The sequence below is a fragment of the Ambystoma mexicanum genome, chromosome 2q, assembly GCF_040938575.1.
Source record: "Ambystoma mexicanum isolate Mex_15411 chromosome 2q, UKY_AmexF1_1, whole genome shotgun sequence".
In the NCBI taxonomy this organism is placed as follows: Eukaryota; Metazoa; Chordata; class Amphibia; order Caudata; family Ambystomatidae; genus Ambystoma; species Ambystoma mexicanum.
This window is the reverse complement of record NC_090924.1, coordinates 1,113,725,206-1,113,869,384: the sequence shown is the minus strand read 5'-3', so window position 1 is coordinate 1,113,869,384 and position 144,179 is coordinate 1,113,725,206.

Genomic DNA, 144,179 nt, shown 5'->3' with positions numbered 1-144,179 from the left:
TTGGCTTGCAGCAAATGTTCATTTGCCATTTTGAAGGTTTGGGTTCTGCTTGTGTGTAGTGTCTTTACTGCTGGCATTTCCAAGGTCGTGGGGGAGTCTAGTTCAGAGGTACGTGGATGTCTTCCGTATATTGTGTACAACAGCCTTTGTCCCGTGCTGGTGTGTATGGAGTTATTGTATGCGTATTCCACTATCCATAACAAGTCTTTCCAATTCTCTTCCATTTGATGCAGCATGCAATGTAGATACTGTTCTAATGTCTGGTTTGTTCTTTCTGTTTGACCATCCGTTTGGGGGTGATGGCTTGTGGATAATCGAACATCGATTTGTGCCATGGTACAACATTTCCTCCAGAAGTTGGATACAAATTGGCTTCCACGATCTGAGATTAGGACTGAGGGGAAACCATGCAGTTTTATAATATGTTCAAGAAATGCTTTTGCTAGACCGGTAGTGTTAGGAAGTCCTTTGAATGGAATGAAATGCGCCATTTTAGAGAACAGGTCTACAACCACCAGAATGGTATTAAAACCTTGACAGGAAGGTAGGTCCATAATAAAATCAAGAGAAAGTGTATGCCAGTGAGCCGGTGGAATATGCAGTGGTTGTAGGAGGCCAGCTGATTTCTGTTTTTGTCATTTATTCTGTGCACATATCCCACAGAATAGAACGAATCAAGCAATGTCTTTACGCCAGGTTGGCCACCAATAATTCCGTTTAACCTTGGCTAGAGTCTTAGCAATTCCGGGATGGCCTTCGTTCAGGGAATCGTGATAACCAGACATGACCAATTCTTACAGCTCTTTACTTGGTAGATATAGTTGTTCCCTGAAGTAGGGTAATCCATCCAGAACCGTGTGATGTTCATTTTGGGAATTCCATTTCTGCAAGATATCGGGGGTTCATTAAGGTTTGAATCTTGTCTTGAAGTTCACTCAGAGTCAATGTGGTGGTGAGTCCCAGTAGTTCATCACTTGGGATGATGGCAACAGGGTCCAGGGTACTGTTTGTTTTCTCTTCGACACCCATACGAGTCAAGGCATCGGCCTTCCCATTCCAAACTCTCAGTTGGTATTTTATTACGTAATCGTATTCTGCAAAGAATAGAGCCCACCGCAACTGTCATGACGATTGGGCTTTTGCTGACTTTAGGTATTGAAGGCTTCGGTGATCTGTGATTACTGTGATGGCACCTAATAGATACTGCTCCCAGGCTTTGAAGGCTGATTTTATTGTCAATAATTCTTTGTCTGTAATTGCATAGTTAAGTTCTGGTGGTGAGAATGTACATGACCAAAAGGACACGGGATGTAATTGGCCTGTCTCTGGATCTCTTTGAGAGAGAACTGCTCCCATAGCTACACTGGAAGCATCAGTTTCCACTACATAGGGGAGATCAGGGTGAGGATGTCGTAAAATTGGCGTAGAGGTAAATCTTTTCTTGAGTTCTTGAAAGGCCTGTTCCACCTCTTCAGTCCATTGGAATTGTATGTTGTTTTTTCTCAGTAACAATGTGATTGGGTGGACTATCTGTGAGAAATCTGGAATAAATCGGTGATAACAATTCGCAAAGCCGAGCATGCTTTGGGTTCCTTTAAGTGAAGAAGGTGACGCCCAATTAAGGATGGCATCTACTTTGTGTAAATTCATCTTGACTCCCTTTGGCGAGAGAACAAAACCGAGGAACTCAACTTCAGTGACATGGAAGGAGCATTTCTTGAGTTTAGCGTACAGTTTGTGCTGGCAAATTTTTGCAAGGACTGAGCGAACATGTTCCACATTATCTCTTTCAGAGGGGGAATACACCATGATGTCGTCAATATAGACCAGGGCACAGACATTGATTAATTCTTGTAATACATCATTCATGAAGTATTTGGAATGCTGCGGGAGTGTTGCGCAGCCTGAAAGGCATTACCTGATATTCGTACAGGCCATACTTGGTGCGAAATGCAGTTTTCCATTCATCCCCTTTCTTAACACGTACAAGGTGGTATGCTCCTCTGAGGTCTAGTTTGGTGTAGATTCGGGCATCCTTGACTTGGTCCAACAGTTCCGGGATAAAGGGCAAAGTAGCATTTTTTTACTGTGGTTTGATTAAGTGTGCGGTAATAGATTCAAGTCCTCAAATCTCCTTCATTCTTGGGTACGAAGAATAAGGGAGAGGCTGCCGGTACATTTGACGGGCGGATAAACCCATTAGCCAGGTATTGATCCAGATAGGACTTCAAGTGGAGATTTTTTCAGTTTCCGTAAGTGCATAAATTCGACCACAAAGAACCTGTGCGACAGGTATCAGGTCGATCTGACAGTCATAGGGCCTATGTGGCGGTAATGTGTTAGCCTGTTCCTTCTGAAAAACATCTTGATAATCCTGATATTCTTTTGGTAAGGTGTCCATTGGTTCCGCAATCCCCGATGCTATTCCTTGAACAGATTTCAGATGTGGCTGTGGTATAGATTTCAGGTAGCAAGCGTGGGCACATTCATCAGAAAAGGTCAGTCTCTCTATACGCCAGTCTATGTGGGGATTGTGAGTTACTAATCATGGCATCCCTAAGATCAACCGGAACTGAGGAGCTTTAATGAGTTCAAACGTGATTGCTTCTTGATGTCCATCATGACACAGAAGGGTTAATTCTGTTGTGCATTGCGATACTGGTCCTGAAGCAATTTCTGTACCGTCAACAGTAGTTATTTTTTCAGTTGTTGGTTTTGTGCATAAGGGAACCTTCGCCACCTTCTTGTGGCACTCTTTCACACTTGCACTCCTTTCCTAAGGTTGCTTTCAAATGGGCACTTTCCCTTTTCTGTTAATCACTATTGGCCCATACAGTTTTATCCAAATCAGGATACAATGTACTTAATTTCACATTTTTACTCAGTTCGGTATTTCACTGTGCATAGTTCAGCTTGATTTCAAGTTTTCTTATAGTTTGGTAGTCAATATGCATGATTTAAGTAGTTTTCAAAGTTTCTTATACTTCAGTATTCAATATGCTTAATTTAAGTAGTTTTCAAAGTTTCTTATAGTTCGGTATTCAATATGCATAATTTAAGTAGCTTTCACAGTTTCTCAGAGTTCGGTATTCAATATGCATATGTGCAGCCCGCAATGAGAACCCTGGCTTCTGAGTGGCTCTCCCCGTCACTCTTCTCCAGCTCCGGCTGCTTCTTCTTCACTTCCCAGATGGCAGGCCAGCCTCTGCAATCCCTGCTCGCACATCGGGCACTGCCAAGTGCAAGGTAACTCCACTCTCTCTGGGCGCATGGCATCCTCTCTCATCGCTCACAGCTCCTGCTGCTGGTTTCCCTGATCTGGAAGCTCACACACTAGGAATGACAGCCGGCGTCCTGGATCTGCTCCTCAGGTCCCACCACGGCTGCCTCTTCACGGTCCGGGTCCCCTGCTGGTCTTCCCCACACAGGCCTCCCTGTTGCTCCCCATACTGCTTTCTATCTCTCCATACATACACCTGCAACCACTTGGCAGGTTGCAGGTGTGCAGTCTCAATTGGGCTTGTCTGACCAAACTTAGAGGGACATGCTTGACCCTCATATTACTCTACAGGCATCTTCTTCATCCCAGTACTAGAGTAGTGAAATAGGTGATTGGTGTTCACAATTCTTAGTCGCCTCTTCCTCGTCCCAGTACTTTCAGGGATGAAAGGTGGGAAAATGAGGAGAGCTGACTTACAGTAGCCTACAAAGGCTGAAGGAGGGTTAGGCTGGTCTTTAATAGGAAAAGGGGGATGCCATGTCTCTCCTGTGGGTACCCCGCTCCCAATCCCCAACAACTTTCCGCCTAGGTGATCCTCCCTAGCTTCTCCACCCTCAGGGTCGGGATACAAGAGTAAAGGCATATCCCTGGCCACCTTAGAAGAGGATCCAGGGGGAGTAGAAGTGAAAATATCCTCAGATTTCTCACATATGTAACATCATTTTCTAACCATTAAAGAACATTGACTGTTTTATAGAGGGAGATTAATGAATTTCTATTAGTCACCACTATACTGTGTATGTTTGCCTATTAATGCAGTGAACGGGAGAGTGTGTATGAAGTAAATGTGTAGCCTGATAACTGCACAAGAGCAAATAATCGCTCATATTAAATGTGAATGAAAATCTGGTGGTGTAAATCTGAATCCAAATCTGATGTTGTAAATGCGAATACAAGTCTGTTGTTTGTAAAATGTAGTTTTGTCTTTATGTCAACCGGCTATGGGGTGAACATGGGCCGCATCAATCTGCCCAAAATATATAACTATGAAGGGGCTCTTGGTATTTATGGAGATGTTGAGGAATTGTATCGTAAACTGAAAACAGATGGTGAGAATGTGTGGAGGGGTGCTATCAAGACATGGCTATTGGATCAGGAGTCATACACGCTACACTAGCCTGTCTGAAAACATTTTAAACGACGAATGAGCATGGTATCTGATATTGATCAACAATGGCATTCTGACATTATAGATATAAGCTATGTTCAGGGAGACAATGATGGCTTTCAATATATATTCTAGCCATCATTGATGTCTTATCAAAATATAACTATGTTGATGCTTTAAAAGACAAGACAGGACCCAGTGTAGCAGCAGCTTTTAAAAGCATATTTAACAGAGTGCGAGTACCCGCTAAGTTACAGACAGATGCCGGAAAGGAGTTTCTAAATAAAGCACTAGAGAACCTTTTAAAACAACATGTGGTGCACCATTTCATAACAGAGACCAAAGTTAAAGCATCTATTGTAGAACATTTTATACAAACTTTTAAAACACAGATCCGGCATTTCTTCACAGCTAGAAAACACCAATATATATGTGGATGTGTTACCCACATTGATAAATGTGTATAAAAACACATATCATAGATCTATTACAACTACCCCCGTAGCTGTAACATCCTAGAATTCCGAATGGCTCTCTGTGAAGGTGTTCATATATACATACTTAGGGGAAGCTGTTCAAGGTGTTTTTTTATAAGGAGGAGATCCAAACAGTCAGAGAAGACCAACACAGAGTTTATAGAATAGAAAAAGTCATAACTTGTAAAGGGTGAAGCTCTAGGAAACAATATCTAGTGAAATCGATTGGGTGTCGTGTGCAATTCAACGGTGGGTGAATGGGAGCACTCTAGAGGCCATGGGTATATAGCGGGAAAGTCATGGAGCATATACCTTTTTACATTATGCTCCCCAGCAATGCCTCCGCAGATACATTCCCACAGAACAAAATATCCGACTTAGCTGTGAAGTTGGCCAAACCCATAAATTTGGAAGGACAGTGGATTGTGGCGCTCACAGAACTTCAATCCTTCCATTCGTTGGATACTTTAGGCACAGTGTTACATCTAGACCTGCACCAGAGGAACGTTTTCTTTCAGAGGCCGGATGCGCCCGTCAGGTTTTCAACAACTGGGAGACTGCATAACATACTGGTAACCGTGCAACATGTTGGAAGTAGAGAACCGTGGGACAATAGCTGAGCTGATATTAATGGGGGTTTTACAGTTTACTGATTTACAGCAATATAGTGGAGTATTCAAAAGTGGGTGATTGCTATACACTGTTAATTAGAACTGTGGAGATCAAAGGTAACATCAATGATATTGTGAAAATTCAATACAGAAAACTCAATCATCTCCCTGTGTATAAAAAACATTTTGGCACCATCGACATTCAGATAAGATAAGATCAAGGACAGTTTGTATCATTTAAGTACAGAAAAATCTGCTGTAGTTGCTCTTCCAACTGCTGTGCCCCAAAGACTAATACAGCAGTGTTACAATGGCAGTGGTGAGGAACTATGGGGACCCCAGGGCATATATAGACTATTAAAGGACCCAGGCAGGCTACAGCGACTGGCCATACTTTAGTGGGAGCCCCGTATCGTATGGAGTGGGGGTTTGCCAGTATTTGTAGAAGTCTCTTTAGAGATGCAATACCCTTCCTATGCCGTGGTTTCGAATTAGTTAAACCACACGTGAAAATGGCTGCCACTAGTTTTGCTAAAGACGTCCTTGTGAGTGTGACAACAGCAGTTCCTAATTGTCTTGCCAAATAGAAAAGGAAGGGGCAGGATGGATCAGGCTTCATTCATAGACCACATGGGAGTGTTAAGAGGAAGAGGCCCACATCACATCTACCTGCTCCTCCAAACCTCATTAAGAAAAGAAGCTCAAGGGTGCGGTGCAGATATCAAACTAAGAAGAAGCACGTTAACCGTAAAACATACAAGGGAAGTCATATATTCTAAAGAACAATGGCCTTCTTACACAGTTCCTCATGCGAGAGTGTGAAATTGGAGATTCATCTCTTCAGTTTACAACCGACCAGAATCAGCATTGAGAACAGTTTTTTCATGGAGGTGTCACCCATGGCAGTGCTATCACCACTAGCCCCCATAGAATTCTTTGTATCAGAGTCAACCGACATGCATATGGATTGGAACGATACATTTTTGCATCTAACTTGTAAAATAACAAATGCCGATGGTACCAACCTCACAGCTGCTGCACGTGTGGCTGCGATTGTATACCCAATAGCCGCAATGTTCAACCAGGGGGCCATAACACTGGGTGATCGATTGATAATAGAGTGATAATATGTTAGCCTGAAAGGCCTATATAGAGAGAGCACATTAAATCATGGCCCGATGCCTTGGAAAATCAGCTCTCGGCCGGCCTCTTTCACTGAGACAATGCAGGAGAGTTTGACGCCACTGCTCTGGATGGTGACAACACAGCGTTACTGAAGAGAGACCGCTACGCCACGCTGAGTAGAACATTTAATTTAATAGAATGTGTACTTTCTGACCTTTTCTTCCAGGGCAAACTGTTGATCAATGGTGCTGACCTTAAAGTTAAATTATCCTGAAAAATTGACAGTTTTCATCTCATCAGCGAGGATGCCGAGCTATACAAGCTAGTCACGATATCGGCTAGTTTGTTAATTAAACATGTGAGCATCTTCCCAACCATCAGATTAGCTCATGCAGTGGCTTTGCAAATATCTAACGTGAAGTATCTGGTTCAGAGGGTAGTCTTCGACATTCATACCAGTCGCCGAGGTACCAGTCAAGACAACCCATTCCTGGGGCAACTACCAACAATAATCCTCATGGGGATTGTTGAAACAGTTTTGTTCACAGGGATATACGCTCGAAACCCCTTTGACTTCAAACACTGTAACATGAACTATTCAGCATTGCATAAGGATCGTGTCTTGATCCCAGCCAAAGCATACACACCTAATTTTGGACTTCCAAACATAATCACGGGTTACATGGGGCTGGTGTCTATTACGGGGAAACACATGTGTGATGCAGCAGTTGCATTCCCAAGCAGTGGCTATGCCCATGGCTAAACGCAAAACAAAGAAACCAAGCAGCTAAGCACTCGCTTCTAGTATGGAGTGTTTTCAATAGCGTTATCAAGATCAACACGCAGCGAAAGATACTCTTTGATATATGATGGATAGTCTATAGATAAAAGGATTCTTGAGTAACAATAGACATGCCAAGAAAACATTTTACGGTGTGTGTGCCAACGATACATGCCCCTCGTGACTACCCCACAGACGCTGTGTTAGCCTGGTGGTGAACACTGATGCGCAGGCTTGCTATGGAATGCATTAGATAGCTCTGTGGTTGCCAGGGGATACGCTAACAGTGTTTGGCAACTTGGAACACTGTCTGCAACACCCCATATATGCTAGTGTTTTAATAGATTACATGATCTGCAACACCCCATATATGCTAGTGTTTTAATAGATTACATGAAAAGCATTGCAAAGTATTCACTTTATACCACCATGCCGGTCCAAGTCTCTAAAGCTATTAGATGCAGGAAACACTGTATATTCTTTATCAGTCAAATGGCGGAATGGCAATCCTCTCGTTGATAATTCTCTTTCATACGAATACATCAATGAGAGTTCAGATTACCTTAGATGGTAAATTATCACCTTTAATTGCGACGCAAAGAGGCCTAAAACAGGGGTGCTCCCTAGCAGCCTTTTTGTTTAATTTTTTCACATTGGATCCGGGTGAAGAACTATATAACTGTATGGGGGATCCTCCCAAGCTTGGGGAACCGAAAATTCTGTACTTGCTTTATGCGGATGACCTCGTACTACTGTCACAAACGACACAGGGCCTTCAAAGAATGTTGATAAAGTTAGGGTCCTACGTTCAAGCAAATAATTTGGAAATTAATATCGAGAAATCCCAAATTTTAAGGTGCGATAAGAAGCTTGGGCTAAAAAGCAAGAAGTACTCATGGAAGTTACAAGACTCTTTTCTATTAAATGTTACGCAGTATAAATATATGGGGATACCCATTAAGAATGTAAAAAGTAGGCCTGGTGATGTGCTAGCTGCAAGGAATAAACTACAGCACCTTATCTCACAATCACGAGTCTTAATTAATAAATTTGTGAAATTCTCCTTGAAACATATCGTATTGTTTTATAAGATGAAGGTCCTACCAATCATGCTATATGGTGTAGAGGGAAATATCCCAAAAAATTGGGACTTGTTACAATCGATATACTGGAAACAGATACTACATTTACCAAGTATTGTTCCGATAGTGATCCTGCGCCATGAATTCAGACTCTTAACCATGTACGCTCAGGTAACGTGGAAGCAGTGTGCATTTATTCGAAAATGTTTGTTGGATCTGAAAAGTAACAATATTTTGGAGGTGATAGCCTATCATTTGCTGAAGTCGGGAAGTCCATTTGTCATAGAGTGGAGAAATCATGTACTGGATAAATTGGCAGAGGCAGATATCACTATCGAGTTGTTGATGTTAAATCCGGATAGGGCAAAAGTGAAAATATACCTGGCAGACTGGTCTGAGAATGTAATAAGGTGTCTACAATACAAATATTTTAATATCTTACTATTTGGGATGAAAAGATATGGAGTCATGGTGAGTTATTTACTAAAATGCCTATCACCAAAAGTGCGAATGGGGTATCTGAGGTTCAGACTAAATTTATGGATTACAAGAGATGTACTCTGTAAAAGGAAAATGTTGACACAGGAACAAAGGATCAAGATTACTGGATGTCAGGAGATGAGTCTGCAGATGAAGCGATGAAGCACCGGTTTCCTGGAGGTGAGTATGCAGGAGAACGCCTGGTTTCAAAGGTAAGTAAACTGTTCAGAGCAGCGTGGAGCGTCACATTGCACGCAAGTGCACAGTAATGAGAAGCACCAGCCTTAAGGAATGAGCAGCTTACATAGTTGAGCTTCTGAAGCCACGCCCACCAGGTTCAGCCTGCCTGTCACACCCTGTGACACCCGATGAGTCAGCACATGAAGCCCAGGCCTAGGGAGCCACACCCGATGAGTAAGCACATGAGGATGTTTTCTGGAATAAAGGCTTTCTGCTCCTGGAAAGTTCTTGTAAAATAAAAGCACTCCTGCACTGAAATAAAGTAAAATCACTCCTGCACTGAAATAAAGGGCCTCATTATGAGTTTGGAGGTAGCCATGAAGGTGGAAGAGGACCTTGATGTGGGCATTAGGCCCAGCAAACCCAGGAACTCAGCAGGCCATTCGCCCAGTGGGAAGCAGAATCTTAAAGAACAGGACGACCCTGAGCCTATGTTCTTCCAAGAGGACTTGATCCACCCCAGGTCCTCCGACTGGGCTCTGTCCTCCAGAGCAGCTGACTATATAAAGGCCAGTCTCAGAATGCTACTGGACAAGGAAGTCTGAGCTAAGCTCCGGGTGGAATGCCCCCAACGAGACATTGATGGGAAGATGGCGCTCACCCCAGAGCTGGACGCCAAGATGTTTACCTTCCTAGGAATGAACTGCAAAGACCCTTAGAAAGGGACAGATACAGCCTAGATGTCCTGTCAGGACAAGGTCCTGGACGTCACTGGCACCCTCGCTAAGATCCTGGACCTGTCAGAGGAAGCCATGGACACAGGAAAGCCGATAGACCCTCTCACCCTATCTGGTTGGTCCCAGCAGGTTCTTTGCCTTCTAGGCAACACAAACTGTGCTCTTTCAGCATAAAGAAGGAAGGGCATCCTTATGAAAATAGACCTTAAGCTAAGGGATCTGTCCACGTCAGAGTCTGGATCGGCCTCCCAAGGGCACCTATTTGGGACCCATTCATCAAGGAAATGGCCAGATTTGCTGGGACCTTCACAGGCTTAGGCATCCATCAAAAGGGTAATCTCAGCAAATGTTTTTTCTCAGGCAGGGAGAGGCAGGAGCCTCCTATTGCCATTATTCACTGGACAGGAGGTTTCAGCAGGCATGCGACTCCCACACCTACTGGCAGCACAGGTCTGACACCTTCTTTCCCTCCAGAGGAAGAGCCAGGGGCCGCAGCTGGTGAAGACCAAAGAGACATTCGGCCCCACAGTCCAAAGGTGGGTCTCAGCTGCGTATTACCAGCACCCAAGTGCTGATAGGAGGCAGGACAGCACAATTTGCATGAGCATGGGTCTCCTTATCTGGAGATGCTTGGGTCAGTGACACCACAAGTGGCTATTGCATCAACTTCTTTGCAGAACCCAATCAGCTGCGCCGCCCTCTTCATATAGTGATGTTGCACGCGGATAGTGCCGCTCTAGACAAGGAAATGCGCAACCTGGTATCGAAGGGCACAATTTGCCAGTGTGCAGACCAGCGCAGATTCTTCAGCCTCATCTTCCTGGTGAGAAGGAAGGAGAAAGTACATCCCGTAATAAATCTCAAAGCCCTGAACGACTTCGTCCTCTATTGCCACTTCAAGATGGAGGGGATTCACATGCTCAGGGACATGCTGCGGCCCGGAGATTGGCTTGTCCGGCTCGACCTCAAGGATGCTTACCTAGTGGTACCTGCAACACATACAGAGTCCTGGTAGAGTCCTGTAGTCTGCGGCAGTCATGTCCTGTCCTGTCCTGGGAAGTCTTTCCACTGTTGTTGTTCCTGGAGGCAGAGCCATTCTACTAACTCCCCAGCTCACAGCGGAGCGTGGCGGAGTCCTGGTAGAGTCCTGCAGTCTGCGCAGTCCGCGGAAGGTTAGAGGAAAATGGGAGGAGATTCCAAAACATATGATCACTCCTGCGTGTCAGGGCTGGGGCAATTGGCAGTGTTTTGTGGGTTCTGGGGGGAGTTAAGAGGGCCCTGGGGAGTCCAACCACCTTGTCCAGGCGTGTTCTCCTTCCATTTTGCAGGACAAAGGCCCAAGGAAGGAGAACCGCCCAGAGACTACATTGCCCAGCAGGCCGTGCGCATCACGGGCCTGCTGGGAGGAAAAGGACCACATGCGCGCTACTGCGCATGCGCGAGCCGCGCCCAGAAAGCAACGCTCGCAATCCTGACCATCGGCAAGAGAGGACGTGTATATCTCGAGCTCCTGCAGGCACGCATCTTTAACAATCTTTAACCCTTTAGGGAACGTTCTTTAGGAATGGCAATTTCGCACGCACGTGCACTGACTTTGTTTTGCTATTTTCAGCTTGTTGTTTGATCAGATTGGTGAGACATATCAGGCCCATCAACACGAAAAGGCCGAAGGACCTAGAACTCCACAGAACACAGAGCTAAGTGTTTTAGCACCTTGTGTGCATGTTATTGTTTGCTACTCTTGTACAGGGCGAGGTGGGGAACTTGTAATCTGCATATTGGTGGGGAGTTACCACGATATGATGTGATGTTGGGAGGGTTTGCCTTCATGAGGAAATGAGGGAGAAGTTCATGTTTGAGAAGGCAGTTTGAAAAATGAAGCAGCACTAGAGAATACCACATCTAAGGTGTAAGTTGGTTAGAGGCTCCAATACAAAGGCCTCCAAAGGAGAAATTCTGAGAGAGTGATGGTTGTGAGAAAGAGTGTGTGAGCATAGCCACTGCCAACAGCCATCAGCAAGAAGAGCGCTGGAGTCAGGGAGCATGTTTCCCTAAAACCCCCTTGGCCATCCATTGTGATTCCCTAAACCTCTTTCCGGTTATCCTGAACTCCCTCTACCCATCCACTCAACGAACCCTAACCCTCTTTCCCCAGAGGGTTGCGGTGGCCTGCGGTTACCATTTCCCAGGTGCCAAGACCCAATGGGGAGGGAGGAGTTTGTGCTGCCTCTGCGCCTGTCAAGAGGAGTGAGGATCTGACACTGCGGGTCTGTGTTAAATCCAGGGAAGGCGCGGTATCCAATACATCTGGAGCTTGTGCTGCCTACCACCCCTGAAGATTATCCAGGAAAACTGTAAATTAATCTGTGGCAATGTTCGACCTGTTGGAAAAACATTGGTAACACTGTCCCCCCTGCAAGTCGAGTCGCATGACTTGTATTTCTCTACATGCTCTTTTTTACGCTTTTTTACTGGGCAGGCTGTGTGGATAGAGCGACGGTAACATGTCTAAAAGTAAGGCCAAAACCCCTCCTCTGGTTCCTAATAAAACCAAAAAAAGTAAGCCTAGCCCTCTAGGTGGTTTGGGGGGCCCAGACCTAGGTGGTAATGTTCCCAAAACGAAGTCTAAAAAAAGTAAGAGCACCCAGGTTTTACCAGGCCAATCAACATTAAATGATCACCTTAAACAAAGGGCAGGTAGATTTTAAGAGCGCATTCAACACACAGAAAGAGCTATTGAAGTTGCCAGCTTACAATCTAGCACAGTTGGTGATAAAAGAATGCCATCTTTACCCTCCCCTAATACTTCACTCCCAAGCCTCTCGCACTGTCTTGAAGACACTCTGAACAATATTGTTTTAGAAAAGGATCTAATAGAAGGTGGTACTGTGGAGGCCCCCATGGAGGTTACTGTATTTGATGAAGAGGAAGTAGCTGTCTCATTTGGTAGCTTGGAGGGCAGAGGACACAAGCCCCCTTCAGTTGCACCTTTGAATGACTCAATGGAGTCAGTATCAAGTGACTTCAAAATCCTGGACGAGATGCTGGATAGAAAACTAGCGCCAATCCTAGATAAAATAGGTGCCCTCAAAAATTCATTGAGTACAACACTATGTATTATGGATGATCTAATTAGAGGCCTAAAAAAGATATTGTGGAAATTAAAGAGCTTGTTGTAGAACAAATAGGATCAGCAGTAATTGGGACAATGGTGGAAAACCCAACCTCTCTACTGCCTACCCTCACCAATAAACAACATCTGGGTGGAACGGTAGCCCAGAATTCCATAGCCTCTGCCCCCCCATTCCTATTCCTGTACAGCATAGTACCTCCCTCTTGGAGGGCACTCTATGGAAGGGTAATAGGGGTTGTTTGGTGGTCTTGGCTGTGGGCTTGCATAAGATCTTAAAGGACAAATGTCCCTCTAGCAAGCAAATAGTGCTCAATTTACCCCGAGAGGCCGCTCCCCTAGTTGGAGTAATCACGGGACTCCCACCTCTAGACCCTGGTTTGGTGGAATCCACTTCATCCCTTCTAAATAAAACGGCACAATGGATCAATACACACCTTCCGGGGTTGAAGGTGAATCCCAGAGGTATCCTTATGGCTAGAAAGGTTTCATGGGCGGGGAAGGAACTCAAATGGGCAGAGGGGGATTATGTGGTGGTCTCGATGATTGCTCCTGCAAATCCCTCTCTGTCTGCACCATGGAATATTACTAAATCCTCAAATTTGTGGGGGGCATATGAGGTTTCAGGGGGAGGGAGACAGAAGGCATTGGATTGACCCACTGCCAAGGGGGAGGCACCTCTTTCTAAGGGGAATTCTGGCAAAGGAGTTGAGGTCCGGCAGAATTTGCTCAGTAATAACCAGGTGTCACCTCACACGCACATGTCTTTTATATCCTGGAACATAGCAGGAGCTGCTATTAAGCTCTCACAGAGGGAGATAGCCACAACTATGAAGGAATATGATACTATATTTCTTCAGGAGACGTGGGCTCTCTCCCCAATAGGTTTTCATGGTTATGTTTCAGAGTGTATTTCAGCTCCGAAAGGCAGATGTGGGCGATGTTATGGTGGCCTTGCAAATTTTCTGAAGGCTTCTTTAACTTTAATCCTAATAGTTAGTGAAACAAAAAATGTGAACATACAATGTATTACTGCACGCTCCGAGTATGGTCATCCACTAACTTTGGTGACCTTTTACAATAGTCCACATATGGCTAATCAAGGGTGCCCAGGGGTATTGAGGGATTGGATTGACTTGCAGGGCATTGCCAACGGGAGTCAGAATTTATAATCCTGGGCGGTGATTTCAATGCAAAATTGGGCCTGTGGGTATCGCCAGAGAACATAGACCCCAGTGAAGATTATATATACGGGATAGCCCCTGCCCAAATGTCAGAAGAAAGAATGTGTGCAAGAGGATTGCGGATTAGTGAGTGGTTTTTGGACTAGGGTAGTCATTCACTAAATGGCTGTGTAGGAGTGTATCACCCTGGGAAGCCAACTTTTTTTAGCACACAAGGGACATCCACAATTGACTATTTCTGCATGTATGTGAAGGATTGGGATATAATTAAGGAGTTTGAGTTGGTTAATAATCCATTTAGTGATCATCGCGCGTTGCGGTTGGTATTAAGAACTGAACTGACAGTGGCCACTCTTGTTAATCTGCCCCAACTAGACCATTGTGGAATTAATTCATTGTGTAAGCGTAGAGTAAAATGGGCCAAGTTGGATTCTAAGGACACTCAATTCACCATCTGTAAATCGAACATAGAGGAAATAACCATCATCCTCTCAAATGGTTCTTCTCCTGGTACAATTATTTTGGCTTCACAAAAAATGTGGAGCTCTATGTCTGACATTTTTCGAAAGGATTTTAAAACAGGGAGAATGAATCTGCAGACCTGGTTTGATGCTCCTTGTAGGACAGCACAGGAGAACCTTAAAAGCATCCTACATGCAAAAGATAGTACAAGGCGGAAGATAATTAGCGGTCGGGCGCAGTATAAACACGCCTTGGCTAAAAGGAAGAGTCATTTAGAAGAGCTGGCCTGGGTAAAACTCATTCAAGCCGTACAGCTAAGGGATTCCCAAACTTTTTGGGAATTTGTCGCTGATGGCCCCCCTTACAAAAGAACAATGTCCCACAAAGAGAAAAATATAAGTGCGATGGCATGGTCAAACCATTTTAGCTCATTATATAAAGCAGTTCCCCCATTATATATACTGGGCTTAGTGGTACACCTATGCACCTAACTGTAAAGGCGGTAGAGGAGGCTGTAAATAAGCAACTTCAATAACCGCGCCCCTGGTCCAGATGCCATTCCCGCTGATATCTTTTGCGACGAGGTGGACGTGTGGGCTCCATTATTAACTAAGTGTTTTAATGCATTTTTGGAATTGGGCATTTATCCAGCAACCTGGCGCCAGGCAATCATTTTCCCAATTTTTAAGACGGGTGATCCAGGAAGTCCCCTCTCCTGTAGACCGATATCCCTGTTGGACACTTTGTTCAAAACTTTTGGGCGGGTAGTTTCAGCCCGTCTTGAACAGTGGATCTCTGATTCAGGGGTACTTACAGAGACCCAATATGGTTTCCGACCAGGCTCTCAATCTGTACTTGGTGTGTGCGACATCTACATTTGTGAGGGGTGAACCATTGTATTTAGCATTCATGGACCTGAGCACCGCGTTCCATAAAGTGGACAGGGCTATGCTTTGGGCTGTGCTCAGGTCCGTGGGCTGCCCGGAGGACCTGGTTAAAGTTCTCCAAATGATCCACGAAAATACATCTGCCTCTGTCAGATTTGGAGATCAGGGACATTGTACAGCCTTCTTTGAGACTTTTTTGGGTGTGTGCCAGGGCTGTGTTGTGGCGCCGGTTTTATTCACCCTGTACATAAATGGTGTGTACCAGGCATTGGTTAAGTCCAATGCCGACTACATTAGGGTAGGAGGAGTTCTGCTTCCAGTACTAGGATATCCTGACGATATGGTCTGACGAGGTTTCCAGACAAGTCCGATCTATGAAAGTCTCGTCTAAACAGGTTTACCCCTGCTCCTCCAAAACTATCAAGGACCACATCGACTCCCTGGCTCCTGCCCTGGCTGATTTTTGCAACCACTCCTTTGCCTCTGGAGTCTTCCCATCCCCCCTTAAGCACTCCCTTGTGCATCCTCTTCTTAAGAAACCCTCTTCCGTCCCCGCCTGCCCAGCTAACTATCGCCCAATCTCCATCACTCCCTTCCTGGGCAAGCTCCTGGAGAAACTGGCCATCTCCCAGCTCAACCTCCATGCTGAATCTGTTGGTAGTCTTCATGACCATCAATCTGGCTTCAGAGCTGCCAGAAGCACGGAAACTGCTCTCCTGAACATCCGTGAGGACCTGCTCTCAAACCTCGACTCCAACACTCCGTGTGTTCTCATTCTGCTCGATCTCTCTTCTGCCTTTGACACTGTCAACCATGCCATCCTGCTCAACCGTCTCCGTGATAACCTGGGTATCACTGGTCAGGCTCTGGCGTGGCTGACCTCTTTCCTTTCCAACCGACCCTCCCAGGTCCAACTGGGGTCCTTCCTCTCTGACATCTTCTTCTCTACCTGTGGTGTCCCCCAGGGATCTAATCTCTCTCCCTGGCTGTTCAACCAGTATCTGGCACTCCTTGCCCACCGCATCGCCACTCTCTGCCCCAACTTTCAGTGCTATGCGGATGATACCCAGCTCATTTTCAGGCTACCCTCGGCCTCCTCCTCTCCTTCCCTCATCTCCGACTGTCTGTCTGCTATCCAGGAATGGTGTGCCGCCAATGACCTCTGCCTTAATGCCAGTAAGACTGAGATTCTACTCATCGGCACACCCACTCCCTCCTTCCCTGCAGCGCTCTGGCCAGCCTCGCTTGGCCCGCTTCCTGCTCCTACTTGCAAGGCAAAAAACCTTGGGGTCATCTTCGACTCCACACTCTCCTTCTCTCCTCATATTACTGACGTCTCTAAGAAGTCTCACTACCAGCTGCACCTCCTCAGAGGTATTCTTCCCTTCCTCTCCTTCCCCCAGAAGCTCACGGTCTCCAGAGCCCTGGTTCTCTCGAAGCTGGACTACTGTAACAGCCTCTATCTTAATCTGCCTGCCTCTACTCTCCGCCCTCTGCAACTCATCCAGAACAGGACTGCGAGACTTGTCCTTGGCCTCAAGCCCAGGGAGCGTATCTCTCCAGGACTGAAATCTCTACACTGGCTCCCTGTGGCTGCGAGGATTAAGTTCAAAACCCTCTGCATTGTCCACAAGGCCTTCTGGGGCCTGGGGCCTATATACCTTCAACTCTCTCTTCCTAAATATCTTCCTTCCCGAGCCCTTCGCTCATCTGTCTCCAACTCCCTCAGGGTCAGCCGCTTCTCGAAGCAACGAGCTGGGGGTAGATCTCTCTCTGCGGCAGGGGCCTCCCTCTGGAACAGCCTTCCTGCCTCCCTGAAACTTGAGGAGAACCATCTTCGGTTCCGGAAGCACCTCAAAACCTTCCTCTTTGCTTCTGCTTTCTCTCTCCCTCTCCCCTGCTAATTCTTCACTGAAACTGCACTGAACCTGCACCTGGGCCACTCTCACCGACCTCGGTCCTTGGCCCAGCCACTCTCCACTTGCACTGCCTCCCTGGCAACCCCAGCACTGCGGGACTGTCTCTGCATCCCTTACAGCCCCCCCCTCCCAGCACTTGTCTGCACTTACCTTGCACTTGCCACCAGCTGGCCCTATTTATTATTTATTTTTTATTCTACTTACCCTGTTCAGCACTTCCCCCTCTCCCCTTCCCCTTGCACTTTTTCCCTTCCACCTACCCCTGCACTTGCGCGATCTGAATGACACCTGGCCTAGTAGGATCGTTGTCTGTCTTCCCCCTGTTCCCTCCTCCCTGCCTCGTCGCGCCTTGAAACACTTGTGTATAGGCGCGTTACAAATGCCATATCATATCATATCATATCATAATTGCTCGCACCCCCACAGCTCTACAATGTTGAGTGGATGTTTATACACAATTTATGTCTACAGCCGTTATGGCCTGTAGGAGTACAGGTGGAAAACACTTAGAGATGTGCACAATTTGGAGCGGTGGAGAACGCATACACAGGGTTACTAAATTTGAATATTTGGGAATCTGTTTCACTGAGAATTGGCGGGGGTTTGGTCATGTAGACAAACAATGTTTGAGGATGAGACAGGCTCTTGGGAGCTTGTCCCGTTTTCAAAATAATTGTGTAGGGCAACCTATTAACCTAATTCTTGAAGTGTACCCAGCACAAACCAAAACTGCCACTAACTATGGGGCTGCACTGTGGGGCATGGAAAAGATAACAAAGATTGAAATGTGGAGAATACATTTTTAAAAAAACTACTCGGGCTAACACAGTCTTTGCTTAACTACAGTATCCATCTGGAACTGGGGTGCACGTATATTGCTGATGAGTGGTTGTTGGCTCACATTTCGCATTGGCTAGCATTATGGTCAAATCCGAAAGCTATTCTCTCACATAAGATTGTAAGAGCCTTGGTGAATAATCCAGCTGCAAAGAAAATCCTGTGGCTTTCTTAGATTCAGAAATGTATTAGTCAGCTAAATTGTGTGAGTCTCACATGTCCACTAACATTTTTGACCCCCTATGCCGTGAGGAAGTACAAGTAATTGTTTAATGCCATTCTTGTGTCAAACAGGGAGTCTCTTGCTCTGGGCATACCTGCAAATAGATGGCAGATTGTTTTAATAACTAGACAGCATTCAGCCGTACCTGCTTCATAGTGATAAACCTTCAGATCGTTGGGCTTTGATGAGAGCTCGATTTAACTATCTTTGGCTTGGGGCTCGAATAAAAAGCTGGCCACACAATGTACAGCCCATAGCTTGCCCCTGCTGTCAGTGGCCCGTGGAGGATCTCTTACACTTTGTGTTGTTTTGCCCAGCCTTTATGGACTTGAGAAGGAAAACACTATTGCTGTTACTCAGGAATGCAGGCATCACCCAGGCAAGAACTGCTCTGTGTTACTTGCTCTCAGCTGCTACCCTGTCGGTGGCCTGGGGCACGGTGGAATATTTGAGAAAAGCTTGGTATCAGCGAACTAAAATTATTCCCTGCAGCCTGACTGAACATTGATACCTTTCAGACCATTTTTAGAATTTCTCTTGTGGATCTATTTGTATTCGTACTGTAATTGAATTGTATATTTACACATGCACTTTGTATTGTTTATGTATTTGATTCTGTAATTGTTGTTTATGGATAATCTTTATGAATAAACTCATTGAACTGGAACTGGTATCTCAGATTCATCTGGAAAGGTCAGGACTGGAAATGCACCAGCCTGCCCTTAGGGCTCTCGTCGGCACCCTGGGCTTTCGCCAAGCCGGTAATTGCATCTCTCAGAGAAAAGGGCATAAGGCTCATCGTCTACCTGGGCGACATCATCCTCATGTCCCAAGGCAAGGCCCTGATCAGGCAGCAAGCTCAGGCCACTATAGACCTTCTAATTGGCAGGAGATTATGTATTTATTTATTTATTTATTTATTGCATTTGTTATACACCCAAACCCATGGGTATCACAGCATAGGGTACGAGAATACATTGTGACTTATCTGGTTACATATGAAGAAGGAAGTGTAAGGTAGAAAACATAGCAAGACATAAAATTACAGAAGAACAGTGGTGTTTGTGTACCCTAGAAATTGTTTGTGTGGTAGGGTAGCTGATATTAGAACTTGTTGAAAAGCCACGTTTTTATCAATGTCTTAAATTGAGGCTGGGAGGGTCCATTACTAATGATCTACAGGAGTGAGTTCCATATTCTTAATGCTGCGACAGGAAAGCTAGCTCCCCACACTCTGGAGTTCTTGAATCGGGCGGTGAGTAGCTGGGTGCAAGCACTGGATTTTAGTAACCTGGTAGGGATTTTGCAGGCAACACAGTGATTAAGGTAGGTGGGTGCTTCTTGTGCGATGCATTTATGCGTGATGGTGAGGGTTTTATGAAGTATTCTTGCTTGTATAGGTAGCCAGTGCACCTCTCTCCTGGTCTGCGAGATGTGGTCTCCATTTTTATCCCACAAGCTGCTCTCAGGGCTTTGTTTTGCAATAATTTTAATTTGGCTATGTTCTTCTTTGTGGTCCCTAATAGAAGAACATTGCAATAGTCCAACTTTGAGAGTATAAGGGCTCTTGCTAGAGTGATGCAGTTCTGTGGGGTGAGGAATTGTCTACTAAGGGCAATACGTTTGGCCTTGTAGGCGGTAGAGGATGCGAGCAAATTGATATGTTTGTTCATAGTGAGGTTTGAGTCCAAATACACACCTAGTGTTTTGACATGTTTGGATATTGGGATAGGAGTGCCGTCTACAATGATAGAGGTGTATTCTGGGTGCAGTCTTTTAGTCGGGCTGGGGATCCTATAATAAGGATTTCACATTTTTTCGCCATTGAGGCAATGGCTGTTTGTGGCCATCAAGTTTTGGATGAGGGAGAAGATTTTATTGATGTTAGATGAGTCTTGCTCAAGCTTGCCCGTGATTGGGATGAGGATGTGAGTATCGTCCGCAAATTTGTATAAATAACTCCCATGGTGTCTAGTGCTGCAAAGAGGAGTTTTGTGTAGGTATTATATAGAGTGGGGGAGAGGCATGAACCTTGTGGTACTCCTAGTGGTAGTGGTATAGGGTCTGCCGCCTCCTCGCAAATGGCTACTCTTGAAGTGCAATTAGATCAAAATGATTTGACCCAAGCAGTCGCATCAGTTGAGAGGTGAAAGTTATTTGATAGAGCTGTGCATAATCTCTCGTGGTCCATCAAATCAAGCACAGCGGAAAGGTCAAGTAAAAGGAGGATACCTAGTTTCCCCGTGTCTCCAATGGAATCCATCTGGTTTTTGAGATCTAGTCAGACTGTCTCTGTACTGTGTTTACTGTTATTACCTGGGAGAAGTCTGTCATGATCCCTACAAGACGCCTAGAATTCCTGGGTTTCATCGTGGACATCCAGGACTGCCAGCTTCGGCTCCCGTACAGCAAGGTGCATGCCACATGTTGGGAGATACACATGCTACTGGCAAAGGAGACCATCTCTCTCAGGGAGTTAGCAAGGGTATTCGGACTGCTCTACTCTTCCATCCAAGCCATATTTCTGGGCCCACTGCATTATCGCAGGCTGCAGAGACTGAAAGGCCAGCATCTGCAACGCAGTCTCTCCTACTCCCAACGGCTAGTCCTCTCGCCCGCAGCAAGGATAGAGCTACACTGGTGGCTAACCCACATGGAGTCCTGGAATGGCAGGGTGCTCTTTGGATCGGCTCCATATCTCGTGATAGAATCAGATGCCAGCCACACTGGCTGGGGAGCGAGGTGTGGTCCGGTAGCCACGTGGGTAAATGGTCGCCCCGAGAACTGGGGATGCATATCAACTGTCTGGAACTCCTTGTGGGCTCCTTCACAGTTTGTTTGTTTGCCAGAGGCAAAGTCAGCTGCTGTATACTACTCAATATGAACATTGTATCAGCTGTCAGGTACATCAATCATCTGGGTTGTACCAGGTTGAGGCCACTGGCAGAATTAGCCAAGGATTTATGACACTTCTGTCTGCAAAATCAGATCTCTGTGACTGCAGAGTACCTTCCGTGGTTGGAGGATTGACATTCCCGCCACCTGTCTCACTACAGTGATTGGAAACTGTGCAGAGAGGTTTTCCTTTGCTTGCAATGCAAATGGAGTCCTCTGACCAAAGATCATTTTGCCTCCTGGCTCAACACTCAACTTCCAATATTTTTCAGCTGGAGGACGGACCCAGTGACTGCAGTGACAGACGCATTCCTGCAGAGGTGGAGCACGGTGATCGCTTACACCTTCTCAATGATAACCACAACCTTGGCAAAGGCTTGTCAGGAACAGGCAGAATTAGTACTCATAGCCCCAGTTTGGACCTCTTGAATCCAGCACTTCTGGAACTTTCTTCAGATTTTCCAACCCTACTGCCACAGACTCTCGATCTGCGGTCGGGTCCGAGCATGGATTGCTATCCCCTACTCCGGTGCGGGTCTTTGACGGTAGCAGCCTGGAGGATTTCAGGGCGAGATGGAGAATCCCAGGAATTTTGTGCAAGGCTGTCAGCCTCATCGAAGAGAGCTGGGCTCCCACAATGTCCAAGAGATACACAAACTCTTGAGGTGCATGGGTGTGCTGGTGCTAGGAATGAGGTCTCCATATGGTTTCAGCCCCTGTAGCTGAGGTCTTAAAACGTTCTCGTTGAGCTGGCAGAGCAGGGTTTGGCATACATGACGGTTACCGACTACCGCTCAGCTATCTTGGCCAGACACGACTTAGTGGAAGGGTCTCCAGGCAGGGGAACATCACCTAGTGTGCAGGATGCTTAAAGGCGTCAGGTTAGCAACGCCACCAACGGCTCATTACGACAGGCTTTGGGACATGAATACCATTCTCAATCTGTTTCTCTCCTGGCAGCATAATTCAGAATTATCTAGGACGGCCCTCTCCAACAAGCTCACCACCCTTCTGTGGCTAGTTTCCTGCTGGAGGATCTCCAACGTCAGGGCTCTAGATCTAGCCGGGTGAATGTACTCCATGGATGGGGTGTTTTTTCACATTTCTAGGAGGACTAAGTGTCATACGAGAGTGATCACCTACTCGGCATTCATCGAACAGCCTAAGCTGTGCGTGGCAAGTGCCTAAAGGCTTACAAGGAGATGGCAGCCACTTTACGGGCCAGCCCAAGAGGACAGTTGCTGATCGCTTTCCGGAAACCGCATAAAGCAGTGTCTGCCCCCACGCTGGCTCGCTGGGTATGGTGGACGCTCGCACAAGCTGGTATTGACACCACCCAGTTCGGAGCCCACTCAGTTAGGGTGCCGTGGCCTCCAAAGCCTTCCAGGTGCAGGTTAAACTGGAGGACATCATGAGAATGGCTGACTGGGCAGGAGAATCAGTTTTAAAGAGTTTTACTTGAAATCTGTGGAGAAGCTGGCAATGGTGATGGTGAGTAAGCTTTAAACAAGCATAATGCTTGCCTTAGGTCTTGACATAGAATGAAGATTTTCCAGAATAACTTTAAGAAAAGTCTTGATTCTATTGAAGACACAGAGGCGAGCATTCTACCACCCCTCGGTAAATAAATTAAGCTTGACAGTCCGCTAAGGCTGGCGGGAAGGGGCTCAGGGGCCTCTTTACGAGGTTGGAGGTAACCATGGTGCTATTAGCACCATGGCTGCCTCCAAATCCTTACCGACTCCGCCCTGGTGAATGGAGCTATTACCGCCCCATTCCAAGGTTGGCGGGCGCGGTAATTCCCCATTCACCAGAGCCCTTCTCCATTCCCATTTGAGCCCCCATAGGGCTCAATAGGAATGGGGAAGGCGCTAATAACGGTACCGCAAATTGCGGTACCGTTATTAGCTCCAAAGTCTTGTGGGTCCCGTCCTTAACGCCTGGTAAAACCAGGCGTTTAGGGAGGACCCACAAAGGGAACTCGTGGTAGGACGGTAAGGGATTACCGGCACCGGTGCACTTACCGGTGCCGGTAATCCTTTACCGCCCACCTTGTAATGAGGCCCCAGGTCTTGGGATCATGCAATTGATGTGTTTTTCTCACAAAATATGCGGTTCAATGTGTTACTCTTGCATTATGTGAATTCTTCCCCTCCCCTCTTGTGCGCTCACTTTCTCTCTCTCTCTATTGAGACCTGACATGACTGATGTTTTCTTTCTGTGACCCTTTGCTCTCTCTCCAGCAGGCTCATCAGATAAACCCAGCTGAGGGATTTTAGAGCTAATAGCAGTGGCAGAGGTTTGTGTATGTTTTCAGCACTAGGAGTTATGTTCTGTTGCCAGGGTTCTCAGTGTCGAAAGAGGAAGTTCAGGAGGAGCTGCAGTTACTTAATGGACCTTCTGGTTAAGGATTGGCTAGTTTTGAGACAAATGTTGGTAGCCATTGTTCAAGTTGTTATGGACCTTGGTAAATGGAGTTCAGGAAGGCTCCAGGTTGTTTCTCACTTAGGTTGGAACTTTTGCTTCATGGATTTCAACACCTAAGCAAGTTTTTTGGTTTACAGAAACGGTTGCATTGTTAAAATCTTGCTGCTTAGCTGTCTATGTTAAAGTGGAATAAAAGAAAGCAAAGCATAATACTTGCCTCCGTGTCTTTAATAGAATCAAGACTTTTCTTGAGGTTATTCTGGAAAATCTTCCTTCTCACACGTACTTGCCATATTTTTCTCATGTCTTTCACTGTGAAAAGCAACAACGTCCACATATGCTTGGCTCTTTTAGGCAAATATTTTGTGTTTTGAGCTTGTATCTACCAAACAATGTCAAACTTTAACGTGCCCCTATCACATTTAAGATAGTGTTGATTCTGCTGCTAATTACAAAGTAATTACGATTTAGCCCAATGACACTTCAATTTGCATAATTTATTCAGGGAAATCTATGCTTTTCTTCAACATGGCAAAGGAAAGAGAAACAACTAATGCTTACATTCAGCTGTAACTTTAAGAAATGCTGTAATGAAGATAAATAGGAAATTATATTGAAGCCCTAGATCACATATAAAAACAAGGAAATAATTAAATCGGTTTGCAGTGAAACAGGAAATTGATAACTTGGAATGGTAAAAGGTTTAAAGAAATGATGGGAGAATGAAAATGGAGACGGCAACAGGATATTGATGTTTAGGAAAGAGCACAATTTATCAAAGAAATAGCAGCTATAAATGATACTTTAAGTAATAGTTCATCTGAGTGGCTTTCAAAATTATTAAGCAAAACTCAGCAAACTCGAAGTTATTTTTCACATTCTGCAGCTAGCATTATTTAAATTACGCAGTGCTCCAGCCAAGGTCGACTTCAATTAGATAAGGGCAACACAGTGTTAACATCTGAACACACCATCTGTAGACTAAAAACAATAATTGGTACTTCACTGTTTTCCATGGTTTGCGTTAAGATGGACAGATTCATTGAGATCGATTTTCTCAGAGAAAAGGGAATACGGCTCATCGTCTACCTGGGTGACATCATCATCATCATGTCCCAAAGCAAGGCACTGATCAGGCAGCAGGCTCAGGCCGCTATAAAAATCCTGCACGGTCTGGGATTATTTATCAACTGGGAGAAGTCTGCCTTGATCCCTTCAAGACACCTTGAATTCCTGGGTTTCAGCGTGGACACCCAGGACTCCCAGCTTCGTCTCCCGCAGTGCAAGGTACACGCCACGAGTTCAGAGAAATGCAAGCTACTGGCAAACTAGATCATCTCTCTGAGGGAGTGTTAGGGAGAATTCTCATAAATGGCTAATTTCCATTACCTACTGAGTCCCTCAGCAGCTTTGCTGGATTTTGAGGCTTTATTTTTTTTCACCTGGTAAGAGTGTGAGCCTTTTCCCCACTCTTACATATGTTTTGCTGTGTGTGTTTTTACCATTTGTGTGATCTTGGGCTCTGGAGCCTCACCTCACCCAGGAGGATAGCTCAGCGGCAGCGTGCTCGACTTGGAAACAAGACGACACGGAGCAACACAGGTTCGATCCCTGGGTCCGCGCTTAGAAACCTCTGGGTATTAAGCGCGTTATAAATATCATATCATATCATATCATACTCCATGAGCATCATTTTTATGGGTGTTACACAGCTCCTTCAGTGCAGTGACACAGGCTTACATGGAGTATTGGAAAGGGTTAATTCTTATCCCTTTTCGTCTGTTTCTCTTGGAGCACTGTTTTGCTCCCTTTTCATCAAGACTTGGCTGGTGGCAGTGGTAACTACCCTATTTTTTCTACCGCGGTTATCTTAAATGACAATGGTATTGTTTTAGGCTATTTCAAAAGCCTCGAACATAAACCGGATTGACCAAATATATTTTGTTTCGGCTCTGGCTGGGTTTATTTGCCATTTCTTTTTGTTAAAGTCTATCTCGTGTTTTACTCTGTGTGCCAAACCAGGTTTGGTCCCTTTGTTCGCCGTCTTTTCGCGGGCTTCTGCACAGAAGCCCTCCTTAAGGCGCCTGAAAGTCTGGGTGGGCAGGATGTGAGGGAGGGGTCTTAGGACCCCTGCAATGGGTTCCCTTGGTAACCCAAGTCGCACTCCTGTTTGATTGGCTGGGTGACTGTCCTTGCCTGGAAAGCCACCCTGCTGTGTGATTGCCAGCCAGGCTGTGTGAATGGGGGAAAACTGCATAAAAAAGCAGGTTCTGGGACTGGAATGGCAGAGTCGCCACTGGAACGAAAGAACCGAAGAGGAGCTGACGGAAGAGGACCCCTACCACGACTGAACCTCCCGGTGAAGTCCTGCTGCAGGTCTGAATCCCCGAACTCCAACGACAGAGAAGATCCTCCAGGAATCTTCTTCCCTTGAGCTGGTGGGACCAACCAGTTCGCCCAAACTTCAAGCCAGGACCCCTCCTCTGGTCGAATTCGCTGTACAGAGCTACAGTGGGCCGAATAGCCAGGAAGGTCGGACCCTGCTTGGGTTTTAAGGAGAGCACCTTTTATTTGTTGCTTTGCTCTGCTGCTGGTTTCTTCCCTGAGTGGTGCAGGACCCTCCAGTCTTCCTACTTCGTGTCAGTCCGACAGTCACTTCAGGAACCGCAAACTTGCTGGAACTACCAGGAATGTCCGTCTCAGCTACAGCTTCCTCTCCGTTTTAAGGTACTGTGCAAATCCGGTTGTTCGTTTCGTTCAGCCACGGGGAAAGTGTGTGAAATCTTTCTCCAATCCGAGGGCTTGTCCTTCTCTTCTCTTTGAACTAACTTTTCTGCCAACCAACCTCGTCCGGAACCCGTGGCACGAACTTTACCGCGAACCACCCTGAACCATGTGATCTTGAGCAAAAGACTTTTGACCTAGTGACTTTGGCCTTAAGCCTTTTTTCCCTGATTCTATCACTGTTGTTCCTCTTGCTCAATTGCCCTGAGTACTTACCTGTTGGCGTGGTTCAATTTCTGCCTAACTTTGTCTTTCCCTCCCTTTTGAATTTCTGGAGGGCCATTTTGTTCCCACTTCATTTTGTGAGCTTAACTTGTCTGGAACTTATTGGCGGTGGTGTATGAAGATTGTGATTTTTAAACTGCTTTATGATAGTGAAATGTTATATAACTAAAGAGGAAATAAATGTATATTCTTTTACTTGAAAACCTTGAATCAGTGTTTACTTGAATCATAGTAATTGCTGTCCTTTGTGTAACTATTTGATACTGCTCACTTGCTCTTGAGATAAGTCTGGCTGCTCAGCCATCGCAACCACTTTACTGTGTAGTACAGGCTTGTACCAAAGATGAATTTGTACTGTCATTTTACTCTTATTTGTGTGTGGTGTTCCCAAAGGGTACTGCATATACTTCTGCCTAACAGGGAGTTAGTGAGAGTGATCAGACAGCTCTCCTCTTTCATTCAAGCCATCTTTCTCGGCTAGCTGAATTATCGCAAGCTGCAGAGACTGAAAGGCCAGCATCTGCGATGCAGTCTCTCTTACTCCCAGTGGCTAGCCCTCTCGCCCGCAGCAAGGACAGAGCTACACTGGTGGCTAACCCACATCGAGGCCTGGAATGGCAGGGCGATCTTCCGATCTGCTCCAGATCTCATGATAGAATCAGATGCCAGCCGCATTGGGTGGGGAACGAGGCGTGGTCTGGTAGCCAAGGGGGAAAATGGCAACCCCAAGAACTGGAGATGCATATGAACTGTCTGTAGCTCCTCGCAAGCTTCTTTGCAGTTTGTTCATTTGCCAGATGCAAAGTCAGCTGCTCTATACTACCCAAGATGGACAATGTATCTGCAGTCAGATACATCAATCATCTGGGTGGCACCAGGTCGAGGCCTTTGGCAGAATTAGCCAAGGATTTTTGGTACTTCTGTCTGGAACATCAGATCTCGGTGACTGCAGAGTACTTTCCGGGGCATAGGAACAAAGTGCAGGATTGGCATTCCCGCCACCTGTCCAACTACAGCGATTGGAAACTGCTCAGAGAGGTTTTCCTTTGCTTGCAATGCAAATGGGGTCCTCTGACCAAAGGCCTTTTCGCCTCCCTGCTTAACGCTCAACTTCCAGTATTTTACAGCTAGAGGACGGACCCAGCAGTGGCAGTGATGGACGCATTCCTGCAGAGGTGGAGCACAGGGATCGATTATGCCTTCCCCCATTCCCAATTATGGTGAGGATCCTGGCGAAGGTCCGTAAGGAACTGGCAGAATTAGTACTCATAGTCCCAGTTTGGACCTCTCAATCCTGGTATTCAGCTCTTTTGGAACTTTCTTTGGATTTTCCAACCCTACTACCACAGACTATGGGCCTCATTACACGGAAGGCGGTGAGCCATGGCGCTATTAGCTATTAGCGCCATGGCTCATGCCGGTAAAATACCGGCACCGCCTTTGCGGAAAGGGGATTTACCGCCCCATTCCAAGGTTGGAGGGGCGGTAAATCCCCCTTCCGCCATTGCCCTTCCCCATTCCCATTTCTGCCCCATAGGGCACCAACCCGCTAAGGGACCTCGTAGTAAGGCGGTAATGGTTAACGGTCACCGTTACCATTAACGGTGGCCGTTAACCATTACCACCTTCCGTGTAATGAGGCCCTATGGATCTGCTGTCGGGTCTGAGTAGGAAGTGCCATACCCGACTCCAGTGAGGCTCTCTGACACTAGCAGCCTGCAGGATTTCAGGGTGAGATGGAGAATCCCAGGAATTTCGTGCAAGGCTGTCAGCGTCATCGAAGAGAGCTGGGCTCCCGCAAAGTCCAAGAGATACATAAACTCTTGAGGTGCATGGGTGCGCTGGTGCTTGGAATGGGGTCTCCATCTGGTTTCAGCCCTTGTAGCTGAGATCGGTCTGGCAGAGCGTGTTTGGCATACAGGGCAGTCAAGGCCCCGCTCAGCTATCTTGGCCGGACATGACTTAGTGGAAGGGTCTGTGGTCAGGGAACATTACCTAGTGTGCAGGATGATTAAAGGCATCAGGTTAGCAACGCCGCCTGGTTCGTTTCGACAAGCTTTGGGATGTGAATGCTGTTCACAATCTGTTTCTCTTCTGGTCGCATAATTCAGAATTATACAGGACGGCCCTCTCCGACAAGCTCACCACCCTTCTGTGCTTAGTGTCTTGCCAGAGGGTCTCTCACGTCACGGCCCTAGATTTAGCCGGGCAAATGTACTCCCCGGATGGAGTGGTTTTTCACATTTCTATGAGGATGAAGTGTCATACGAGAGTGGTCACCTACCTGGCATTCATCGAACGACCGAAGTTGTGCGTGGTCAAGTGCCTGAAGGCTTACTAGGAGTTGACCGCCACTTTACGGGCCAACCCGAGAGGTCTTGACTTAGAATGAAGATTTTCCAGAATAACTATAAGAAAAGTCTTATTCTATTAAAGACACAGAGGTGAGCATTATACCACCCCTTAGTAAAAGAAATTCAGCTTGACAGTCCGCTAGGGTTGGCGGGAAGGGGCTTGTATCATGGGCTCATTCAATTGATATGCTATTCTCGCAAAATATGCAGGTCAATGTGTTACTCTTGCATTATGTGAATTGTACCCCTCCACTCTTGTACTCTCACTCTCTGTCTATTGAGACCTGACTTGACTGATGTTTTCTTTCTGTGACCCTTTTGTTTTCTTCGCAGCAGGCTCATCGGATAAGCCCAGCTGAGGGATTTGAGAGCGTGTAGCAGTGGCAGAGGTTGGCTTATGTTTTCAACGCTGAAAGAGGAAGTACAGGAGGAGCTGCAGTTACTTAAGGGACCCTCTGGTTAAGGATTGGCTAGTTTTGAGTCAAATTTTGGTGGCCATTGTTCAAGTTGCTAAGGAACTTGGGAAATGGAGTTCAGGAAGGCTCCAGGTTGTTTCTCACTTAAACTGGAACTTTTGCTTCATGTATTTCAGCACCTAAGCAAGCTTTATGGTTTACAGAAATGGTTGCTCTGTTAAATATTTGCTGCTGAGCTATTTATGTTAATGTGGAATAAAAGAAAGAGAAGTATAATGCTCGGCTCTGTGTCTTTAATAGAATCAAGACTTTTCTTAAAGTTATTATGGAAAATCTTCATTCTCTTGCGTACTTGCCATATTTTTCTCATTTAAAGACACTGTGAACTGTGACAACGTCCACATATGCTTTGCTCTTTTAGACACATTTTTTATGTTTTGAGCTTGTATCTATCAAAAAATGTCAAATTTTAACGTGCCCCTATCACATTTAAGATAGTTTTGATTCTGCTGCTAATAAAGAAGAAATTATGATTTAGCCCAATGACACTTCAATTTACATCATTTATTCAGGGAAACCTGTGCTTTTCCTTCACAAGGCAAACACAAGAGAAACAACTAATGCTATCATTCAGCTGTAACTTTAAGAAATGCCGTAATGAAGATTAATAGGAAATGATATTGAAGCCGTAGATCACGTATAAAAACAAGGAAATAATTAAATCGGTTTGCAGTAAAACAGGAAATTAATAACTTGGAATTCTAAAAGGCTTAAAGAAATGATGGGAGAATGAAAATGGAGACGGCAACAGGATATTGATGTACAGGAAAGAGCACAATCTATCAAAGAAATAGCCGCTATAAATGACACTTTAAATTAATAGTTCATCTCAGTGGCTTTCAAAATTATTATGCAAAACTCAGCAATCTCTGAGTCGTTTCTCACATTCTGCAATTAGCATTACTTAAATTACGCAGTGCACCAGTTAAGGCCGACTTCAATTAGAAAAGGGCAACACAGTGTTTACATTTGAACACATCATCTGCAAACTTAAAACAATAAATGGTACTTCACTGTGTTCCATGATTTGCGTTAGGATTGACAGATTCATAGAGACCACCCTATTTTGAAGATCAGGGACAAACACTAATGTCTAGCCAAACTCTATCTTGTTAGTGTGACTAAACAGCAAGGCTTACACTTAAGAGAGTGTGCGTGTTGTAAAGCGTCAGTTAAGCACACACAGAACACTCTTAATAATACAAGTTAGGCAGGATGTATACAAATACAGTTAGTTATTTAGGACTTAGACAACTCTCATCAATTAAAACCCACAAGTAAGTGACATACAGAAACATTCACTACTAATATTTACCCATTTACTTTGGTGTTCTCTGCACTAACACCTACCTTTTAAATACAGTTAGAATCCGTTTTTAATATACTGTAAGTGTAGCAAAGCAAGTGAATAAATAAATGTAACCAGGTAGGTAATCAGTACTTTGAGAATTAATAGGTCAGGAATAAAGAAGTTAGCTAACAGCATACAAAACTGAAAAATTGAGGATATCACCATAAACAGTTATTCCCTAGCTAGAAAAGAAGGGGCCTAGTGGCCTTAGAGTTACAGGCCCAGATAAAAGTATTTTCAGGAGTCTGAAGTCTCTTTCAGCAGATTGAACACATGTTGGCTTGAGTCAACAAGAAGTTGCAAGTGTCCCAGAGTTAACTAAATGTTAGAGGAATTTCTTTAACAGACCCTCTCCCAATCCAGCCATTTTAGTGGAGACCTGGGAGAGGATTATAGGCCAGAACACACTATGGTATGCTGTGGAAGGGAGATATAATGGTAGGGCTCCATGCCCATATAAACCCATCAAGAAGGGTGGGCAGCAAAAAGTTATGTTTACTCACCCCCTGTACTCTGATTCACTCAGGAAATACCATGGGAGTTCCTGAAATTGTTGGCCATTCTGGATTCATGCCTTGGTTCTGTTAACTTGCGCGTTCTGAATGTTCACAAGGCCTAGTAGGACTGCCTCTCTCTTTAATTGTTATATTTGCCTTTCATTCCCATGATTCTGCTCCGTTGCCCAGGGGGCGCTTTGAAACACAATTTACTTGATGCATAAGTGCCTTACAAATGAACAATAAATACATAAAGGAAGCTCATAGGTTGCAGGTGCATAGGTCACTTCAGGCGTCATGTTTTTAGGTCCGGTTTGTTCCCAACATCCGGCTATACACAGAGACACGTGGGCTGCATTCTGCCATTTTCTTCAAGTGGCCATCACTGTTCACCTCCTGAATCGCACCCTGGGAGTTCTCTGAGGTTGTCCACAGAGTGGTCGTCCTGAGGTTGGTGAATCCTTAGTATCCAGCTGTCCAGCATCCAGTATCAGGTCCATCAGAGCATGGAACCGTGAACACACCGGACCTAAAAACATGACGCCTGAAGTGACACTGTCATGGCCCAGGTATCTCAGCCAAACATCCTCCTTCTTGATAGGCTTCTTCCATCTCTCATCAACTTCCTCCCTTTTCCTGCCACTCCTCCTTCTGCCAGCCCTCTGGCCCCTTCACCACCACTGACGGGCATACCACATTCCTGTACCCCTCCTTGGAAGACATTCAAAGGTGGCAACCAGCTAAACTTAGCTACCCTCCACCCTCGCTCTGCCATCAAACACTCCACTGACATTTGACACCTCCTTGAAGACCTGGACCTTGACGTCCTCGCTCTCAACGGGACATGGTTCTCAGCCACCTCTGTCACTATCTTTGACACACTCCTCCCTGAGGGCTACATGTTCCGCTCTAAGCCCAGGCTTAACCGGACTGGGGGTGGAGTGGCCCTGATCTTCCCTGAATGGGTCCCTGCTACTATCATACCCACTCAGTCATACTCTTCCTTCGAAAGCTTCTCTTCCTCAGAGACTTCAATATTCACCTTGACTCCCCTAATGCAGCCTCTGCACTCTTTTGAACCCTCTGTCACTCTCTTTCCCTCACCATTCTTCCCTCCAGTTGGATGCACTCAGCCAGACACACTCTGGATGCTCTCATCTCAGCAGGCATCCCCATCTCCAACCCTCTCAATACACCTGTCTCCTAGTCTGATCATGTTCTCCTGTCATCTCACCTGGATCTCTTGGGTCTCCTGGCTAAGCCTCTGCCCGCACTGCTAGCCTCCTTCTCTGTCATTCGACCAATGAAGTGTCATGTTGCTGCTTTTGCTGCAATTTTCATTCCACCCCCCCCACTCTGGCCACTGACACAGCCCTTGCTAACCTTCCCCTCTCCATCCCCAACACTTTGGACATCTTTGCCCCTGTCATGAGGATATGCATGAACCCTGCACCAAGCAAAACACCTGGCAGGATTCCAACCTAGCCTCTCTGAAATGCAAGTGCAGAGCTCCTGAGAGGAAGTGGCAGGCTTCAAGCACATTCTCTGACAGACTGGCCTGCCGTCTGCGCCAAAGGCAATACAGACTCTCCGTCCATTTGAAGAAGAAGGCCTATATCCAAGCCCACATCTCTGGGGCCACTAACAACACAGCTGAACTTGCCAATCCTACTGCAGTCTCCATTTCTCCTCTACCATTCCTGATCCTCTGCACTGCACTGGTCTCTCATTTCATAACCAAAACTCAGGACATTCTGTCCTCACTCTCCTCTACCCCCATTCCTTCCCCCTCACCCGCTCTCTTGCCTCCCTTGGCCACCCTCTGCACTCTCTTCCTATTCTCCTCTTTCTTGCCCATATCACCTGATGAGGTCTCTAGACAAGTCCACTCTATGAATGTCTCTTCCAAACAGGTGCTCAGCTGCTCCTCCGGAACTATCAAGGACAACATTGCCTCTCTTGGACCAGCCTTTGCTTATTCCTGCAACCACTGGCTCCTTCCCGCTACTCCTGAAGCACTCCCTTGTGCACCCTCTCCTCAAAAAGCCTTCTGTCGACCCCTCCTGTCTGGTTAACTACTGCTCTATCTCCATTACCCCCTTCCTGGGCAAACTCTTGGAGAAGGTCATCTCCCAGCTGATCCGACACACTGAATCTGTTGGTTGTCTCCATGAGCACCAATCTGGCTTCAGAACAGACAGAGGCACACAAACTGCTCTCCTGAACATCCGTGAAGAGTTACTCTCAAACCTTGATTCCAACTCTCCTTCCATTCTCATTCTACTTGACCTTTCCTCTCCTTTTTATATGGTCAATCATGCCACCCTTATAAATCTACTCTGTGATACTCGGACCTTGCACTGGATTGGTTAACCTCCTTTCTCTCTGAACAACCATCCCAGGTACAACTGGGCCATTTTTTCCTCCCCATCACACTCTCCGCCTGCGGCATCCCTCAAGGCTCTTGCTGTGGCTCTTCAACATCTACCTTCCCTCTCTATCCCACTTGATCTTCGCCTTCTCTCATCACTTCCAGTGGTATGCAGACGACACGCAGCTCTCCTTCAAGCTTCTTTCCATTACCTCCTCTTCTTCCTCTGTCATTCCTGACTGTCTGACTTTCATTCAGGCATGGTGTGCTTCTAACGATCTATGCTTTAATGCCAGTAAGACTGAGATGCTTCTCAATGGGACCACAGCTCCTTCCTTCCTACTTTCTGGCAGCCCTCCATGGACCTCCTTCCCTAAGCTCTTGTGAGGCAAAAAACCTTGGTATCATCTTTGACTCCTCTCTCTCATTCTCTCCTCACATCACGGACTTTGCCAAGAAGGCCCACTTTCAGCTGCACCTCCTCAGAGGCATTCCCCCTTTGCTCACCTTTCCCCAGAAACTCAATGTCTCCAGAGCTCTGGTCCTCTCTAGGCTGGACTACTGCAACATCCTCTTCTTCAATCTGCCCATATCCTCCCTTTGCCCCCTTCAACTAATCAAGAATAGGACTGTGAGACTTATCCTTTGTCTCAAGCACAGAGACCGCATCTCTCCAACCCTAGAATCTTTCTACTGGCTACTGGTTTCTGCGTGGATCAATTTCAAGACCCTCTGCATTATTCTCAAGGCTTTCTGGGGCCTGAGACCCCGCTACATCCCAATACTCTCTCCCTAAATACCTCCCTTTGGTCTTTGAGCTCCAACTCTCTTCAGATCAGATGCTTTTCCAAGCAGAGAGTGGGGGTAGATCCCTCTCATCCGCAGGAGCTTCCCTCTGGAATGGCCTCCCTGCCCTTCTCAGACTTGAGCCAGATCTCCTTAAATTCTGGAAGCTTCTCAAGACCCTCCTTTTCTCTTCATCCCTCCCTCCCCTGCTAAAGTCCACCTCTGCTGCATTGACTGGCTGCCTGGGTCCTTCAATTGCCCTACTGGGCTCCCTCCCCCTGCACTAACCTGGCTGGGCCTGCACCCCTATTGAGCTCATCCAGCCCTGTCCTCCCACTTAGCCTGTGGAACTTCATTCCCCTGCACTCTCTGAATTCCCCAGGCACTTGTCCATCTGGCCTCTCCTTAGCACTTGCATAGCTCAGGGGCCATCCTCCCCCCATCCACCCTCTCCCCGCACTAGTGCTCTCCACTTCTACCTGCACTTCCTTCCCCCCTTAGCATTAGTAGATTCCATCTGACCGACACTTCCCCCACCTCCCCACTCCCCTGCACTTCTTATTATTGCACTTGCACGATCCGAATGGCACAAGACCTAGTAGGAACGTTTTTTTTATTCTTCATCCATGCCCACACCCCCCCCCCCTGTCTTGTTGCGCTTTTTTTTCCTTTATATGTGTTTGGTTCAATACAAAAACTACCATAAAACGAAGTTCCATAAAACAAAATTCCATCAATGGAACAATAAAGCAGACAATCAAAAACTTTGATACATAGGGTAACCAATTTCAGTACAATAAATTAATAGATTGTAGGACAAAACGATAATCCTTGGGGAAATTTTCCGAAACAGGCAAACAAATGTTTCTACCCTCTTTTAGCAATTTCAAAAGGCAGCTACCAGAAGGACAATGATTATTTACATAAAACAACAATATCATTTAAAACATTTTTTTTTCAGACAAAGATACATATGTTCTATTAGAGGGAATTTTAAAATATATAAAAGTGAATATTCATTTAAAGTCACAAATAACCAGCTCTTTTTCTATAAATTTGCAAAAGGATACAAAGGCATATATTAGCGGCTTGTGGTTTCCTTGCATCATTCGGGCCCACAGAAACTCAAGACAATCCTCGTATTCAATATTTACAAATTTCATCAATAGCGCTGTTCTCTTAATCTTAAAATAAGGGCAGAATAAAATCAGATGTTTCAGGGTCTCCTTTGATTCAGTGCAAAGTGGAAAGTGACATTTTTCACATATTAAGGTTTCATTTGATTCATTCCAATGCTTAGTCCTTTCGCGAGTATAGTATAAATTGAATTTGAAACATATGAATGCTCTTCTAAAGTGATTGCAAGGGAATATGTCAATGTAATAATATCTAGGTATATGTTTTTTAGTATAAGCAGAATATTTTTTATACATTTTGTATTTCGCTATTTGATCTATAGTAGTGCACCTATCTTTTTCAAAAAGATTTTTCTTTGCATACCCTGGACGAAAGTGGATATCATCTACTGCGAGATTCACATCATTCAATATTGCTTGCATATTAGTATGGTATTTAGTGATTGAAAAAGAGTGTGGTGCATCAAGACTATTTTTCATATCACCATATAGGCAATTGGTAGGTGGAAAACATATTCTGGCATAGTTTGTTAGCAGTCTCCATTTCCTATGTGCAGACAAAGCGACAAGCCCCAGTTCGTGTCTTATCACTGAGTTAGGTACAGATATGGGAAAGCGCATGTCAGATTTCAACAGGATTCCCTGTAGGCGATCCAATATTACACTCATATCACATAGACATATATCAAGTGCATATAGTAGCACACTTTCAATCTTCAGTGTCATAAATTCAATCACAGGAGCCAATGAGAATTTACAATATGTTGCATGTATCACTTTCAATTGAGATAGCAAGGGTCTACTCTTAAACTGTAATAAATTGGACCAAGCCTTAATTGAAGTTTCTTCTGAGAGATAATATCCCAGATAGGTCGTGTTACAAAGCAGTGGAAGCGAGATCTTCATAAGCTGCCATTGGTAACCTCCATGCTTTTGTTTTGGGCCAAATTTCATAATGGCCATTTTGGCTGGATTCGGGGATAAATTATGTGTGGTGCAAATTCCTCAAACAGCTTTAATTTAATTTGAAGACCTGCCGGAGTAGGATCAAAAATAATGATATTATCGGCAAATGCCATCCACTTGAGACGTAGGGTGCCACCTTTTACTGAGAATTGATTTTTAGTATCCCAGGTATTATCCAAGTCCGACAAGTACAAGTTAAAAAGGGTGGCTGCTAGATTACAACCCTGCTTTAAGCCTAAATAAGTGTTTATGGGTTAGTGGTCCCCCCTTCTGCTGATATTTTTATCTTGTATGATGTATTTGAATGGAGTTTAATGAATCAATAAACTAAAACATGCGGAATTCCCATATTTAGCTTTTTCCGCCAAAGGAGGTTACGAACCACAGTATCAAATGCTGATGTCATATCAATTAGTGCAATGTATGCGGGATAGGATTTTTTCGGTTTCGAATCCGCTATCACATGTGCCATAGTTGTAGTATTTAATGAAGTACTCGTACCTTTACGAAACCCAGTTTTTTTTTTTTAAGTATAAGCCTTTGATTTTGATACATTTTTCAAGTTCATGCAAAAGTAGGATTGCAAACAGTTTAGCTTCTGTGTCAATTAGAGAGATGGGCCGATAGTTGACTGGTAAGTTAGGATCTCCTTTTTTAAAGATTGGGACAATATTAGAAGTTAACTAGCAGCAAGGTATATTTCCCAATTTGATGATGGACTGGAATTTTACTTTTAATATTGACGACCAGTTTTATAGAGACATGGTGGTAGTCCAGCTGGACCTGCTGATTTTAAATAGGTTAATTTAGATATGGCCCATTTCATGTCCTCATTTGACCAGTCGAGTCGGCTCATCTCACTATAACATAAAGACACATCGGGTTCGTTCATGAATTTAGTAGGAAGCTGAAATTTGCATGTGATGTAATCTCACCATGTCTCTTCCGAAATATAATTTGGCATTGATAGCGCCACCCGCTTGCCATCACTTTTGATTGTGCGCCAGATAGTTCTCGTATCATGTGACGATATTGCTCTAATTAATGAGCTATTGATTTTGTTGTACATCAGGATATGAGCATGCTTTAAGTTCTGCTTATATATGAGCAATATTTTCTTGCGTGAGGTTTGATAGGTACTTGCTTTCTCATTTTTCCTTCTCAATTGTCTCAGCACTTTGTTCTTTTCTTGTTTCAAGTGCTTACAAGAGGGATCGTAAAGAAGAGGATGTGGTTTATTTCGATATTTAGCACCAAAAAATTCCAAGCACGTTTTTGATATTCGAGAGCATAAGTGTGCTATTTCGGTTATCGAATTATTTTTCTCATAATTCATCAAATCTATATGTCTAGTGACATATTCTACAAACTGTTTGCATAGGCCCTGGCTCCACCTGGGTGAGAGTTTATGACGATCTACTTCTGGAAGACCCAAGGAATGATCAATCTGTAGTAAGGGACAATTAAATTTCAAAATAATAGATAACTGAGCATGGTCTCCAAATCGTACTGAACTAATTGATAGTGGGGGGATATGAGCTAGAATATTGTGTGTTACAAATATGAAGTCTATCATCGATGTGTACAAGCCACGCTTCCATGTAATTTCAAACTTCATGTCATTATTTTCTACCATATCCAAATCCCCGTCCCGCAGATACTCCCCTCATTGTACTCCTCTCATACAGGAGGGGTTCTTAGGTTTAATTACCTCTAACTCAACTCTATTTCTACAATCAGATTTGAAATCACCTCCTATCACAATTTCCAGAGCTTGATATTCTTGTGATAGGGTTTCGAGACTGTTATCTATTTCATCGAATATAGCATCAATTGACGTACTTAAAGGATTCCAATATACAGTGATTATAAGAATGGGACAATATTTATTTCTATTTATAGTCAGCAGCTGGCCAAAAGAATCGAAGATTCCCATACCAGCTTTGATTGTACATTCAAATAATTATTAACAGCAATAGCAAGACCCCCTGAAGGACGTCCTTTGGATGATCTTGTAGCAAAAGAGAAGTACGTTGCATATCCTAACAAAATAAGAGCTTCAAGTGTCATAGTTTCTTGCAAAAGTATTATAGAAGGGAAATCAGCAGGTTGGAGTGTCAAGTACCAATCCATTATATTACGAAACCCACAAGAATTCCAGGAAAGAATCTTGATTTCCGTTATTTGCAATGGCTATGTCTCGGATGTTAATGGGTTCGAAATGAATAGTGATTTAAGCATGGGTTCAAGCCAAGGTAAGCCTTTAGTCTTGGCTACTATATTCATTAACTCATGAACCGCACGATCACCATCCGATATCCCTTGATGGCTTGGTGCCATGCTAGTCCTGTTGGTCGTCACCGTAGGGCGAGAATGATAGATAATCTTTCACAGAGGGCTCTTCTGCAAAAGTAATTAAATCAAAGCCTTGTTCTTTAATTTCTACTCGACTAAACCATAGAAATTTCATGATTGATTCAGAGGTAAAATAGCAAATAGCCCTATAGTTGTAAGTAGTTTGAAGAGATAGGGCCTCATTACACGGATGGCGGTAAGGATTTACCGGTACCGGTAAAATACCGGTACCGGTAAATCCTTACCGCCTTACTACGAGGTCCCTTTGCGAGTTGGGGGATTTAACGCCTGCTTTTTGCAGGCGTTAAAAACCAACCCGCAAAGGGACTCAGGGAGCTAATTACGGTACCGCAATTTGCGGTACCGTAATTAGCGCCTTCCCCATTCCCATTGAGCCCTATGAGGCAAAAATGGGAATGGGGAAGGGCAATGGTCGAAGGGGGAATTACCGCCCCGCCAACCTTGGAATGGGGCGGTAATTCCCCTTTCCGACAAGGCAGTGCCGGTAATTTACCGCCATGAACCATGGCGCTAATAGCGCCATGGTTCTCCGCCATCCGTGTAATGAGGCCCATACTCTCGGAATGTCCTCAGATTTCAAGATCCTTACTTGAGGTATTTGTGAGAATAGGGCAAGAAGAAATGCGTAGTTAATGCGCGAGTCACCTAGAGAAGCAGGGTTTCCTTCAAGGCCAACTATGTAAAGTTTGTTATTTGTAAGTTGGTTTTCACCAGATAGTAAGGGGTGATTCAATACCCCTGTATCAGGTTGCTTTGTAATCAAGGCCATGTTTTCTCCACAATGGGAGGAGTCTGCAACCATAACTTTGGATATCATTTCCGCAGAGATAGTGCCTTCATGTATCACTTTTCTCAATATTTCCAAGGTTTCAGCATGATTATTGATGTTATCTCCACCCATGAGATGTTCGGTGAGGGCCCTGCTCATCCCCGGACCATGTATAGATGTACGTTTGTTCCCTGGGTAGGAGTCGGGTAATTTAATGCTCATTCCCAAGTGAGACGTATTGCTTACAATTGTCTCAGATGGATGATCGCTGGGTATGGTTCTAAGTTTACTCCCACCATTTAGTACAATTGCCCTTCTATTATAACTCGGGACAGGTTTTTTTTTACTAGACAAAGGTAGTTGAGAATTCCCCGAATATACTTCACTGAAAGATTTCCTGTAGGTTTAGTTATAGATGTACCGTCGGCATGGCCAACATTGTTCATATCCAATGTTGCGGGAGTAGTAATAGTTTGGCACCTGCCCACTACAGGAACGTAACTGTTTAGGTTTTGTATCTTTGATAATGGGGCAGCTTTGAAGGACTTTAATTTGTTAATTTTTGAGGCTGCATTGCAAGAAAGGGGAAGAGGATTCAATGTTTAACCTTCACAAGTATGTTTCAATAGTGGCATGTTAATACTCCCCTCTAACGAAATTTATGAGATTTTTTTATTCTTAATGATCGGAGGTTCATAAGATTTAGTCTTTGAAGTAGAGATTAAAGCTTCTTGACTTTCTTTTGACAGTTGATGTAAGTCAGTATGATCATCGTCAGCAGTTTCTGATGAGATTTCTGCATGGGATACACCTAATTCATTGCTTATTAAGGTCTGAGAGTTTTCAGGATTCATATTTATCTTTTTCTCTTTTAGTAGTGCGTCTTTACATCTTTTCGCGTGGCGTTTGACAGCTCGTAAATGCATCTTCTTGGAGCGACGTGAAAAGAAACCAGGATTGTCGTCAGATTCCCATCTTGCTTCATTTGATCTAGCACCTTTATGAGGTCTGACGGACTATACAGAGGATTATTTTGGTAGGAGAGTTTCGAGAACTGTTGCGCAATTGTTGCATTAATCTCATCCACTGATGCTTTTAGTTCTTTCAATTCAGTACTGCAATCACAGGTATTTGGTGTGGAGGGTACAGTGACAGGCTGTAAACTCAGTACTGATGGAATGGGAATACATGCATCAGATATATGAGAGAAATCTAAGCTACATTGCGTGCTTTTCACATTTGTCAAGGATGAACATTTTGGAGGCTTAGTAGACTCATTGTTGATAGCTCTGAGTGTATCGGCAGCCATTATAAATCTCTCCATCCTGTCCATTTTAGAACACATGTTGAGCATTATCAATTTGATTTCTGTGAGTGCTTGATGAGTGAGATCATGGGCCTCATTACACGTAGTGCGGTAAGGGTTTACCGGTACTGGTAAGGGCACCGGTACCAGTAAACCCTTACTGCCTTACTACGAGGTCCCTTTGCGGGTTGGCACTTTAACGCCTGCTTTTTAGCAGGCGTTAAAAACCAACCCGCAAAGGGACCAGGGTGCTAATTACGGTACCGCAATTTGCAGCACCGTAATTAGCACCTTCCCCATTCCCATAGAGCCCTATGGGGCAAAAATGGGAATGGGGAAGGGCAATGGGGGAAGGTGGAATTACCACCTTCCAAACCTTGGAATAGGGTGGTAATTCCCCTTTCCTCCAAGGCAGTACCAGTAAATTACCGGCATAGCACCATGGTTTACCGCACTACGTGTAATGAGGCCCCATGTCCTTTGTCAAGCAGATTGAGTATTTTTACAATCACCGGGAATGTTTGAGGGGATCTGCTTTCGTTATTCTCTGAGTGATCAGGACCCCTAGAAAAATCAGGTTGTGAAGACTTTAAATGTACATCGTCAGAATCGGGGGAATATGACAGATGAACAGGCGGGGATTCCTTGTTTATATCGTCATCAATAGCTTTGCTAACATCATACATTTGCAATGGGTTATTCGGGGATCCTGATGTTTTGGCATTTTTCTTTTAACAGGATTTAATCAAGAGCCGCCATGTCGTGCATTGAGTTGTTGAACTGTTCCTTTGCACGCGAACAGGGAGCCGGGGATTCCGAACAGCTGCTAAACACTTCAGCAAGCCTCCTTTCTTCCGCAGTCAACATGTTTTTTTTTTCAAAATAAAGTCTGAGTACACGGAAACAGAAGTACCAGTGGATTCAGTAGTATGTATTTGTACATCATGAGTTAAAAGACTAGTTTGATTGATGTTACTTTTGGAATGATTAAGGTTTGCCAACTCTAATGTAGCCGGCTCCATATATGAGGCTCTGCCAGAACAAACTAATGAATCAATGCATCTGGACGTGAGAGCAACGGGTGTTGCTTCATTGCAACGTCCACTTCGCAATCCGCTCGCCATACTCCCACTATGACGAGCAGTGATGTGTATATGATTAATGAGTCTCAAATTTTGAAAAAGGTTAGTATTTTGAGAAATAGTCAAAAACATTTAGTCAAAAACCCACTATAGGCTAAATCACGTGTATGCAAAATCCTCGTTCGTAACAAGCACCCAAAAAAGGGATTTAAGAGAACAGCTATTTACCATAAAGGGACTCTGGATAGTTTGAACAAAATCCAACAAGTTCGCACCAGAATGTGGTAGGATTTAGATGGAAAACAGAGAAACTGCGAGCTGGCGAACCAGCGAACAGCCAACAGCGCTACTTAGAATGCATACTTGATGCGCGCGTGCAGATGCACGCGGCACTGTGATTATGTAGGCTTCTGGGTACAAAGGGGGTGTGGCCACCTAAAACAAATAAAGAAAACACTGTATCTCAGTAATATGTGACTCTTAGATACTAGTACTTTTAGTAAATAATACTTGTTAAATATATATTGTACCCAGTGATTCCAAACAGTCAACACAGTCAAATTGAAAGGTATCCACAGCGTTTTCAAATGAGCAGCGTAGAGTCAGGTTCCAGCTAACAGCGCTACTTAGAGCGCGTATTTGATGCGCGCACGCAGATGCGCGTGGCACTGTGATTATGTGGCTTCTGGGTAAAAGAGGGCGTGGCCACCTAAAACAAGTAAAGAAAAGACTGTATCTCAGTAATACGTGACTCTTAGATACTAGTACTTTTAGTAAATAATACTTGTTAAATATATATTGTACCCAGTGATGCCAAACAGTCCACACAGTCCAATTGAAAGGTATCCACTGCGTTTTCAAGTGAGCAGCGTAGAGTCAGGTTTCCAGCTAACAGCGATACTTAGAGTGCGTACTTGTTGCGCGCAGCAATGTGATTATGTAGGCTTCTGGGTACAAAGGGGGCGTGGCCACCCAGTGATTCCAAACAGTCCACACAGTCCAATTGAAAGGTATCCACAGCGTTTTCAAGTGAGCAGCGTAGAGTCAGGTTCCAGCTAACAGCGCTACTTAGAGCGCGTACTTGTTGCGCTTTGAAGCACTTTTTTCTATATGGGCTCATTATAAATACCCAATAAATAAATCATCACCATCAAGACCATTGTGCCCACCTTTTCCATCAGGTCTCCAATGCTCCCTTCCCCATTAGGTCCCCAGTGCATACCGGCACAATCAGGCTGCAAGTCTATCCTTTGCCCATCAGGTTTCCCCTCATCAAGTCCCCTGTGCTCAACCTCTCTCAATTGGCCCCTAATTCACATTGCCCTATTATGTATCTAGTACTCCCCTGCTGTCATCAGGTCGCCAGTAGCGACTACAAATCCAGTGAGACTGGTGAGCCCCTAGCCTTGCATATCCTTGGTGCATATTTCCTTAATGTCTTAAATGTTAAAGGTATTTGTACTGCGCACCATCACCAACAGAATTGGTCCCCAGGTGCTCAGGTGGATCTGTAGACGAGAAGGCGGGGTGGGTTAGTAGGGTGAAGAGGGAGTAGGATAGTCAGAGAAGTGGTGTCCTGTTGGCAGCTTCAGTTCGGTTTTCACTGTGCGCTGAGCTTGGGTGCAAGTATCGGATCGATGTCAATCCTTGTGTGCTGTTGGTGCGGCTTATGTGTTGTTTCTTTGTTGTTGCTGTGTGGTGAAGTGCATGCAGTTTGCTGTGTGAGTTAAGTATGCAGAAATTTGAGCTTTTTTGTTAGTGGGTTGTGTGTCTTGTGACTAACATTCACAATTTGGCTCACTGCCTAGATTTGGGGGTTCTGTATAGTGGGAGATAGGCCTAGGATTCACAATACAGTAGGTTTTAAATATAATAGACATAGATGGAGGCTACACCTAGTTTTGAGTGGTATAGTGGGAGAAAGCCCTAGGTTTCACATTACAGTAGGTTTTAAATATAATAGACATAGATGGAGGCTACACCTAGATTTGAGAGTCCTGTATAGTGGGAGAAAGGCCTAGGCTTCACAGTACAGTAGCTTTCACCATATAATAGACAAAGATGGAGGCTACACCTAGATTTGAGAGTCCTTTATAGTGGGTGAAAGGCCTAGGTTTAGCAATACAGTCGGTTTCACCATATAATAGATAAAGATGGAGGCTGCACCTAGATTTGACAGTCCTGTATATTGGGAGAAAGGCTTCACAGTACAGTAGGGTTCACCATACAATAGACAAAGATGGAGGCTACACCTAGATTTGAGAGTCTGTATAGTGGGAGAAAGGCCTAGTTTTAGCAATACAGTTAGTTTCACCATATAATAGACAAAGATAGAGGCTACACCTAGATTTGAGAGTCCTTTATAGTGAGATAAAGGCCTAGGCTTCACAGTACAGTAGGTTTCACCATATACTAGACAAAGATGGAGGCTACACCTAGATTTGAGGGTCCTGCATAGTGTGAGAAAGGTCTGGGCTTCACAGAACAGTAGGTTTCCATAATTTCATACAGTAGGTTTCTGTATATAACAGACCTAGATGGTTTGTTACACCTAGATTAGAGAGTGCTATATAGTGGGAGATTGCTAATATTGACAATTGCCTAAGAGAGCGAAGCAGGTTAATAATCACAGTTCTATCCCAATGCGGTACCATCTAGATGTGGCTCAAGGCAGAATCAACAGTTCCCCAAGAATGTGACACAGGCCAATGTTTACAGTACTGTCCCAGTGTAGCTCAGTTAATTATTCAGCAAGCCTCACCCTATGTGGAGCTGGTTAGTAATAGAAGCCAGGCTAGCTATGTTCTGAGGTAAGGTAGAGTGGCAGTGCTTGCTGGACTAGAGTGATTGCTCTACTCCCCACCCATGCCACACTTACCTTGGTAGTTGCTGCTGGTTGACGGCTGGCCGCTGGCTTCCCCTGCAGACACCTGCAGAAACAGTTTGGAGCTGCCACTGTAGGAGCCACCCTTTGCCTTGGGGCCCTTAGTCACAGGGGCTGGATGGGCAGAGGGCTGCCCATGGAAGGTGGGTTAAGAGCACCTGTCTGACCTATCAGAGGAGGGGGCCGACTGGGAGGCGGGAGGAGGGAGGGGACCAATTGCTCACACTCCTGTGTCAGATTGAAGGAACCCCTTTGTCCCCCCCTAACCATGTCCACAGCACCTCACCTCCCATTGAATTAACACTGTCCACTGTCCTCCATCGGAGCCCCATTGTCACCTACCCACAAAATCCAGTCAAGGCCCTTGCACCACACCCTCCAACATCTTTCAATAACCTATCATCTTGCCACCAGTTCCCAATACCCACCTTTCCCTCAGTAGGTTATCCAGAATATTTCTTCTTATCATATCTGAGGGCCATTCTTCAACAAAAAAAAAACAAGTGTCTGCTTCATTTCTTGAGTACCCTTATCATGCCCACTTTCCACTGCCCTTTTTCGGCCCCTATTTCCAATGCTCGCATCTTAGTTTTACAATTTCCATCAAGTACTTCTGCTTACTTTGAAAATGTAAGCACTTTCCATAGGGCATTAATTCACCCAGGTGTCCACAGCAAATGACAGGTATAACTAAGGGCTCTTGCAAGTATTTTCTTCTCTCTTTCATTATTTGGCCCCTATTAACCCCCGTTTGGCAATAGTCCATTTAAAGAGCTAATCACATACACCTGCATTTTGCTTAACTGCCATGCTGCGCCTCGCACACACATGACATCAATGACCTAATTAGCGCACACTCCCCAGATGCTCCCCAGGCATGCACTTTCCTACAGAGTCATGGCTGAAACACCACCACACACCTATTATGCCTGATATGCTTCTCATGCTTTCCTTACACTATCTCATACACCACAGAGACTGCCCACACAGACAAGATGGTGGCATCCCCATCATTTATAAAGATTTACTCACACTCAGTAACCCCTCACACCTTGCATACACTTGAAGCTAATTCTCTCACTTGCTCCCCTCTATAACAACCACACATCACCTTTCTCCACCTCATTTACCTCCCCAGCACAAAATCTCAACTTTCACGCTGACTGGACTGAGTTCACAATTAACAACCACAGTTCCCTTTGCATCATAATGTACCTTGGCAACTTCAACCATGGTAGTTCCCATTTAGACAGCAACCACTGTCGGTCAAAACTAAACCTGCACACTTTCTGGATGACGCTTGCCCACTTTGAGCCCATCCAATTGAATCACCGTGCTTGCTCCACACCAAATCAACATCCTCAGCTCCTCTCTTCATTTGGCACCAGCCCCTGTGTCCTCAAAACAGGACAAATCTCATCCCTCTTCAAAAAAAATCTTTTGACCCCACACGCCCTGAAAATGACTACAAAGTTACTATCCTGCCATACATACCTCACCAGAATCATGTTATACTTTGCCACTACTCAACTGCAACAGCACATCATGGCAAACAACCTCCTCAACCCCTTCCAATCTGGCTTTCAATCCGTACAGAGCGGTGAGACTACAACACTTCACATCCTCGATGACCTCCACAACATCACTGACAAAGGACAAGCAGCACTACTCGTACTCCTCAATCTCTCTACAGCCTTCAATACCATCGCCCATGCCATTCTACTCAACATCCTATCGCAAAGGATTCTGCTCTCAGGAACCATTCTTGATTGGTTCACCTCTCCCCTCACTGAAAAGACACACTTTGTGTCCATGCCTTCTTATCAATCAGACCCCCATTTAAGTACAAGGTCCCACATGGCTCCTCCTTCTCTCCACTCCTCTTCAACCTATATGTAGAATCCCTTGAAACCTGAACACACACAATGTCCATTTCCACCAATATGAAGATGGCATGCAAATATATTTTGTGGAAGGTCAGAAGAAGGACGCAGACACTTTGAGGACATGGTTCAAAATAGTTGTACTAAACCAAGATAAGGCCTAGCTTTCCCTGTCTCTATGGGTGGTCCCTGCCTATATTTCTTACTAAGGTTCTCGTCTCTCAGTCATGAATGTCCAAATGTAAAAAGTCAGCTGACCAAAAACTACCCTATCTGACCCTACCACTATATAAACTAACGTATGGGTGGAGAATGACTCCCTTCTCCTGAGCGTACATTTAATATTAGTCTGTAAGACTCAATAGTAGTTAATCTTTAAATAGTCTCTTGAGATATCTTGCACCTGTCTCTGTAATTCTTCAACTGTGGGTTGTAGTTTTCCCTCTTCTTCTGGATTCTCTTTTGGTCTCTTTATGTTAGAATAACCTTTCTCTTGTGGCCAATTAGGAATAAGTTTGCTTTGGTCAGTCTGCCTCTTATTTAGCTTCACTTGTCTTCTTTCTTTAATCCTGGATTCACCAAAATCTCTCCTATTTATATTCTTTTTATTTTATTCTATTTTGTCATTTGTAAAGCGCACTAAACACGTAGGCATCAAGGCGCTGGTAGCAGAGGTTAAACGGACATATGAAACAGTATTGTAGTTCATTACCGAGTGGTATTTACATCAGGATAACAGTAAAACCAGCGGGAAATAGGTAAGTAAGTTTCAGTTAGCAGGTTCTTTGAAAAAGGAGTGCCACCAATGTCAAACCATGGTCGAAGAGCAAAGTCGTGAGGAGGTTGCGGAATCCCAATAAGATTGTTCAACTCTTAGCATGGGCGGTAAGGAATTCAAGTTCCTGGTGGCTTTGATTGGGAAGCTCAGCCTCCCCATCTTTTTATCCTGATTCTGGGGGTGAAAAGGCGATGAGTGTACATGGAACGGGACGGTCTCGTCGAGTTAGCTTTATTGAGATTTTGTGAGAGGTATCTCAGGGTGACATTCAAGAGCCATTTGTGTGTGAACGCAAGTGTTTTAAACATAATACGCTTGTGAACTGGTAGCCAGTGCACAGTCCTTCTCGCAGCTGAGATGTGTGTTAGGCGGAAACGTGTGCAGTTCCCTCTGGGACCACTGCAAAAGATTTAGGACTACAGGTGTTTGGCGGTGAACCCACTTGGTAGCAGTCTGTACCACACAGATTCACTTGGTAGCTGTGGCTGAGCAGTCAGACTTCCCTCAAGAAGAGTTGAGCAGTATGTGGAGTACACAAGATAGGGCAATTCTTCCCAGCAAGACAAGCAAACACGCAACGAGGCTTAGTGTAAAGATATTAAGGTATTTATTTATAACAAACCATCTATGGAAAACACTATGACACTTTCACGGTGAACAAATCAAACACAATTACTCTACGAAGAAGAAACGATCAATCCCCCTAGCAATATCTCGACAAGTCTAGGTTCTACCGGCACCACTTATTTACAGACAGAGGTGTATACCTCAACCTAGATGGCACTCGAATATTAGTTAGGACGGGAGAGAAAAAGATAGGCAGGTTACGAAATCAACACAGTTCAATACTTCAGTGGCAAAAATGTACGGCAAGAAGGCAAGAATCACAATAGATCATAAAGTTCAGAGGCCAGGCCCACTCGGAGAGAGGCAAGGCGCTATGACCCGAAAAAGCCTCTAGTGGAGATGCATTCAAGTCTTTGTAGCAAATTGTTATCGGCAGATTGAACCAGTTCAGAACAATAAATGAGAAAAGCTTGGAGGCGACCCAACGGAAAGGGGAGGATTAAGACACCTCACTCGAACCGATCGATAGGGAAGCCAGGCGGACACGGTACCTTGTTGTGGAGGGCAGCTCCGGCGGGGGCAGTTGTTCCTGGTGGTGGATGCACGTCGGGTCTTTGCCAAGAGTAGAGAGGTTCTCGTCGTCGAAGAAAAGTGAAGACTGGTGCACCACCAGGGAAGAGACCAGCCGCGGAGTGCTCCGTCACAAGGCACCACCTTTTGGTCGTGGTACAGGGGTAGTGGCTATCCGGTTGCCGAGGTGCGCTGCACGGGCAATTCGACCACTGCGTCCTGACGCGAATAAAAAGCAAAGGGGACTGGTTGTTCCCACCAGTCAGGGGAAGAGACTCTCCGGCAGGGAGATCTCCTCTGTCGTCGGGAAGTGGTGAGTCGGCTCAGCAGGGCTCCACCGGAGGTGTCGTCGTTGCAGGTTGGCTCAGCGTTACCCTCGTCGGATTCTTAGGTCCTGTGGCGACTTCTGAAGATCCAGTCCCAAAAGCCCTGCTTTTATGCAGAAAACCCCCATTCATTCAGCCTAGCTGTCAATCAACACATGCTAAGTGGTGAGCGGGAAGGCTCACCACTTGGGCCAATCACTCCAGAGTGCGACCGGAGTTGGCAAGGCAACTCGGTCCAGGGTGCCTAAACCCCCTCCCACACCCCTGTGGTAACCCAGACAGAATGGCACCACTTTGGAGGGCCTCTGTACAGAGCCCGCCAAAAGTGGAACAAAGGGCTCAACCTTTGGTTTAGGAGTCACAGAGACTAACACAGACGCCATTTTACAAACCGAGTTCTGGCAGAAAATACCATCCGATAAACCTATTTAAGATAAGTAGATCGGTGGTACGTTAGAGATTAACAAGAAAAAGTATCAATCTCCAACAATGGGACGAATCCCATAGGGTTAGGTTCGGGGTCGAACATCGAGTAACAGATCCAGGAGTAATCGAATTACCCCTACTAGTACGTCCACAATAAGATGGTTTGTACTAGTCCATTTAGTAAATTTAGGTCTAGTAAAGCCAATGGTGACTTTACATGCCCGGGGAGACAGTAGTCAGTCCCCGGGTATGGAGTCTATGGTGGGGGTCCGCAGGACGCCCCAGTGCTACGGCACATAGGGTGCGGTGTAACACACATAGAAAAACATATGAGACCCTATGGAGTAAAAGACCCCATAGCCCATACAACACATTGACATTCAAAGGAATTACACACATACATGTCCAAGAGTGGGAGGAAAAGAGTCTCACTCTTGGCAGGATGGAAAAAAACAAACTCCCGAAATCCAGCAAAGCTGCTGGGGGACTTAATAGGTTAGGAAATTCAGCCTAAACAGAGAATTCTCCCTAACACTCGCCCTCCCAGACTAAGGGACAGGAGGATTTAATCCACTCCTGGATGAATCTCATACCTCTAGTCGATGACATACATCCTAGCGAGACCATCAGCATTTTGGTGGTGACATCCTGACCTGTGCTCAATGGTGAAATCAAACCCTTGCAGGCAGATCGACCATCTCAATAGTTATGGGTTTTCCCCTTTCATTTGCATTAACCATCTCAAGGGTTGGTGGTCAGTCTGAATGACAAAAGTAGAACCGTACAAGTACGGCCTAAACTTCTTCATAGCCCACATGATAGCAAAGCACTCTCTTTCGATTGTTGCCCACCTTGTTTCAGGATCCTTCAGCTTGCGGCTGATGAAGCAAACGGGGTGCTCCCTACCTTTCCCATCCAGTTGACTGAGTACGGCACCTATTCCTACATTTGAAGCATCTGTCTGCACAATGAAGTGTTGGCGAAAATCAGGAGCTCTGAGTATTGGGGCTTGGCAAAGAGCCTTTTTCAGGTTTTCAAAAGCCTGATTGCACTCCTCGTTCCATCTAACCTTCTTAGGAAATTTGGGCGAGGAGATGACATTCAGTGGCGAAGCTATGGTCCCATAGTTCTCTATGAAATTCCTGTAATACCCAGTGAGGCCTAGGAAGGCTCTCATCTGGGTTTGAGTAGTCGGTGTTGTCCAATTTTGCACATCTTCAATTTTACTGAGCAAAGACCTTATTTCTCCACCGCCTACCTCATGCCCAAGTTAGACTACCTTACTCTGTCCAATTTGGCATTTGCTTGCCTTTATGGTCAGATTGGCTTGTCCAAGAGCCTGCAAAACATCTCTCAGGTGGGTTACATGTTCTTCCCAGGAATTGCTGAACACTGCGATGTCATCCAAGTATGCCATGCAGAAGTCCTCCATCCCATTCAGAACCTGGTTTACCATCCATTGAAACGTAGCAGGTGCATTCTTCAATCCGAAAGGCATTACCTTAAACTGGTATAAGCCAACGGGGGTAGAAAATGCAGTTTTCTCCTTGGCATGGTCTGTCAGGGCTATTTGCCAATAGCCTGACGTCAAGTCAAATGTGCTGAGGAACCTGGCGGCGCCAAGTTTATCCACCAACTCATCTGTTCTTGGCAAAGGGTGGGCATCAGTCTTGGTGACTGCATTAAGAGCTCTATAATCCACGCAGAATCTAAGTTCTTTAGATCCGGCCTTTGGTACTAACACAACTGGGCTAGACCATGGACTAGTAGAGGGCTCTATTACCCCGAGATCAAGCATCTTGCTGACCTCACCTTTGATGTGGGTTCGTACGTTTTCTGACATGCGGTATCCTCTGCTTTTGACTGGCAGACAGTCACCAGTGAGTATGTCGTGCTGGCCCCAAGGGGTCAAGCCTGGTGAAAGCGAGAACAGAGAGGCAAACTGATTCAACATAGATTTGCACTCTTCTTGTTGCTCTGGTGTCAGATTGGAGGAGAGATTTACTCCTTCAATTTTGCCATCTAAAGGTAAGCCTCTGAGGAGATCCGGAAGAGCTTCACTCTCTTCTTCTTCCTCGGATGACGCTAGAAGCAACGCTCCTACATCAGGTCGCGAGACATACGCTTTAAGTCGGTTGGTGTGAAAGACTGTCGGAGCCTCCTTGGGATTGCCCAAGTCCACCAGATAGTTAACCTCTCCGAGTTTACCCACGACTCGGAAGGGTCCCATCCACTTATCTTGCAAGGCCCTCTGCCTTGTTGGGATCATAACGAGAACGAGCTGGTCTTGAGCAAACTCAACCATGTTAGCCTTTTGATCGTGCCAGTGCTTGACCAATGCTTGTCCAGCTTTCAAGTTATCGCTTGCTTCCGTCATCATGTGTGACGTTCTCCTCCGGAGACCTATCAGGTAGTCAGTCACTCTGACTGGCTTGGGGGAAGGAGCACTCTCCAACCCCTCCTTAATCAGGGCCAATGGACCTCTGACGGGATGACCATAGAGTAGTTCGAAGGGCGAGTAACCTACGCCTTCCTGAGGGACTTCTCTATAAGCAAAGAGAAGGCATGGCAGTAGAAGGTCCCACTTACGCTTAAGGGGTTCCTCTAAAGCACCTATCATGCTCTTCATGGTTCGGTTGAACCGTTCTACCAACCCATTGGTTTGTGGGTGGTAAACTGTTGAGAACTTGTAAGTAACTCTACAGGTTTTCCACATGGCTTTCATGTAGTTGGACATAAAGTTTGACCCCCTGTCAGAGATTACTTCCTTAGGAAACCCGACCCTAGTAAAAATACCAAGGAGGGCCTTAGCCACAGCCGGAGCTGTAACAGTCCTCATAGGAATTGCCTCAGGATACCTAGTAGCATGGTCTACCACAACAAGTATAAACCTGTTGCCTGAGGAGGTTGGAGGATCAAGGGGACCAACAATGTCAATCCCTACTCTCTCAAATGGGACTCCCACAACTGGGAGAGGCACTAAAGGTGCCACATTCTCGGTGCCAACCTTACCAGAGATCTGGCAGGTGTGGCAGCTCCTGCAGTGTTTTTCTACTTCGGCCCCCATCTTCGGCCAATAGAAGTAGAGAGAGAGCCTTTCCTTAGTCTTCTTGAAACTCAAGTGACCAGCCAAAGGAATCTCGTGGGCTAACTGCAAGAACTGTGGTCTGTTCTCTTGGGGTACTACAAGTCGTTTGTAGTCTCCAGGTGCAGACTCGGTCGGTTCACTGTAGAAGAGGCCATCTTCCCAGTGCAACCTGTATTTCCCAGGCTCTTGCCCTTCAGCCTGAGCTTCTGCCTGGTAGCGAAGACCTTCCAGAGTTGGACATTCTCTCTGTCCCTTACTGAAGTCTGCCCTGCTGGGTCCACCTTCTGCCAGTAAAGACTGCAGCTCAGGATGGTCAAAAGGATCCAGATCTCCAATGAGTTCCTGGCCCTCCATTAGCTCTTCCTCAGAGTCTAATTCTACCACACAGGGTTGTACCTCCCTCTCAGCCTTGTCTGGAGGTGGAGTTATGGGTGTAACTTTGGACAACCACGGGGAAGTCCGCGTGGGCTGCACTGGAATGCGGGCTGCTGGTTTTGGGATAGAAGCCTGAGGTTTCCCTTTCGCTTCTGATTTCTTGGAGACAGCGGCCGACAATTCCAGTGGAGCAGGAGTGATTTCTTTCTTCATCATCTCCTGGAGAGTACCGCGCATGGTCGTCTCTCTTGCAGGTCTGGTTAGCTCCTGTAACCATTTACTAGGACGTCTGGGAGTATGCGATACAACTCCAAGAGTTTTCAAATCGTTACCCAACAGTACGCGTCCTGGTACCTCACTCTGTATGCTGACAGGTATCTTCACAGTCATGTCGTTACACTGGATGAGAACTGGTAATTGGGCAAGCATCTGCACAGGCCCTCCAGCTAACTTTGTGAGGCGTTTGGGTGCCTTAGCAACATCCTCAGCCTGAAAAAACGATTTATCCACCACAGTTATGCTGGCCCCAGTGTCCCTATTGGCAGGAGTCTCCTGACCATTCACCTGGACACTGTCCTTATAATACTCTTTAGTATTATCGCGCATAGAATTATAGACATCTAAATTCTGTTGTTCCCACAACCCCAGAGATACTAAAGAAACGCTGGCTGAGACTCCAATGGGTTCGTCAGCTAGCAGTCGAAGGTTTCCACTTGCCATTTGGATTTCCTCCTCTGGAGCGAAGGCTAAGGAGACAAGCTGGACCCCTGAAGGTTTACCCTTACATCTGGGATCTCCTTTCACGTGATCAGTCGAGCCACAAACAAAGCATTTACCGAATGCTTTCTGGAATGGTGGCTTGTTCTGACCTCCTTCCGGTTTGGCACCAGAAGGCACACTATTCTGCAGTGGTTTTCCTTGTGGCTTACCCTTCTGGTTTTGTTTGGGGCCCTCTTTGGAATGTGAGTTATTAGAATTCTCTTTTGAGTCTTTTTTAGGCTGTTTTCCCTCATCCTTTTTCTGAGTTGCCCCAGAATCCTTATTAGTAGCCCGGTTGGTAACCCATAAGTCAGCAGCCTTAGCTAGCTCCCGGGAATCCAATTCCTTCGAATCAGCCAAGTGCTGTCTGAGCTCAGGAGAACAGGCATCATAAATAGACTCCAACATAAAAAGATTCCTCATACCCTCATAAGTGTTCACTTTGTAACCCTTAATCCATCCCTCTAAGTTCTTCAACCCTTCACTCACCCAGGTAGCCCAAGGGGTACCATCATGCTTTTTGAGGGTTTTAAACCTCTTAAGATACTGGGAAGGGGTCTTCCCGAATCTAGCTATTAAAGCTAGTTTCACACTTTCGTAATCCGTCTTATCCGCCTCCCCCAACTCCATTACCACATCAGTCGCAACAGGAGGGAGCCTAGAGAACAACCAGGGAACTAAAGCATTCCCGGTGATGTCCTGGAGCCCATGATTGTACTCAAACAGTTTCAACCAATCCAACACATCCAATCTCGGTTCATACATACCCACTAATTCCTTCGGCATCCGGGGTCTTTTGGGACTGGAGCTCCTAGAGGAACCAGAGGAGAGAGAAGCATTTTCCATAGACAACTTTTTCATCTCTAACTCGTGATTAAGTTCTATTTACCTGAGTCTTAACTCAGCTTGCTTCTGCTCAGCCTGGGCATTCATCCGTCTGAACTTGAGCTCTTGGTTTCATTCAGATAGAGCCAAGAACCGTTTGTATTCTAATTCGAGCTTCATTTTTTCAAGTTCAAAATAAGCAGGGTTACTCGTGGGACCTGGTATGGGCCCCGTAAGCACAGCTGGTAAGGCGGGTAGAGGAGCAGGGGAGACAGTTTCGTTAGCCTCGCCGTCCTCGTCAGCCTCTTCATCACTATCATCAGAATTATGATTTAGATCAACACCATTACTGTTATCTACATTTGCTGGAGAACTTGGTTCCTCTGAACCAGTACCCAGACTTTGGTTCGCCAGCAATCTCTCGATTAGTTCTAACTTCTTGCCTCTTACAGAAAGATTCTCTTGCCTACAGAGAGCTCGCAAACTCTCAGTATTTTCACCTGACAAGGACTCTTGACTGTAAGTTTCCATCGTAGACATGTTTTTTGAAAGTTGCTTTTTGTGCAAAGTTTTGTGGTTAGCTATCCTACAGTGTCGAAAAGCACTCTAAACTGTATACTCGATACAAATCCCACCGCTGTACACCAGTGTTAGGCGGAAACCTGTGCAGTTCCCTCTGGGACCACTGCAAAAGATTTAGGACTACAGGTGTTTGGTGGTGAACCCACTTGGTAGCAGTCTGTACCATACAGATTCACTTGGTAGCTGTGGCTGAGCAGTCAGACTTCCCTCAAGAAGAGTTGAGCAGTATGTGGAGTACACAAGATAGGGCAATTCTTCCCAGAAAGACAAGCAAACACGCAACGAGGCTTAGTGTAAAGATATTAAGGTATTTATTTATAACGAAACATCTATGAAAAACACTATGGCACTTTCACGGCGAACAAATCAAACACAATTACTCTACGAAGAAGAAACGATCAATCCCCCTAGCAATATCTCGACAAGTCTAGGTTCTACCGGCACCACTTATTTACAGACAGAGGTGTATACCTCAACCTAGATGGCACTCGAATATTAGTTAGGACGGGAGAGAAAAAGATAGGCAGGTTACGAAATCAACACAGTTCAATACTTCACGGGAAAAAATGTACGGCAAGAAGGCAAGAATCACAATAGATCATAAAGTTCAGAGGCCAGGACCACTCGGAGAGAGGCAAGGCGCTATGTCCCGAAAAAGTCTCTAGTGGAGATGCATTCAAGTCTTTGTAGCAAATTGTTATCGGCAGATTAAACCAATTCAGAACAATAAATGAGAAAAGCTTGGAGGCGACCCAACGGAAAGGGGAGGATTAAGACACCTCACTCGAACCGATCGATAGGGAAGCCAGGCGGACACGGTACCTTGTTGTGGAGGGCAGCTCCGGCGGGGGCAGTTGTTCCTGGTGGTGGATGCACGTCGGGTCTTTGCCAAGAGTAGAGAGGTTCTCGTCGTCGAAGAAAAGTGAAGTCCGGTGCACCACCAGGGAAGATACCAGCCGCGGAGTGCTCGGTCACAAGGCACCACCTTTTGGTCGCGGTACAGGGGTAGTGGCTATCCGGTTGCCGAGGTGCGCTGCACGGGCAATTCGACCACTGCGTCCTGAGGCGAATAAAAAGCAAAGGGGACTGGTTGTTCCCACCAGTCAGGGGAAGAGACTCTCCGGCAGGGAGATCTCCTCTGTCATCGGGAAGTGGTGAGTCGGCTCAGCAGGGCTCCACCGGAGGTGTCGTCGTTGCAGGTCAGCTCAGCGTTACCCTCGTCGGATTCTTAGGTCCTGTGGCGACTTCTGAAGATCCAGTCCCAAAAGCCCTGCTTTTATGCAGAAAACCCCCATTCATTCAGCCTAGCTGTCAATCAACACATGCTAAGTGGTGAGCGGGAAGGCTCACCACTTGGGCCAATCACTCCAGAGTGCGACCGGAGTTGGCAAGGCAACTCGGTCCAGGGTGCCTAAACCCCCTCCCACGCCCCTGTGGTAACCCAGACAGAATGGCACCACTTTGGAGGGCCTCTGTACAGAGCCCGCCAAAAGTGGAACAAAGGGCTCAACCTTTGGTTTAGGAGTCACAGAGACGAACACAGACGCCATTTTACAAACCGAGTTCTGGCAGAAAATACCATCTGATAAACCTATTTAAGATAAGTAGATCGGTGGTATGTTAGAGATTAACGAGAAAAAGTATCAATCTCCAACAATGGGACGAATCCCATAGGGTTAGGTTCGGGGTCGAACAGAACAAGTAGTTTCCACTGCCACCAGCCAAAACTCGACGAGGGGGGACGGGACAGTGCCCCCTCGAGTAACAGATCCAGGAGTAATCGAATTACCCTACTAGTACGTCCACAATAAGATGGTTTGTACTAGTCCTGTTAGTAAATTTAGGTCTAGTAAAGCCAATGGTGACTTTACATGCCCGGGGAGACAGTAGTCAGTCCCCGGGTATGGAGTTTATGGTGGGGGTCCGCTAGGACGCCCCAGTGCTACGGCACATAGGGTGCGGTGTAAAACACATAGAAAAACATATGAGACCCTATGGAGTAAAAGACCCCATAGCCCATACAACACATTGACATTCAAAGGAATTACACACATACATGTCCAAGAGTGGGAGGAAAAGAGTCTCACTCTTGGCAGGATGGAAAAAAACAAACTCCCGAAATCCAGCAAAGCTGCTGGGGGACTCACTAGGTTAGGAAATTCAGCCTAAACAGAAAATTCTCCCTAACAATGTGTTCACATCTGGAGATATTCAGGGCCACCATAAGTGCATTGTTCTGGATTACCTGAAACTTTCTGACATTTTAAGATGAAGTCCCAGCAAATAAGGCATTGCAGTAATTCAGTCTGGAGCCGATAAGCGCACAGGCAATGATGAGGCAGCTATCTGTGGAGAGAAAGGGTCTGCAGGTGTTGAGAAGCTTAGTGGAGTATGCTGCCAAAGATGCAATGGCTTGTATCTGTCTTGTTAGAAACAGGGTGGAGTTCAAGTTGGCCCCTAGCGTCTTGACCTCCCCAGTGCCAGTAAAGTCATCAATGGTAAACGATTTGTGGGAATCATCCAGTATACTTAGCATAGATTGTGAACCAACCAGGAGAATATCTGTCTTATCATCATTCAGGCATAAAATATTAGCGGCCATCCATGCCTAGATGGTTTGGCAGACAGAATTGAATGTGCTGCAATCTGTGGTGTAGTTGCCTGTGATGGGTAGTAGAAATATTGTCGGCATAGTTTGTGTAGGATATGGCCCTGGCATCTAGGAGGTTGAAAAGTGGTTTGGTGAAGATACTGTACAGGTTGGGGGATACACATGATCCTTATGGGATGCCGCAGGTGACCGGGAGACGGGGGCAGAGGCAGTGGTGGAGAAAACACTGATGGTTCTGTTCAATGGGAAGTAGTGAATTCAGGTAGTTGCTTCGGTAAAGGAGTGCGCAGTGGATTGGAGGTGTTGCCAAAGGATTTGGTGGTCTACAAGATCAAAGGCCACAGGCAGGTCCAGGAGGGGTAGGAGGACAATTTTGCTGCCATCTTTGATGTCGTCAAGCTTTTCTTTCAGGTCTAGAAGGGAAGTTTCTGTGCTATGGCCAGTTCGAAATCCTGATTGGCGAAGGCCGAGCAAGTTATTAGCTTCAAGGTGCACCTGGATTTGAACGTGGGCAGCAAGGTCTAGAATTCTTAGGAGGAATGAAACAGTAGTGATTGGCCAGTATTTGGTCGGAAGGGCTGGGTCTAGAGTAGTTTTCTTTAGTAGTGGTAGAACGCATGTGTCTTGTAGCTTAGTTGGTACTAGGCCTGAAGTGAACAAGGAATTAATGAGGGTGACAGTGAAGGGAGTGAAAGCTGCAGCGCAGTCCTTAATGACTGTGGGCGGGCATACATCTCCTTAACATCTAGAAAGTTTGCAACCCTTAATAATCTGGAGAACCTCCATCTCTATGACAGATTTAAAGAGGAATGTTGGATGGTTTAGAGCCGAGGTTAGGGTCTCCGGGGCAGTGTTCACAGGGATTTTCAGAGCAGTTTGTTCTATTTCCGCACTCTCTTATTCTGGAGCAGAGTGATTTTATCGAGCAGGGCAGTTTGAATGTTAGAGCACCAGGTGCTACCTTTGATGCAGTTGTTTGCTGGGGAATAAATGGTTTTAGCTCCCGTAAAATGGTAAAGAGCCCCTTGGCTCTTGAGTTTGATTTGGCAATTGTAGTGTTATATGTTGAGCTTTTTACAAGAAATACAGATTGCTGGTAATTATTGATTGGGGAAGTGAGGAGAGCTTTGTTGGAAGCAGAGGGGGAATTCTTCTAGGAGGTTTCCGCTGCGTGTTTACTTGCACAAAGTACTTTCAGATCAGAGGTGAACCACGAGTTCAGATGTGCAATAGGTTTAAGCTTGCGTAGAGTTAGCGGGGCTATTGTGTTTTGTGTAAATTAGTTTTTGACTCTTCCCCCTTTCCCAGGGTATTATTATTCATTAATTCTTTCTCGTGGTGTAGAGATGAGGTAATTTCTCAGACATAATCCAATACAGCTGTCCAAGCATAGAAACACGCAGTTGTGTAAGAAACAGAGACTTTTATTTCCCCAATGGCCGGGAGAGTTTCTCATGACAACCATGATGTTAAGCTGAAAAGAAGAAAGTCTCAAACTCCTTCTATATCTAACATATATTTGTGACCAAAAATACATGACACATCAGTCTTGTTCTAACATAAATCCTACAATCTAATTGGTCAAATGTCTATGAATAAAATACATTGTCCTCTCTTATTGGGTACACATGCTTCCTGAAATGAAAACCCACAAGCCTCAGCTTCTGGCATTATTATTCCTTCTTCCAGTGACCTCATGATATGCTGATCAACAAAGAATTGTTATTCTCGTCTCAATGAACATGAAACTTGTTTTGTAGCCAGCCTGCCAAGGATACAATGTTTGCTGTTTCTCTCTACCTCATTTATCTACCTTATTTATGTCTCACTTACTGCCAATTTCATTTGTAAAAAAAGATTTTGAGAAACACTGCTAACAACTGTCCATTCTATCATTTAATTCTGCCAGGTTTGTGTGCCTAGCTTTGCCTTGGCACACCCTCCATTTTCCTACTTTGTCAATCCAGCCTGAACTAATATTTATGTGACTTCAGCAATTTTAGCGTCCCTGAGGCTTAAGGCTTGTATTAATTTGTAATGCATGCTATGTCGTCCATTTTAAATGAGATGGATACATTTGCTGTCGCATTTCATGTTAAAGAAGTATCTGTGTGTTATTAATGTTGTGCGCAATGTATGCATTTCTTTATGTATGTGTTTCTTACATGAATAGGTGCAGTGTTATATTTGTCATGCCTAAGTGCATTCTTTTAACTTATTGTCCATGTAGCTTCATGATGAATGTAATTTTCTTCATGTCTATTGAATGTCTATATTAACCCCTATCATTTATTCTTGCCACTGTCAATTCACATTGTATCTATTCCCTATTTCCCCTCGCCTGGGATAAGGTGGTATGACTGCCTCAATGAATAATGCTTCTCACTTTTAAAATGTTGGTCAGGAGTCGCTAATGGTCTAGTCCTCAACAGTGGTGTTATTCTTTTCCCTTGTATTATTCTTGTCACTTACATCTCTGTAGTTTAAGTTTCTTTCCTCAAAGGGGAACTTTATCTTATAGCTTATACTGAGATGAGTTATTTGCCCAATATTCGGGTTCCTTCTTGGCAGACTGTTATACCAGTACTCCCCAATACCTTGTGTTCGGGGGAAGAACATTTCCGGGAACCTCGTTACTTGTGAAACTCTTCTCAGGTCTCCAGCTGTCAGAGTATGCCCTTCAGCGTCATACCTCTCTTGAGGTTCCTATTCTTCTCTTCCATATCCTAGTCCACCACAGGATTTACACAGTCTTGCCACCACTTCCTTTCAGGCTCCTGCCCCAGGGAGTTCTCGGGCTGGGCTGACACTTTGTCTGTGGTGCCCTCACCTCTCTCTACTGGTTCTCCCTCCTTGGGTTTCTCGTGTTGGGTGGACACTGTGTCTCTGGAGTCACAGCGTTTCTCTCTAGGTTTCCCATCTTAGGGTGTCTCGTGTCGAGCTGACACTGTGGCTCTTGCATCCCGGCTTCTCTCTCTCTGCCTCTGCTTGGCGTTCCTTTCTCCCGCTTCAGGCGAGTTTCAATCGTGAGGGACTGTTGGCTTGGGCTGTCTCTGCCTCTCTTGTCTCTGCATTTAGAGCGTCCATTATTTAACCTCCTCATCTCAGTGTTTGAGATAATAGAATTTAAAGGTACATGTTCTTTTCTAGTAAGAGTTCAGTCTCTATTCAGAGTTTCTTTGTCCCAGTCATGATACTTAAAAGTCTCTGATGTTGTGGAACATGCCAGGTAAGCCTTAATGTGGACGTCTCTAGGTAGTTCCCCAAGAGAAGGGGAGTTCTTGTCCCCAAAGGTGAGACTCTCCCAGTGATGTCCTGCTCTACTCTACCCGTAGGTACGGTATTACAGAGGGGGCTCACCTCCCTAGCCTCACAGGAAGGGGCTCCACCTTGGGGAGTGGAGTCGAATTCCCTCGAATTCATCAAAATTTCCAAATATCAGCTCATTCACAACTCCACAACCTCAAAAGGTGCCCCTCCAACAGCAACTGGAGGTCCCCCCCTTTCTCACGCTCATCCCTTCCAAAACTGAATACCTCTTGATCTACTCCTCTGGCACAAACTAAACCTCACCACCTGGATCCAAAAACCTGACACAGGCAACTCATATATATCCCTCACTACACCTGTCAAATCCCTTGGCATATAGCTGCTGAAAACAAAACATTAAATCGCCACCTACACTTCCTACACAAGAGCAGACATGTCCTCCCCCTTGAAGACTTCTGCACTGTAGTCCAAGCAATAGTTCTGTCCAAGCTGGACTACAGCAATGCTTTTCCCAATGTACTGCCCAACTGTGTCCTTGCACCCCTGGAAGTCATACAAGATGCAGCATCCAGACTCATCTTAAAACATGCACACATCACGCCATTTCCCACCCAGCTCCACTGGCTCCCCATTCCCCAGAGAATTACCTTCAAAAGACACTGCACTGTATTGTAGTGAAAGTCATCCACCACAAAACCCCATCTTACCTTCATAACAAACACAACACCATCACCCACCCAAATACCAAACATGTCAGCCAGCCTATCCTGCAAATTCCACTCTGCAAACTAACATGCACACAAAAACAAGCATTTGCCAGCTAGGCACCACTTTCAAAATGGGCCTAAAAACATACCTGTTTCCCCACTTATAACCCTGCCTTCCTCCCCTGCTGCTACTCACCTATCCTAATCTTCCTATCATTCCTAACATTTTGTGTTTCACCTCCCACCTTTTATTTTAACCTTTGAGCCAATTAGGGTGCTATGAGGCCCTGTGGGTAGGGCCAGAGCTGAACAAAAATAAAATTGAAATAAAATAAAATAAATAGAATATGTAACCAGATTCCTCCTTCCTATATCAGGTCACCAGTTTCTCGCCCTGACACACTCATTCACAGGTACACACCCAATCTCCTGGAGCTTCTATGCAGACTGCGATTCTTCTTCCTTCAATTCAAAAAGTGTTGATTGGTCTGGCTGGATTGCTATTATTTGGAGAGTTCAGGGATCCTATCCCATGTAACTTTGAGGATCTCAACGAGAAACTGTAGATTTGAAGGCCTTTTGGAATTCACTACAGATTGTATGTGTGCTGACCTTGAGTCAAAGGGATCAGCAAGAGGTTTAGAGTGACTTGAAGTATGTGGGTATGTTGCAGCTAAGGACACGACTTCAGTCCTATTTACACACTTTTGACAGAAGTGTTCAAGTCCAAATCTGTCTGCTACAGTAGGAGAAAGGTTATAGATTAATAATACATTTGATTTTGCCCTTTAAGCAGAAAATTGTCCATTTGGAGGAACTGTTGGCGTTACAAATACATTTTTTGTAAGAACATGAGCATTAGGTTGAAGAAATCAAACTTCTTCCCAACTGTCTATGTGACGCTTTAGCCAGCTTGCGATAAAGATTGGCTGGCAGGTGGAGGTTAAAGACAGCTACTGTGGAAACAGCAACTGGTGCAACAGAAGTGTACATATTACCGTATGTACGTGCAGCCGAGACAGGAAATGGCAGCCCCAAGTGGCCAACATTGTGTGGTGCAGCTTATTGAGCAGCTGCCCTGCACGTTCCGAAGTGTAAGCACATTTAATGTGGGCCTGACATCCAAATCAGATAGCAAGGCGTTTGCCGTCATCATGGAGCTGAGTGATACACACTGCCCAGGGACAGTAGGAGGGAGCCTTCAGTATAGGATTCCTAGAAGAGCCAGTGAGGAAAACAAGGCTGGCAGATCTGTGAATATGCAGTGCAGTATGTGGGGTAACAAGTGACTTGCATTTCACCCCTGTTTACTTGCTATCTTCTATGCTATTTATCATAGTAAGCATTTCTGAAATCTGCAATTTTCTAGCAGCTTAACATGAAATTCAGTCTGCACCTGAAACACCCTGCTACATTTTGGACTTAATCCCCCAGAAAGGTTTCAGAATCTTGCAAGAATGAAGCAAACTGGGTCAAAGTCTGATGCCTCTATTTGAATTCGTCCCAGGCTATTTATGTGAATTATTTGGGGGTAAAGGATGATGGAGAGTGAAACTAGGATGAAGGAAACATGATACTGGATATCAGAGTACGTGCACTAGAACTCTAAGCAGACAGACCATCAGGGAGAATGTATCCAGGGTATTATATGAGCAAGCAAATATGAAGTATGACCTAGCTGTGCAGCAGTCTTCAGGATAAACCCTGCATTCTTAGTCCCCTCACCAGGTTGCCCATCTACTGAACAATTCAATGAGCTGCAAAACGCACAGGTTGCATTAAATAACTCTCATAGAACCGGTTTAAACCCGAGACGGAATGTCCAAATATGGGGATTTCCTCAGCCCCTAGCGCATACATTGGGGATCAAGAGAGCAGTGTTACTGCAATCTCCTAAATTGATTAGATGTCTAACTTGGTGAGGGGGATACCACTGCAGGGATGTTCTTAAAGGTTGTTCCCTTGCTGTGCCATACTTCAGGTTTTAGGTGGTGTAATGGATTGCTAATTTCAATGACACTCTAATTATGTTAATAACTAATTCCCACGTGTAGTATTTACGGTGGAAATACTGCAATGCACTTTGTGTCTCCCACAGTATTGGGATCAAATTAAGAGTCGCTGAGAGCCTAGTGACTCACTTAAAAAAATATCCATATACGACACCAGGTATAACATCTGAGAGCCCATTAACAGAAGTATGGCAATGATTACCTACCTCAGATTTCATGGTTAAAACCAACCCCAACTATAGGCGCATCAGATGAGCATAAGAATTCTCTGATGGTGAACTAATTTAACATGGGCATGAGGGTAGGGTATTCCTTATGCTTTCCAGTTAGTGTGTTTCTCAGGGATGCCTGGACTCTCGAAGTCCAGTTGCTTCCACTCTGCTCCTAAAGAACAGCTTCTGCATGATAAAATTAAAGAAAGAAAAGTTGAGATTGGGCCAAAAGCAGCACATGTGGTACCTTGCAGTTGATACCACTGTGCTGTTGTTGCATCCATGTTGCCAAACATCAGAATGCTGTCTCATGGTTAGATTTCTACAGTTGCGGTCAGCCTGGCAGTGATAAATCATTCTCCATTTATGATTGGTGGCTGCTAAAGACTATTTCTTTTTAATTCTGGTGAACTCAGGCTCCATTGAAGTGGGGCAAAGCTCACAAAATGATGGTACCAGGTTGATGCATAGGTCTCACGGTGATGAGGAACAGAGACACTCTGTGGAGTGTGGGCACCATGAGCAGGTGCCACCAGTTAAGAATAATAGCCTCTGGTTGCATGAGAAGAAGACCCCACATTCTGTTTCCTTCGCAGGTTTAACCCAGGTGAGTCCTTATGGCTGTAGGGCATCTCTGTTTTTACAGGCCCTCTTTCCCATTTGCATGGTCACATCATTAGACATGGCTGGCAAGCTGGAGAGGTCACGATTGTTGCAACTTCATCATTTCCCAGCCCTACCAAGATGTGGAAGCTAGCACTGTTCCTGGTTTCACTCAGGAAAGTAACAAGTATTCTTCTCCTGGATTATAAGTAGGTCTTCACTATAAACATTTATTTGGGAAACTCTGCTGGTTCTTTAGCGAGATTCTGCAGATCAGTTTCAACACAGTTCTTTAAAATGACAAGAAGTAATTGGAGCGCATTCTTCAAATGTCCGAGTAGTGGGAATAAGGGCAATAGTACGAAACCCTCATCACATGGTTGCAGTAATTAAAAAAGTGGTGACCCCGCAATTATTTATTTATGTATTTATCATTTGTAAAGCACCTAAGCCATGAAGCATCAAGGCGCTGTTTCAGATCCAGTGGCCCAAGACAAATAAGTATTCATTGTTATGAGGAAGGTGTAACACTTCTACAGTAAATCAACTTCAAAATCCATAAACAGGAATTACGAACGCGATGTCGTAGGTAAACATATAGCCCCCATTTTGGATGCAGAATTTCGCGGCTCACGAATGATTTCGGCACGGGAGAGACACCCAGGAATTGAATTGCAGGTAAGAAAACTTGCACAGTCCTAGACGGCTAGAACAGCATACCATTTATAAATACACAAGAATCGGACGAATGCGTGCCTCACAGACTTGACACTTAAGATCGGCTGCTAGATTGTTAGAATGGCACAACAATGGAAATCTTTTTTAGACCATTATAAGGTGTACTTAAGTCGGAAGAATATGTGCCTTTAAGGCTTGGCACATAAGATTACCCTATTTTTGTCCTATAGGATCCTGCTTGAAGCATATGTAAACAAGGTAGCAGTGGCACATCGCATGCAAGTGCATGTAGAACAATATCAACAGAGAGGGGACCACTACCTACCACAACACACAGGTATTGGATGATCTAGTCGAGATACTTTTCTTACATATGATGGGTTTATGCTACTTTTTAATAACACATTAGTCTCTAGTTACATGGAATAGCAAAGGAAAGGGGACTGAAACAACCAAATAAGGCTATGTTTTTATTATTATTTTTAGAAGGACTGACCGGTGTGAGGAATAATATCTCCACATGGATAACAATGAAATGAAACAATCTAGGTGATTATCACTAGAAGATTAATAACAGAAAATTGAGGAAAAAATATGGTAATCAAAACGTGTACTGACAGAAATAGTCTTGATCTGTATTAATAGATGTAAATGAAAAAGAAGTAAATACTTTTGAATGGACAGCTCCTGAAGAAGGGAATAATTATTCCCGAAACGCGTAGAGCAGAACAACAGAAATGAATAAGTCCGTTTGTTATATGCATTATAAATGTTGATGATCAATGCTATTTTTGACTTGTAAATAATTTCAAAAAAATACATTTTTTGTTTACAGATTGTTAACAAATTGGATATATCTTTGTTATGAAAACTGAAAAAGAAAAAGTGAGAACACGTTTCTTTCTTTATCAGAAAAAGAAAAGGAACAGAACAAATTGAAATATTGTTTGTTTTACCAATATAAATAGGTGTGCAGGGGACCGGAGTGTTCCACAAGATTGTGGACACCTGCTGTTCTTCTTCTACAAAATACAACTTTGTGCCAACGTTGTTTTTCTCCAACACGCCCTACTTCACTTCATTAAACTAGAGTGTGCCACTAGAGAAAGAGAAGTGTGGTCAGATCCAGTTACACAGGATCTGAATTTGGCAGTAGCCACATTGGCCATTCAATAAGTGGTAGTCACCACATTCAAACTTTGCAGGCAACTTTCTTGGCAGAATTCTAAGGAAGTGGTTTTGCACAGAACTCCAGTGAGTGGTCTCAGTCACAATCACCTGAACTGTTTCTGCCTCACACCAACTTTCTGAAAACCCCAAGCAGCAACATTCATGTCACAAACAAATATTAGTAGTACATGGGCCAATCAAATTTTGGCAGATGGGAACGCTGAATGCTTCCGATATTAATCCCGCCCTTTTGCTATAGGTTTGATATCAATGTAATATAAAACGGGTTTCAAAGATGATATCAATTTTATATCAAATGTATATTTGTTGATATAAATAGTTTTTGTATTTTGATATGATGTTGAGATGATTTGATATAAACGAAATCTAAACTTTATATTTAAATGATTTTAACATAAAGTGTCTATAAAATGTGGCTGGGAGAGCGTGTGCGCGCTATTGTCGGGTTGAGGTCAAAGATTCTGAAAATCTTCCATCCCACCATATTATATGATATGATATTTTATTCATATCGCACTTGTACACAAGTGTTTTAGAGTGCGATCAAGCAAAGGGAGGGGAACAAGGGGGAACAAAAAATAAAAACAATGATCTTACTAGGCCCAGTGACATTAAGAACGCTAAGTGCATGGAGAAGAGAAAAGGGGGAAAGTGCGTGGAAGGGGGAGAAGTGGAAAGTGCAGAACAGAGGAGAGAAAAGAATAAGTTAAATAAATGAATAAATACAGGCAATGAAAAAGTGGTAGTGCAGCCAGCAAGTGGCAAAGGCAAGATTAGTCAGATAGGGTATATCTGATAAGTACAGAGGAAGAGTGGGGGACTGTATGGGTACAGTTACAGAACCCAGTGCAATGGGAGGCCCGGAGGCAGTGCAGGAGGGAGGCAGGGTGAGCAGGTACGTGGGCCCAAAGGACAGAGGGTGTCCAGGTGCACATTGCCAAGAGAGAAAAACAGGTCAGCAGGGGAGAAGAGGGGCAAAGGTGGAAGCGGAGCGGAAGGTCTTGAGCTGATTCCAGAACCGGAGATGGTTCTCCTCAAGTTTCAAGGTGGCCGGTAGGCTGTTCCAACGGGAGGTCCCAGACAAAGACAGAGATGTGCCCCCAGCTCCTTGAGTTAAAAAAACGACTAACCTTGAGGGAGTTAGAGGTAGAGGAGTGAAGGGCTCGAGAGGGGAGGTATTTGTGGAGGGATAGTTGAAGGTATTTTGGACCCAGGCCCCTGAAAGGCTTGTGGACAATGCAGAGGGTTTTAAATGTAATACTTGCATCCACTGGGAGCCAATGAAGGGATTTCAGAGCTGGAGAGATACGATCCCAGGGCTTGAGGCCAAGGACAAGTCTTGCAGTCCTATTCTGGATTAGTTGTAGAGGGCGGAGAGTGGAGGCAGGTAGATTTAGAAAGATGCTGTTACAGTAGTCCAACCTGGAGAGAACCAGAGCTTCAGAGACAGTGAGCTTCTGGGGGAAGGAAAGGAAAGGCAGAGTACCTCTGAGGAGGTGGAGTAACTAGTTTGACTTTTTAGAGATGTCAGAAATGTGTGCAGAAAAGGAAAGTGTGGAGTCAAAAATGACCCGAGGTTCTTGGCCTCGCAGGTGGGGGTAGGAGGAGGGCCAAGGGAGGATGGCCAGAGAGTAAGGGGAAAGGATGGTGAAGGTGTACCGATGAGGAGGATCTCAGTCTTGTTGGCATTTAGACAAAGATCATTGGCAGTACACCAATTTTGAATGGCAATTAGGCAATCAGAAATGAGGGAGGCAGAGGAGTTGGCCAAGGGCAGCCTGAAAATGAGTAGAGTGTCATCAGCATAGCACTGGAAGTTTGAGCAGAAAATGGAAATGCAGTAGGAGAGAGCTGCCAGGTATTGGTTGAAAAGCCAGGGCGAAAGGTTAGACCCCTGGGGAACACCACAGGTAGAGAGGGAGATCGATGAAAGGAAGGACCCAAGTTGTACCTGGGAGGGTCGATCAGAGAGGAAAGAGGTCAGCCAGGCCAGAGCCTGGTCAGTGATACCCAGGTTGTCACAGAGACAGTTGAGCAGGGTGGTGTGGTTGACCGTGTCGAAGGCAGAGGAGAGGTCAAGTAGGATAAGGACTGAGGGAATGTTAGAGTCAAGGTTGGAGAGCAGATCTTCACGTATGTTCAGGAGAGCAGTTTCCGTGCTTCTGACAGCTCTGAAGCCAGATTGGTGGTCATGGAGAGAGCCAACATAATTGTAATGAAGGTTTAGCTGAGACATTGACAGCTTTTCCAGGAGTTTACCCAAAAAGGGAGTAATGGAAATTGGGCTAGGTAGCTAGACCAGAAGGAGCGGCTGTGGGTTTCTTGAGCAGAGGATGCACAATGGAGTGCTTCAGGGGGGAGGGGAAAGATCCAGAGGCAAAGGAGAGGTTGAAGAAATCGGCAAGGGCCGTAGCAAGGGTATCAATGTGGTCCTTAAAGGTTTTAGAGGAGCTGGGATGGACTTGTTTTGATGAGGTTTTCATAGATCGGGCTGGTCTACCGACCTCATCAGGGGAAAAAAAGGAAATGAGGAGAAAGGGTGGGGGGTAGCTGGAGGAGAGACAGCAAGCAGAGACAGAGAGGGGAGAGGAGGGGGAGCAGAGGAGAGGGTGGATAAGATGTCCTGGGTTTTAGAGATAAAGTGAGCGGCAAAGGCATTGCAAAGAGTCTGGGCGGTGAAAGGGGCAGTGGAGAAGGCAGCAGGGTTGGCCAGCTCCTTGCAGATTTTAAAGAGTTCAGCCGAGTTGTTAGATGCTGCAGAGACACAGGCTTGAATGTGGACTCTCTTCTTGGTGCGGACAGAGAGTCTGTATTGCCTTTGGAGCAGGCGGCAGGCCAGTTTGTCAGAGAATGAACAAGAAGCCCTCTATTTCCTCTCAGCCATCCTACACTTACATTTAAGTGTAGCTAGGTCAGAGTCATACCAGGAATTGCACTTGGCTTTGGACTTCAAACAGACCCTCATGAGAGGGGCAAGAGTATCAAGAGTATCAGAAATAGAAGTGTAGAGAAGGGACAGGGCTGTGTCCGACTGTGAGTTAGCCAGAGGACAAGGGGGGGAGAAGGTGGCAGCGAAAGCCTCAACTGACACACGCTTCATGGGCCGGATGTCCGAGAAGGTAGGTGGCAGTGTTGGGGTAGGCTTGGCTTTGGGGGAAGAGAGATGAGAGCAGGCAGTGGTCACTCCAGGAGAGAGTAGTCAGAGGGATGGAGAGCAGGAGGCCATAGGAGATCAAGACATCAAGTGTGTGACCGGCAGAGTGAGTTGGGAGGATGGAGAGGGAGAATGAATCGCAGAGGTCGCGAAAGAGCACAGATGAAGAACAGGGAGAATCCAGATGGATATTGAGGTCGCCAATGAGGAGGAGTTGAGTGCATACACCATAAAATCCACTGGGCTTCCTGGGGGATGTTCTCCCCTCATCGTAACTATAGCTGTTCATAATAGCTATTTCCTGAATAGCCCCAGTAAAGCTAAAAAAGCAAAGCATTTTCCAGTTCACCGCAAAATATATATATCCAGGGTTTAAAGTCCCAGTTTACCTCTTCACAACTCCATTGTAAGTTTACTTTCCTACCTTTCGACTGGGAATACCATACATCAATATTCACCCTATACAACCTCTCCCCCACCAGGGCCAACCCAAAGCAACCAAGAAACCTCACCAATCCTTCAGGAACTTCACTATTGCCACACTGGAAGTAAAACTCATCGCACTGGCCTCCATCCCCGACCACACAGAGAATGTTACAACCCAGTTTAGTTCACTCAACCATATCCTAAATGAGACCACCAAAATGCATGGGCCACTAAAAAAAATGTAACTCCTCCATATCTTGGTACACATAGTAGCTGAACAACAAATGTGCCATCCATAGAGAAGACACATTCTGGAGAACATCCCTACATCAGGAACACCTGATCACCCTGAAAATCCTCAGTTTAGCAAGCAGCATGTGCACCAATGCAGCCAAAGCAAGCTAGTACACAACAGCTAACTAGAAAGCATCCAACAAAACCAGACCAATCTTTTAAGTGATTAAGCAGTGGATCAAAAACCTGCCAGCCCATGCAATCCAGCAATCCGCAGACAAATGAAACACCATAAACAACTTCTTCACAAAAAAGATAGACATGGTAAGACAAAACAGTGACAACTCCAAACACACCAACGATGCCTCACTCATAAAAGCCCACGATAGCCCACTGAGTCTGGATGGACTGCATCTAGCACACACACTGTAGAATACCTGACCAACACTCTTGCTGCCATCACACTTACCACCTACACACATAGCAGCCTTCCCATCTCTATTATAAAGGTCATTAGACTTAAAAAAAAACTCTCAACACTTTTTAAAATCATCACTGACACAGGACTCTTTCCCAGATGCACTGATAACAGAGAAGATCCTCCCCCTGCTAAAGAAACCCATGCACAACTCAGATAACCTGTCCAACTATCACCTCATCATGTATCTACCATTTCTTGGCAATGTTATTGAGAAGACTGTCCCCATCCAGTTGCGGAACAACATTGACCAGCACATTCTCCTACAGAATCCTGACCATGATGTAGGCCAGAGATCAGCACCATTCAATTAATTGATAATGCGGTACGCATTCTGGACAAATGTGTTCACTGCTTAAGTGTCCTACTAAGCCTCTGTGCCACCTTCAATACCATTGGCCACAAATATCTCCTCAGCACCCTACCCACACAAATGGGATTGAATAGAAGTTCATAACCTACATCTCCAACAGAGACCAATCGTCCAGATGGGCCCATATAGAGTAAAGCACCACCCAGTAACCGGCAGAGTTCCACTAGGTTCCATCATGTTCCCTGTAAACGTCTACATGAAACATCTGGGAGGGTCCTCCTCACCAACACTGACACCAGTATACACTAATACAGAGACGCCACCATGCTTTACCAGTAGGGCAATTGCATCAACACCATTTATAGACTATAGCAGTGTTTGTCTCGCATCAAAGGCTATATGGCAAATGCCTACCTAAAGCTGCACCATTCAAAGAGCAAGTTAATTCCCCTAGGAATCCCCAACAAGCATCATTCCCAAGTCCATAATTGGCTGACTGATATGTGGTCTGATGGATTCATACCTCATATCACACCAAGCGCTAAATATTTAGTCTTTAAATAATGATATAAGGTTGTCACTACCTAAATATGCATGAACGGTAATCTCCAGGTATTCTGGTATCAATGTTTAAAGGGAGCACTACAGATAGACCTGAGGCACCTTGGGTTCATGGGACAGACGAAGAAAGACTCTTAGAGATCTTTCAGAGAACTGTGTGTTCACCAAACAGCAGATAACTGCCTAAATATACTTAATAGTGTACAAGTCTAACATATTGTAGTCCATAGTAGACAAACTGATGTGGTCCAAACAGCTTGGTTTTAATCATATATTCTAATCAGGGGAAGCTGACACTGTAGTGCCTGAGAAACGTTATTGCTTTAAAAATCCCATACACACATGTGTACACGCATTGGCATGTGCAGACCAGAGATAGCTTATTTACTTGAGCACTGTGAAGAAGTTGTCATTCAATTCTGTTATGTTCCGACCAATGTTAGTGACACATTGCATTTTGTTGCCACCACCCACATGCAAACCTTCCATCTACACTGATATTTCAATCCTGTTTTTTTTTTCATAGTTGGACTGATGTACATTACAACTTGTCGTTCGTCCCTTATGTCTTGACATCTTAACTGGGGAAGAACACCCAACCAGCTGCCAAAGGTTTTTATGTCCATTTGAGTTTAGTTATTTATTTATTCTCATCTTGTCTGCGGGAGGCACATTTACTCCTTGTGAATCTGAAGGAACCATTCCCATAATCTGAAGGGGGCCCACATCATTATGCTTTCTTTACCTCACCTTTGCTAACCATTTGGTAAATAATAAGTACATTCTTAAAAGGTTATCTTGGATTATTGTGCTTTGGATCAACAATTGGTGTCTTGACTACAGCCATACATTACCAGTTGATATAGCATCTTTTGAGCGGCAAGATTGTACAAGTGAATATGTTCAGAATATGTTCAGAGCCAACAGTGGGAACAGTCAGACCAAAAACAAACAAAACGCCCGAAGAAGGGTTTCTTATTTTTAAAATTCACAACTTCTGTTCTACAGAATGGGACTGAATGCAGTCAATGTCCAATGTATATTTCTTCCCTATTGGAACCTTAACAATGCTAGTACACGGGTAATCTGCCATCTTCAAGTAACAGTAGTGCACTGAATTAATGTTAAAGTTGCTGAAAGTGAAAGTGTGGCTCAATCACTAAAAAGGCAGTGGAATCATGTGTAGTGTTCTATGAGAAAGTGCATACATGCTCACATAATTAACGCATAAAGTGCTTAGTTCGTTGTGTGCATATAGAAATGTTTGCATAATTTCGATCTTCCACATCTAGTACTTTCATTTTGCATTCAGCAGCAGTAAATTAGTGAATGTATCAATAGTATAATATTGTACATGTTTGGTATTACACCATAACCATAATATATCCCAAATACAGGTATGTATAAATGCTCACAGCCGTAACTAAGAATTGCAAATATTTGATACAAGTTTGATACAAGTGCTGTGACATTTTTTAAAATGAATTCAAATTACAATAAAATGCATAAATGATAAAAACATTATGCAATGTATAGACAATATTATTAAAAACAATGTATGATGCCTATTATAAAACAATAAAAGTTATAGCGGAATAATCAATTTGCATGCTCCAGAGGTACTTGCTACGAGAGGTTAATACCTGAAAAGTGTGATATCCGATAAAGACTGCCTACATTATTCTACGTTAGGTATTGCACAAATCCATAATGAAGTACAAATACAGGCATGTATAAATGCTCACATAAATAAAGTTGGCAAATAATTTACACAAGGACCATGATAAAATGAATAAAGAATTCAGATTACAAAAAAATGCATGAAGAATAAACAAAGCATGATTGAGTTTTGCTTTGCAATATATATAACATTATTTTGAAAACAACGTGTTCTGCAAATTAAGAAGCAAGTTCCATGGTAACTTTGTGTGAGAGCTTAATACTGGCAAGTGAGAGGTAAGATAACGATTCCCTTTTACTATAAGAGACCCAAACACATATGAGATACGTATCACATATAACAGATTTTCAAAGAAATATCCACCAATTACTCACAGACATTACATAAACTACGTACACTAAAACAAAATATAAAAAAATCAAAACATTTTAAAAATAAATGTATTGTCTAAAGAATTTACATTCATCATAGCATATTTCCTATAAGAAGATCCTGACACTAAAACATATATTGCATGTTCTATTTATCTCAACAGTGATTATTTTCCTAATAATTATTAAATGAGGGTATTTCTAGCTTCAGGAAGCAATGGGGAGCTCTGCAATTATGGTGGGAAGAACAAGGTTAGAGAGAAGAGAAACAAGGGAGTGGGGATCTAATAACAGAGGAATCAGGGAATTGTCAGCAATTGATTTGCAATGTAAACAGGGTAGGAAATAGTGGAGATCAGAGAACCCATCTCAGGCATGATGGTGAGTGGACGGTGTATGGACCTAGGTGTTAGGAAGGAGCCATTTCTTGAAGAGGAGGGTCTTGAGCTCCTTCCTGAATTGTAGAAGCGAGGAGGTGAGTTGGATGTTGATGGAGTGGAGTTTCCTGAGTCTTGGGGCTCAGACAGAAAAGGGCTGTCCTCTGTTATTTTGCTTCCTCCGCTGGCAGAGTTTGGGTCTGCACATGTCCTTACTTCTGATAGATTGTAGGCCTCTGGAGATGCTGAGTTTCTCAGTGCGGGAGCTTGGGGACTTCAGGGTGAAAGTATTATAGATGATGCAGCTGGTTTTGAAGATGCTATGGGCCTGCCACAGAAGACAGTGCAGTCCGATGAGGTTCGGGTGATGTGTTCAAATTTGCATAATTGGATAAGTCCTGCAGAATGCAGAACAAGTTTAAGGAAAGTGAAAGTGAGAGTCCCCCAAAAGGCATTTAAAACTCCCCAGTGAGAGAGAATGATGGACACACCCCAGATGGGAATGAGACCAAGACCAAGTGTGGGTGAAGTCAAAAAGTAAAGGTTTATCTAAACCAATATAGGGCAAGCAAAGAACTCTGCAAACTCTGAGAACGCTCTGCCAAACATCAGCAAACATTCAAATTTATTACAAAGTTGCATCATAGGTGACATAAGCTATAGGGGGCACATACGTTGTGGGGATTGGGTGGTGATGACTAGACACTATGTAATCCTTAGGCCCGGATCTCCAGGATTGGCGGAGGTCCACGTGGTGCCAGCGTGATGCTTGCAGGTCAGCTGATCTAATCAGGGTGGAGCTTTGGTCAGCTGATGGTTGATTGATACATCTTTGACTATGCTAACATTTGCCCTTGTGGCCTCAGACACTCATTTGTTGTTAATTGTAATTCATGATGCCATGTAAATCCTACAAACCATTATTCTAACATCACAGGAGACATAACACATAACTCTAGGTGTGAGTCGTTCATTATTCTAAAGAATATTACACACGGCACACCTAGAGCATGCATTCAAACGAGGTAGAAATAGGTTAGTGTGTACATTGGTACATTAAAAGGTGTGCAATGTTCTGCCTACAATATGAAGTGCATGATTCAGTGCTCAACGGTTACTTGTATGCTACAAAGGGACATTCTATTATACAGTTGGCACACATCATATTAAACCATACATATTGCGGTACTTAATTGAATACATTTGAAATCGTACATCCTAAGAAAATCATTGAGTATATATTGATAACATACATTGCTTCGTGTATTCAGTGACAACCAGTAATCTTGCTTAGTGATGAAAGGCTTAAACATACACTTCATGGTTCTGCATGTAATCTGGGATGAGTGACAGTCATCTTATTTCAATATATATACAATTGATCTCTTAGCATACACCACCAGGAGTGAATTCATAGTCCCTTCAGAGGGATTAACTCTACGGGAGAAACAGGGTGGCACCCGGGCTATGTATGTGTATCTGGCACTTCAAACGGGGAGCAGGGTTGGGGGTTATCCTCAGCATATATCATAAATGAGGGGACTGCAAGGGGGCAGGACAAGTTTTATGGAGATAGCTTGTTTTTCTCAAACCCCATCTTCAGCCCGGTCATCTGCAGATCAATGATGGAGTGCGGAAGGTGAAAGATACAGTGTTTGCCATGTAACTTGTTCGCGCCTAGTCTCCCGTGACAACAGGCCTGCAGCAGGGCCGCCGAATGGAGGAGGGTCGAGGGAAGGAACTTGCTTGCTGTGCGCGATCAGGAGGGGAGAGCTGCAGCCCTGCAGGCCACTTGGGTCAGTGAGGCCCAAGTAGTTATGTTCAAAATGGAGTCTGAGTGTGTAACAAAATGGAGTCTGGTACCATCCTACCAGATGAACATTGCAGCCACATGTGTCGGCCTACAGTCATCCTGCATCCCTGGCCACATGCGTGTGGGTAGCTGCTGGACGAGTCATAGTCTGAATGCTTGGTGAAAATGAAGGGGAGTGGGGCAATAAAGACCATTCCTCCCGTATATTCCCCCCTTTCGTTACTTAAGTAACGAATATTGCAGTTCACACAACCTCCTCCGTTTTTCCTCATCAGCTACCGCTTCGTCCTATGCAGGTGTTGCCTTTGGTGGCATCCAGGCTCTACACACTCCCTGGAGGCTCTGCCCATCTCTATCATATTCATCAGGAGCGCAAATCATGTTTATGCACCCCCGTCTTGCTCCAGGTCTCCCCATACCTCCTTGTACCATACTAGTGTACGTGGTTCTTTTATTGTCAAGTGATATAAACAATCTACTATGTACTCATCATAATACAGTGGTACCATTCTATATTTGGGCCCCGGGTCCTCACCTGTTTGTACTTGTGCTTCATGTGCCATCTGTGCCACTCCTTTAGCGTTGCCCATTGTCACCATCATCATTGCACCGTTAGGGACTGTGTTTGCGCAGCATCGAAGTCCTAGCTGGCACACACAAAAAATCAGGAGCAAAAAAACGATGATGGGTACCAATAGTTTGACAGTCATCCCGAGCAAGGAAGGTACCCATGAAAAAAGGTCATCAAACCATGAGCTTGGCTGCCCCCCTCCTTCTTCCGTCATCCGCTGGCCCAGGTTGTGCACAGATGCAATAACGTGAGACAGAGTTCCATTTTCCACGTCTGCAGAAGGTACGAAAGTGCAACATGCCCTCCCGTTTTTTCAGCAAACAGCTCCATCCATGGCCATCAACAGATCTAGGACGTACCTGTTCTGCATTGTCATTAGCTGTAGGGCCCTTAGCTCCAGCTCAATTACGTTGAATCCTTCTTCTGTGTCGTTGGCCAGTTGGATCAGCTCCCGGTGCGTAATTTGGAGCCATTTTGCGATGGCTCGTGCTTTGATTCTTGGGACGAGGGAGGTGAAAGCGGAATTGAACAACCGGAACCTGTCTGGAATTTGTGCCAAAAGTTCTGTGGATGTCTTGAATATGTAATTGTAATTGGACAACCTTCTTTTTCTGGATACTGGGCTTTGCATGTTCTCCACGGATAGGGCATACACTGGGGCCTCATCGGTTGGTTGTGGAGTATCTGGTACTTGCTGGCTGGCAACCCCTTCCCCTCTTAAATATGACTCTCCGGGACCACCACCAGGGAGGAATGCAGCATTGCCATAGAACACGTGCCTCTCCATGACTGTGGGAGGTGCAAATATGGCTGTTTACTGCAAACCCAGTATGCATCCATTAATGCAGCTGTCCCTTTCTTCATGTCTGGGATGATGAGCGTTTTGTTACAGTTCTTATTTGTGGCCATGTTTCTTTTTCCTTCGCCGAGAAAGCACAGTTCGTAAGTAATTTATTTTTTGTAGTTTCATGGGCTTTTCCAGGGCTGTGATCCAAGTGAGCTTTGTGATATGTTGGGCCCATATCGGAGCGCATGTTTTCTCGATCCACTGCAACTTCTCGACTGCCAACCCTTGTAGTGCCTCCGCCTTGCATGTGATTTGCTCGTCTTGCAATTTATTGTTCGAATACAGTGTTCCTTTAATTACTGAAAATTGATCCTTTTGACACACCACCCCCTTGGGTCTTGAGTAGCATGATTTTTCGTTCTGTAGCATTTCAAAAGAGACGTATGTGCCTGGAAGGTGTTATTTATTCTGCATAATGCGAGATGAAGGAGACACTGGGCATCTGCTATAGGTGATTCCTGTGGCAGGAGCACCTTGGGGGTACCCGTGGTGTGGGGGATAAGAGAGCACACATAACAGTCCTCATTAGTTGTTTGCTTTGCAGTGGAACTCATGTCTGCATAGCACCTGTTGGACTGGTGTGGGTGTTGTGGATCTTCTACTGTGTCTAATCCCAATCCAGAATATTCATCATACTTCTTCCTCCCAGCCTCCCTTCTTCTACTTTTATTACTTTTGGGATGTACTATTCCTTTCTCTACATCATGCTGCATTAAAGATGTTACCATTGCTCCCCCCAGTTTTTCTTTAGCGTGAAACACAATTTCGACAATCTCCCCTTCAGGAGGCCATTTATTTTCTCAACCATACCGTTTGATTGCAGATGATAAATAGTACACAATTTATGTGTTATTCCCAACATTGCTGTTACTTCTTTGAACAGGTCATTGACAAAATGTGCCCCATTATCTGAGCGTATTACGTCCCAGATTCCCCAGCAGGGAAACACTTCCCACACTAGGAACTTTGCTGTGCACTTTGCATCTGGGTGGACGCAGGGGCGTGCCTCCACCCATCTTGAGAAAGGGCAAACCACCACTATCATGTAGCGTGATTGCATCTTTCGCCCATGTCGGCGGAATCTATATGCAACTCTCTGAATGGGCCAGTTGGTTTGGGCAGTGTTCTGAGTGTCATCCCTGAATTATATATTTGACATGTTGTACATTCCATGGCCAGTTTTGATATTTGTTCCTGCAACCCTGGGGCAAACCAATTTTCCTGTATCTCTGCTACAATGTGTTGTTTAGCATTGTGAGCTTGGAAGTGAAGCTGTTGGAATGCTATTTCTAGTAGCTTATGGGGCATTACCACTTTACCTGTATTGTTTTGACGCCAAAGAAGATCAGTGGATGACTGGCTACACCCTCTTTTCTCCCACAACTCCTTTTCCTCAACAGTCGCCCCTTGTTGTAAATCTAACATCTGAGAAATGGGCATTAAATTATACCCATCAGGGTGATCCTCTTCCACATGTATCTGTAATATGTACTCACCTGGTTTTCTCTTGGCTAAATATGATGCCTCTTTCGCAGCAGCATCCGCTGCCGTGTTTCCTAAAAAGATGACGTCATTGTTGTTTGTATGGCCTGGCATTTCACTATGGCCACAAATGTAGGTTCCTTTAACGCCTCTATCAACTCTCTTAGTAGCTTCACGTGTTGCACTGGGGAATCGTCTGCTCTGTGGAATCCTCTCCTCCCCCATCTAACCAATCCCCCATGTACTGTTGTTGTCATGTATGCAGAGTCTGTGTATATTGTTACCGTGCATCCCTTTGCTGCATGTAGTACTTCAATGAGTGCTACTAACTCTGCTGATTCTGCTGAGTAATAAGCAGGTAACCTTTGTTGAACGAGTATGTCATATTCACATTCCTCTAGTCTCACAACAGCCACCCCCACATGTTTATCTCCTGTTTCTGAATTGACTGATGCTGACCCATCTTTAAAAGATATCTCTCCTTCAGATAATGCATTTTCACTTGCTTTGGGTGTGTCTCCATCCTCTCCTTGTATGTAGCGCAATCGTGTGTCTGCATGCCTTCCACTGTGCATGCTTCTGTGATAAATGTTGCAGGGTTAACTGTTTTACATCTCACTATGTGTATGTTAGTGCTGGATAGGATAATCTCGTAAGCTGTTGCTCTTTGTATTGCGAGTGTCCTCTTTGATCTTTCTAATATTGCAAATAGTGAATGTTCCACAGTTTCACAGAACATCCCATTACAATCGTTGCATTTTTCTCTATTGTGAACGCTGCATCTGCGAGAGACTGCTTTAAAGCAAAGTGTCCTTGCATGACTGCATCTAGTGTACCACTGTAGTACGCCAGAGGCTTATGACCCAAGGATGTTTTTTCTGTTAGCACCGCTGTCATAGGTGTCCCATTACAATGTGAAAATAAGTAGAACTTGCGTTCAGAATCTGGGTTCGCGAGTACTGGTGCTGTTGAGATCAGTTCTTTTAATGTGCTGAATGCATTATGCATGTCTGCTGTCCATTGTATTTCTGTGTTTTCTCTTAGTGCTTCTTTAAGTCCCTGCAGTAATGGTTTTGTGTATCCTGCATATTCTCAGATCCAGGCACGGCAGTAATTTCAGATGCCGAGAAACTTCTGCAGTTCCTTCATTGTTTTAGGCTCATTTACAGCGCCTACTGCAGCTGCCCTGTCTGGTATGATATTTTTTTCCATCCTTTGATATTAATTGACCCAGGTACAACACTTCTCCCTGACAGTATTGTAGTTTCTCCTTGTCTACCTTGTAACCTTAATGGGCCAACAATGTCAAAAGCGTAATAGAGTCTTCCTGCACTCATCTTCATCTTTCCCGCAAATCAGGAGATCATTTACATATTGAATGATTGTGCTCTTTGTGACAATATTCCCTAGATCTTCATGTAGAATTCTGTTGAAAATACTTGGGCTCTCACAGTATCCTGAGGTAATCTACAATGCTCATATCTTTTCCCTCCCAGGGTGAATTCTGTCAAATATTGGGACTCAGGGTCCAGTGGGACTGAGAAGAATGTGTTCTTCAAGTCCACCACTGTAAAACATGATGCATCTTTTGGTATAATACACAAAATTGATGCAGGATTTGGGACCAATGGAAATTCCTTTTGTATGATGTCATTAAGGTGGCATAGGTCCTGGATCATTCTCCATGGCCCGCCCTTTGCTTTCTTGATGGGGTAAATGCAAGTATTACATGGTGAATTTGAGGGCACTATTATCCCCTGCACTAGCAGTGCATATATTGTTTCTTTTATCCCTTCTTCTGCTTCTCAGGACAGGGGGTAGTGAGCAGCAACACCCCTGGTTTGAGTTTTATGTTTACTGGTCACCTCACGCAGCAGACCCACACCAGTTGCATGTCATCATTGAAAAAGGAAGGTGGCGCCCCTGCCACTGCCATTAGCTGTACTTGTATCATGATATCGCAGGGGATCGTAATCTCCATCAATATCTCCCCATCACTGTCTGAATCAGTAAAAAGGTCCTCATTGGACAAATCTCTCAGTGCAATATTAGCATTAATGCACAATACTGTTCGCCACTCACACCCATGTATGTCCATTCCTAATGACCGCTATTCTTTGCGCGGACACCTGTACTGCATGCAAATCTAATGACATCACTGTTCCTGGCATTATTTCTGGGCGTGCTATAGGGCGGAAAACAAACTCTGTGGGCACTCTCCACTCTTGCCGTTTTAAATCCGAGACCATTCGTGCTAGTGGTTTTAGTCCCTGGATGAACATGTCTGGGTCAACTGGTATGCCGCGTACCTCGGGTGCTGTGGCTCGTGTGTTTACTACCCCCCCTATGTTTACTACCAAAAAGTATTTTTTTTCCCATAGATTGAATGGGGAAAAAACTTTGCTCACACCTACAGCCCAAACCGCTGGATGGATTTTCACCAAATGTGCGGCAGGAGCAGTGGCTTGGTCCCGAAAGTGTGCTTTTGTAAATTTGGTGAAAATACGACCCGTAGTTTTTTTTAAATTACCAAAAAGTAGGTAAAAGAAAATGTGTGATATCTATGTTCGGTCCGCGGACACACTTCTATCCAATCGACAAACATGCGGCGTGTTCATCGATTGGATGGTGGAGAGCGTGGCGTGCATCAGATTTTTGGAAATGCGCCATCTTGTATCTGCAGACGTCCGCAGACAGCGCAGTGACAAATGGTGGGGAAATACAATTTTGGCAAGTTTGTTGGTCTGTAAGACTGTTTGGGGTTGGTGGGGGGTAAGAGATGGTTCAAATATTGTATCTATTTAGATGGTAGGCACCGCTGTTGTGTTTGTTGCGTCCGTGGACAGTCGCGCTGTCCTTGATGTCCGCAATCAACCCATATGGGGATGTTCTAAGGACACTATACCTGTCCGTACTGTTTGCAGGCAAGTTGAAACTGTTCTAAGAACACACGCGGTGTCCGGGATGTCTGCAAATAAATGAAAATGGCGGTGTCCTGAGGACACTATACCTGTCTGTATTGTTCGCAGGCAAGTTGAAACTGTTCTAAGAACACACGCGGTGTCCGGAATGTCCGCAAATAAATGAAAATGGAGGTGTCCTGAGGACAATATACCTGTCCGTACTGTTCGCAGGCAAGTAGAAACTGTTCTAAGAACACACGCGGTGTCTGGGATGTCCACAAATAAATGAAAATGGAGGTGTCCTGAGGACACTATACCTGTCCGACTTGTTCGCAGGCAAGAAGAAACTGTTCTAAGAACAAACGCGGTGTCCGGGATGTCCGCAAATAAATGAAAATGGAGGTGTCCTAAGGGCACTATACTTGTCCGTATTGTTTGTAGGCAAGTAGAAACTGTTCTAAGAACACACGCGGTGTCCCGAATGTCCGCAAATAAATGAAAATGGAGGTGTCCTGAGTACACTATACCTGTCTGTATTGTTCGCAGGCAAGTAGAAACTGTTCTAAGGACACCCAAAGTGTCCGCGGACATAATAAAATGCCATGAGGCTTAGATAAGAATGTTTGATTCTATGGGTGTGATCATAGTTAAAAATGTTTGAGTCTATGGGTGTGATCTATGGGTGTGATATGCTGCGGTGGTTGCGGCCAGGGCATAGGGTCTTGGGTGCATGGCCGAAGGTGATGATGTATGGGTGTGATATGTTTCGGAGTTGCGGCCAGAGTGTACCCAAGACTGAAATTATAAGTACTGAAGTTATAAGCTACTATGGGTGTGATATGTTGTGGTGGTTGTGGCAGGGTGCATGGGTGAAGGCCATAGGCTGTAGGCTATACACCCAAGACTCTAGGCCCTGACCACAAGCACTGCACCATATTACAGCTATAGAACACACCTATAGATTTGAATATCTATCAAATGGTTTCAATTATACTTACTGTTTGATTTGTTGAGATTCGATACATTTTTTACATGAGTTTTGTACCTGGAGGAAATATTCTTTTTCAATTTCTGTGATAAAAGAAAAGAGCATGTTAGTGTATGTATTCTATAAAGACTTATTACATTGCATAATAGATATGTCAGCTTTTTTTTTAGCCTCATATTTGGTTTACAAACAAGTGTACTGTGCATTTTGCTCAGTTTCTGTGTTTGTTTTTCAAATCATTGGGTCTGTGAGAAAATAAAATCCTTGTTGGATTAAAAAAAACCCTTTTTTGTTATGCTACAGTCTATTTGTTTGTTTCCTTTCAGTGTTTACTTCTTGTTTCTGGTTAATGTGGATTGTTGCAGATTTCTGAAGCAGTTAGATACCTGTAGGCGTATTCTAACTGTCTATTTTATATTACAGTGTAGTGGTATTCTCTTATCTCTTTGGTTGTTATAGAACTTGAGCTAGTTAGATACCTGTTGGCGTATTCTAAATCTTTATAGTTTTTTCATTGAATTTTTGTTAATGCTGAAGTACAGATTCATTATTAAATTTTGGTTTTAAGAAGATTAAAGAAGCGTTTGTAAGATCTGCTGGTAATCTTGTTGCCGATTTTTGAAGCAGTTAGATACCTGTTGGCATATTCTAACTGTCTATTTTTTGTAACAATTTAGTGGTATTCATTTATTTGTTTGGTTGTTATTGAATCTTGGACAGTTAGATACCTGTTAGCGTATTCTAACTGTTTATAGTTTTTTATTTGAATTTTTGTTAATGTTGAAGTACAGATTAGTTATACAATTTTGGTTTTAAGAATATTAAATGAGTGCTTGTAAGATTTACTGCTAATCTCTGCTTTAGAGTAATGGTACTATCATTACATTCGAACCATCCACATTTTTTTGCAGATTTCTGAAGCAGTTTGATACCTGTTGGCGTATTCTAACTGTAATTATTATTTTTTAAATTAGTGATATTCATTTATCTGTTTGGTTGTTGCAGGTAGTACATAATCTGCCATGGTTTGCATGTTGTACAAGTTGCTGAAATGGAATGGATTCACAATTTGGTATGGACACATACAAAAAAGCACTTGTTGGGGATTTCTTCTTGTGTAACATTGTTGCAGAGAGTGCAGGTATGTTTCGACATGTATGAAATCTGGAAGATTTCATTTATAGGTATGTTTTTGTTTTCCAATACTTGTAGTAAGTACATTAGATATTCCTGTGGATTTTCTTGTGAGTTTATAGTGAATTTCACCATTCCAGCACAGTAGTCCAATTCTTGTCATATTCTGTGAAAACTATACGTGTTGTCAGGATTGTTTGTTGCGTTTCTATGAAGGACTGACATTTGCAAACACAATTGGTCTGTACTGTGTAAGTAAACTTTGTCAACAATTGGTGGTAATTGAAATAAAATATTCATTGCTACATTTGTGTAACAACTTACACCAGTTACATTTGAAAATTTGAATGGACCAGATAGTTCTGTGTCCAATCATTTTTTCGGAGTGTGTGTTGCTTCTTTGAAGAAGTACCTGAGTGAATAATAGGTTCTTCTTTACTTATGGTAAATGATGAAGTATTAGCTTCTTTTACTCTCTTTGGAGGATTTGCAGTCAGATCTGTTGCATTTCAGTTTGAATGAGTTTTCTTTTACAACGTTTTCCTTTTTGTGGAACAGGATATGCTTTTAGATGGGGGGTGTATAGTGTACGTAGTCTATTGTATTGTAGAATGCAAGGAATATCAGCGTTGACTTTACTTGCATCAAAGTTGATTAGAAACAGACTGTCAACTCTACGTAAGCATGATAGTGCTACGTAGCTCATGCCTTCTTTAAAGACTTTGTTACCAATATCTATCAATTCTTTGTCTAGGGTAAGACCTTGGGATTTATGAATGGTGACTGCATATGCAAGAGTTAGAGAAAATTGTTCTCTGTGTACATACCTGTCTTTCAAGAGAAGGAATCGAGCTGTTGAGTGTGCTATCCTTTTTACTTCTGAAAGTTTGTCGAAGAGAATATTGACAAACTGAATGTTGTTGTCATGTGGGTATGTTTGGAAGCCAACTACTGTACCCAGTGCTCCATTAACTAGTCCTTGCTCCACGTCAAGGTTACGTTTAAGCATTACTCTACAGTTTAGGGATAATTTTAATGTTTTCTCCAAGCCTGCTGTGTTGGAGATAGAATTTTCTAAGGTATTTAGTCTTGTTGTGGCTATTTAACACATTGGTACCATGTACCTTGTACGTCCAGTTTGTCTGTGGAGCAAATTTCAATTATTGGTTGCATTTCTTTTTTTAAAATTGTTTCATTGAATTTGGAACAGCTTGCAAGCGTTGGCATTAAGGCCATACAATTGACATTTTTCTGCACTAATTGTTCCATGACATCAATAGCACATGAGTTATCGCCATAAAGTGCATGGATGTGCCGGGTTTTTAATATTGTTTGTGCTTCTTGAGATAGTACACCAACTCGAATACTTTTTAAAATGTTGGCGTAGGTGTGGTCTGCAGATTGGCGCATGTTTTCTGTTAATTCTTTGTATTGGAAATGTTGCCAAAGGTTGACATTTCCTATGCTGCCAATAGTTTTACGGCAGAGTTTGTGTCCTAAGGTTTTAAAAATAGGTTCACCTTTCACTGGTGTCAATTGAAGAAGATCTCCAAAAACAATAATGTGTTTTCCTCCAAAGAGTTCTTCGTAGTTTGTTTTAAGTACTTCTTGCAATCTGAGATGAATCAAAATCAACATTAGGTTGGAGCCATGCTCCCTTCATCTATTAGTAGCAATTTCATTTGTTTCAAAACTCTGCGTAGTTCCATTGCAGCTTCTGTACAAAGTTTGTAATAATCTCATTTATTTTGGTGTTCTACTGGAAGGAGTAGTAATCGGTGTAAAGTGACACCGCTATGTTGTAGGCAGCTACGCCTGTGGGGGCTGTTACAACAGCTGACAGTTTGTTGTTTTTCAATTGTTGAAGGAACTTGCTGATGCTTTTGATTAAGAATGTTTTGCCTGAACCAGCTTCACCACTGAGGTATAGTCTTATAGGTTTGTAATTTTGGCAGGTAAATGCTTTATTTTCATGTTGTACACCATGTGCAATTTCTTTTGTTACTTCTTCAAAAATGGTGCCCTGCTCTTTGTTTCATTTTGATTGTAGTGCAGTTAAGTCTTCTGTATCTTCTTCATAGTGACACATGGGGGCCGATTCATGGAACAAACATGCGCCGAAAATCTTTGCGCAAGCATGCACAAGCGGAAAAAAACAGGCGCACGATTCATGGAAGTCCCTGCGCGTGTTCACCGCGGGATGTGCGCCAAACCCGTGCATGGCGCACAAGTCACTGCAACATCGCAAAAGGCGTGCACGACGCACACAGTGAAAGCGCACAACCTCAGCGCACACACCAGAAAGTGGGCGGGACATGGGGCGTAACGCGTGGAGTGGGGAACAACACGCGAAAATAAGGGCGTAACTGGGGATGTACTGCAGGGAAGCAGACGGAACGCCCACACGCACTCGAACCACACGTATTCATGGAATCGAATAGGGCAAAGCCACGCACAGCCAAAGACACGCACAAGCTGAAACACGGCCGCCACACGAAGGCAGACGGTAGAGTCCCAGCGCATCAAAAAAGTGGCGCGCAGGAACTTAAATACGCGATTGAGCGGGGTACGTGGATTTCAGGGGTGCGCGAGAAATTCTACACGCGATTGGCCTGGGTACGTGTATTACAGGGGTGCGCGAGAAAATCTACACGCGATTGGCCTGGGTACGTGGATTTCAGGGGTGCGTGAGAAATTCTACACGCGATATGCCTGGGTACGTGTATTACAGGGTTGCGCGAGAAAATCTACACGCGATTGGCCTGGGTATGTGGATTTCAGGGGTGCGCGAGAAATGCCACACGCGATTGGCCTGTGCTGTGACATTTTTTAAAATGAATTCAAATTACAATAAAATGCATAAATGATAAAAACATTATGCAATGTATAGACAATATTATTAAAAACAATGTATGATGCCTATTATAAAACAATAAAAGTTATAGCGGAATAATCAATTTGCATGCTCCAGAGGTACTTGCTACGAGAGGTTAATACCTGAAAAGTGTGATATCCGATAAAGACTGCCTACATTATTCTACGTTAGGTATTGCACAAATCCATAATGAAGTACAAATACAGGCATGTATAAATGCTCACATAAATAAAGTTGGCAAATAATTTACACAAGGACCATGATAAAATGAATAAAGAATTCAGATTACAAAAAAATGCATGAAGAATAAACAAAGCATGATTGAGTTTTGCTTTGCAATATATATAACATTATTTTGAAAACAACGTGTTCTGCAAATTAAGAAGCAAGTTCCATGGTAACTTTGTGTGAGAGCTTAATACTGGCAAGTGAGAGGTCAGATAACGACTCCCTTTTACTATAAGAGACCCAAACACATATGAGATACGTATCACATATAACAGATTTTCAAAGAAATATCCACCAATTACTCACAGACATTACATAAACTACGTACACTAAAACAAAATATAAAAAAATCAAAACATTTTAAAAATAAATGTATTGTCTAAAGAATTTACATTCATCATAGCATATTTCCTATAAGAAGATCCTGACACTAAAACATATATTGCATGTTCTATTTATCTCAACAGTGATTATTTTCCTAATAATTATTAAATGAGGGTATTTCTAGCTTCAGGAAGCAATGGGGAGCTCTGCAATTATGGTGGGAAGAACAAGGTTAGAGAGAAGAGAAACAAGGGAGTGGGGATCTAATAACAGAGGAATCAGGGAATTGTCAGCAATTGATTTGCAATGTAAACAGGGTAGGAAATAGTGGAGATCAGAGAACCCATCTCAGGCATGATGGTGAGTGGACGGTGTATGGACCTAGGTGTTAGGAAGGAGCCATTTCTTGAAGAGGAGGGTCTTGAGCTCCTTCCTGAATTGTAGAAGCGAGGAGGTGAGTTGGATGTTGATGGAGTGGAGTTTCCTGAGTCTTGGGGCTCAGACAGAAAAGGGCTGTCCTCTGTTATTTTGCTTCCTCCGCTGGCAGAGTTTGGGTCTGCACATGTCCTTACTTCTGATAGATTGTAGGCCTCTGGAGATGCTGAGTTTCTCAGTGCGGGAGCCTGGGGACTTCAGGGTGAAAGTATTATAGATGATGCAGCTGGTTTTGAAGATGCTATGGGCCTGCCACAGAAGACAGTGCAGTCCGATGAGGTTCGGGTGATGTGTTCAAATTTGCATAATTGGATAAGTCCTGCAGAATGCAGAACAAGTTTAAGGAAAGTGAAAGTGAGAGTCCCCCAAAAGGCATTTAAAACTCCCCAGTGAGAGAGAATGATGGACACACCCCAGATGGGAATGAGACCAAGACCAAGTGTGGGTGAAGTCAAAAAGTAAAGGTTTATCTAAACCAATATAGGGCAAGCAAAGAACTCTGCAAACTCTGAGAACGCTCTGCCAAACATCAGCAAACATTCAAATTTATTACAAAGTTGCATCATAGGTGACATAAGCTATAGGGGGCACATACGTTGTGGGGATTGGGTGGTGATGACTAGACACTATGTAATCCTTAGGCCCGGATCTCCAGGATTGGCGGAGGTCCACGTGGTGCCAGCGTGATGCTTGCAGGTCAGCTGATCTAATCAGGGTGGAGCTTTGGTCAGCTGATGGTTGATTGATACATCTTTGACTATGCTAACATTTGCCCTTGTGGCCTCAGACACTCATTTGTTGTTAATTGTAATTCATGATGCCATGTAAATCCTACAAACCATTATTCTAACATCACAGGAGACATAACACATAACTCTAGGTGTGAGTCGTTCATTATTCTAAAGAATATTACACACGGCACACCTAGAGCATGCATTCAAATGAGGTAGAAATAGGTTAGTGTGTACATTGGTACATTAAAAGGTGTGCAATGTTCTGCCTACAATATGAAGTGCATGATTCAGTGCTCAACGGTTACTTGTATGCTACAAAGGGACATTCTATTATACAGTTGGCACACATCATATTAAACCATACATATTGCGGTACTTAATTGAATACATTTGAAATCGTACATCCTAAGAAAATCATTGAGTATATATTGATAACATACATTGCTTCATGTATTCAGTGACAACCAGTAATCTTGCTTAGTGATGAAAGGCTTAAACATACACTTCATGGTTCTGCATGTAATCTGGGATGAGTGACAGTCATCTTATTTCAATATATATACAATTGATCTCTTAGCATACACCACCAGGAGTGAATTCATAGTCCCTTCAGAGGGATTAACTCTACGGGAGAAACAGGGTGGCACCCGGGCTATGTATGTGTATCTGGCACTTCAAACGGGGAGCAGGGTTGGGGGTTATCCTCAGCATATATCATAAATGAGGGGACTGCAAGGGGGCAGGACAAGTTTTATGGAGATAGCTTGTTTTTCTCAAACCCCATCTTCAGCCCGGTCATCTGCAGATCAATGATGGAGTGCGGAAGGTGAAAGATACAGTGTTTGCCATGTAACTTGTTCGCGCCTAGTCTCCCGTGACAACAGGCCTGCAGCAGGGCCGCCGAATGGAGGAGGGTCGAGGGAAGGAACTTGCTTGCTGTGCGCGATCAGGAGGGGAGAGCTGCAGCCCTGCAGGCCACTTGGGTCAGTGAGGCCCAAGTAGTTATGTTCAAAATGGAGTCTGAGTGTGTAACAAAATGGAGTCTGGTACCATCCTACCAGATGAACATTGCAGCCACATGTGTCGGCCCACAGTCATCCTGCATCCCTGGCCACATGCGTGTGGGTAGCTGCTGGATGAGTCATAGTCTGAATGCTTGGTGAAAATGAAGGGGAGTGGGGCAATAAAGACCATTCCTCCCGTATATTCCCCCCTTTCGTTACTTAAGTAACGAATATTGCAGTTCACACAACCTCCTCCGTTTTTCCTCATCAGCTACCGCTTCGTCCTATGCAGGTGTTGCCTTTGGTGGCATCCAGGCTCTACACACTCCCTGGAGGCTCTGCCCATCTCTATCATATTCATCAGGAGCGCAAATCATGTTTATGCACCCCCGTCTTGCTCCAGGTCTCCCCATACCTCCTTGTACCATACTAGTGTACGTGGTTCTTTTATTGTCAAGTGATATAAACAATCTACTATGTACTCATCATAATACAGTGGTACCATTCTATATTTGGGCCCCGGGTCCTCACCTGTTTGTACTTGTGCTTCATGTGCCATCTGTGCCACTCCTTTAGCGTTGCCCATTGTCACCATCATCATTGCACCGTTAGGGACTGTGTTTGCGCAGCATTGAAGTCCTAGCTGGCACACACAAAAAATCAGGAGCAAAAAAACGATGATGGGTACCAATAGTTTGACAGTCATCCCGAGCAAGGAAGGTACCCATGAAAAAAGGTCATCAAACCATGAGCTTGGCTGCCCCCCTCCTTCTTCCGTCATCCGCTGGCCCAGGTTGTGCACAGATGCAATAACGTGAGACAGAGTTCCATTGTCCACGTCTGCAGAAGGTACGAAAGTGCAACATGCCCTCCCGTTTTTTCAGCAAACAGCTCCATCCATGGCCATCAACAGATCTAGGACGTACCTGTTCTGCATTGTCATTAGCTGTAGGGCCCTTAGCTCCAGCTCAATTACGTTGAATCCTTCTTCTGTGTCGTTGGCCAGTTGGATCAGCTCCCGGTGCGTAATTTGGAGCCATTTTGCGATGGCTCGTGCTTTGATTCTTGGGACGAGGGAGGTGAAAGCGGAATTGAACAACCGGAACCTGTCTGGAATTTGTGCCAAAAGTTCTGTGGATGTCTTGAATATGTAATTGTAATTGGACAACCTTCTTTTTCTGGATACTGGGCTTTGCATGTTCTCCACGGATAGGGCATACACTGGGGCCTCATCGGTTGGTTGTGGAGTATCTGGTACTTGCTGGCTGGCAACCCCTTCCCCTCTTAAATATGACTCTCCGGGACCACCACCAGGGAGGAATGCAGCATTGCCATAGAACACGTGCCTCTCCATGACTGTGGGAGGTGCAAATATGGCTGTTTACTGCAAACCCAGTATGCATCCATTAATGCAGCTGTCCCTTTCTTCATGTCTGGGATGATGAGCGTTTTGTTACAGTTCTTATTTGTGGCCATGTTTCTTTTTCCTTCGCCGAGAAAGCACAGTTCGTAAGTAATTTATTTTTTGTAGTTTCATGGGCTTTTCCAGGGCTGTGATCCAAGTGAGCTTTGTGATATGTTGGGCCCATATCGGAGCGCATGTTTTCTCGATCCACTGCAACTTCTCGACTGCCAACCCTTGTAGTGCCTCCGCCTTGCATGTGATTTGCTCGTCTTGCAATTTATTGTTCGAATACAGTGTTCCTTTAATTACTGAAAATTGATCCTTTTGACACACCACCCCCTTGGGTCTTGAGTAGCATGATTTTTCGTTCTGTAGCATTTCAAAAGAGACGTATGTGCCTGGAAGGTGTTATTTATTCTGCATAATGCGAGATGAAGGAGACACTGGGCATCTGCTATAGGTGATTCCTGTGGCAGGAGCACCTTGGGGGTACCCGTGGTGTGGGGGATAAGAGAGCACACATAACAGTCCTCATTAGTTGTTTGCTTTGCAGTGGAACTCATGTCTGCATAGCACCTGTTGGACTGGTGTGGGTGTTGTGGATCTTCTACTGTGTCTAATCCCAATCCAGAATATTCATCATACTTCTTCCTCCCAGCCTCCCTTCTTCTACTTTTATTACTTTTGGGATGTACTATTCCTTTCTCTACATCATGCTGCATTAAAGATGTTACCATTGCTCCCCCCAGTTTTTCTTTAGCGTGAAACACAATTTCGACAATCTCCCCTTCAGGAGGCCATTTATTTTCTCAACCATACCGTTTGATTGCAGATGATAAATAGTACACAATTTATGTGTTATTCCCAACATTGCTGTTACTTCTTTGAACAGGTCATTGACAAAATGTGCCCCATTATCTGAGCGTATTACGTCCCAGATTCCCCAGCAGGGAAACACTTCCCACACTAGGAACTTTGCTGTGCACTTTGCATCTGGGTGGACGCAGGGGCGTGCCTCCACCCATCTTGAGAAAGGGCAAACCACCACTATCATGTAGCGTGATTGCATCTTTCGCCCATGTCGGCGGAATCTATATGCAACTCTCTGAATGGGCCAGTTGGTTTGGGCAGTGTTCTGAGTGTCATCCCTGAATTATATATTTGACATGTTGTACATTCCATGGCCAGTTTTGATATTTGTTCCTGCAACCCTGGGGCAAACCAATTTTCCTGTATCTCTGCTACAATGTGTTGTTTAGCATTGTGAGCTTGGAAGTGAAGCTGTTGGAATGCTATTTCTAGTAGCTTATGGGGCATTACCACTTTACCTGTATTGTTTTGACGCCAAAGAAGATCAGTGGATGACTGGCTACACCCTCTTTTCTCCCACAACTCCTTTTCCTCAACAGTCGCCCCTTGTTGTAAATCTAACATCTGAGAAATGGGCATTAAATTATACCCATCAGGGTGATCCTCTTCCACATGTATCTGTAATATGTACTCACCTGCTTTTCTCTTGGCTAAATATGATGCCTCTTTCGCAGCAGCATCCGCTGCCGTGTTTCCTAAAAAGATGACGTCATTGTTGTTTGTATGGCCTGGCATTTCACTATGGCCACAAATGTAGGTTCCTTTAACGCCTCTATCAACTCTCTTAGTAGCTTCACGTGTTGCACTGGGGAATCGTCTGCTCTGTGGAATCCTCTCCTCCCCCATCTAACCAATCCCCCATGTACTGTTGTTGTCATGTATGCAGAGTCTGTGTATATTGTTACCGTGCATCCCTTTGCTGCATGTAGTACTTCAATGAGTGCTACTAACTCTGCTGATTCTGCTGAGTAATAAGCAGGTAACCTTTGTTGAACGAGTATGTCATATTCACATTCCTCTAGTCTCACAACAGCCACCCCCACATGTTTATCTCCTGTTTCTGAATTGACTGATGCTGACCCATCTTTAAAAGATATCTCTCCTTCAGATAATGCATTTTCACTTGCTTTGGGTGTGTCTCCATCCTCTCCTTGTATGTAGCGCAATCGTGTGTCTGCATGCCTTCCACTGTGCATGCTTCTGTGATAAATGTTGCAGGGTTAACTGTTTTACATCTCACTATGTGTATGTTAGTGCTGGATAGGATAATCTCGTAAGCTGTTGCTCTTTGTATTGCGAGTGTCCTCTTTGATCTTTCTAATATTGCAAATAGTGAATGTTCCACAGTTTCACAGAACATCCCATTACAATCGTTGCATTTTTCTCTATTGTGAACGCTGCATCTGCGAGAGACTGCTTTAAAGCAAAGTGTCCTTGCATGACTGCATCTAGTGTACCACTGTAGTACGCCAGAGGCTTATGACCCAAGGATGTTTTTTCTGTTAGCACCGCTGTCATAGGTGTCCCATTACAATGTGAAAATAAGTAGAACTTGCGTTCAGAATCTGGGTTCGCGAGTACTGGTGCTGTTGAGATCAGTTCTTTTAATGTGCTGAATGCATTATGCATGTCTGCTGTCCATTGTATTTCTGTGTTTTCTCTTAGTGCTTCTTTAAGTCCCTGCAGTAATGGTTTTGTGTATCCTGCATATTCTCAGATCCAGGCACGGCAGTAATTTCAGATGCCGAGAAACTTCTGCAGTTCCTTCATTGTTTTAGGCTCATTTACAGCGCCTACTGCAGCTGCCCTGTCTGGTATGATATTTTTTTCCATCCTTTGATATTAATTGACCCAGGTACAACACTTCTCCCTGACAGTATTGTAGTTTCTCCTTGTCTACCTTGTAACCTTAATGGGCCAACAATGTCAAAAGCGTAATAGAGTCTTCCTGCACTCATCTTCATCTTTCCCGCAAATCAGGAGATCATTTACATATTGAATGATTGTGCTCTTTGTGACAATATTCCCTAGATCTTCATGTAGAATTCTGCTGAATATACTTGGGCTCTCACAGTATCCTGAGGTAATCTACAATGCTCATATCTTTTCCCTCCCAGGGTGAATTCTGTCAAATATTGGGACTCAGGGTCCAGTGGGACTGAGAAGAATGTGTTCTTCAAGTCCACCACTGTAAAACATGATGCATCTTTTGGTATAATACACAAAATTGATGCAGGATTTGGGACCAATGGAAATTCCTTTTGTATGATGTCATTAAGGTGGCATAGGTCCTGGATCATTCTCCATGGCCCGCCCTTTGCTTTCTTGATGGGGTAAATGCAAGTATTACATGGTGAATTTGAGGGCACTATTATCCCCTGCACTAGCAGTGCATATATTGTTTCTTTTATCCCATCTTCTGCTTCTCAGGACAGGGGGTAGTGAGCAGCAACACCCCTGGTTTGAGTTTTATGTTTACTGGTCACCTCACGCAGCAGACCCACACCAGTTGCATGTCATCATTGAAAAAGGAAGGTGGCGCCCCTGCCACTGCCATTAGCTGTACTTGTATCATGATATCGCAGGGGATCGTAATCTCCATCAATATCTCCCCATCACTGTCTGAATCAGTAAAAAGGTCCTCATTGGACAAATCTCTCAGTGCAATATTAGCATTAATGCACAATACTGTTCGCCACTCACACCCATGTATGTCCATTCCTAATGACCGCTATTCTTTGCGCGGACACCTGTACTGCATGCAAATCTAATGACATCACTGTTCCTGGCATTATTTCTGGGCGTGCTATAGGGCGGAAAACAAACTCTGTGGGCACTCTCCACTCTTGCCGTTTTAAATCCGAGACCATTCGTGCTAGTGGTTTTAGTCCCTGGATGAACATGTCTGGGTCAACTGGTATGCCGCGTACCTCGGGTGCTGTGGCTCGTGTGTTTACTACCCCCCCTATGTTTACTACCAAAAAGTATTTTTTTTCCCATAGATTGAATGGGGAAAAAACTTTGCTCACACCTACAGCCCAAACCGCTGGATGGATTTTCACCAAATGTGCGGCAGGAGCAGTGGCTTGGTCCCGAAAGTGTGCTTTTGTAAATTTGGTGAAAATACGACCCGTAGTTTTTTTTAAATTACCAAAAAGTAGGTAAAAGAAAATGTGTGATATCTATGTTCGGTCCGCGGACACACTTCTATCCAATCGACAAACATGCGGCGTGTTCATCGATTGGATGGTGGAGAGCGTGGCGTGCATCAGATTTTTGGAAATGCGCCATCTTGTATCTGCAGACGTCCGCAGACAGCGCAGTGACAAATGGTGGGGAAATACAATTTTGGCAAGTTTGTTGGTCTGTAAGACTGTTTGGGGTTGGTGGGGGGTAAGAGATGGTTCAAATATTGTATCTATTTAGATGGTAGGCACCGCTGTTGTGTTTGTTGCGTCCGTGGACAGTCGCGCTGTCCTTGATGTCCGCAATCAACCCATATGGGGATGTTCTAAGGACACTATACCTGTCCGTACTGTTTGCAGGCAAGTTGAAACTGTTCTAAGAACACACGCGGTGTCCGGGATGTCTGCAAATAAATGAAAATGGCGGTGTCCTGAGGACACTATACCTGTCTGTATTGTTCGCAGGCAAGTTGAAACTGTTCTAAGAACACACGCGGTGTCCGGAATGTCCGCAAATAAATGAAAATGGAGGTGTCCTGAGGACAATATACCTGTCCGTACTGTTCGCAGGCAAGTAGAAACTGTTCTAAGAACACACGCGGTGTCTGGGATGTCCACAAATAAATGAAAATGGAGGTGTCCTGAGGACACTATACCTGTCCGACTTGTTCGCAGGCAAGAAGAAACTGTTCTAAGAACAAACGCGGTGTCCGGGATGTCCGCAAATAAATGAAAATGGAGGTGTCCTAAGGGCACTATACTTGTCCGTATTGTTTGTAGGCAAGTAGAAACTGTTCTAAGAACACACGCGGTGTCCCGAATGTCCGCAAATAAATGAAAATGGAGGTGTCCTGAGTACACTATACCTGTCCGTATTGTTCGCAGGCAAGTAGAAACTGTTCTAAGGACACCCAAAGTGTCCGCGGACATAATAAAATGCCATGAGGCTTAGATAAGAATGTTTGATTCTATGGGTGTGATCATAGTTAAAAATGTTTGAGTCTATGGGTGTGATCTATGGGTGTGATATGCTGCGGTGGTTGCGGCCAGGGCATAGGGTCTTGGGTGCATGGCCGAAGGTGATGATGTATGGGTGTGATATGTTTCGGAGTTGCGGCCAGAGTGTACCCAAGACTGAAATTATAAGTACTGAAGTTATAAGCTACTATGGGTGTGATATGTTGTGGTGGTTTAGCAGGGTGCATGGGTGAAGGCCATAGGCTGTAGGCTATACACCCAAGACTCTAGGCCCTGACCACAAGCACTGCACCATATTACAGCTATAGAACACACCTATAGATTTGAATATCTATCAAATGGTTTCAATTATACTTACTGTTTGATTTGTTGAGATTCGATACATTTTTTACATGAGTTTTGTACCTGGAGGAAATATTCTTTTTCAATTTCTGTGATAAAAGAAAAGAGCATGTTAGTGTATGTATTCTATAAAGACTTATTACATTGCATAATAGATATGTCAGCTTTTTTTTTAGCCTCATATTTGGTTTACAAACAAGTGTACTGTGCATTTTGCTCAGTTTCTGTGTTTGTTTTTCAAATCATTGGGTCTGTGAGAAAATAAAATCCTTGTTGGATTAAAAAAAACCCTTTTTTGTTATGCTACAGTCTATTTGTTTGTTTCCTTTCAGTGTTTACTTCTTGTTTCTGGTTAATGTGGATTGTTGCAGATTTCTGAAGCAGTTAGATACCTGTAGGCGTATTCTAACTGTCTATTTTATATTACAGTGTAGTGGTATTCATTTATCTCTTTGGTTGTTATAGAACTTGAGCTAGTTAGATACCTGTTGGCGTATTCTAAATCTTTATAGTTTTTTCATTGAATTTTTGTTAATGCTGAAGTACAGATTCATTATTAAATTTTGGTTTTAAGAAGATTAAAGAAGCGTTTGTAAGATCTGCTGGTAATCTTGTTGCCGATTTTTGAAGCAGTTAGATACCTGTTGGCATATTCTAACTGTCTATTTTTTGTAACAATTTAGTGGTATTCATTTATTTGTTTGGTTGTTATTGAATCTTGGACAGTTAGATACCTGTTAGCGTATTCTAACTGTTTATAGTTTTTTATTTGAATTTTTGTTAATGTTGAAGTACAGATTAGTTATACAATTTTGGTTTTAAGAATATTAAATGAGTGCTTGTAAGATTTACTGCTAATCTCTGCTTTAGAGTAATGGTACTATCATTACATTCGAACCATCCACATTTTTTTTGCAGATTTCTGAAGCAGTTTGATACCTGTTGGCGTATTCTAACTGTAATTATTATTTTTTAAATTAGTGATATTCATTTATCTGTTTGGTTGTTGCAGGTAGTACATAATCTGCCATGGTTTGCATGTTGTACAAGTTGCTGAAATGGAATGGATTCACAATTTGGTATGGACACATACAAAAAAGCACTTGTTGGGGATTTCTTCTTGTGTAACATTGTTGCAGAGAGTGCAGGTATGTTTCGACATGTATGAAATCTGGAAGATTTCATTTATAGGTATGTTTTTGTTTTCCAATACTTGTAGTAAGTACATTAGATATTCCTGTGGCTTTTCTTGTGAGTTTATAGTGAATTTCACCATTCCAGCACAGTAGTCCAATTCTTGTCATATTCTGTGAAAACTATACGTGTTGTCAGGATTGTTTGTTGCGTTTCTATGAAGGACTGACATTTGCAAACACAATTGGTCTGTACTGTGTAAGTAAACTTTGTCAACAATTGGTGGTAATTGAAATAAAATATTCATTGCTACATTTGTGTAACAACTTACACCAGTTACATTTGAAAATTTGAATGGACCAGATAGTTCTGTGTCCAATCATTTTTTCGGAGTGTGTGTTGCTTCTTTGAAGAAGTACCTGAGTGAATAATAGGTTCTTCTTTACTTATGGTAAATTATGAAGTATTAGCTTCTTTTACTCTCTTTGGAGGATTTGCAGTCAGATCTGTTGCATTTCAGTTTGAATGAGTTTTCTTTTACAACGTTTTCCTTTTTGTGGAACAGGATATGCTTTTAGATGGGGGGTGTATAGTGTACGTAGTCTATTGTATTATAGAATGCAAGGAATATCAGCGTTGACTTTACTTGCATCAAAGTTGATTAGAAACAGACTGTCAACTCTACGTAAGCATGATAGTGCTACGTAGCTCATGCCTTCTTTAAAGACTTTGTTACCAATATCTATCAATTCTTTGTCTAGGGTAAGACCTTGGGATTTATGAATGGTGACTGCATATGCAAGAGTTAGAGAAAATTGTTCTCTGTGTACATACCTGTCTTTCAAGAGAAGGAATCGAGCTGTTGAGTGTGCTATCCTTTTTACTTCTGAAAGTTTGTCGAAGAGAATATTGACAAACTGAATGTTGTTGTCATGTGGGTATGTTTGGAAGCCAACTACTGTACCCAGTGCTCCATTAACTAGTCCTTGCTCCACGTCAAGGTTACGTTTAAGCATTACTCTACAGTTTAGGGATAATTTTAATGTTTTCTCCAAGCCTGCTGTGTTGGAGATAGAATTTTCTAAGGTATTTAGTCTTGTTGTGGCTATTTAACACATTGGTACCATGTACCTTGTACGTCCAGTTTGTCTGTGGAGCAAATTTCAATTATTGGTTGCATTTCTTTTTTTAAAATTGTTTCATTGAATTTGGAACAGCTTGCAAGCGTTGGCATTAAGGCCATACAATTGACATTTTTCTGCACTAATTGTTCCATGACATCAATAGCACATGAGTTATCGCCATAAAGTGCATGGATGTGCCGGGTTTTTAATATTGTTTGTGCTTCTTGAGATAGTACACCAACTCGAATACTTTTTAAAATGTTGGCGTAGGTGTGGTCTGCAGATTGGCGCATGTTTTCTGTTAATTCTTTGTATTGGAAATGTTGCCAAAGGTTGACATTTCCTATGCTGCCAATAGTTTTACGGCAGAGTTTGTGTCCTAAGGTTTTAAAAATAGGTTCACCTTTCACTGGTGTCAATTGAAGAAGATCTCCAAAAACAATAATGTGTTTTCCTCCAAAGAGTTCTTCGTAGTTTGTTTTAAGTACTTCTTGCAATCTGAGATGAATCAAAATCAACATTAGGTTGGAGCCATGCTCCCTTCATCTATTAGTAGCAATTTCATTTGTTTCAAAACTCTGCGTAGTTCCATTGCAGCTTCTGTACAAAGTTTGTAATAATCTCATTTATTTTGGTGTTCTACTGGAAGGAGTAGTAATCGGTGTAAAGTGACACCGCTATGTTGTAGGCAGCTACGCCTGTGGGGGCTGTTACAACAGCTGACAGTTTGTTGTTTTTCAATTGTTGAAGGAACTTGCTGATGCTTTTGATTAAGAATGTTTTGCCTGAACCAGCTTCACCACTGAGGTATAGTCTTATAGGTTTGTAATTTTGGCAGGTAAATGCTTTATTTTCATGTTGTACACCATGTGCAATTTCTTTTGTTACTTCTTCAAAAATGGTGCCCTGCTCTTTGTTTCGTTTTGATTGTAGTGCAGTTAAGTCTTCTGTATCTTCTTCATAGTGACACATGGGGGCCGATTCATGGAACAAACATGCGCCGAAAATCTTCGCGCAAGCATGCGCAAGCATGCACAAGCGGAAAAAAACAGGCGCACGATTCATGGAAGTCCCTGCGCGTGTTCACCGCGGGATGTGCGCCAAACCCGTGCATGGCGCACAAGTCACTGCAACATCGCAAAAGGCGTGCACGACGCACACAGTGAAAGCGCACAACCTCAGCGCACACACCAGAAAGTGGGCGGGACATGGGGCGTAACGCGTGGAGTGGGGAACAACACGCGAAAATAAGGGCGTAACTGGGGATGTACTGCAGGGAAGCAGACGGAACGCCCACACGCACTCGAACCACACGTATTCATGGAATCGAATAGGGCAAAGCCACGCACAGCCAAAGACACGCACAAGCTGAAACACGGCCGCCACACGAAGGCAGACGGTAGAGTCCCAGCGCATCAAAAAAGTGGCGCGCAGGAACTTAAATACGCGATTGAGCGGGGTACGTGGATTTCAGGGGTGCGCGAGAAATTCTACACGCGATTGGCCTGGGTACGTGTATTACAGGGGTGCGCGAGAAAATCTACACGCGATTGGCCTGGGTACGTGGATTTCAGGGGTGCGTGAGAAATTCTACACGCGATATGCCTGGGTACGTGTATTACAGGGTTGCGCGAGAAAATCTACACGCGATTGGCCTGGGTATGTGGATTTCAGGGGTGCGCGAGAAATGCCACACGCGATTGGCCTGGGTACGTGTATTACAGGGGTGCGCGAGAAAATCTACACGCGATTGGCCTGGGTACGTGTATTACAGGGGTGCGCGAGAAAATCTACACGCGATTGGCTGGGTGGCTGGGTACGTGGATTCCAGGGGTGCGCGAGAAATGCTACACGCGATTGGCCTGGGTACGTGTATTCCGGGGGTGCGCGAGAAATTCTACACGTGATTGGCCTGGGTACGTGTATTACAGGGGTGCGTGAAAATTCCTACACGCGATTGGGCCTGTGCGAGTGGGGCAGTGTATTACGTGGGTGTGCGGGAAGTTGAAGAGGTGAATTGCCAGTGTGGGTCCTCCCAGGTCTCCCCTCTACCCCCGTCCACGAACTCTGCAGGCAGCCCACACCACAGGGGACTACCCTGCACCCCTGGTCATGTCCCGCAGGCAGCCCATCCACCATGGGCATGCCCCCCAGCCAAGCCACATGTCCCCTTGCACCCCCACCCCCCAGCACCGTGGGGCACCTGCCAGCAGGCCCCCAACCATGTCCCACTCATGTCCCCTTGCACCCCCACCCCCCAGCAGGCCCCCACTCATGTCCCCCTAAACCCCCACCCCCCAGCACTGTGGGGCACCTACCAGCAGGCCCCCAACCATGTCCCACTCATGTCCCCTTGCACCCCCACCCCCCAGCAGGCCCCCACTCATGTCCCCTTGCACCCCCAACCCCCAGCACTGTGGGGCACCTGCCACCAGGCCCCCAACCATGTCCCACTCATGTCCCCTTGCACCCCCACCCCCCAGCAGGCCCCCACTCATGTCCCCCTGCACCTCCACCCCCCAGCACTGTGGGGCAGGCACCTGCCAGCAGGCCCCCAACCATGTCCCACTCATGTCCCCTTGCACCCCCACCCCCCAGCAGGCCCCCACTCATGTCCCCTTGCACCCCCACCCCCCAGCACTGTGGGGCACCTGCCAGCAGGCCCCCAACCATGTCCCCTTGCACCCCCACCCCCCAGCAGGCCCCCACTCATGTCCCCCTGCACCCCCACCCCCCAGCACTGTGGGGCACCTGCCAGCAGGCCACCAACCATGTCCCACTCATGTCCCCTTGCACCCCCACCCCCCAGCAGGCCCCCACTCATGTCCCCTTGCTCCCCCACCCCCCAGCACTGTGGGGCACCTGGCAGCAGGCCCCCAACCATGTCCCCTTGCACCCCCACCCCCCAGCAGGCCCCCACTCATGTCCCCCTGCACCCCCACCACCCAGCACTGTGGGGCACCTGCCAGCAGGCCCCCAACCATGTCCCCTTGCACCCCCACCCCCAGCAGGCCCCCACTCATGTCCCCTTGCACCCCCACCCCCCAGCACTGTGGGGCACCTGCCAGCAGGCCCCCAACCATGTCCCACTCATGTCCCCTTGCACCCCCACCCCCCATCAGGCCCCCACTCATGTCCCCCTGCACCTCCACCCCCCAGCACTGTGGGGCACCTGCCAGCAGGCCCCCAACCATGTCCCACTCATGTCCCCTTGCACCCCCACCCCCAGCAGGCCCCCACTCATGTCCCCTTGCACCCCCACCCCCCAGCACTGTGGGGCACCTGCCAGCAGGCCCCCAACCATGTCCCCTTGCACCCCCACCCCCCAGCAGGCCCCCACTCATGTCCCCCTGCACCCCCACCCCCCAGCACTGTGGGGCACCTGCCAGCAGGCCCACAACCATGTCCCACTCATGTCCCCTTGCACCCCCACCCCCCAGCAGGCCCCCACTCATGTCCCCTTGCACCCCCACCCCCCAGCACTGTGGGGCACCTGCCACCAGGCCGCCACCTATGTCTCCCAGCACCCCCACCCCTCCAGTCACCAGGGGCAGCCTCCACCAGGCCCCCAACCATGTCTCCCACCACCCTCACCCCCCAGCAGGCCCCCACTCATGTCCCCTTGCACCCCCACCCCCCAGCACTGTGGGGCACCTGCCAGCAGGTCCCCAACCATGTCACCTTGCACCCCCACCTCCCAGCAGGCCCCCACTCATGTCCCCCTGCACCCCCACCCCCCAGCACTGTGGGGCACCTGCCAGCAGGCCCCCAACCATGTCCCACTCATGTCCCCTTGCACCCCCACCCCCCAGCAGGCCGCCACTCATGTCCCCTTGCACCCCCACCCCCCAGCACTGTGGGGCACCTGCCACCAGGCCCCCACCCATGTCTCCCAGCACCCCCACCCCTCCAGTCACCAGGGGCAGCCTCCACCAGGCCCCCAATCATGTCTCCCACCACCCCCACCCCCCAGCAGGCCCCCACTCATGTCCCCTTGCACCCCCACCCCCCAGCACTGTGGGGCACCTGCCAGCAGGCCCCCAACCATGTCCCCTTGCACCCCCACCCCCCAGCAGGCCCCCACTCATGTCCCCCTGCACCCCCACCCCCCAGCACTGTGGGGCACCTGCCAGCAGGCCCCCAACCATGTCCCACTCATGTCCCCTTGCACCCCCACCCCCCAGCAGGCCCCCACTCATGTCCCCTTGCACCCCCACCCCCCAGCACTGTGGGGCACCTGCCAGCAGGCCCCCAACCATGTCCCACTCATGTCCCCTTGCACCCCCACCCCCCAGCAGGCCCCCACTCATGCCCCCTTGCACCCCCACCCCCCAGCACTGTGGGGCACCTACCAGCACGCCCCCAACCATGTCCCACTCATGTCTCCTTGCACCCCCACCCCCCAGCAGGCCCCCACTCATGTCCCCTTGCACCCCCACCCCCCAGCACTGTGGGGCACCTGCCAGCAGGCCCCCAACCATGTCCCACTCATGTCCCCTTGCACCCCCACCCCCCAGCAGGCCCCCACTCATGTCCCCCTGCACCCCCACCCCCCAGCACTGTGGGGCACCTGCCAGCAGGCCCCCAATCATGTCCCCTTGCACCCCCACCCCCCAGCACTGTGGGGCACCTGCCAGCAGGCCCCCAACCATGTCCCACTCATGTCCCCTTGCACCCCCACCCCTCCAGTCACCAGGGGCAGCCTCCACCAGGCCCCCACCCATGTCTCCCACCACCTCCACCCCTCCAGTCACCAGGGGCAGCCTCCACAAGGCCACCACCCATGTCTCCCACCACCCCCACCCCCCAGCACTGTGGGGCACCTGCCAGCAGGCCCCCAACCATGTCCCCTTGCACCCCCACCCCCCAGCAGGCCCCCACTCATGTCCCCTTGCACCCCCACCCCCCTGAAGACCCCGACTCATGTCCCCCTGCCCCCAGGTCCTGACGAAACGCAATCATGGCAGTAATGGGCAGCATACCCAGCACAAACACCCAGCCAAGGATTGCATCCACCCACATAGTAGATGCAATTACATGATACAACCCCAATGGCAAGTATGTAAATGAACACATGTCCGTCACACACACATACACAATGGGTGCAAGTGAATGTCAAAACCCATATCATGACATGCATGAAACCAATGAGAAAATACCACAAATGTAAGTAATAAATATATGTATTAAAGATGAAAATGAAGTAAAGAAATAAAACACACAACAATGGGGATGACAAAACAAATGGTCCATGTCCGAGAACTAATAGAAAAAATCAAAAAACAAAGGAATCCAAAAACTAATGTAGTCCAAAGCAAAATAATGGGGGGACAAAATAAGGAAAAACCATTGCCTCATGGTGAACACAAATATAAATCCAACAAATGTTTTCCAAACATCAAACTATGTACAAGAATATCCCAGGGTCCATGAGCCCAACACCATAAATGAAACCTACTACTACTAACTAATAAAAAAAAATATATAGAAAAGTGGCCATTGTCCGAGCGGCCCAAAAAAAACTTAAACAATAAAGGAAACCTAACACTAACTAACTAAAGAACTATATACAATGGCAGCGGGCAAGTCCTGCGGCTCACTCTGTGATGTTGCCGGCCAGGGCATCATCGAACTCCATGTCGATGTCCCGGAGGCGGGACTCTGTCCTGGCCCCGAGGTCTCGCAGGGACAACCCCGTGTCCACCTCAAACTCCCTGCGAGCTTCCTCGAGGCACTCAGCCCGCCTCAACGCCCGACGCATGGAGAACTCCGCCCTGACCATGGTGAGTCGCTCCTCTTCCGCCCGCTGCCGCTCCGCACCTATCCGCTGGACCAACTGCTCCCACACGGAAGACACTGCCATCCCAGGGTTCTCCTGCCCTCCGGCCGATGCCTGCCCCTCTGATCCTGATGGCCCCGAGCCATGATGCCTCCCACGTCGAGCCTGCTGCTGCCTCCGACGCCACTGCCTCTGCCAGCACGACGGCATCCAGGCTGATGGAATCCACCGATGCCGTCGTGCACGTGCCCTGCCAGATGATGCTGGCACATCCTCCATCTGCAGGGGGACAGTTACTGGTGTGTCCACCACTGCTGGACCTTCGACTCCCGACTGTGGCAGGGATGGGGTCCCCACCGAGCTGGCTGCGTTGGTCGGGGCAGGTCCACAGGGGGCCCTGGTGGCATCTGGGCCGGAAGACGGCATGGAGCACGACTGGCGCATAGCCTCCACAGATGAGGAGAGGGTCGCCAGAAGGCCACACACATGTAGGAAACCCCCGACCATGGCGGCTCCCAAATGGTTCACGTACGCACGGTGCTCTTCGTGATGATGTGCATGCTCCTCCCGGGAAGCATGCACCTCATCATGAATGCCAGCCGTGCGCAACGCGACACCAATCAGGACCCTCTCCACACGGCCAGGGGTCCCCTCGTCCGCAGGTAGAGGAGTGTCAGATCACATGGACATCTCCCCTACCTGCGGACGGGCCTGGGATGGGGCATCCCTGCTGGTGCATGGTGGTGCAGTCACAGTGTCAGGGACAGTGACATGCACAGGCACCTCCACGGCGACCTGTGCTGCCTCCTGCCCCTGGCCCTGGACTGCACCACTTGCACCAGCAGGGATTCCCCCACCAGGCCCCATGTGTGGCTCAGTAGCGGCCTCCTCCCCCTCTGTGGAAACCACCAACCTGGATGTCTCCACGCCGTCTTCCGCCGGTGCAAGCCCCTGTGGGGGCTCACCCACCCCTTCCGCTGCAGCCGTGGCGGCATCCCCGCCGCTCTGCTCCACAGCGCCTTCTCCGCCCTCTTCTTCACTTGCCACTGTGTAGAGGGAGACATAGAACACAAGCATCAGGGTACTGTACAATGGTCCCCTAGGCAGGAAGCAACAGCAGATGAGTGGCACTGTCATACATCACTTCCATCATGTCCCTCCACAACACATGGGTCAGTGCAGGCAAAACACATACAGTAACAGGCATGGCGCATGCCATGGACATTGGCATACATGACCAAGGGATTCATGATTCATACAATGTTGGTTTTAAACTCACATGCATCATGGGTCCTGCCATCACATGCACACACCTCACCGTAGTTCCATCCATCTGGCCTCGTACACCACAGACGCAGTGGATACAAGGATGACTAGGCTGCATCAGTGAATCTGAACATTGTCACAGGCATGTGTCATGCATCCATGGCAGTTACAAGTCACAGACACGCAGGTCAGACAAACACACATGGACACCATACATGTACATGGGACCAGCACCCATCCCTCACCCCCACCCATGTCCAGGAACAGAGACTGCCATGCTTCCATGTGTCCATTCCGCACAGAGCCCCCCATGTTGCAATAGAACACATGCACCAACCATGTGGTTCACACATCACTGTACTCACATGCCTGACCATGATGTCCCTGCACACACACATACGTACATGGCCTATGTCACACATACAGGCAGGTATCAGACAACCAGCACACTGCAACATGCCCTGTCTCACACAGTAATGCTTGGCCACTTACCGGCCAACTCCAGATGGGTCTGCCTCCGAAGGATCTGGGCGTGGAGCGCTGGGTCTACGCGTTCCAGGACCCTCATCTGGATGTCACTCAGGCGTGCCCGGCCCCCCTCCGCGAGGCGCCGGGCCTTATTGAGGGTCCTGGACCTCAAGTCCTCCCAGCGCTTCTTGATGTGCTTGATGTCGCGGGTTGCCACCCCCTCCGCGTTGATGGCAACCACTACATCGTCCCAGATCCTCTCCCGTCCTTCCTTGTTGGCGCGTGGTTTTCCGAAGAGGGCATCATAATGCCCCAGGACATGCTCCACCAGGACACCAACTTCCTTCTCACTGAAGCTGGTGGCCCTCTGCCTCTCTGGCTGGGGGTCGCCACTGGTCTCAGATGGTGCTTGCCCCGACATGGCGACCCCCGAGGCAGGCGTGGGTGGGCAACTGGGTCCTGGGGCTGGGCTGTGGAGCGATGGTATCCCAGTCGGGAGTCTACTGTTCCAGCAGGGGTGGACACAGCAACTGGACCCCTGCAGATGGCTGATGTGCAGGCACCAAATGGCAGGGCACGGTGGCAGCAGGCAGGCAGGCAGGCAGGCAGGCAGCAGCAGATGGCACGTGGGAGGCTGCTCGGGGCACTGGGGGGCAGTGATTCGGCCTTCTGGGCAGGAGCGTGGTCTTCCGTGTGTATTCACGTGGCCAGCTTGATATGGAGTGATTTGGCACGTGAAAAATCTGCACGTCAGCGTGTAATTCGAGGAAAGGCCCTTAGCGCGTAAGCGCGTCTGCACGCATACGCATTTTCATTGGACCAAAGGCCCTCAGCGCGTGAGTGCGTCTGTGACGTGTCGTGCAAGGGTGTATCCCTCATTGCACGTGATGACAGAACACACGTGGATTTCAACCAATCGCGTGTGAAAGTTCACGGCACCCCGGAACACACGTACCCAGGCTAATCGCGTGTGGAACTACCCGCGCACCCAGAAACATACGTACCCAGGCTAATCGCGTGTGGAAAACTGCACGTCCGCGTGTAATGCGCGTAATCGCGCGTGAAAAACTGTACGTCCGCGTGTAATGCGCGTAATCGCGCGTGAAAAACTGCACGTCCGCGTGTAATGCGCGTAATCGCGCGTGAAAAACTGCACGTCCGCATGTGACGTGACGCGCGCGTGCGTTTCCCTCAGCACGGGTTAAAGGTGAGCGGGCCCAGCAGTTCACTGTACGTGCCTTCCGTGGAGACCGACGTGTGTTGCTGCTTCCAGTTGTTTCGCGCGCCATCTACTTCACAGCTCTCAAGGACGTATCTCTTCTTTTGGCGGGGGTATTGGCTACGCGTGTTTTTCTGCATCGCGCTAGTCAGACGGTGAGTCGCAAACGCTCCTTTTCCCACTGCGGGTGCCCCTGTGTATTGCACCCATTTTCGATGTCATCGTAGCCTGCGTGTCCCACGCGTACGAGTTATTCGTGTTACTGGGTGCCACCACGTACTGCGGGAGGTTAAATCCACGCACGTAGGCTGCAGGGTTGCGTGCACGGTTTTACTGCAGTTTTGGGGTACCTGAGCGTTGCGTGACCCGTCACCACATCACCGGGGTCACATACAGCCTTGCAGGTGCAGGGGGGCTGTTAACATCCTGCTTCCCACCCCCTTCACCCCAATTGCCCAGGTCAATTGTGGTGTACACCTCCCATTGGCACCACTCCATCTGTGCCAGCACTGTTACATCTGTGCCATGGTTGGGAGGCCACCAAAGGTGAGGGGCGCCTCAGCTGGGCGTACTCCTCGTGGCGGGCGTGGTCGGGGACGTGGCCGTGGTGACCAGGGAGTAGGGGGACTCCAGGGTGTCCAGGGCAGCCACAGAGGGGGAAGAGGCAGGGGTGCGCCACTTGAGCACAATGTTGTGCCATGTGTTGGTGCAGCCATGCCACCACCCCCTGTGGTTCCGGGGGATGCAGCTCCTGCATCTGGCACAGGCACCCGTATGACCCGGCAGTCCGTTCCATCGACTGCCACGGGCCCAAGTGTAGCGGTAGCTGCAGGTGCAGCTGTGGACACCGCCACCCAGGCTCAGGGTCTGCGAGCGCAGGCTGCGTTGGCACTTGAAGAGCCCTTGGTAGATCTCCAACAGGCCAGGGGGGAAACCATAGGGGCACGCCGGGCTGCTCAGACCAAGACACGTGTCCCTGGGGCAGTCATGTCATCTGCTGCCCCGAACAGCCGGGTGTTGGCAAGTGCAGGGGCAGATGCACCCAACAGCACCCCGGTTGTGAGTCTGCCAACCAGGACCGTTGCGGTCAATGACCCTGCCACAGCTGATGTTGCTGCGCAGGGTCCATTAGTGGGCACCCAGCTGCCACTGACACAAGTCAGGCCTTTGGTCATCCCTCCACCTGCCACTCCCTCGGCTCAATCCACCGAACCCACTGGCCATACTGGTCAGGGCGGCATTAGCCAGCCAGGGTCTGCGCCACAGTCCAAGAGGAGGAAGGTTGCATCTGCAGCACAGGCTGGGACCCCACACACAGCCACGACCTCCTGCACGTCGAGGAAGAAGCCTTTCTGTAAGCAGGAACTGGACTTCCTCGTGGACTACGTGCGGGGACACAGCCGTGACATGCTAGTGGGTGCCAATAGTCAGACTATGGCTGCCCAACGTGACACCCACTGGAAGCATGTTGCGGAACATGTCAGTTCATTCGGCCATGAGGTGCGCACGGCGCAGGAGTGCAAAAAGCGCTGGAATGACATCAAGCGCAGCACTAAGGCTAAGCGTGCCTCAAATTACAACTTGACTCTGGTGACTGGCGGTGGGCCTGCACCAGAGGAGGAAGAACTCACTCCGCATGAGGCTCTCGTTGCGGAGTTCATACCACCAGAATTGGTCGAAGGTGTGGGAGAGATGCTGGACTTTGATGCCCAGTCCAGTGAGTGTTGATGCGTAGTTGTTGAGGACGTGTGTGTTTCACTTGTGGGATGTGTTGTGCATGATTGCTGCTACATGTGACGTGTACATGGTTCTGATGTGTAAGTAATGCAATGCTACCGCCATGCATGTCTCCTCTGCCTGCATGCGGGACTCCATGTGGGCATGCTCCCTTGCCCCTCCTCCGCCACTCTGCACCCCAGTTCCACCTTTGCACTGGTCTGCTACATTCTTGCCAATGTGTAGTTTCTTGTTCATGTGTCCTGTGTAGATGCTAACTTCCAGCTTAGAAACTGCCAGACATATGCTGTGTGGTACAGCCTTAGCACTCGATGCAGGGTATCCCACTTGTACTGTGCATGGGTCAGATGTCCCGCCGGGACATGAGTGCCCATTCATGCTCCATGTGCATTGCACGCATGCCCCTATGTGTCCTTGACTGGATGATCACTGTAATATGAGTCCTTGGTTACATACATTGCCTGCCATATTATCGGCCTCCCCATGTCAACTGTGGCTCAGTCCTGCGTTGCACACATGTTTAGGCTCTGACAATCTGTGTGGCTCACAGGCCTCAGCCTGTTCAATGGCCAATGACTCTGTCCAACTCTTGTCGTGTCTTCTTCACACGTGGCTGGCCTCCGGATCTTCCATCATGTGTCCTGCCCACTGCCCCAGCATCATTTGCAGTGTTGTAATTTGAATCACATTAAGCTGTTGATGCCAGTCAACACTGCTTGTCAATACACAGGTGTAAGGGCAGCCTTTTGATACCATGCTAGGCATCCCTGCTTTGGTACTGGGGTGGAGGGGTGCTTGGCTGCTAGACATGGTACACATTGAATACACAATGCACGTGATGTCTGAATTTGACATTGCACTGCCTTCACATTTCCTGGCACACACCATGGAGTGCTTGTACATGTAGGTAGTGAGTGGCGTACACATTTTCAGCACTGCATAGACCCACTTCCATGCAAACTGCCACCTTTCAACAGGTCTGATCACAGTAGCTATTCAAAGTAGACCCAGCATGCATGCCAGGTCATATGTTGTGTGTCACATGTCTGCCGGATGCCTTTGCTGTCGGTGTGTGTGTGTGTTGTGACATGTGTAGTGACCTTTTCCTCTCTATTTTTCAGGTGATGACGCAATGGATGCAGAGGATGGTGTTGTCATGCCAGACACAGGGTTGGTAAGACCACATCAACCCGGCACTAGTGGGGGTCGTGGGGTGCTAGGCCACGAAAACCCCCAAGTGCTGCAGTCCATCCTGTCTCTGGCTGCCTATGAGTCCAGCCTTGATGACGACTCTGACGTCCATGTTGAGTTGGATGAGCATCAAGTCCATGTGTCAGGGGTGAGTGATTCTGATGTGGACACTCCTCTGTCTGCGACACCTGCACTGAGGGATCAGACAGTCTTGGTTCCTCCGCCCGTGGTGGATCGGGACGCAGGGTCACCCTCCACACCAGTCACTGATGTTCCTGGGACATCACGTCGACGGGGGCATGTAGTCGTGCAGCCGCAGGCGGTGCCAACACAGCGAGGACCTCCGGTCCTTGGGTCCCGCAGGGGTCAAGCCCGGCAACGCGGTCGCCGCGCGCAACCGCTGTATACTGAGTGGGAGCAAGACATGACTGCCAATTCCGAACGGCAGGGGGCAGCAATGGAGAACATCGCTGACAGCATGGAGCGTGTGGCCCGATCTGTGCTCCCCCCTGCTAGGCAGGTGCTTCTCCAGCAGCAGGCGGCACGGTCCACGGCCCGCTCGCTTAGGCTGGGCATGGCGGCCTCAGACAGGGCACGCCAGGCTGAAATGTCGTCTCTGCGTCAAGCAATTGCTGCTCACGCAGAGGCGCACATGGATGCCCTGAGGGAGGAGTATGCCTCCCTCAGATCCACTCTGGGTGTCCTTATGATGTCCCAGAGGCAGCAGGCAGAGGAGAGGTTTGCACAGCTTGAGCGCACCATCTCGGCTGAGCTACAGGCTTGCCGGGAGGTGCAGCGGTTGTCCAGCCAGGCCTTGCAGGAGGAATTCGGTGTTACACGTGCTACCTTGCAAGAGGAAGCACGTGTATCACGTGAGGTTCTGCATGCAGACCTATGTAACATCGTCACACAGAACCAGGCTCACCTGTCTGGCAGACTTGCTGCCGACGAGGGGCAAGCTGCAGCTAGGCGTGGCCAGGCTACTGTGCCACGTCCTCCTTTACAGGATGAGCCAGACTCGGACGACCATCTATCTCCCACATAGGTCGTGCTGTGCAGGCGTTGAGCCCATGGAGGTATTTTTTTTTGGCTCAGCATTATCGCATGTGGATGTTGAGCAGCACCCTGTACCTCCCCCCTCCTGGGTGCCTCCCCTCCCCCCGGGTCGTATGTGGCCATTTTTGATTTTTCTTTTAGTTTAGTTAGTTAAGTTTCTGTTTGATAGTTAGTTTAAATAGGTAATGTAGGTTTTCCATAGTTAGTGTAATTAGTTAATAGTTGAGTTAGTTTAAAATTTGTAATCTATTGTGCTTTCATGTGACAGTGCGGTGCCTTGTGGTTTTTGAAGGCATCCACTGTCTGTTCCAGCTGGGCCCTTCATGGTTGTCTTGTGTATGTGTTTGCTGCTTGGGTTCCTTGACTCACATATGCCACTCCTGCCTCCCTTATCCATGGGCTCGCAAGGATGGTTCGGTGTTACAGAATTTTACACAAGGGCTTTGGACTGTCATATCTGTGGCATATCTGGTGCTTTGTGACTTGTGTTGACACCCCTAGTGGGGATGATTTTGGTGTAATTGTCCACTGTTCAGCTTTTGCTAGATGGGGTGTGTCATGATTAATGTGGACATTGATTGCTATGCATTGTGTATTATGTCTCATATCTTTCCTGTACATGTGCCTGTTGCAATTCATGCTGTAGATAGTGTTCCACACTTTGGAAGTCAAAGACGGACTGATGGTGTGATTTGTGATGTGACTCTCTGACATGGTCAAGTGATGAGATGCCTGATGAGACACACACAGATCACTTTGATGCATTAATCATTTTTTTCATGCACTTTCTGCAGGGGGATGAGGCACCAGAGCACCTTTGCCAGCAGACATGGCCCATTGGACGACGGAATTCCTGACCCGTTTGTTGGTGCCCACATGCACATGTGTGCACGAGCAGAGCCACAGTGATTGCAGACCCACATCCTAGAACTGCTGACATGTTCCAAGGAACTCCAGGCAAGGTGAGCATCACAGGGGGGCCACGACACAGCAAAGCTTGCACCAGGCGAGTTGCACATGCAGGCTTAGTCACAGCACTGAGGGTGAGCTTAGACGAATGTTGGTGTTGAAGCACACAATGCAGCTCAGATGTGTTTGTGGACTGATGGCTGTTGATAGTAGGGTTGTCTGGGACACATGCAGGGGCAGTGGCACATACCCTGCGGTACTCCAAGGTTCATTGAGGCACTTGTAAGGCACTTGTATCAACCATGTAGCCTTCCGAGACATGGAAAGGGGCAGCTCACAGGGACATACAGCAAGGGACATACTTGGGTGCAGTGCATGTCTATTCCACGTACTTCATGATAAATGCACTGCCAACTTTGTTTTGGTCATGGTGGTACGCAACTTGCTCTGTAGTCATGGCTTGCCATATGGGTCTGTCTGCTTACCCAGGGAACATTGCATGTTGTGTGAATTGTGACACATTGGTGTTCCATTTGCCACGCACCCACCAGCGCCTGACTTACTGCATTGACTGTGTATGACCCGTCACAGGGGTGATGTCATATATGGGTACGAAGCATCGAGCACTGATTGTCTGTTTGTAGAGTAGTTTGTTGCTATGGGGCATGTTTTGTGTTGTGTTTTCGTGTAATTGGCACATACAGGTTGTTGACTGTGTCTCTCTTTGCAGCATTGCAGTGCTCCTGTAACCGGCCCTGAGAGTGCGCAGGCAGGAGGCCAGCACTCAAAACCAGAGCTAAGTGTCTTGTTGTTTTCCTTACAAACTGCCCTGCATAGGCTTGCTGGGGAGTGTACTGATGCATGGATGTATGTGTGGTCCTATTTGGTATGTTTTTTCCCTAATCACCCGTGATCCTATGCAATTATGAAACCTGTACCCTCTACCCGGTGTTCCTGCTTCCCGTGCCTATCCAAGCAACGTTCCCTGACCCTCTTTCCCCACTGGGGTTGCGGATGCCTGTGTAAGCCCCGAACTTTCAGGCGCCAAAACCCTAGAGGGGGTGGTTGGTTCGTACCACTCCTGAGCCTGGACTACAGAAGGCCATGACAATGATGTCCAAGTTTGTTTGGATTGTGTATGTGTTCATGCAGGTTGTACATTTTCGTGCATTCCCTAGTTTCATGTGTCATTCCTCCTCCCCTCACCTGCCACTCATTCCAGTCATCCAGTGTGTCTACACCTGTCCCGACTGCATATCCCTGAACCTCATTCCCCACTATGATCTCAGGGGCCTGTGTGAGTTTGACCTTGCAGGCACCCGGGACATGGTGTGGGTGGTTGTTTCATGAGACTCCCGCGCCTGTACAGGGGACCGGTGACAGTACACATCCATTAATGGTGCATCATCCTATGTCATGTACCACACATGTCTCACATACTGTCGTGACATTGTTCTGCTGTGCTACCTTGGTTGTTGCATCATTGTGGTAGTACTTGGCGTTTGTGAGGTACTGCTACATCAAGTCATCTACTGGAGGGTGTTTGGGTTCGTTTTCATGCCTTGGATTTTGTGATTTTGGAAATGAGTGTGGATTCTGAGGGTTCAGGCATCTTTTTACACACAAGGTGGGAGATGGACACGAAGGGTAAAGGTGATCCTGTGGCCAGGTGGAAATGAGGGTTGGAGGCTCCATGACCCAGGTGCAGTTGTTCAGTGGGTCATGGTCATTTGCGCGGGAGGGGGGGTTGTTGTTGATAGTTGCATTGCCCTGCAGTGTGATGGGAACTCTGACATTGTAATGTTGTTGTCCTATGTACATGTTGTGTTCTGCTGATCAATGCCTGTTCATATGTTGTGTTTTCCTTTCAGGTGCGAGGGGCTAGTTGTGGTTTGACATGCTGGGGTGTACACATGGTGGATGTTCACATGTGATGTGTAGGGAACACTGATGGTCACTTGAGTGCACATGCATATGTGGAGTGCATGTCCCTGCAGAACCACACACTTGCACTCGGATGCACTCCATGTACTCCCACCCTTGCATATCCACGTGTACACTGTTTGCCTTCTGGTGCCCACTGTGTCCCGGCAGCACATGTTCTGTGACCGATTATGGTTCCAGTACATGCCTAATTTGATGTTTGATGTAGTCTGTCACTTAGATGTGATGCTCAGGGTGTGCATCACACGCAATGGCTGTTCACTGTGCTGTGCGCTGAGCAGTGTGATGCAGGAGTGGGACACTGCACACATGAGCTGCAGTGTTGATTTTGCAATGCATAATGTGCATATAGACAGGCATTCATTGTGATGTTACGTCTACGACTGTTGCAATGCATTTGGAAACGACTTATTTTGGGTGGGACATTTTGTTGGTCTGTCATTTCATCTGATTCCGGGTCAGGCATCATTGTCCGATGCCACTGTACATTTAGGACATGGCAATGTGTACCTTATTGTTACTGCGTCAGTGTATGGGTATTGCTTGCCATGTCATGTTGATGTTTGGGAGGGTTTGACTGACATGACAGTGATGGCCATGGCCTGTTTTGCAGGTGTGTGTGATGCACACCTTGCATGTCCAGGTCATCCGCTTCTCAGAGCAACTAGCTGGGGGTAGGTTTCTCTCCGCAGCAGGGCCCTCCCCCTGGAACAGACTTCCTGCCTGACTTGAACTTGAGGGGAACCATCTCCAGTTCTGGAAGCACCTCAAGACCTTCCTCTTTGCTTCTGCTTACTCTCTGCCTCTCCCTTGCAGAATTCTTCACTGGAACTGCACAGGAGCTGCTACTGGGACACTCTCACCAACCTCGGTCCCTGGCCCAGCCACTGTCCACTTGCACTGCCACCCTGGCAACCCCTGCACTGCAGTACTGTCTCTCTATCCCTACAGCCCTCCCTTCCCAGCACTTGTCTGCACTTACCTTTGCAATTGCCACCAGGCGACCTATGTATTATTTTTTTGGTTTTGGCCTACTTCCCCTGTACTGGACTCCCCCCCACCCTTCCCCTTGCACTTTTCCCTTCCCCCTACCCCTGCACTTGCACAATCTCAATGACACGTGGCCTAGTAGTACTGTTCTCTGTGTTCCCTTGTTCCCCCCCCTGCCTCATTGCGCCTTAGAATACTTGTGTATGGCCCATGTCATGTCACATGTCATATGTGTGCATTTTGGTTGCACAGGATAGCTTGTGTTTAAGTAGCTAGGGATGCAGACGATGTGGCACTTCCATGGCAACTATCTCAGGGTGGTAGGGTTGTGACAGTTGACTGTCACTTTGTCATCATCGATTGTCACCTGGTATGTGCCAGGTCTGTGTGCACTCCGCAGGGGTGGGAGTTTAGGTGAAAAATGTGGCCACAAGCTGGGTCCGGGCTTCCTCGCCACGTGCCCTGTCCCCTCCCATGGGCAGCGCCTGTGCCTGTGGTTGGGGATGTGGGGGCACCACAATGTCCACCGGGACGCCCTGCCGTGTTGCAACATTCTGCAGGACACATGCTGCCACAATGATCCTGCACACTACTGGTGGTGCATAGAGTAGTTGCCCACCAGAGTGGTCAAGGGAGCGGAAACGTCACTTGAGCACTCCGAATGTGCACTCCACTATGCCCCTGGTTGCAATATGGGCGGCGTTGTATCTTACCTTGGGTGGTGTGGTGGGGTTCCGGATTGGCGTCATCATGTGGTTGCTCAGAGGGTAGGCACTGTCCCCTGGGGAGGTGATAATAATTGAGATTATTAGGGTTGGGATATTTGTCTGTGTGTGACTTGCATGCATGTGCAAGGGCATTTGTACTGACCTAGGAGCCATGTGTCGCCATGCTGCCCAGCTTCCAGGGCCCGGCTCAGGGCGGACATTCTGTATATGAAACTGTCATGGGTGGAGCCAGGGTAGTTTGCATAGACAGAGGTGATGATTCCCTTTGCATCGCATACCACCTGTACATTGATGGAATGCCAGTGCTTGCGGTTTCGGTAGATGTGCTCAGTGGCCCTAGGTGGACGTAGGGCCACATGGGTGCAATCTATGGCACCGAGCACTTTGGGGAAGTGTGCCACCCTGAAAAAATCCAGGACAACGGCCTGCCTTTCTGCGGGTGTTCTGGGCATGTATATGTGCCTGCGGACTGAGGGGCGCTGTCATGATTGCCAGTACCTGGTGTAGGCAGCGTGACTGCGTGGCCTGTGAGACCCCCCCCACTATGGCAGTGGTCCGCTGAAACGACCCAGTGGCCAAAAAATGCAAGACATTGAGCAGCTTCTCCAAGGGGCTCAATGCTTGGGAGCAAAGGGTGGGGGGTGTGAGGTCATCTTCCCACTCCCTGACCAGGTCTAGGATGATATGAGGTGGAAACCTATACCTGCCGTAGACCTGGTCGTCAGGCATCCCAAAAAGGCTTTTCCGTGGTGCAAAAATGCGTGCCCTGGCTATTCTCCTCCTCCTGCGGTGTCCCACGATCAGTGCAGCAACAAATGGGGCATTCATCGTCGCTGTATATACGCGTTTGTTGTTTGAGCGCACTTTTATGCTGTCCGCGGGACGCCTCCGTGTGGGCGGACTCGTTGACGCCTGTGCACGTCTTTTGCCGTGCACGTGTTTCCCGTATTCGGGTGTCATCGCGTGTGATCGGAGGGGAGCGAGCGTACACGTGATTGGCCTGGGTACGTGTGTTTCCAGGTGCGCGGGTAGTTCCACACGCGATTAGCCTGGGTACGTGTGTTCCGGGGTGCCGTGAACTTTCACACGCGATTGGTTGAAATCCACGTGTGTTCTGTCATCACGTGCAATGAGGGATACACCCTCGCACGACACGTCACAGACGCGCTCACACGCTGAGGGCCTTTGGTCCAATGAAAATGCGTATGCGTGCAGACGCGCTTACGTGCTAAGGGCCTTTCCTCGAATTACACGCTGACGTGCAGATTTTTCACGTGCCAAATCACTCCGTATCAAGCTGGCCACGTGAATACACACGGAAGACCACGCTCCTGCCCAGAAGGCCGAATCACTGCCCCCCAGTGCCCCGAGCAGCCTCCCACGTGCCATCTGCTGCTGCCTGCCTGCCTGCCTGTCTGCCTGCTGCCACCGTGCCCTGCCATTTGGTGCCTGCACATCAACCATCTGCAGGGGTCCAGTTGCTGTGTCCACCCCTGCTGGAACAGTAGACTCCCGACTGGGATACCATCGCTCCACAGCCCAGCCCCAGGACCCAGTTGCCCACCCACGCCTGCCTCGGGGGTCGCCATGTCGGGGCAAGCACCATCTGAGACCATTGGCGACCCCCAGCCAGAGAGGCAGAGGGCCACCAGCTTCAGTGAGAAGGAAGTTGGTGTCCTGGTGGAGCATGTCCTGGGGCATTATGATGCCCTCTTCGGAAGACCACGCGCCAACAAGGAAGGACGGGAGAGGATCTGGGACGATGTAGTGGTTGCCATCAACACGGAGGGGGTGGCAACCCGCGACATCAAGCACATCAAGAAGCGCTGGGAGGACTTGAGGTCCAGGACCCTCAATAAGGCCCGGCGCCTCGCAGAGGGGGGCCGGGCACGCCTGAGTGACATCCAGATGAGGGTCCTGGAATGCGTAGACCCAGCGCTCCACGCCCAGATCCTTCGGATGCAGACCCATCTGGAGTTGGCCGGTAAGTGGCCAAGCATTACTGTGTGAGATAGGGCATGTTGCAGTGTGCTGGTTGTCTGATACCTGCCTGTATGTGTGACATAGGCCATGTACGTATGTGTGTGTGCAGGGACATCATGGTCAGGCATGTGAGTACAGTGATGTGTGAACCACATGGTTGGTGCATGTGTTCTATTGCAACATGGGGGGCTCTGTGCGGAATGGACACATGGAAGCATGGCAGTCTCTGTTCCTGGACGTGGGTGGGGGTGAGGGATGGGTGCTGGTCCCATGTACACGTATGGTGTCCATTTGTGTGTGTCTGACCTGCGTGTCTGTGACTTGTAACTGCCATGGATGCATGACACATGTCTGTGACAATGTTCAGATTCACTGATGCGGCCTAGTCATCCTTGTATCCACTGCGTCTGTGGTGTACGAGGCCAGATGGATGGAACTACGGTGAGGTGTGTGCATGTGATGGCAAGACCCATGATGCATGTGAGTTTAAAACCAACATTGTATGAATCATGAGTCCCTTGGTCATGTATGCCAATGTCCATGGCATGCGCCATGCCTGTTACTGTATGTGTTTTGCCTGCACTGACCCATGTGTTGTGGAGGGACATGATGGAAGTGATGTATGACAGTGCCACTCATCTGCTGTTGCTTCCTGTCTAGGGGATCATTGTACAGTACCCTGATGCTTGTGTTCTATGTCTCCCTCTACACAGTGGCAAGTGAAGAAGAGGGCGGAGAAGGCGCTGTGGAGCAGAGCGGCGGGGATGCCGCCACGGCTGCAGCGGAAGGGGTGGGTGAGCCCCCACAGGGGCTTGCACCGGCAGAAGACGGCGTGGAGACATCCAGGTTGGTGGTTTCCACAGAGGGGGAGGAGGCCGCTACTGAGCCACACATGGGGCCTGGTGGGGGCATCCCCGCTGGTGCAAGTGGTGCAGTCCAGGGCCAGGGGCAGGAGGCAGCACAGGTCGCCGTGGAGGTGCCTGTGCATGTCACTGTCCCTGACACTGTGACTGCACCACCATGCACCAGCAGGGATGCCCCATCCCAGGCCCGTCCGCAGGTAGGGGAGATGTCCATGTCATCTGACACTCCTCTACCTGCGGACGAGGGGACCCCTGGCCGTGTGGAGAGGGTCCTGATTGGTGTCGCGTTGCGCACGGCTGGCATTCGTGATGAGGTGCATGCTTCCCGGGAGGAGCATGCACATCATCACGAAGAGCACCGTGCGTACGTGAACCATTTGGGAGCCGCCATGGTCGGGGGTTTCCTACATGTGTGTGGCCTTCTGGCGACCCTCTCCTCCTCTGTGGAGGCTATGCGCCAGTCATGCTCCATGCCGTCTTCCGGCCCAGATGCCACCACGGCCCCCTGTGGACCTGCCCCGACCAACGCAGCCAGCTCGGTGGGGATCCCATCCCTGCCACAGTCGGGAGTCGAAGGTCCAGCAGGGGTGGACACACCAGCAACTGTCCCCCTGCAGATGGAGGATGTGCCGGCATCATCTGGCAGGGCACGTGCACGACGGCATCGGTGGATTCCATCAGCCTGGATGCCGTCGTGCTGGCAGAGGCAGTGGCATCGGAGTCAGCAGCAGGCTCGACGTGGGAGGCATCAGGGCTCGGGGCCATCAAGATCAGAGGGGCAGGCATCGGCCGGAGGGCAGGAGAACCCTGGGATGGCAGTGTCTTCCGTGGGGGAGCAGTTGGTCCAGCGGATAGGTGCGGAGCGGCAGCGGGCGGAAGAGGAGCGGCTCACCATGGTCAGGGCGGAGTTCTCCATGCGTCGGGCGTTGAGGCGGGCTGAGTGCCTCGAGGAAGCTCGCAGGGAGTTTGAGGTGGACACGGGGTTGTCCCTGCGAGACCTCGGGGCCAGGACAGAGTCCCGCCTCCGGGACATCGACATGGAGTTCGATGATGCCCTGGCCGGCAACATCACAGAGTGAGCCGCAGGACTTGCCCGCTGCCATTGTATATAGTTCTTTAGTTAGTTAGTGTTAGGTTTCCTTTATTGTTTAAGTTTTTTTTGGGCCGCTCGGACAATGGCCACTTTTCTGTATATATTTTTTTTATTAGTTAGTAGTAGTAGGTTTCATTTATGGTGTTGGGCTCATGGACCCTGGGATATTCTTGTACATAGTTTGATGTTTGGAAAACATTTGTTGGATTTATATTTGTGTTCACCATGAGGCAATGGTTTTTCCTTATTTTTTCCCCCCATTATTTTGCTTTGGACTACATTAGTTTTTGGATTCCTTTGTTTTTTGATTTTTTCTATTAGTTCTCGGACATGGACCATTTGTTTTGTCATCCCCATTGTTGTGTGTTTTATTTCTTTACTTCATTTTCATCTTTAATACATATATTTATTACTTACATTTGTGGTATTTTCTCATTGGTTTCATGCATGTCATGATATGGGTTTTGACATTCACTTGCACCCATTGTGTATGTGTGTGTGACGGACATGTGTTCATTTACATACTTGCCATTGGGGTTGTATCATGTAATTGCATCTACTATGTGGGTGGATGCAATCCTTGGCTGTGTGTTTGTGCTGGGTATGCTGCCCATTACTGCCATGATTGCGTTTTGTCAGGACCTGGGGGCAGGGGGACATGAGTGGGGGCCTGCAGGGGGGTGGGGGTGCAAGGGGACATGAGTGGGGGCCTGCTGGGGGGTGGGGGTGCAAGGGGACATGAGTGGGGGCCTGCTGGGGGGTGGGGGTGGTGGGAGACATGGTTGGGGGCCTGCTGGCAGGTGCCCCACAGTGCTGGGGGGTGGGGGTGCAAGGGGACATGAGTGGGGGCCTGCTGGGGGGTGGGGGTGCAAGGGGACATGAGTGGGACATGGTTGGGGGCCTGCTGGCAGGTGCCCCACAGTGCTGGGGGGTGGGGGTGCAGGGGGACATGAGTGGGGGCCTGCTGGGGGGTGGGGGTGCAAGGGGACATGGTTGGGGGCCTGCTGGCAGGTGCCCCACAGTGCTGGGGGTGGGGGTGGTGGGAGACATGGGTGGGGGCCTTGTGGAGGCTGCCCCTGGTGACTGGAGGGGTGGGGGTGCAAGGGGACATGAGTGGGACATGGTTGGGGGCCTGCTGGCAGGTGCCCCACAGTGCTGGGGGGTGGGGGTGCAAGGGGACATGAGTGGGGGCCTGCTGGGGGGTGGGGGTGCAAGGGGACATGAGTGGGACATGGTTGGGGGCCTGCTGGCAGGTGCCCCACAGTGCTGGGGGGTGGGGGTGCAAGGGGACATGAGTGGGGGCCTGCTGGGGGGTGGGGATGCAAGGGGACATGAGTGGGACATGGTTGGGGGCCTGCTGGCAGGTGCCCCACAGTGCTGGGGGGTGGGGGTGCAGGGGGACATGAGTGGGGGCCTACTGGGGGGTGGGGGTGCAAGGGGACATGGTTGGGGGCCTGCTGGCAGGTGCCCCACAGTGCTGGGGGGTGGGGGTCCAAGGGGACATGAGTGGGGGCCTGCTGGGGGGTGGGGGTGCAAGGGGACATGAGTGGGACATGGTTGGGGGCCTGCTGGCAGGTGCCCCACAGTGCTGGGGGGTGGGGGTGCAAGGGGACATGGTTGTGGGCCTGCTGGCAGGTGCCCCACAGTGCTGGGGGGTGGGGGTGCAAGGGGACATGAGTGGGGGCCTGCTGGGGGGTGGGGGTGCAAGGGGACATGAGTGGGACATGGTTGGGGGCCTGCTGGCAGGTGCCCCACAGTGCTGGGGGGTGGGGGTGCAAGGGGACATGAGTGGGGGCCTGCTGGGGGGTGGGGGTGCAAGGGGACATGAGTGGGACATGGTTGGGGGCCTGCTGGCAGGTGCCCCACAGTGCTGGGGGGTGGGGGTGCAGGGGGACATGAGTGGGGGCCTGCTGGGGGGTGGGGGTGCAAGGGGACATGGTTGGGGGCCTGCTGGCAGGTGCCCCACAGCGCTGGGGGGTGGGGGTGGTGGGAGACATGGGTGGGGGCCTTGTGGAGGCAGCCCCTGGTGACTGGAGGGGTGGGGGTGGTGGGAGACATGGGTGGGGGCCTGGTGGAGGCTGCCCCTGGTGACTGGAGGGGTGGGGGTGCAAGGGGACATGAGTGGGACATGGTTGGGGGCCTGCTGGCAGGTGCCCCACAGTGCTGGGGGGTGGGGGTGCAAGGGGACATGAGTGGGGGCCTGCTGGGGGGTGGGGGTGCAAGAGGACATGAGTGGGACATGGTTGGGGGCCTGCTGGCAGGTGCCCCACGGTGCTGGGGGGTGGGGGTGCAAGGGGACATGTGGCTTGGCTGGGGGGCATGCCCATGGTGGATGGGCTGCCTGTGGGACATGACCAGGGGTGCAGGGTAGTCCCCTGTGGTGTGGGCTGCCTGCAGAGGTCGTGGAGGGGGTAGAGGGGAGACCTGGGAGGACCCACACTGGCAATTCACCTCTTCAACTTCCCGCACACCCACGTAATACACTGCCCCACTCGCACAGGCCCAATCGCGTGTAGGATTTCTCGCGCACCCCGGTAATACACGTACCCAGGCCAATCGCGTGCAGATTTTCTCGCGCACCCCTGAAATCCACGTACCCAGGCCAATCGCGTGTAGAATTCCTCGGACACCCCTGAAATCCACGTACCCAGCCCAATCGCGTGTAGATTTTCTCGCTCACCCCTGAAATCCACGTACCCAGGCCAATCGCGTGTAGAATTTCTCGCGCACCCCTGAAATCCACATACCCAGCCCAATCGCGTGTAGATTTTCTCGCGCACCCCTGTAATACACGTACCCAGGCCAATCGCGTGTAGAATTTCTCGCGCACCCCTGAAATCCACGTACCCAGGCCAGTCGCGTGTAGATTTTCTCGCGCACCCCTGTAATACACGTACCCAGGCCAATCGCGTGTAGAATTTCTCGTGCACCCCTGTAATCCACGTACCCAGGCCAATCGCGTGTAGAATTTCTCGCGCACCCCTGAAATCCACGTACCCAGCCCAATCGCGTGTAGATTTTCTCGCGCACCCCTGTAATACACGTACCCAGGCCAATCGCGTGTAGAATTTCTCGCGCACCCCTGAAATCCACGTACCCAGGCCAATCGCGTGTAGATTTTCTCACGCACCCCTGTAATACACGTACCCAGGCCAATCGCGTGTAGAATTTCTCGCGCACCCCTGTAATCCAAGTACCCAGGCCAATCGCGTGTAGAATTTCTCGCGCACCCCTGAAATCCACGTACCCAGGCCAATCGCGTATAGATTTTCTCGCGCACCCCTGTAATACAAGTACCCAGGCCAATCGCGTGTAGAATTTCTCGCGCACCCCTGAAATCCACATACCCAGCCCAATCGCGTGTAGATTTTCTCGCGCACCCCTGTAATACACGTACCCAGGCCAATCGCGTGTAGAATTTCTCGCGCACCCCTGAAATCCACGTACCCAGGCCAGTCGCGTGTAGATTTTCTCGCGCACCCCTGTAATACACGTACCCAGGCCAATCGCGTGTAGAATTTCTCGTGCACCCCTGTAATCCACGTACCCAGGCCAATCGCGTGTAGAATTTCTCGCGCACCCCTGAAATCCACGTACCCAGCCCAATCGCGTGTAGATTTTCTCGCGCACCCCTGTAATACACGTACCCAGGCCAATCGCGTGTAGAATTTCTCGCGCACCCCTGAAATCCACGTACCCAGGCCAATCGCGTGTAGATTTTCTCACGCACCCCTGTAATACACGTACCCAGGCCAATCGCGTGTAGAATTTCTCGCGCACCCCTGTAATCCAAGTACCCAGGCCAATCGCGTGTAGAATTTCTCGCGCACCCCTGAAATCCACGTACCCAGGCCAATCGCGTATAGATTTTCTCGCGCACCCCTGTAATACAAGTACCCAGGCCTATCGCGTGTGGGGACACCCGCACACCCCTGAAATACACGCTCCCCGCTCTGCGTTTGCTGCTGCCCTTTGCGCTGGATTGGGGATTTTGATGGCTTTTCCCTGCGTGAGGGGCGTTCTTGGGGCCGTAACTGACGCTGCTGCAGGGTCGCTGCGCCACTCTGCGCCACGGCTGGTTGTGGATGTTGGAATCCATGAATACGCTGTGCGCCTGAATGTGTTTCGGCGCACGCGGCTGGCGCAGACTACCGCATGCGCACACTGTGCGCCAGCCGCGTGCGCCACTTGTGCGCCGAATTCTATGAATTGGCCCCATGGTGTTTTCTACTTCTGTCATAGTTAATTCTACCTCATTTGCTATTAGTGGCTGTCCCAGTGGTTCTTGGCTTCCTGTTACAGAAGGTTGACTACTGACGGGAGTGTCTTTATCTAGTTGGGCCTGGAGTTCTTCTTCATGTTGCTGTTCATTTTGCAACATTGTTTTGTACTGCATAAAGTTGACATCGGTGATATTGCTTTCATTTGCTTTGAAAGCGTCTTCGTAGCAGTCATAGCTATCTAGTAACTCTTCTTCTTTTCTCCATGGTTTAATAAGTTGTAGCAGGGACATGTAATATAGTTCTTTCTGTTGAGGAGTTTTCAATGACAATTTGATATGATTTATTAAGCTTTGTTTGGTAAGTTTCACTAAGCTGCCTTCACAATCTGTCACTCTATATCTATGTTTGTTTTCATCGGGTTTTATATTATTTTTGTATGCAAAGTTTTGGGCTATGTGGTATAGACACATGTTTTCCAAAATGGTACTCCTGTTCAGGTAGTATGTGTCTTTTAAATTGTTTTTCAAAATCTCTTGGCTGTTGGGATCATTTTTGGCTATTGTTTCTATGTCGTCATATGATTTGAGAACTCTTTTTCTAGATTTAGCAGGACCAAGACTTAGCCATACTAAATTTTCAGATTTTCCATACAAAGCAGTACCGGTTAAACGATCTGCAGCTTCGTAGGCACCACATTCTCTATGAGAGAGCATTTTTATGCCTAAACTGTACAATTTCTGAGATAGTGTTTTGTCTGATGATAGGTCATTCCAGAGGTCTTGAAGCTCTGTTTTTTCTGCTTTTGTTAAGTATGCTGTAACATATCATGCAACTGCAGTGGAATTGTCTGCAATGTACTGCACATCTATGTTTGCATTCCATAAGTGGGCAATGATTTGATTGTAATCATTGATATATTTTGATTCTTCTGTTCTTTTTATGTAATACGTGTTCTTAGGTGATTTACCTTTAACACTACATCTAACTGAAGACATGAAGTTGTTTACTTCACCTGTTTCTGTAACTGGTCTAGGGAAACCAAAGCGAAATTTGGTGTAGTATTTCCCTTTCTTTTTGTATTTGCAACATCAATATTGGCCACATTTGTGTCTTTGAAATTGTACAATTTGTGCATGTCACTATTTGTCGTTTGCCAAGGGATTTCACAAGTGACATATTTTTGGATCAACTGCAAAACAGTGGCATCACTCTCCTGACCAAATTTAGGATCATCTTTAATCCATAAAAGCATGTGGATATGTGATGCTCCTCTGGCTTGGTATTCTTTTCTCCAAAAGAAGTGTTGCACTTCTTTGAGTGGAGGAACAGTTTTATCACAAATAAAGCGTAACATAGCAATGAAACAATGGTGGAAATATCTTGAAACATTAATAGGATCGAGAGAGCAAAGTTCTCCAGGTGATAGTATATCTATGTTTGTTTTGTTTTTGTTTGATATACGTAGGAAATCATGTAAATCTTCCCATGCATATTCTGCAAAACTTAATGTCACAAACCAAGTGGGTGGTCCAAGGTTTCTGATCATACAACATACATCTCTGTGACGTCGGAACCAGTATTCTTTTGTACCACACATGTTTGCAAACAGATTTGTAATACTTTATTGTAAAACCTCATCTTTTTCTTGCACTTTTTGTATTAATTGCATAGCTGCCATATTTTGAAAGTGTGTTCCTGATTTCAATATGTGTGCAACTCCATAACATAGAATTGCTAGTTCACTTTAAAAGAGTAGGTGGAATTTTGTCTAAATCTGGGATCTTCAGAATACATTCGTAATGAGCGGTATTATAATGCTGTTATTTGAGTGGGTCTATCATCGTATCTTCCTCCTTTACCAGTAGGAAATAGTAGAGGAAAAGCACGTGCTTCTATACTTTTTTCCCAAATGCTCATTGGTGATCCTTTGGTTTGTCGCATTTGGTACGTTTCTAGTGCATCATCTATGCTGTCTTTAGAGTGCAATGGATGAATTGTAAAATGGTCTAAAATATTGGATACTGCAGCTGGATCCAGAAGTTCAAATTGACCAGTTTCTCGTGACTCTTGAATTATTTCAGTTGTTCCCCTTAAGTTTTCTTCAATATTTATTTCTTTATAGTACTCATTATTGTCTTTTAGATATTGCAAGGCTTGTCTAACTTTATGTAAGTCGACGAGTTGTTGCCAAATTTTTTTGTCTTTTGTTGGTACACCATTTACTAAGATAATTAAAGATTGTTCTATTGGATGTTGCACTCTTAGAGTGTGCACATTTTCTGTCAGATTTTATGGTAAATAAACTACTTTGCCACAAATGCCTTTCACCAATTCAGAAGGAGGTAATGTTGCTGTTTTTGGTTGAAGGCGTATTATTGCTCGAAATAGGTGTACTGTTTGAATTATGATGCTCTCATATAAATTGAGTTGGAGGGGTTTGGTAGTGGGAATAATTTTAAGTTATTTGTGATAGCGCGTGAAGGAGTTTGGTTGTTGTCAAGTTTTGAAGTGCAGTAACTGCAAAGTATTATGTGGTCAGTTATTTCGTATTTGTTTTCTGCTATAAGGTAGAGAGCTAATTCAAACCATTTAGAATCTTCATTGCCTCTATTTTGTATGTTATGTCTATAGTTTTTCTGTTAGTTTTATAAAAAGTTCTGCAGCAACACACACGCACATGGTTTGGTATTTCAGCGGATGTACTTTTAAATTTTAGTATTTCTTTTTTGTATGTGTGTAGTAGAAGGTTGCCATGTGTACAATTGTTGCTAGTCTATTGTAAAGGCATTGCATTTTGTAAGTGGCTTTCACTTCCAAAATATTTTTTCTGGATATGGTCAATTTATTCAAGTAGTTCTTTGGCTGTACCATGTAGAAGATTGTTATTTAAATTGGCTAGTGCTAATGCAGGACTTTTAGTATAGTACAGTTTATAGACTGGATTTCTTATAGTTGGATGATGTGTTGATGATGTGTTGATATCATTTTGATATGATGGAAGGTGCTTTTGCAAATAGGTCCTGAAATGCAGGCTAATGAATGTCCTTCTAACCCTGTGTATTTACGAACTGGACAGGTATCCATATTTTGATTTTTTCTTTGCCTTTCACATACTGATTGAGGAATTGGCGTAAAGATTTGAAAGATTTTTTGGGAATGTTACACATTGACGTGCATGACTATTTGTATATTGAGTTTTCTGGGGATATTTTTGTAAGCAGTATTTCTTGTTCCATTATGGTATTATCATTTTTTTAATAACCTCGTCCACTGCTATGTATAGCAATTGTATTTGTTTGTTTTTGTTTGTATGCTTCTTCATTAAAATATGGTTCTGTGTTTGTGGTGTGACTCCATTCACCTACACAGATATTTAAGAAGTTATTTTTGTTGATATTTCGTTTATTGAGAAGTCTTTTTTGTAATTTAGTAATTCATTCTGTTAGTGGTTTCATTCTGTTTAACACTAAAATAAATAAAGTTCTTTTGAGAAGGATTGCACTGTCTATCAAAGCTTCTAAGATTAATTTTCTACGGTAGGTTTTAAGGGTTGTATATGATTTCTCTCCTGTTTTTATAAGATTCTGAAGGACTTTGTGGCGGAACATTTTTGCTAAAATATTTTTTTTTGGTATGCTTACTTGCCATTACATCAAGATTTATAGGAGCACTTTTTGCAGTAGTGGTAGCTGAATTCTTGATAATTGTTTTCTGTTTTGTTTTACATTTTGATAGAGGAGGCAAAGTTTCTGTACTTGAAGCATGTTTTGTTTTGCTAAATGACTGTATTAGCTGTTTTGTTTGAACTTTTTGTACAAATTCTGCTAGAGATGGATGCTTATTTTGGATGCTTCTTTTTTCATTTGCTCTACTTCTACGTTGTTTTCTACGGACTTGCTTTTTGGTAGGCATTCTTTGGGGTCTGTTGAAAAAGATAAAATCAAATAAAGAAGGTATCGGTTGGGTTGTTCTGCGATGCATGTGTGCTGTATGCATGCGTGGCTGAGTATGATGGCAGAGATGTATGTGATGGTGTGTGATTGTGCATTGGGCAGCTACTACTAGTTGGGAAGGCTATTCTTGTATGTGTGTGTGTTACTACACTGGGGTTCAGATGACAGTAGAAAGTAAGCTAGTGGTGAGGAGAAGCAAAAATACTAAATCTAATGGTATAGAATTAAAACAGTTCTTTATTCTACAATACTGACATTCTAGAGGCTGAGTTATGTCATTTGTGCGCTGAAAAACAGGGATTTGTGCAGCATTCTGCCTGCAAATCCCTGTTTAACAAATGGGATTTGTGGGCAGAATGGTGCACTTATCTTTTTTTTTGGTGCACAAATACCATGAATCAACCGCACAAACCGTGTGTTTGAGTAACAGTAAGAATTTTATGGTAGTATTGTACTTACTTTTTTGTGTGGAATGATTAGGTTTCTTCTGAGTTGTTGTTTGTACTTCGGTATTCTGCTGCTTTTCAGGAGAGTGGCCTTCCCTTTAATTGTAAAGGAAAGAAGTTAGTAATTTTGTGTGTATATAGTATGCAGTTTCCTTTGACTATGTGCAGTCTTTATATTTTATTTTAAATATGTTAGTTCAACATGCTTTGCAATGAGTAGAATAGGAAGTGTATGAAACTCGCTTGTTTTTTTAAGGCTGTGTTATTGAATGTTAGGAGATAGAAAAAATAATGATACTTATTTTGCAATTTTTAAAAGCTAAATGGCAGATACTGTATAGAAAAGCATCGAATGTGTGCATTTGTGAAGGTGTGACAGTTATTATAGGAGATGGAAAAAAGGAAAATAAGTTCATTGCATAGGCTATACAGGTTAAGTGGTACTTACTCTGTTTATATTCGTTTACAAGAGTTGTACATGTACTGTGCAGAAAATATGCATATCTGTAGTTTGTATTCATGCATGTGGATATGCATGCAGCTGCAAGTAGAAATATTGGAGACTTGTACAGTAGTTTTTGTAGTAGGTGCTTTCCGATGATATGAGACTTGTACTCAGAGTAATCTACAGTACATTTGAAGTGATGAACTCTGATGATGCAGTTAGATGTAGAGGTCTTGGATGTAATTGGTGGATGGTTGAGTAACTGTTTAGTTGTATCCAATGAGGGAATGGCACAGAGAGTGAAGTGGAAATGGTAGAAGGGCTGTCTAGGTTATGATATGCCCACGGACATAACGGTAGTCCGCGGACACTGTGTATTACATATAGGGATTTTGGGGTGGAGAGGCATGCAAATGAGAATGAGCAGAGGAATTGATTGGTCAGTAAAGTTTGGTGGGTGTGTTGTGTAAGGAGACAGTTTGTCAGAAGGCTTTTTCCTGAGAGAAGAACAGTTAGCTATGGCTGTGCGTTTCAGAAAACAGATTGTGTGGATTTTGGGAGACTCATGGATACATTGGTTGGAGGTGCATGCACAACGCTGTGGAGTAGCTGCAGATCTTGGATTCCCTCATGTGGAAGTGAACTGGCATGGTGTCATGATTCCTGCCCCTCATGTGCCCAGCCCTCCAAGATGTCAGGCTGGAGCCAGGCCACGATCACCTACATGGCCCTCAAGGGCCTCTCCATCCCTCTAAAGACCCACTTTGAGTCAGACTTGGCGCTTGTGGCACCAGACTCAGTAACTCCCATAGGATAACATTGGGGATTGGACTTGTAGTGCATTGATGGGGACAAGATGGATGCCCCCACATATTTCGGTTCCCAGAGCTGCATGTGCGGTCTAGTCTTTTGGGTGTGGTTCAGCCCAGAGACACCTGGGATACCCAGAGACTAGTTAAGCCACACCCAGGCTGAGAAACATGCTTTGCATTTTCTGCACCTGCAGCGTGACACTCACCATGTTCGGATCAGTCTCCAGTAGGCCCGCATCCTTCTTCTGCTCTCAGCTCCTGCAAGAACAAGAATACCGTTAGGAACAGCCTTACCTTGTGGCGCTTCTGCCCATCATTCATCGGTCCTTCTGTTCTGCGGGCATCTTCAGCGGTGTCATTCCCATCCCGGCACGCCGCTTCCTAAGGAAAAGGGAAAAGAACAGAAAAAAGGTATTAGTAAGCATTCTGCAAATCTTTGCTTATTTTTAAATACTGTGCGAGCTTCAAACGCTTACCTGAATCCCAGCCGCTCTGGGGGAACTCTGTCACTGGAACTTCTCATCCATCTGCAAGAGGGAAAAGACACTCCAGGTTAGCGTGGAAACATCTAGAGGCGCCGCATACCATGCTTATCCACCGCATTTGTTCTTCATAACCGGCATCCACGCTGAAAATGTCATGGCACCTAAAAGACACAGAAAAAGAACTCAGTTCAATGCAAATACGAAAGGGGTACATCGCACATTGCGCTCTCACTCACCTTCAGCGCTACTCATCTCAGCAGCACGCCGCCATCCCCGGACGCCGGCCATCATCTAAGGAAGGAAAGGAACGAAGTTAGAGAACTGTTCAAAAGACTCACTATACTTACCTGTCAGACTCTTGCCAGTGAAGTAACTAGACAGCAATGAGCCTGCATCAATCAACACACCCCTGCGCTGAAAGCAGGATGGAGAGCACACTATCCAAGAAAACAATGTGAGCTGTGGATCAAAGGGAAGGGATGGACCCCGGGGAAGAAGGGTTTCAAGCACACAGAGACAATAGGGAGTTAAACTCTACCAATCCTCTGTTTCAGGCCCAGTCTCCAGTCGAATAGCCTCCAGAGAAGGGTTTGAGGTCGTAAGAGGTCAGAACAGGCTGAGTGACGTCCCCGTGGATACCAGGTGAGTGTTACACATGGAGTATGTGGAATGAAGTGGCTAGACTTGCTACCTCTCTGTGCTCTTTTGCAGATAAAGCATCATCCAGACATAATTATAATTCATTGTGGAGGGAGCAGTTTGGGACATGAGTCAGGAATTTCTTTGCAATTTGTGATGAAAGAAGGACTTGGGTAGGTCATGGACATGTTTCCAAATTCCCAAGTAATATTTTCTGGTATTGCCCAGAGACAAATGTTGCTGCGTTCTTCATTTGGTCCACAAATGGAGAAAGCGAGGCCGAATGTGAATAAGGCTGTTTGTGCCTTTCTAAGAGATGTTGGCATGTCCTCTTTTCACAATGAAAATATTATGTTTCATAGCAGATACATTTTTTGTAGAGATGGAGTCCATCTTACTTCTGCTGGTAATCAGATTTTTCTGAGAAATTTACAAAATGCTTTGCGTCCTTTTGTGGAATTACAGCCATCTTTTTTGTAGTAGGTGTTGATTTTTTCAAGTTTTTCAAATACAAAAAAACACCACCAAAAGGCTCTTTTCAGAGCCACCACTTCCTCCCAGAGAAAAGTGCAATAATTTTGATAGGGCAGCACTCCAAAATGTTTGATGTTCGCGAACTGCCCGCGGACTTCTAAAAACAAAATACACAGTAGCCTGCTGAATTTATTTCTCACTTCTATTTTTTTGACTGTGAAAGGCGGCTCTGAAAAGAGCCTTTTTTGGGGGGATTTTTGTTGTTTTATATATTTTTTTGTTTTTTTACACACGACACACTAGGAGAAGAGGGGAAAGGAGGGGACACCAACCACGGCGATAAGAAAGGGTGGGTGGAGAGAGGAAGATGTAGGGTGGGCCTTACTTAGGTAGTGAGCAGGTCTTCTCATTCTCTGAGACCAGAGTCTCAAAAGCACTTCGAAGTCTCTCCCCCCTGCAGAGTACTGCGTTGCAGTACAACCACAAAACTGTGACCCTCGAAAGGTAAGGGTCATCAACATTGTGAATGCCCTGTGAGGCAGCTGCAGGGATGCGCTCTCCCACAGGAGTGTCTCTTGTGGTGAGAGGTGCGGAAACAGAGGATGAAGCAGAGGAACTCAACCTACTACGCTCCCCGCAAGGTAAAACCTTGTGAACGGCCCCACAGTGGAACGACTTTAGGTGTAGCTTCATGGTAGTCGTACCAAAGCTGTACGAACCAAGCCTCCCGCATCTCAGCACCATTTTGCACTGGTTGCAGGTAACTTTGTTCGCACGCGCCTTGGATACGTTACCATGAATGGTTAATAACCACCACACCCAAGACTCACGGCGAGTGCTGGTAGTAGGGACTTCCACTATCTCATCCTCGTCATCCTCTTCATCCTCCTCTACATCCTCACGACTGTTCCCCTCTTCAGGCCCTTTGGGAGGTGGTGTTGGTGGAGGGGGTGGGGGTGGTGCTGAGGCAGATGTAGCACCAGGTGGCAGTAGAGGAGCCATGGATGCCTAAGGTTTCAGAAAAAAATCTGGAAAATTGGCAGCAAAATACTATGGTGCATATTTAGTATAAAATACTGAGGATTGCCAGAAAAGGTACTTTTAAAATGTTCGGGGACACGGACAGTGTCCGCAATTCAGGACACACGCTGAGCATGGGTTCGGTCACATGATGGTGTAGCGAACATGTCAGCGAAAGGAAGAGTTGTTCGCAGGACATCAAATGCACGGGAATGGTTGTGCGCATGCACGCGGATGTTCTACGGACAGTGTTCGGGTCCTGAAATTAATTAAAAGTGTGACACAAGCGATGCGAACAGTAACAGACAGGTGCGATGTTCGGAGAACTTACGGGTGTGGTGCGCATGTGCGTAGATGTTCTTTAGGCAGTACGGGCAGGTATAGTGTCCTTAGAACACCTACATTTTGGTTAATTGGATATCCCGGACACCAGGTGTGTTCTTAGAACAATTTCAACTTGCATGCAAACAATACAGACAGGTATAGTGTCCTTAGGACACCTCCATCCTGCTTAATTGCGGACATCCCGGACACTGAGTGTGTTCTTAGAACAGTTTCAACTTGCCTGCCAACAGTACGGACAGGTATAGTGTTCTTAGGACACCTCCATTTTGGTTAATTGTGGACATCCCGGACACCGAGTGTGTTCTTAGAACAGTTTGAACTTGCTTGCGAACATTACATACAGCTATAGTGTTCTTAGGACACCTCCATTTTGGTTAATTGCGGACATCCCGGACACCTCGTGTGTTCTTAGAATAGTTTCAACTTGCCTGCGAACAGTACGGACAGATATAGTGTCCTTAGGACGCCCCCCTTTTCGTTTGATTACGGGCATCCCGGACACCCGCGCTGTCCGCGGACCCCTCAAATGCCTTTTTTTTTAAAAACACAAAAAAGAACTGTATTAGGACACGTATAATATTTTTGCTTTATTATACATAGATGTAAAATTTATGAAAGAGAAGGGGAAGCAGAAACTAAGACAAACACAGGATAATTGTGGGTTTCAAGAGGATTCATAGGAGGAGATGAAGGGATGGAAGTCTCATCAAAACGTTTTTCTTCGTGGAGATGGTTTGGAGATAATTGACTGGGATATGGAGAGGGAGGACAGGTACATGTGGGACAATGGTGTCTAATTGTTTCTTTTATGTGATCCTCCAAAATGTTTTTCAAATTGTTCAAATTTGCCATCAGCATGTCCAGCATGTCCAGAGTCTTATCCAATATATCTTTTGGTGTACTAGTTTCAATGTTTGTATGGTCTGTACAAAAAAAAAGATATATATGTTAAGTGTACATAAAGTAATGCTTATTAATTGGCGTATATAGAGAAGTGTCTACCATTAGGCTCACTATCTTCAGACATTTCCTCATGTGGGAAATTCACCTCAGGCCACTCCAAAGTACTGGACATTTCTGTGAGAAAAGAAAATTATATCACTTTATTAGTATCTAATACAGAAATTTTAGAAATATATAAGAAAAATGAAGTACACTTACTAGCTTCTGGTAAGTTGTGTTCTTACTGGTTTGTAGCTCTGCTGTTGCTCCTAGTTGTGCAGTTTCTGTGAGGTAATTATGTTGGAAGCCTATCTTTCTTCTTTTGGTATATTCCATTTTAGTGCATATGGTATTTAAATGAATGGTTGATGTGTTACATATATAGGTTACACTTCTTATTTATTACTACTTATAATGTGTTTGTGTGCTGGTTTGTGAACTTGTGCAGTGTTCATATGGCATGATATAACAATTTAATATACCCCCTGAGTTTTTGGGTGCTGTTGCTGTTGTCCGCGTCTGTCCATTGACATACGAAGAGTCTGCGCACATCAAAATCACTAGCTGGGGGTTCAGTATGTTCTATGTTACATGTATATAAAATCAGGGATATTATGGTTAAGTTGTGCTACTAAAAACCTATGAAATTCAGTTAAAAAACTTTGTTAAAGGGACATTATGGTTAAGTTGCGCTACCAAAAACCTATGAAATTCAGTAAAAAAATGTTGTTAAAGGGACGATATGGTTAAGTTGCGCTACTAAAAACCTATGAAATTCAGTAAAAAAATTTTGCTAAAGGGATGTTATGGTTCCAAGTAAAACCGAAAAACCACTGAAATTCGCAAGTTATGGTAAGTTATGCAACCAGAACTCGCGCCACCACTGTGCACTGCTAAGACTAACACCCAGGACATCAAAGATGACATCACAAATGTCATTAATGAGGGGATGAGAGAGGAATTCCCAGCAGTGTATCCCCCTACCTTTTCACCAGCCTGGTGCAATATATTCAACTGTCTATGCATTTAACAATCAATGACCAATTTATTTGTGTTATTTTTACCACATTTCACCACAAATGGATTGTTGAGTTTAGGTATTTAGAAAGGTGGGGGGGAATATGGGGAGGTTGCTGGGGGTAGAACCCCACAATTCTTGGCAGTGAAATGTGGTAAAACAAATCAAACGAATGGGCCTCGGGAAAATTGCTGTAAGGAAACATCATAGATCTGAGCAATCTGTTCCTTTTAATACAATTGTTTAGAAGAATTCAACCCCTTGAACTGTCCACAAGTTTGTGTGAATTATTAAGGCTATGGGCCTCATCACGACTTTGGCGGTAACCCTTAAATCCGTCGGTAGCCTATTACCGCCGGATTTAAGGGTCCGCCGAATCAGGGCTTTGGCGGATTTCAACCCAGCTCTGAGCTGGTGTGAAATCCGCCGTAAATTCGTGCTCATACCGCCGGCGGGAAATCCGCCGGGGGTATGAGCGCAAAATTTCCCCATTGAGCCCAATGGGGAATGGGGCATTCCCGAATGGGCTCAATGGGGAATGGGGACTTCCAAGTCCGCCGAACTCGTGATCCCGCGCTATTAGCGCCAGGGTCTATGGCAGTCGCGCTAATAGCCCCCGCGCTAATAGCGCCGGCCCTACCGCCGAAGTCGTGATGAGGCCCAATGTGTGAAATGGCCCTTATATGTCCATGCACCATAGTTTTCACCTTACCTATAGTAATACACAAAGAAATGTTTTCTACACAGGCATTTAAAGAGTAAATCCTATACACAAAAATCAGGACCAGGACGGCAACTCAAGAATTGTCTGATCATATGTTTCTATAAACTTCCTTTGGTTCATACATCAAATATCCACTTTAGTTAATCTTTATAAATGGTACGTTTGCCTCAAATATAAAAACATAGATGTTATCATCCTGCCAAGTGTTTCTGCAGCACTTTCCTTCCCAAAATAACTCAAGATTAGGTTTCTTTTAATGTTGGCAGCTTCTTCAAGGACATGCTAGATTATGCCCCCAATCTTATCTTGCACCAATTTCTCAGCCTAATCTAAACAATGACCCATGTTTATTTAGTATCCTGTACATATTATTAATTTGATGACCACATTTGGTTGTAAATCTAACCATCTGGTGATGTGAAACATTCACTTTTTTCCCTTGAACAGTTCCTCTCTTTTATTGTTCTTACTTTTAACAGGAAGGAAGGATAGTTCAGGGGCAATGCGTTTATCTTGGAAGCAAAACAATGCAGAGCAGCACAGGTTTGAATCCCAATCCTGCACTTAGAAACCACTCGTACTAGTATTAAGTGCGTTGTAAAAGAAACACTATTGCCTTGACAAGTGTCCAGTCAGGATACCTTTCTACAGACATTTTACATTTAATGTTAAAATGATTGTCCAATCTACAGCTTTGAATAATTCATGATAAATTATACTCATTTTTTTAATTGTGTTCATGGCTTTTTACAAACCTTACACAACAGAGAAAAAAAGAAATGTATTTTTAAAAAATCATCATTATCATCATCATTTTACAAAATATCAAACATAGAATGTTTCATAAAACATTTCATAATTACAAATACAGCATAATAACACATGATTGCATTAAAAATGTATTAAATTGATCCTGTTTAAAAAATACAAAATAAGAAATATTAGGGATTGTAGATTACTACTACAAATCCTTTCCCGTTGGGATTCCATTAATTTGTAGGAGTCATGAATAAGATATTAAAGTGAAACAGTCACAGGTTATTTACAACTAGGCAAATTAAAATCATATGTTTCATATTTCTATCTCATTTGCACAAAATCTACACATGCCTTTGTGATATCTGATTTCTCACGTACAGCGATTATTCCATTAGTCAGAAATAAGTTAAACCTATTTGTATTTGTATTTTATTTATTTATATAGCGCACCTGGCCCAACACCATCCGGGCGCATGCCTTGGATTACATGACATGTTGACATAGGCATAAATGGAAATGTACACAAAAAGTGAAAAAGCATGGTATACAGGCATTTACAGATTCTACAGTTAACAAGAAGACGGTACTGATGAACAAGGCAGATGACCAAACACAGTATTTACAAGTAAAATAGATAATCAGATAATATATGTGGTATGTACAAGGCAGATTACGCGAAGAGGAGGAAGGCACAGAAGGTGGCACAGGGGCGAGTGAGAGCTAGGATAGGTCCTGCATAGCCAGCCATAATTTGGCCTTGCTCTTAGAGGCATTGAACGACAGTTCAGCTGTTAGAGGGTTTGGAAGTGAGTTCCAGAGTTTAGCTGCAAGAACTGGGAAGCTCACCCCACCAAATCTCTGCAGTTTAAAGCGAGGTAAGGAAAGGCAGTTGGTCTGGGCAGTTCTAAGAGGTCTGTTGGAAGTGTGGTAGGCAAATCTGCAGGCCAGGAAGTTGGGTGCTTGGTTGGCAAGACATTTGTGCGTTAGAGCAAGATTTTTTAGTGAGACTCTTTGTGATACTGGAAGCCATCGAAAGGCTCTGCCTGATGTCTGAAACGTGCTGATTCCTAGGGGTGTTTAGTGTGGCTCTGATGGCGTTATTCTGTATAACTTGTAATTTGTTAAGATTGCATTGATTAGTGCCTAGATAAAGGGCTTTGCAGTAATCGATTTTGGACATGACCAGGGTCCTGGCTATTGTGGTGCAGTTGGTTGGTGTGAGAACAGGTTGGCTAGCTGTGATAAGCTTACAGGTGTAAGCTGTGGCCGAGGATACTGCGTTGGTTTGTCCCGAAAGGGATAGGGTGGAGTCAAGATAAATACCTAATGCTTTGGTGTCATTAGAGACTTTTATGGTGTTACCATCAATGACAAAGGATTTGAAAGACGGGTTTAGTTTGTTAAGTCTATGATGAGAACCTAAGATGAGAAGCTCCGTCTTTTCATCATTAAGACAAAGTTTGTGTTGGGTCATCCAAGCTTGGATGACTTGGTAGATGGTATTGACAGCTAGTGTGTCAGCTTTGTGGTCACCCATAATGTGAGTAGCTGAGTGTCATCTGCGTAATTCGTGTAGGTGACACCCAGATAGTCCAAGATATCAAACAGTGGTTTGGTAAACACATTGTAAATTGTGGGGGAGACGCACGATCTTTGTGGTACCCCGCAAGGAACTGGAGAAGGTTCTGCAGCGGCCGTGGTGCAGAAAACCCTTATGGATCTGTTCTCCAAGAATGAGCTGATCCATGCAGCAGCTTCGTCCGAAAAGTGAGCAGCTGATTTAAGATGTCGGTCGAGGATTTGGTGGTTAACCAAGTCGAAAACTGCTGATAGATCAAGGAGAAGTAGTAGGGCTAGCTTATCCTTGTCTTTTATGTCTTCAATCTGAGTTTTTAAATCAATTAGGGCAGTTTCAGTTCTGTGACGGGGTCTAAATCCTGATTATCTAAGGCCCAGAAGTTTGTTTGTTTCTAGATAGTCTTGGATCTGCAAATAGGCTGCTCGATCCAAGATTTTTTGCAAAAAAGGCACAGTAGTGATCGGCCTGTAGTTAGTGGGTATGCTTGCATCCAATGTAGGTTTTTCAAGAAGTGGGATGACCCAGGCATCCTTCAGGTTATCTGGGACCATACCTGTGCTGAATGATGAGTTCATAAAGCCGGTAATGAATGGGGCTAAATTGTGTGAAGCCTCTTTAATAATAGGGGCAGGGCATAGATCACCCTGGAAGTTGGAAGGTTTGAGGTTATTGATATTTTCAACCTGAGTTTTAAAGAGAGGCATAAAGCTGAATGGTTTATGAGTGTGGATGTTAGGTTTGGATTTGTTGTACTGGGACTTGCATTGTCAGTTGATCTGGAGGCAGATTTTTTTGTCATTGATTTTGGCGTAGAGTGTAGCTATTCTACCTAGGAGCGCTTTCTGAATATTGGCGCACCAGGTACTATCTTTAGTACACGTGTCAGGTGGGGTTGCAGGGGATTCTAGTTCTTTTAAAATCTTGAACAACTCTTTCGTGTTTGATTTGGCTTGTAGGATGTGCTTGTTGTAGGTGTCTTTTTTGGCCTGTAGGATAGCATATTTGTAGTTCAGGGTGGCTAATGCAAGGCACACTTTGTTCACTTCATAGGGATTGCTTTTCCAATGGGCTTCAAGATTAGGTGGTGAGAATCACGAGTTGAGTTGGGCACATGGTTTAGGTTTCCTGGATTTAATGGGTGCAATGGTTTGGTTAAACATGTATACCAAAGCAGTAGGGTCAGTACAAGAAGAGGAGTGTTCGTTAAGAGCAGGAAGGAGAAGGAGCAGTTTTTCACATCTTATGTCCCTCTTATTTCTTGTGCACATTGCGGGCACGATGTCCTGCGTGATGCACATGTTGGTTGCTAGGATGCTGAAGGTAATTAAGTGGTGGTCTGTCCAAGCGCAAGGTTGGTTAGACTTGATATTGATTTCACAGTTTAAATCTGCTAGCCAGTCAATAGTTCTGCCCTTAATGTGTGTCGGTTCACTAATGCGTTGCGTGAATCCTAAATTCGATAGTGAGTTAGTAATATCACGTGCTGAGGCGTCATTGGGGTCTTGGAAGCCAAGGTTGAAATCACCTAGTATAAAAATCTGTGATTTAGTTTTAGTGTTGTCGGCAAGGATGTAGGCTATGTCTTCTGTAAATGATGATATGGGACCGGGTGGCCTGTAAATAAGGTGAAGTGTGATGGTTTGGTTGGGTGAAATGGCTAGTTTCACAGAGAGTAACTCGGCTGATGGAATCTGTTGTGTTGGTGAGATACGAAGGCTAATAGCATTTTTGTGTATGATGGCAATACTGCCTCCTTTAGTTTGACTGTTGTTGCGATCGGCTCTGATGATAGTATATCCTACAGGGATGGCCAGTGATAGGAGAGGTCCTGAGGCAGCATGGAGCCAAGTTTCTATAAACCTACATTTCATAAAGGCATTTCTAAAACATAGCTGGGTAAAACAGACACATGTGGGGCTAAAATTTCCGTTTTTTGTGTTCCCATTAAGATGACTACATAGCTTATAGTTCATAGTTTTTTGGCAGGTGTCAAACCAGTGTCATTGCCAAAGTAATTCTTTAAATCGGGCTGGATTTAACATTAAAGTTTCTATGGATAAGCCAATCATTTTATCTAACTTCTTAGATGTATTACATATTGTAGAGAATACAGTCCACATGCAGAGCGCTCTTAGGAGGTAGTAACCGGTTTCTTCAGAGTGTAAAACGTTTCCAATTTGCTCTTACATTCAGAAATACTTATTGGCAGTTCAAACCGTATTCAAGGCATGGGGACAATTTGGGGCAGAGATAGTAACTTTCTCCAAATTAATCCCTCCAACATTGGTAAATCAGACTCTTCCAAAAGGTGATATATTTCTATTCAATTTCTATAGGTGCAGGAATAACTTTGCATTCATAGAATTTCACAATTGGACGCAGTGTAAATGTGCCAAATTTGTAGTTCAAACAAGTCATTTGGGCAGCTAATTGAGTGGTTTTACTTCTAAGATTTTTAATAAGTAGTCTTTTCTTGGGGGTTGCAGAAATAAGAAAGCCAAGATATTTAAGTCCATCAACGGCTTCGAGTTTATGTTTATTGATGCGCCACATAAACTCCTGTATTTTCTGCATACTCAGAAAAAGTCTGTTGAAGTCTGTGGAGGCCAATTGGGTTATTATCTATCAGGATAATGTCATCACCATAATGTGATGAATCAGAGGTGATTATCCTAAAGACCCTGACTGAGGACCCTTCCCATGTGGCCAGGGAAAGGTAGCCGTTAGGTGATCTTAAGCCTGGGGGTGGTGTGCTGCAGGAGGATCACATGGGAGGGGAATTAGATTTGATACATTGGGAAACCCTCTAACCAATTTCCCTAAGGATCCCCTGGCCTTAATGGCCTACTATAATATTGAAGATTTTGAGGATAAAATAAATCAGAACATTGGGGACTCCAAGTCCCATAATGCTCTAGATACTGGGACAAGGAAGATGAGCTCAGAGGTGCAGAACCATAACATTTGATCCAGTGGTTTTGATGGGCCACCCCTGTGCGGGGTAGGTTGGGAGGGTCGATGAGGAATACGTGAGAGGAACATCCAATCGAAAGAACGTGTCCTCCCACGTATTCCTCACCTTAGATATTTTCCCAAAGCAGTAAGAATTTGGAGGCGGAGGAAACAGCTAAATTAGTCGTGAATCATGTGAAGGACAGCTTTTGCAAAGAGGCCGCCTTGATAAGATGTTGAATGCAAGCAATAATGTTTCACAAATGTGTGCATTGACGACCGGCAGCTGCACAAATATCCTGCACCAGAACACCCTTCTGAAGAGCCGTTGAAGTTGCCATACCCCTGGATGAGTGGCATCTTAATCCATCCGGAGGCTCTTTTCCAGCCATTTTATAGCACTCTGTAATTGACGAAATTATCCATCTGAATAGTGTTTGTTTTGATACTCCTAAGCCCAATCTGTGTCCAGTATATCCAACAAACAGTTGGTCACTTTGTCGGAATTTAGCTAATCTGGAAATGTAGAAGCTGAGAGCCCTCTTTGGTTCCAGTCTGTGTAGTCTTTCTTCCTCTATACTCACATGCACAGGAGGATAGAAAGAAGGTAAAGTAATTTTCTGTGACAGGTGGAAATCAGAGCCTATTTTCGGTAAGAATGAGGGTCTGACCCTAAGAGTTACTTTGTCTCTATGGAAGACGGTGTGAGGAGGCTTGCATGAGAGTGCCTGCAACTCACTCACCCTGCGGGCTGATGTAATTGCCACTCGCAAAATTGTCAGGAGCCTTAACGGACAAGAATGTAAAGGCTTAAAGGGAGTACCTGTGAGAAATGTTAGAACTAAATTTAAATCCCAAATAGGTACTTGGAAGGGAGTTGGAGAGTACACATTTGTCAGTCCCATTAGAAATTGGATAACCAAGGGCATTTTAAAATAAGAAACCTCTTCAGATGAGTGCTTCAAAATAGATAGCGTTGCCAAGTATCCTTTTATGGTGCCAACTTGGAGGCCCAAAAAGGCCAAATGTAGAAGGAAAGAGAGAACCATAGGTGTGTTACATTGGAATGGATCCACATCCTTGTCCTTGCACCAGTTACTGAACTTATTCCAACGACACCGGTACAAGGATTTTGTTGCTGGTCTTCTAGCCGAAAGCAAAATCTCCATTACATCATCCGGTAGGTCCCAATCCTTATATCTCAGCCTCTCAGAAGCCATGCATGAAGGCTGAGAGTTTTGACCTGTGGATGGAGAACCTAACCTTCCTTTTGGGAGAGGAGATCCTCTCTTTTTGGAAGACGTATTGGAGGGCAGATGGACATGTCCTGAAGGTCCGGGTACCACGTTCACCTGGCCTAATCCGGGGCAATTAGGATCATGGTTTTCCTGAACTTTCTTAACCTCCTGATTAAGTGAGGAATCACGGGGACTGGAGGAAACATGTACAGTAGAGGAAATTCCCAGTCCACCACAAACGCGTCTCCTAGAGCTCCTCTTGGGGGAAATTCCCTTGAGCAGTACTGATCGCATTTCCGGTTGACCCTGGTCTCAAACAGATCTACTTGAGAGGTTCCTCAAAGGGTGAAGATCTATTGAAGGACTTCCTGAGCTAGTTCCTATTTGTGAGACACTGTGCTCTGCCTGCTTAAGGCGTCTGCCGCCGTGTTCTTCTCTCCAGCTAGGTGAATTGCCTATAGATTATTTCCTGTATTGCCCAGGACCAAAGCTGCATGGCCTCTCTGCACTGTAGTGGTGACTCTACACCTCCTCTTTTGTTGAGGTAGTACATGGTCACTGTGTTGTCTGTCATTATCAGGAAATTCATTCCCCGCACAGAGGGCAGAAAGGCTTTCAGCGCTAATCTGATTGCCCTCAGCTCCAACAGGTTGATGTGTAGTTTAGACTCCAATGGAGACCAACGACCGCTGATTGACAGATCGCTGGTATGGGCTCCCCACCCCGTGAGTGAGGCATCCATCACTACTGTTATCTCTGGCCAGCGTTGCCAAAAAGCTTCCCCCTTGAGGATATTGTCCCTGCAAGCACACCATAGCAGATCTTGAGACAATCTGGTTGAACCTTTAAATGATCAGACATATATCCCGAAAATTGGGACCATTGAGTTCTGAGGTCCTATTGAAGGTATATCATTCTCAATCTGGCCTCTGGCACCAGAAAAATGCAGGATGCCATAAGGCAGAGCAACCTGAGGAAATTGAAGGCCGGCAGATGCTGGGCATTTTGAAACTTCGTTACCATCGGCAGGATGTGGTGAGCTCTATCCTCGGTAGGCAAGGCTTTGCCCGAGGATACTCGCCAGTATTGCTCCGATGAGTTGGAGCTTTTGAAGTGGTATCATTTGGGACGTCTTGTAATTAACAGAGAAGACCAGTGTGTGTAAGAAGTGGCAGGTCATGGTCAGATGTTGCTGAGCATGTTCGGGTGAACTCACCCTGATAAACCAGTCATCCAGGTAGGGGTAGTCGTGAATCCCCCCTCTCCTGAGACTCTCTACCACCACAGATATCAGCTTGGTCAAAAACCTCGAAATTGATAGTGAGAACCGCAAATCGCGAACCTCAGGTACTTCCTGTGCTTAAGATGGGTCGGCACGTGAAAGTAAGCATCCTGAAGGCCCAATGATATAAACCAGTCTTGGAGTTGGAGAGCCTGAAGGATCTGAGAAAGGTTTACCATCTTGAACTTGTCTTTCCTGAGGAACTTGTTCAAGTTTCTTAAGTCCAAATGGGTCTCAATCCTCCATTCTTCTTTGGGATGAGAAAATAAAGGGAGTACCAACCCTTGTTCCTCTCCACTACAGGTACATGTTCTATTACACCTTTCTCTAGCAGGGTTAAAATCTCCTGCTCGAGGAGCGGGTCTGGAGTTTTGGTAGAGGTGGTTCCCGGTGGATGGTCTTGAGGCCTTTGTCGAAAAAGAAGGCAGTAACCATGGGTCACTATTTCTAGTGCCCAGGCATCTGAGGTAATCCCTCGTCATTTGTCCAGCTACCGAGTGATCCTGCCTCCCACCGGGATCTTCTGGGTCAAGGCCTCAGAGTGGTTTGCAGCAGCTGCAGTAGTGGCTGAGGGGACCGTTGCCGCTGCTGGGGCTGATCTACCACCTTTTCCTCTTCCACCACAAGGACATTTTCTTTGTTGCCCTTTTTGACTGGCCTGTCCCTTCCCTCTCCCAAATGAGGAGTAGAATCGAAAGAGACAGTTTCTCCAGGAAGATGACCCTGAGTAGGAGTGTTGTTGAGGATGTTTTATAGAGGCGCTAAGTGATTTAGCTGCCACTTTTGAGGACAGCAGCTTCTTCAAACTCTCATCCACCCTGCTGCCAAACAACCTTGAACCGTCAAAAGGCATATTGAGTAATCTGGATTGCACATCCAGTGCAACGCCCGATTTCCTCAGCCATGCCAATCTGCGTAAAACGGTGCTAGACGCCATGGACCTGCTTATGCTATCAGCATAATATGGAGGCATTCCTCCATAGCCTCTTTTCCATC